General features: G+C 45.4%; 3 protein-coding genes across 4 annotated transcripts; 1 reads left to right on the top strand and 2 right to left on the bottom strand.

The window, feature by feature from the left end:
* The first annotated feature begins 5,946 nt into the window (after positions 1 to 5,946).
* Positions 5,947 to 18,033, top strand: asah2 (N-acylsphingosine amidohydrolase 2). Its single transcript, XM_063482258.1, has 20 exons — positions 5,947 to 6,076; positions 7,128 to 7,210; positions 8,150 to 8,293; positions 9,589 to 9,762; positions 10,125 to 10,252; positions 10,514 to 10,591; positions 10,675 to 10,795; positions 11,095 to 11,220; positions 11,315 to 11,401; positions 11,683 to 11,787; positions 12,139 to 12,220; positions 12,306 to 12,421; positions 12,776 to 12,870; positions 12,978 to 13,017; positions 13,188 to 13,286; positions 15,918 to 16,013; positions 16,677 to 16,826; positions 16,936 to 16,992; positions 17,119 to 17,207; positions 17,835 to 18,033. Exons 1-20 carry the CDS (start codon positions 5,947 to 5,949, stop codon positions 18,031 to 18,033), a joined length of 2,199 nt encoding a protein of 732 aa, XP_063338328.1.
* Positions 18,034 to 18,225: 192 nt separating this feature from the next.
* On the bottom strand, positions 18,226 to 26,708 carry LOC134633552 (protein FAM13C-like). The gene is made up of 11 exons (XM_063482396.1): positions 25,784 to 26,708; positions 23,726 to 24,038; positions 22,943 to 23,078; positions 22,723 to 22,804; positions 22,441 to 22,501; positions 22,141 to 22,261; positions 21,372 to 21,455; positions 21,164 to 21,259; positions 20,681 to 20,892; positions 20,037 to 20,138; positions 18,226 to 19,900 (listed from the first exon to the last, which is right to left on the bottom strand). The coding sequence occupies exons 1-11, from the start codon at positions 25,995 to 25,997 to the stop codon at positions 19,783 to 19,785; spliced, it is 1,539 nt and encodes a 512-aa protein (XP_063338466.1). The 5' UTR covers positions 25,998 to 26,708; the 3' UTR covers positions 18,226 to 19,782.
* Positions 26,709 to 29,691: 2,983 nt separating this feature from the next.
* LOC134633553 (cGMP-dependent protein kinase 1-like) lies at positions 29,692 to 102,304 on the bottom strand. 2 transcript variants are annotated; one of them, XM_063482397.1, is made up of 18 exons: positions 100,762 to 102,304; positions 88,705 to 88,871; positions 60,847 to 60,960; positions 54,838 to 54,943; positions 53,906 to 53,969; positions 53,745 to 53,822; positions 53,563 to 53,657; positions 51,411 to 51,476; positions 43,768 to 43,842; positions 39,071 to 39,167; positions 35,668 to 35,807; positions 35,113 to 35,202; positions 34,612 to 34,753; positions 34,281 to 34,444; positions 34,081 to 34,203; positions 33,942 to 34,004; positions 33,764 to 33,830; positions 29,692 to 32,760 (listed from the first exon to the last, which is right to left on the bottom strand). In XM_063482397.1, the coding sequence occupies exons 1-18, from the start codon at positions 101,079 to 101,081 to the stop codon at positions 32,662 to 32,664; spliced, it is 2,070 nt and encodes a 689-aa protein (XP_063338467.1). In that variant the 5' UTR covers positions 101,082 to 102,304; the 3' UTR covers positions 29,692 to 32,661. The 2 variants fall into 2 exon arrangements, with proteins under 2 accessions (XP_063338467.1, XP_063338468.1); XM_063482398.1 differs by lacking the exons at positions 43,768 to 43,842; positions 51,411 to 51,476; positions 53,563 to 53,657; ... (4 more) ...; positions 88,705 to 88,871; positions 100,762 to 102,304 and adding an exon at positions 39,290 to 39,390.
* Between the last annotated feature and the right edge of the window lie 10,892 nt (positions 102,305 to 113,196).

Genomic DNA, 113,196 nt, shown 5'->3' on the forward strand with positions numbered 1-113,196 from the left:
TACCACAGGACACTGTGGGACACAGAGACCACCAAAATAGTCAGTCTGTCTCTCTGGACATGCTGTACTCTGTACCACCCACTGTTATCATCTTCAGTGCCCTGTACCAACACAGAGCAGCTCACCTGTTAGCTGGTTTGGGGAAGTTGCTTCTTTCCTGATCTTTTCCTGTCTTCTGTTATCAGACCTGAGATGTGACTGCTCTCTGCTGTTGCTGATGACTCCAGTTAAGGCTACGTCCACACGTACCCGGGTATTTTTGAAAACGCAGATTTTTCTATGCGTTTGCACCTTTCGTCCATACGTAAACGGCGTTTTCAGTCACTGAAAACGGAGATTTCTAAAAATGCCTGCCAGGGTGGATATTTTTGAAAACTCAGTTTTTGTGTTTACGTGTGGACGAGAAAAACGGAGAAAACGCAGCGTCAAAGGTGTGCTTTTTTGACGTCACACTGTGCGCCACGTTATTGTTTCGGTGAAATGAATTTCTACAATACTGTTACTGTTAGTCTACAAGACACGCTGTGGAAGTAAACAAACAACGACAGTTTGGTCTGCATTTATTCAAAGATCACATCCCACAGACTTAGAGGGTCCACACTGTCTGCACTGTATATAGTGAAGTCTGCAAGTCTTAGATCACTGAAATTTGTTTTGTGCCCACATTATTCTGCAGATCCTCAGAGTGAAAGTTATTGTCTATGTTTGCATAGCCCTTTTTAAAAATGTGCTTTCATGACATTATTGTGAGTGAGGTGGTGGTCAGGGCGATCCACACTGACAAGTCGGACACTGAATGTCACCTCTCCGGTGGGGAGGGAGCCTGAGATCGTCTAAATCAGGGTCTGTTCTATAGTAAATGCTGAAAAATATGTTTAAGGAAGGAAATAAGTTGGTGATCTAAAGATCTGATTGTTTGCTTGCAGGACAGCAGGAGAGATGAGTCCTCCGTCACAGATGGTCAGTGAAGATGGTCAGGTTCAAGCTCACTGACTCTCCAACCCACATCCACTGCCACTGTGCTGAAGGGAAGTTAAAGACTTTCTTCTGCACTTACATTTGAATCACCTCAATCCATGACAGTCATTCAGGCAGTAATGCCTGGACTGGAAACAAACCATTCTTCAAATATTACAACATTCCAGCTCCTGTGTTGGAATAAAAAACAAATGTGTTGTTTAAACTAGAGACTGCACTTGTGACTGAACGATAAATATGTTTATATTGATGATATCAGTAACTATAAAACAATGTTGTGGTAAGCCTAAACTTAGTTTCAGAATAATTAAATCTGAGACTTTGTTTCATTGAATTGAATTAAATTGAAATAGAATAGTTAACAAATAAGTAGACGAGCCAACATCCTAGACACTGTTCAGAACATCAAACAGTTGTATTGCCATCACTGTTATAATCTCACAATTTTATTTATAAAGCGGCAAATCACAACTACAGTTCCCTCAAGGTGCTTTACATTGTAAGGTAGACCCTACAATAATAGATACAGAGAAAAACCCAACAATCATATGACCCCCTATGAGCAAGCACTTTGGCGACAGTGGGAAGGAAAAACTCCCTTTTAACAGGAAGAAACCTCCAGCAGAACCAGGCTCAGGGAGGGGCGGGGCCATCTGCTGTGATTGGTTGGGGTGAGAGAAGGAAAACAGGATAAACACATGCTGTGGAAGAGAGACAAAGATTAATAACAGATATGATTCAGTGCAGAGAGGTCTATTAACACATAGTGAGTGAAGAAGAAACACCCAGTGCATCATGGGAATCCCCCGGCAGCCTACGTCTATTGCAGCATAACTAAGGGAGGATTCAGGGTCACCTGGTCCAGCCCTAACTATATGCTTTAGCAAAAAGGAAAGTTTGAAGCCTAATCTTAAAAGTAGAGATAGTGTCTGTCTCCTGAATCCAAACTGGAAGCTGGTTCCACAGAAGAGGGGCCTGAAAACTGAAGGCTCTGCCTCCCATTCTACTTTTAAATACTCTAGGAACAACAAGTAAGCCTGCAGTGTGAGAGCGAAGTGCTCTAATAGGGTGATATGGTACTACAAGGTCATTAAGATAAGATGGGGCCTGATTATTTAAGACCTTGTATGTGAGGAGCAGGATTTTGAATTTTGGATTTAACAGGAAGCCAATGAAGGGAAGCCAATACAGGAGAAATCTGCTCTCTCTTTCTAGTCCCTGTCAGGACTCTTGCTGCAGCATTTTGGATTAACTGAAGGCTTTTCAGGGAGTTTTTAGGACTTCCTGATAATAATGAATTACAGTCGTCCAGCCTGGAAGTAATAAATGCATGAACTAGTTTTTCAGCGTCACTCTGAGACAGGATATTTCTAACTTTAGAGATGTTGCACAAATGGAAGAAAGCAGTCTTACATATTTGTTTAATATGTGCGTTGAAGGACATGTCCTGGTCAAAAATGACTCATATTTGCATTCAGTGTTATATTAATATAAGTGTTGTTCTAGAAATTTCAAGGATGGTAAAAAAAAGTTACCACAAATTGTTTTTAGTTTAGTAGAACTTAATGTTTGTCAGTTTGTAAACAGTCAGATACATCAAGTTATTCTTAGTAATGCGTACTTGTAATAAATAAACTGTCCTAACATAGTTCTCATAAGTAAGTTTAACTTAGTTTTTTAGTTTTTAACCATCATATTGTAACGTGACATAACCCGTGTAAACAAGTTTGAACATTCCATGATGTGCGTGTGGGAACGCCTCAGTGTTCCCTGGAATAACGACTGCTGTCCCACAGAAAGCACAGCAGAGGTAATGTTATGGTCCACCGACACTCCCACACTGCCCTGCAGCTCTGAGTTCACCGCTCCGTCTGTGTCTTACACCTGTGACATGTCTGCTTTATGGCTTCTGTCCTTCAGAGTAATTATGAAACAACTGTATAATAACAACAAAGAAGGATTTTATCAGCACGTCTGTCTGTTTGCTGACTGATTATGAAGCAGAGTGTTGATGAGGATTGTTTAGATTCCTCTGGTGTATGAACACATTTTTCATTCATGCTTTATCTTCTCCAAACTTTATGACGGCCCAGCTGCAGACAGCAGACAGCTGCGACACAAAGTGATCTTTTGACATAATTAACAAACGTGCAGAGCAGAAACCGTGAAACTCGTTAACAGCCTGCGCCGTGGCAGCGCATGCTCCGGCTGTTTTTACACTGCTGTATTTTCTGTTTATTGCATTTCCTTTGATTACAGACCTTATCTCTGGGTATAATATTACTGCTATAATGGCTGCAATCACAGCATTGTAAGATGGTGACAGATGTACCCTTTATACCATTTATACCATTTATATAGCGCTTTTCGAGACCCTCAAAGCGCTTTACAATTCCACTATTCATTCACTCTCACATTCACACACTGGTGCAGGCAAACCACAGTTGTAGCCAGGATGTGTACATCCTCATCATTGAAAGAGTGTCCACTGGCCTGTAGGTGTAAATAGACTGCAGAGTCCTGGCCTGACGAGGTAGCTCTTCTGTGTTGTGCCATCCACTTAGCCAGAGGTTGTTTGGTTTCCCCGATGTATAAATCCTGACAATCCTCCTGCACTTAACAGCGTACACTATGTTACTCTGTTTGTGTCGGGGGACCCGATCCTTTGGGTGGACCAGTTTTTGGCGCAGCGTGTTTTGGGGTTTAAAAGCCACAGAGACCTGGTGTTTAGAAAAAATGCGTCTCAACTGCTCCGATACTCCTGACACATATGGGATCACTACAGGTTTTCTCTTAGTCAGCGGTTGTCCTTCTCTCCTGGATCGGCTGGAGCTTTCTTTAGGAGCCTTTCCAGCTTTGACAAAAGTCCAGCTGGGATAACCACATTTACTCAGGGCCTTCTTGATGTTCTTCTGCCTCCCCGGCCGCTGTGTCAGTGGGGATGGTGTTCGCTGTGTGTTGTAGCGTCCTGATGACACCCAGTTTGTGCTCCAGTGGATGATGAGAGTCAAACCTTAGATACTGATCCGTATGTGTAGGTTTACGGTACACGTCAGCTTTTAGATGTCCCCCATTACTGATGGAAATCTCACAGTCTAAGAAGGCTAACCTGCCACTTTTCATATCCTCCCTGGTGAATTTGATGTATCGGTCCACCGAGTTAATGTGATCCGTGAAGTGTAGTACGTCCTGAGATTTGATTTTCACCCAGGTGTCATCCACATACCTGAACCAATGGCTTGGTGGTGTTCCAGGGTAGGATAGCAAAGCCCTCTTTTCCACTTCTTCCATGTACAAATTGGCCACGATGGGTGAAACTGGGGAGCCCATGGCACACCCATGTCTCTGCCTGTAGAACTGACCCTTGTATGTGAAGTAGGTGGAATGAAGACACAGGTCAAACACACTTGGTCGATGCTGAGAGTGGTCCTGTTGCTGAGGTTGGTGTCATCCTGTAATCTCTTACGGACTTCCTCCAACGCTTCCATGACTGGGATGCAAGTGAAGAGAGATGTAACGTCGTACGAGACCATGGTTTCATCTGCCTCCATAATGACATCTCTCACCTTCTCAACAAAATCCAGGGTGTTCTGGATGTGGTGTTCAGAGCTGCCCACCAGCGGGTTGAGGATCGAAGCCAGAAACTTGGAGATGTTATAGGTCACAGAGTTGATCATGCAGACAATCGGTCTTAAAGGTGCACCCTGTTTATGTATTTTCAGTAAACCACACAGACTTGGTGTAGACTCCCCTGGGTACAGCCTGTGGTATGAGGTCCGGTCAACAGCCTTGTCTTGTTATAACTGCTTCAGATGGTCTATCACCCTCTTCCTGTATATAATAGATATATGTTAACTCCCTTGCAGTGTAAGGCTCGAGTAGTACCCCAGCTGTTATTACACGAGGAGCAGAAACGTGCTTTATTGAAGAATATTTGAGGTTCCATCTGCTGGGCCGCATTAGACCTTTGGCAGGTCAGATGTGGGCTCCTGGCCCCATGTTGGACACCCTGTTATTTGAGGATCTCACTGTGATGTTGTCACATGTTTACCTTTACATGAGCTTCAGCTGCTTTGACGTCTGTACTACGAGCAGGTGAGCGATCCTCAAGCTGAGATAAGTTCAACGGCTGTTTTCGAGGTGCTGAGAGATCAAACTCAAAGTATCAGTCTGATAACAGGTGGAACAAATTTATTGTCTTATTACCATCGAGGTTGTTTTTATCTGGAATCGCCGATCAGCATCTGTGATTTACCTTTGTGCTAACCTTTGGAGCTTTTTACCCGCAGACTCGTGTTTATCAGAGAGATAAGAGCCGAGCTGTCAGACTGTCAGAACAGACACTTTCTCTGAAGCTCCAACTCCAGGTGAGTCGTGTCTTTATGCTCGTCTCTCGTCTCGCGCCTGAATGCGAGCGTTTGTCGGACGTGAGCTTGATGGAGACTCGGATTAACCTCGGCTAGTCTCAGAGACGGTCACCTGCTTTAAAAGATAATCATTTTCATCTGCAACAAATAAATCAAAGAAATCATATGAAGTTTCCTTCCACGTGTAGCTGGAAACGTTTGTGAACTCTTTTCTATATTTCCCCAAAAAGCAGAAAAAGAGAAACAAAGTAAACAAACAGAAGAAAAATTGATTGATTGATTTAATGTGCAAAATGATCTGAAGTGTCTGATCTGTGAAACCTCGCTGCTGGTTTCTACTCGTGGACGGACTCTGGCTGTCTAACCTTTAATGGAAGAACCTGATGAAGGTCTGAGGCAGATTTATGGAGTCTGGTCTTTAGCCTGATGAGCATCAACGGCTCTGAAGTCATCAGACAGACGGATTGTTGTTCCCATGATTCATTTCTTCAAACACGTTGAGAAGATCGGACTCTGAAATTCTTCTTCTTGTATTATTGTGTTTTTGATGATATGAAGCTCTGAAAGGTAAAATCATTTCAGTGTGTTTCCTACAGACAGAATGGGAAGCAGGAAGTCGCTGTGCTGTGGGTTTTCAGCTCTGGAAGTGACGCTCGGCGTCATGTTCGTCGTTATGACCGGCGTGTGCATCTCGCTCATCGTCCTGTACGTTACCAGGGAAAAGCACACAGGTGAGAAATTACTCGATAAAACCTCAGACGTTCATCCTGTCGTGTACTCGGAGCTTTGTCGACTTTGTTGCGACAGCGTGTTTGGAGGACGGACGTCCTTGGTTCTGCTCGTCCGTTTGTCTGTTAGCACTCTAGCATCCACAGTTTCCAAGATAAAATGATCAAATTTTGTGTGATGGTAGATACCAACAACAGCTCCAGCTGATTTCACTGTGGTGACATCGAGTCAAGGTCAAAGGTCACAGCAAATATGAAAATCAGTAAAAACTGTGTTACCCACAATCTTTTAAGAATTGTCTTCAATCTTCATAACCACGGTCCCGGGGACACGAGTGCCCACGCTGGTCAAACATTTGACCTTCATTGTTAGCGTCCAAGGTCAAAACTGACCTTGAAAAACTTTGAGAACCATATGGAGTCAATATCATATGAAATGGCATTGAGAGAGCTGACCAGCACTTTTTATTGTTTTAATATGACATCATAATCACACACTGCATGAATATATCTGCAAGTTTGTGCAGTTTATAGAAGCCAAAGATAAAATGCACCATTTTAGTCACAAGGTCACAGGTCAAAGGTTAGGGTCAGGTCAGGGCGGAGCTGTCCTCTGAGTGCTTGTTAATGCTAATAAACATAACAGTTAATAGGAAACTTTGTTTGTGCATAAATCCCCAACACGTGTCTGTTTTATGTTTCAGCAGCTATGATTCAAATTTCATCGACCATCCAATGGCTCGACACGCCCCGACCAACTGTTACTATGGGGACGATCCTAAACCCATTAAACATCCATGTTTACAGACCGGCACCTTAAAGAGCGCCACATGAATGCAGATGTACCGTTTACTTCCTGATTGAGCTTCTGCTTTTATGTGATTGGTCAGATTCAGTGATTTGTGGCACAAACTGCTGTCTGATTATTTTAGATGAATTATAAAACACTGAATCAGGTTCATTCTCAGTGTTGTCACAGCAAATCTAAAGTATGAAAATATTACCAACATCTGAGGTCGTAATGAATTCAAATCTGTCGTCCTGTCAGATCCAGAGACTCCGCCCCCTCAGCACACACCTTACCTGATCGGCGTGGGCCGAGCCGACTGCACCGGACCGCCGGCTGATGTCCCTATGGTCAGTACCACAAACTCACTCATGCTGCCTTCAGGGATTCGTGCTGCGTTTAACATGAAGTCACCCGTATGTGCACAGAACTGTGCAAAGATCTTGAGCCACAGCTCAGTTCTTTATGTTTTGCTTCTACAGAGGCAGACCTTGTGGTTATTTTTAAAGTGCTGTTGAGCAACAGTTCTCCGGGCTTCTGCAGGTGGGTCACAGCTGTTCTCTGGAGTTCTTCTTCAGAACTTCAGAGAACAGCTGGGGAAGTAACAGTTAGCCAAGTTACTGTTCATTTTTTCCACGGTATATAGTCAGTAGTCAGTAGTTGCTGCTGCCTCTGCAAGCCGCTTTGCAGCCCACCTCCACCCGATCTCTGCCAATCAAACTATTTCTGATTCCAGCAGCATCAGAGCTGCTCACTGGAAGCTGCATGGCACCCGAGACCTTCACAACTGAATGACATTCCTCAACTTCAACCAACCACAGGCGATGGGAATTGGACTTCCTGTGGAGCAGACCCAGAACTTTGACATGTAAATGAGTGCAGATGAAAACAGCAGCAGAGGACCTGCAGAGAACAAACTCCAAAGTCTGCCGCTCCGGTCCGACTGGGTGTGCTTGGACTGATAATCTTTATGGTCTAAGTGCCGAACGCTGAGCGGTCATAAAAACATTAGTGAATATGAACATATAGAATCTGTTGGAAGCAGCAGGATTATCTGTCTGTAGTCTGGGTTCTGGCATGAAACACGTCTTATACCCAGCATGACTTACATCGTCTTAGAAGAGAAAGACACACAGCTCACATGTGTGTGTGTTCAGGTACCACAGTCACATTTGTGTGAACGTCTGTGATCCTGCAGACGCGAGCTGCCCACTCACTGTGTTCACTGTGAAACTTCATTAATCTCACCTGCTGAGAAGGTTTAAATGTGTGTGTGTGTGTGGGTTTAGATGGGCTATGCAAACCCTCAGCAGACGGCTGCAGGCATACACACCCGTTTGTACAGCAGAGCCTTCATCGTCGATGACGGCAAGCGCAGGGTGGTGTTCGTCACAGCAGACATAGGAATGGTTTCACAGAGGCTCCGACTCGAGGTGACCACACACACACACACATACACACACACACACACACACACATGTCTGGTTTGCTATCCTCGTGGGGACATCCCATTGACATAATGCTTTCCCTAGCCCCTTACCCTAACCCTAACCATTAAAAATGAATGCCTAACCCTAACCCTTACCCTAAACCTAACCATAACCTAATTGTAACCCTGACAGTAAAACCGCATTTTGAGTGTGAAAATTGCTTTCAACCCCAAGGGGACCTGGATTTTGGTCCCCACGGTGCAGAAAGTCCCCACCAGGATAGTAAAAGTCAGATTTTGGTCCCCACCAGGATAGTACGAACCCGTACACACACACACACACACACACACACACACACACACACACACACACACACACACACACACACACACACACACACTCTATTCAAAGTTTTACTTTCTGGGGTGAAGCGGGTCTCCTCAGCAGGTCATCTGCCTCCACCTCCTGCTATCCCAGCATCCTCCTCTCTCTCAGCCACCGTCTGAATGTCCTCCTTCACTACATCCCTCTCCTCTGAGGTCTTCCTCTCCTCATCCTGCCTGCACCTCCATCCTCCACCCTCCCTCCTCTGCACGTGCTCAGACCATGTCAGCCTCTCTGACTCTGAGCGCTCCCTCTGATGGACTTCTTTATGACCTGCATGTTTATCAGAGATTTTACACTGAATCTCTTCCTGATACAATCTTTCCCATTTATCTGGGTCTGGGATCAGCGCTGGGAGCCCCCGCCCCCGCTGGGTGTTACCTCAGCTAACCTCATGCTGTAGTTTCACCGCTGTTCTTGTTGTTCTCAAGGATGATGCATCGACATCAACAGAGAGTCTTAACCTCCTAGGACCTGGCGTCCACATATGTGGACATCACATTTTGGGTTATTTAGACTAAAATACTCAATTTTGCTCTACAAGGGCCTGATATCCACTTACGAGGACATTATACTGCTACTGTTCTATCAAAATTTTAAACGAATATCCTCATATGTGGCTCTCATTTTTCTTAAAAACAAAAATAAGGTTAAAAAAAATCTGTTAATTCTTTGTTTTTACATTCATCGGGCCCCAATGTGCCCAAATATCAAAGAGAAATTAAAAATGCATGCCGTGGAAGAGTTCGGGTCTTAGGAGGTTAAAGGTCTCACAGATGTGTGGAGACATTATCCTCTGATCACTGCTGTGTGTGCGTGACTTGCGCATCTGTCTTTGTGGGGACCAGTGTGTCTCATGTTAGAAGTCTTTACAAAGCACATAAAGCAGTACGTGTGTGTGTGTGTGTGTGTAGGTTCTGCAGGCACTGCAGGTGAAGTACGGGGATCTATACCGGCAGGATAACGTTGTTCTGAGTGGGACTCACACTCACTGTGGACCCGGCGGATATTTCCAGTACACGCTGTTCATGATCACAGGCGGTTACATGAAGGCTGCCATCGAGCCGTTGGTCAATGGCATTGTTAAGGTGCGTGTGTGTGTGTGTGTGCGTGTGTGTGTGTGTTTTTTGATGAACCACAGTAAACTCCCACACATTCCTATGTGTTCCTAATCAGCTCTTATTCTTCTACCAAGAATTCCCTTTTTTTTATCCAACCTGGCTGAATGAGTGTTTGTTTTAATATAATCCACATTTGGCTCATATTAACACGTAGTAAGTGTTTTGTGACATCTGGTGGCAGCTGCAGGAACTGCACAGCAAAGACACACTGGGTAGTTCAGGGGGGATAGGAGAATGCACTACATGATTACTTTTATTAGAAACGTTTATCTGTCAGGGTAAGGTTGTACCGATGAACTGTGTACTCATAATTGAAACGCTGATTCCAGAGTATAGACATAGCCCACAATAACATGAGGCCCGGCAGGATCTACAGGAACAGAGGAGAGCTGGACGACAGCAGCCTGAACAGAAGTCCTCATTCGTACCTGAACAACCCCGAGGAGGAGAGGCGCAGGTAGATAATAATGAATGATTTATCGGTTTGTTTCTATCAGTACATCCCTGCAGCTCTGCTGTCACTTCTATAGATCAGCTCCACAGCATAAGGAGAGCCATTCTAGTCTTTACAGCCTGAAGGCACGTTCTCCTCTGTAAAGCTCAAAGCTTCCTAAACTCTCACAGAGACAGGCTGGTGGAAACATCTGCAGCTCCTCACCTGCACTGCTGCCACACGATTGGCTGATTTGATCAGGTGTTCGTGTTATTGATCTTTCAGGTATAAGTGGAACACCGACAAACAGGTGCTGGTGCTGAAGTTCACCGATCAGGATGGAGACGGCATCGGTATGATCAGGTACAAACGCACACAGCACTCCTTCAGTAATGCTGCCATCGTTTATTACTATCATTATTCTTACTGAGCTTTGCTGCTTGCAGCTGGTTTGCTGTCCATGCAGTGAGCATGAACTACACCAACCGCATGGTGAGCAGCGACAACATGGGCTACGCCTCCTACCTGTTGGAGCAGGACAAGAACCCTGGAGGGCTACCTGGACAGGTAACCTGAGGAGGTTGCATCAAAGCCCGACCACAGTCTCAGAGTCTCAGAGTTTGTGATTTTTAACACAAACTCAGTAAAAACCAGAAACCAGAAGATAAAACAAGCAAATTATTTTTTGCATTTTTGGTCATTTTGGTAACAAAGTGTTTGAAAGACGAGTTTCCAGCTGAACATTTACTCGTTATGGTTTATTTGGGTATATAATTAAAGTGTTTCTGTGTGTGTGTGTGTGTGTGTGTGTGTGTGTGTGTGTGTGTGTGTGTGTGTGTGTGTGTGTGTGTGTGTGTGTGTTTCAGGGAAGTTTCGTTGCTGGTTTCTCCTCCAGTAACCTCGGAGACGTCACTCCGAACACCAGAGGACCATACTGTGTGAACACTGGGCTGCCCTGTGACTACCTGAACAGCTCCTGTCCCATAGGAGGGGTAAATACACAACACACAGACACACACACACAGACAGACTCGTTAAGATAGTTAATAAATTGCAGAAGGAAACCGATAAACGTGTGTCTGCCAGACTACAATGTGTCTGGCGTCCGGACCTGGAGAAGACATGTTTGAGAGCACTCGGATCATCGGACACAACGTCTACCTGAAAGCCAAGGTATGTGTGCCTCGTTTCAGAAAACAACACAGTGTCATGTAATGATGAAAAAATCTGACAAGCTTTGTGCTTGTATTCACTGCCATATCGGGACGTGTGACTTAAGAGCTTTGTGGGGACTCGGTGCTTATGGGGACAAAAGTCAGACCCTCACAAAGATTCATTGTTTTTGTGTCTTGATTTTGTCTTTGCTTCATGAATGTTTGTTTTAAAGCTGAAAGATTAGCATCCCCACGAGTGACAAAGTCACAACTGTGTGCTTGTTGTGCTGCCCCCTGCAGGAGCTGTATGCAAATGCAGTCGAGGAGGTGACCGGCTTCATTCATCATGCTCATCAGTGGGTCAACATGACTGATGTCACTGTTCAGATCAATGAGACACACACGGTCAGCATGCGCACACACACACACACACACACACACACACACACACACACACACACACACACAGATCAAGAAATTTAAAAACAGTATTAATAATTATTCATAATAATTAAAATTTGATGTCATGTTTCCCAGGAACAAATTTTTAATGTTTTCTTCTTTCATTCATTTTTCACAGACATGTTTTCTCTTGTTCTGCGATGTGTGGGTTCAAACAGCAGCTCCTAACAGATAACTCAGCTTCTTTTAATGTGTTAGTTTCTGTTTAATGTGAACACAGGGTAAAAGCTGTGGCCGGCACGTTCCTGCTTCTATTTCACATAGAAGCTAAGCTACGCTGTGTTTGTGTTTCAGGCGAGCACATGTAAACCAGCTCTGGGTCACAGCTTTGCAGCAGGAACAACAGATGGAGGCGGAGGCCTGAACTTCACCCAAGGTGATTCTGTCCCTTAGCTCACAATAGGCTGCAAGCCTGCGGAGACGGGCTGTGATAACCTAACTCTGTATCTCTGTGCGTGAAGGCGCTGTGGAAGGAGACCCCTTCTGGGATGGGATCAGAGACGCTTTGCTTGGCCCACCGTCCAATCAGACGAAGGAATGTCATCATCCCAAACCAATCCTGTTCAGCACAGGGGAGGTGAGGCGAGGCTCACACATACAAAATATAGTCTGTGATGAACATGGATCCAACATTTAGGTTATCAGAGCACGTCAGAAAATGACCCATAGTCAGTGCATCACTACAGTCTGACACTAATGCAGGTTACGATGCTTCATCCAGCTCCCCACAGGCTTGACTGTAAGTCTCAGGAAATAACCTGGACTGTAAATCTGGGCTGTGAGGTCCAACTAGCTCAAACCTTACAAGAAAGTTGGGCTTAAATTAAAGAGAAGAGGGCACAAAATCTACTAGGAGCAGGTAAAACCTGAGAGGTGGAATGAATAAAATAAAATGGATAAAGAGGCTGTCGTGGTGTGTTTGTCTGTGCAGATGAACTGGCCTCTGCCCTGGCATCCTCAGATTGTCGACGTTCAGATGATCACCATCGGCTCTGTGGCTGTCGTAGCTGTTCCTGGAGAAATGACGTAATGACATTTTACCGACAGCTGTTAATGCAGCCAATGATAACACAGCTGCTTATAACACATTAATAACACTCTGCTGCATATATGTATGTGTTTTTCTTTAACAGCACCATGTCAGGGCGGAGGTTACGAGAAGCTATCAAAGAGGTGAGAAACGACACAACATCAACACTTCATATGAAAACAGTTATTATTACCGAATCTTTACAGGTCACATCACTATGGTGTTACTGTTGTTGTTACCGTGTTATAGATACCATGTTATTGCTACTGTGTTATAACTGTGTTTTTACTGTGTTGTTGTTACTGTGAGCCAGGAGCTGGAGTCAGAGGGAACACTAAAGGACATGGAGGTGGTGATTGCAGGCCTCAGTAACGTGTACACTCATTACATCACCACCTATGAAGAATACCAGGTACACATATGCTGAACTTCATGGGATTTGTAGTTTTTAGAGTCATTTGCTAAATTGTAAAATCCAAATCAGTGTGTGAATAAATCCAACTGGACATGAAACAGTCAGATTTGGAGAAAGTACTCAGTTTCTTTACTTAAATGAAATATCACAGAGTAAAATTAGGTGAGAAGTTCTCGTTTGCTGAGATAATGCATCCCACCTCACAGGTGTGGCATGTCAAGATGCTGATTAGAAAGCATGAATATTGCACAATAAAAATATTGTGGGCAGTCTGAAATATGCAGTTTGATCACACAGCACAATGCTACAGATGTTGCAGCTTTTGCGGGAGCGTGCAGTTGGCATGCTGACTGCAGGAATGTCTACCAGAGCTGTTGCCTGTGAAATGAATGTTCATTTCTCCTCCATAAGCCATCTTCAAAGGTGTTTCAGAGAATTTGGCAGTACATCCAACCGGCCTCACAATCGCAGACCACATGTAACCTCACCAGCCCAGGACCTTCACATCCAGCATGTTCACCTCCAGGATGGTCGACCAGGTGGAGACCAGACACCCGGACAGCTGGAGCAACGATCGGTTTGCATAACCAAAGAATTTCTGCAAACTGTCAGAAACTGTCTCAGGGAAGCTCATCTGCATGCTCATCGTCCTCATCGGGGTCTGGACCTGACTGCAGTTCGTCATCGTAACCGACTTGAGCGGGCAAACACTCACATTTGATGGCGTCTGGCACGTTGGAGAGGCGTTCTGTTGACAGATGTTTTTACTGTTCAGGGCAGATGGCAGACAGCTTGCGTTGCGTCAGGTGGAGGAGCAGTCTGCTGACGTCAACGTTGTGGATTGAGTGACCCATGGTGGCGGTGGGTTTATGGACAATGAACACGAGTGCATTTTATTATTGGGATTTTGAATGCACAGCGATGCCGTGTTGAGATCCTGAGGACCATTGTTGTGACATTTATCCACGACCATCACCTCATGTTACAGCATGATAATGCACGGCCCCATATTGCAAGGATCTGTACACAATTCCTTGGAAGCTGAAAACATCCCAGTTCTTGCATGGCCACATACTCACCCATTAAGCATGTTTGGGACGCTCAGCTCGGCGTGTACGACAGCGTGTTCCAGTTCCTGCAACTTTGCACAAGTATTGAAGAGGAGTGGACCAACAGCCCACAGTCAACAACCTGATCAACTCTATGCCCATTGCACACCATTTGCCTCACGCAGGCAACACATCTCCATTACATGTGTTGCACTGTGTGAAGCAAATGGTGGCCACACCAGATACTGACTGGTTTTTGTCTTGTAATTGGAAGGTTGCTGGTTCAACAGTCTCGGTCGTTGTGTCTTTGGGCAAGACACTTCACCCGTTGCCTACTGGTGGTGGTCAGAGGGCCCGGTGGCGCCAGTGTCCGGCAGCCTCGCCTCTGTCAGTGCGCCCCAGGGCAGCTGTGGCTACAGTGTAGCTGCCATCACCAGTGTGTGAATGTGTGTGTGAATGGGTGGATGACTGGATGTAGTGTAAAGCACTTTGGGGTCCTTAGGGACTAAGTAAAGTGCTATACAAACTGTCACGGCGGGGTGCGCCGGTGTGAGGAAAGAGGTAGACACGGTGGAGACAAAAACGTAGTTTCAAAAATAAAGCGAGCCTTTATTGGCTGATTGCAGACGAAAAACATGGAACTAGGGAAACTAAGGAGGCTATGAACACTGTGTTAACAAAAGGGCTGAGACACTCAGTGACAAACTATGAACACTGAGTAAACTAGAAAACACAGAGAAACAATGGAGTAAACTTATGAAAACTGTTGTGAGGTTAACAGACGATCTGACACTGACTGAGTGGAAACACACAGACTAAATACACATAAGGAATGATCAAAGGAAGTAGAATCACATGGGGAAAACGGCTGACAACAATTAACATAATGACAGGACACGTGAAACTAAATACAATAAACACACAACACAAAGCTCTTTCAAAATAAAACAGGAAACATAAGGAGACCCAGACATGACTTGAACTTGACAAACAAAGAAAACTTGGACATGAAACATGGCAGAACGTAACTAGATAAACTGAAATGAAACTAGACTAAAAAGAATAACAAAAACACCAAGAAACTCAGAATACTGGGTCACATGACCCAGGGCCATGACACAAACACAGGCCATTTACCATTTTGCGACATCTGTAGCATTGTGGTGTGTGATTAAACTGCATATTTCAGAGTGGCCTTTTATTGTGGGCAGTCTAAAGCACACCTGTGCAATATTCATGCTTTCTAATCAGCACCTTGACATGCCACACCTGTGAGGAGGGATGGATTATCTCGGCAAACGAGAACTTCTCACTAACACAGACTTAGACAGATTTGTGAACAATATTTGAGAGTAATGGGTCCTTTGTGTTTGTAGAAAATGTTTCAGATCTTTAAGTTCAGCTCATGAAAAATGGAAGCAAAAACATAAGTGCTGCGTTTATATTTTTGTTCAGCGTATATATGTGTGTGTGTGTCTACACACACACACACACACACATATATATATATATGTGTGTGTGTGTGTATATTAATGGACATTTAGCAGGGTGGAAACTTACTCTGATTGTCTCTCTTCAGGTGCAACGGTATGAAGGCGCTTCAACCATATACGGCCCGCACACGCTCAGTGCCTACCTGCAAAAGTATCGAGGCCTGGCCCGAGCCATCGCTCAGGTGTGAATGGATTACACCTTTCATCAGCATTAATGAGCACACTGGAAACACGGGGTCACGCTTCCCTCGATGCTCAGAACAGTTAGTGAAAGAAAACGAGTTCAGAAAGAGCCCACAGAGCTCAGTTTAAACAGCAGATTTATCACCAGTTTATCCTCTGAAACAGGCTGCAGTGTGAGACCTACTCTCTCTCTCTGCCAGAGAAACAATAAGAGCAGGAGAATATTTCAACACAGGAATTATTCTGTAATGTTGCTTACATGTTACTTAATCTATACAAAAGAAAATCACAGGAAAATATTTTCCAAATATAAAGATGATTGAGATAAAACATGAAACTGAAGCAAACTCAGATGCCTAAACATCCGTCAAACTTGTCATACGCGCAATCTGAACATGTTTTACTTCATGTGAGGTGGAAACATCAGATGAAACAGTGAAAAGGTTTGATCACAGTCAGGATACATTTCACTGTGTTGTACTCGTATAACTACGCATGTGACAAATAAAGACTCTTGAATGAATGAGGTTGTAGCAGAAATATTTCATAAAGCCAGGACCAACAATCGGATGCAAACAGTCAACAGAAGACCCTCACTGCAGTGTGAAGCCAATCCTATGTAACACTACCTGCTAATATTAATCATGTTTTTCTGCTTCCAGGACAGAGTCTCAGAGCTGCCAGCCGGCCCTCAGCCTCCCTTCTTCACAGAGAACCTCTTTAATTTTGTGCCCCTGGCGCTCTTTGACAGAAAACCTGAGAATATGAGCTTTGGAGACGTCCTGGAGCAGGTTTACCCCGTTTATAGACAGGTAGGAAACACCTTCACACTGTTACTGTGTTCCTCAGGGTCCACGCTGATGACACCGCTCTGTGTTTATGTGGACAAAATGAGTCTTAAATATTTAATGTGGTTTTCAGGGTGATGTTGTGACTGTCACATTTGTAGCAGGGAACCCGAGAAACTCTGGAGATATTGTAAGAACTCTTCTTCTTCATCCTCCTGTATCCTAGTGTTTCAGCCACTGTTAGCTTAGCATTGTTATCCAGCATTTCTAGTATACTTTAAACGTCTTTCTGACCTCTTCCTCTCGTTTGTTGCAGAGGGATAAAACTTTTGTCACTGTTGAGATTTTTGACAACAGAACAGAAACCTGGGAGGTTGTCCACAATGATGCATCATGGGAGACCAGGTAGATTAATGTGTAGCTGTGCAGCTCAAAAATTTGATCAGGATTTTAAAAACAACAAAAAAACCTTCTTTTGTAATTTTATTTAAAAAACATGGTCTATAGCTCATGAAAATCGGCAAAAAAAACCTTTGATTTTTAGAATATTTCCTTTGATTGATCAAAAAAGGATTTGCAGACAGAAATGTTTGTGTATTTATACACTCAGTACTTGGTTTGAGTCCCTCGTCAGCCTGTGGTGCTGCTGCTGGTCGAGTGTTTCTCGTCCACTCCAGACTTTCTGATTGTGTCTGCAGGGTTCAGGTCAGGTGAGTTTCCTGACCAATCAGAAACACTAACAATATTATCAAACTATTTGATAGTATTGGGCACTGTGAGAAGGTGGAATCGGCAACCAGTACCAATACCAGCAGATGACCCGGCACCTTTGTCTACAGGTAAGGTAGACAAGGGTGTGGTTAAGTGTCCTCTCTGAAAGAACACAAAGTCTAAATATTCTGGAACCTGGATTTCTGATTTTCATGAGCTGTAATCATAAAACATACAAACTGAAACTAAAGTCACGTTGCAGACGTTCCTCTTTTAACTCCAGGGTCCTTTGAGGAGTTAAAGTCACTTGTCTTGCTGCAGGTTTCACTGGCTGAAGGGGTCAAACTGGCAGAGTAACGCCACAGTGGAGTGGCAGATTCCCCCGACAGCCTCGGCGGGCTCCTACAGGATCAAACACTTTGGCCACTACAAAGAGCTGAAAGGCCTGCAGCCGGTCATAACGCCGTACGAAGGCTCGTCGGACGTCTTCACGGTCACTGCCAGCTTCTACTACGAGTGAAGCGGTTTGAGACGACACGGCCGACCACCGTCCAGCACCAAGTCCTCCAGGACTCATCAGATTTTAAGAGGCTGCATGTGTCGAGACAAACACTCTGACTATGTGTGAAATCCAAATAAAGCGTTTAAATGCTCTGTGTGAAGGTTTGCATCACTCTGTGAGAGACAAAGAGAAACCAACACAAACACTTGGTTGGTAGCAAAAATATTTATTCAGTATTTGTCTGTATAGATGCTTTTCAACCAGGATTGCACAACACGGGACAGAGTTCATGATCACAGCAGCCTGTGTGTGTCAAACACGGACGTGCACTCAGCGTTCAGAGCGCGAGGCTCAACCTTAAGATTCAAACGACAACATTAACACGATTCACCAGAGACGTCGGGGAAACACGGAACATCTCATGTTTCAGGAGGAGTGTTTGGAAAAGGCTGGATTCTGCTCTGAATACTGACCTTAAATCCCGGGAACGCCGCCGACATGCTGAGAGTGTAATGTGCAAAACAGGAAGCTTTTCGCTCGGTTGTTCTGACAGTTTCCTCGAACGCACACAGTGGGTTTTCTTCTGACATTAAAGAGCTCTGCAGTTTTCAGCTACTTGCCCTGCAGGCTCTCTTTTCTACAGGAGCTCCGCCTGCATCCGCCTGACTCCGCCTGCACCGCGACAGACTCCAGCAGCCACCCGTCGCTACAACAGCAACCTGAAAAAAATTAAATGTCCTTTTTCAGCATAAAGTGCTCTGACATAAATACATCTGCACCGGCACGAGTCTGACGCCTGAACGTCCCGCTTCAGATAAAGTGACGTAAACGCTTCATTTCCTCCATCTCCACGGCAACACACACCAGATCTCAGCAAAACTGACAGAACAAAATAAATCAATGAAATGAGAAGATTCAGTGTGCGCTCACCAAAAATGGCCCCATCTGTGGTTAACTCTGTGAACTTAACCCGAACACGTTTTGGTAGCTTCAGTGCTAAAAGTCATCAGAACAAACAGAAACACCTGAATGATTAAAGAAGTCGTGTTCAGCAGCGACTCCGGGTCTGCTGGTGGTGTCTGCCTGTGAAGCCTCCACCTCTGGACGAACATCCAGTTTGTAGTAGGGCTGGGTTCTGATGATCGATTTATCGATTAAAATCGATTCTAGAAATCAGTGAGGATACCCCGCCCTAGTTTGTAGCTCTAACATGTGATCAGGCGCGACGACACGCTGAAAGATTTACAGACTAGATTTAACCTCCAGAGAGACGTTTTCCATCATTTGATTTCAACACGTGTTGAATTCACTGAGCTCAGCACTAATATCAATAAAATCATTTATATATTAAATATTTCAGGTGGAATTTCTGCAAAACAACCATAAAGCAGAAGGACGCGGTCGCTTTAAACAAACAGCTGATGTTTTGTCTCGTGACACCGGCTAAACTCCGCCCTCCTGGTTTGTGTCCAATGAGCACGTTTCAGGAGGTTTCTGCCGTCTTTCAGCATCAAGCTCCTGTTTGTTGATCTTATTGCTTTTCTGAGTGTGTTTCACACGGTTAACAAACACAAACTTTGTGACTTTTAGCTTCATTTGAACTTTTGTCACGTCCTCCACTATCGTCACAGTAAAGCTTCCACCTGGACTCGAGCACATTCAGTTTATATGAAAAAGCTCAACGTGTGAGGAAAACTGAAGGAACGTTCACGAGTTTCCCTCCAGACTGGGAGAAGTGATGCTGGCTCTGTTTAACTCAGGTCTTCCTCACATGGCGACTTCCTGTTTGCTGAGGAGGACTTCCAGCAGGCGCAGTTTGGCTTTCAGCTGTTTGTACTCCTGGTACTCCTCCTTCATCGGAGTTCGGTCCTCTTTTTGGCAGATTCTGTCCAACATGCACAAATGACAGGAAACACAGGAGCGAGTTAACGAGGTTACGCACGCGTCGCTCCTATAATCATTGAATAAAACCAGCTACTGCTGCGTTAAAAGCTCCCGTTGTTAATAAAGTTTGTGCTCACCTCCCGGTCTGTCGGTAAAACTCGTCCTCGAACTCCTTCAGGACTTTCCGCCTCGCCTTCTTCTCGGCCCGGGTCTCCCGCAGACAGTCCAGCAGCTGAGACCTGGACCCAGGAAAGAAACTGAAAACCGGCCGCCGAGCGATTTACTGCACACGAAAGATGGACGCGGCTCCGTCGAGGTGTTTCATAGCCAATCACGCACCTCTGCTTCAGATCAGCTGAGCAGAGGAGTCGCCCCCTGCTGGTCATTAGACAGAGTGCAGGTTTAAGGCTTTTCAGGAGCTGCGTCCATCTTTGATTTACAGACTGTAGCAGCGCCCTGCTGCAGGCTGACTGTGAGGACTCGACCCTGAGCTCAGTCTGACAGGCGCAGTTACACCTGCAGCACGTCGACTTAATCAGACGTCTCACACCAAGCTGCAGGAGCTGCACAGATCAGCTGCAGGATTCAGACGTGTTTGTTTGTCACGTTTCATGAGCTGCTGAGTGGAAACTTCCTGTTAGCAGCTGTGGAACAGTTAAAGGTCAGATGTGTTGGGACGCAGTGAGACATCTGTTTCTTTCAGCTTTCACCGGACGCGTCTGTGACACCGGCTCGGGTCACAGACAGTTCAAAGCCTCGCCGCGCGTCACTTTTCACCCACCTGGAGGCTTCGTGCAGGTTCGCTGTGGTGAGAGCAGCTTGCTGGCGGACGGCTTTCACCTCGTCTAACGGCGACACGAAGGCCGGGTCGCTGTCCCGGTCGCTGTCCTCCTCGCCGGCTGCTGGTTGGGCCGATCTGCGAGGCGGCGGGACAGGAAGCTCATCGACGGCCATCGAACTCACGCAGTCTTCATCCGAACCATCCTCTTCCTCCTGAGACAGAAACAGATGCGTCCTTGTACTTAAACACCATCAAGCTTTAGTTTTTATGTAAAATCATCTCGACTACATAAACAACTCAAAGCTGCTGTTTTCACGTCTCGTTGAGACGACCGTGAGTTTGTCCTGAGGGTGGCGCTGCAGCAGGAGGACGGTAAACCGTACGTTTCCGTTTTTCTCTGATGAAACTTTGTTTAGTTCGCACGTATGAAAACGCTGCTGCTGATGTTCCTGCTCAAACACGACAGGTGTGCGCGTGTCTTACGATAGTGCTGATGGTGGGGCTGGCACACAGCAAGTGTTTGATCATCTGGTATCGGTCGTACAGAGGCTTCACCAGGTTCTTCTCCTGCTTCGTTCCCTGGGAGACAACAAAGTGTCAATAAGCTCCTCTCGTGGAGTTGGAGAATAAAAACATGGCGTTGGAAACGAGGGGCTTCGATCCTGCTGGGCGTGTGGGGGGGAGGACTCACCGGCCGGCCGTGCAGACTCTCGAAGTACAGCAGACATTTCTGCAGAGTGATTTTCTCCAACACCATCTGAGCCTGAGTCATCTCCTGCACACAGAGACGGCACCAAACCACTTTTTATGTCTGATATCATCAAATCGGATATCTGCTGATACCAATGTGAACCTGATAGAGTTATAATCAATACACTGTTTTTAATGTCTCGCTGCATTTTCATGCTCCAGTTTAAAAAACAAAACACTAAAGCTGTTCTGTTATCATTTAAAAAACATACACTGCACCCAAAATATTTCACAGTTCAGCCAAACTGATGTTTGTATTTAAACTTTAAGTACTTAAAGTAAAATTCAAAAAGTCATTTAAATGCAATTAAAGCAGATTTCAAAAACTCTTTGGTTCTGAAAAAGAGAGAAAATCAGCAAGAAATAATGTTTATACTCAACAACTTCAAAAAAGGAGCCTTTTATACTTACAGCTGAACATAAACAGACATCCAGAGTTTAAGGCAGTGCAAATAAATGCACAAACCCTGGGTTGTCACTACCAGGGTTACGCCATGTCACAAGTTTTGTGATATTTAAAGGATCAGGTTACATTTTTATTTCTCCCCGATATCCGATTAAGTCATTTAGGCCGATACTGATACTGTATATGGGATTGGTTCATCTCTAACAGAGTCAAGTCTGTGCGCGTGATAACGAACATTCAAAGCGAAACAAACTGATTCCTTTGATGAATCGGAGCGTTCGGTCACGCAGAGCCGAGCACCGACCTTCATGTTGTCAGGGAGACCCAGCGCCTGCCTCTTCTCTCTCAGCCGCCTGAACAGAGACTCCACCGTTTCCTCCAGAGCCGGTTTGTGCTCCGACGCCCCCTGCTGCCCCGCGCCGTACCTGCAGGATACAGGCAGCCGTCACTGAAGCACCAAAGTCTGCAGTTCCTCTAGCATCCAGCAGAGGCAGCGTGTTAAAACCTTCCAGCTCTGCTGCAGTGACTCTGTGCACAAACTAATCGAACCGTCTGTGTCTACTGCTGAAACTGAGTCAGCACAGGGTTAGTGAAGTCGGGTTACCTGCAGACGTCTGCGTTCTCCTGCTCCTTCGACTCGAACACCGACTGCCTGAGTCTCACCTCTGCAGAGGAAACACAATCACACGTTACCATGAACCAGTTCAGCAGGGAGTGAAACCAGAAACACAGAGGTCACAGTTTTACTGTCAGTTTGGCAGAAGTCTGATCGCAGCTCAGCTGATGAGCACGTTTACTGAGACTCAATCTGCTGCTGTCAAACACGTGTGGCTGCAGCGTGCGCCCACAACAGACACTGAACCTGAGCCGAGCCTGCGACCGTCACCTTTCAGCTGCTTGCGAGCCTTGGCCAGTTCGCCCATCACTCGGATCATCTCGGAGTTCGAGTACTTGTCGTTGTGGGACGGCTGAAACAGAAGACGACATCGGATAGTTTGAAGCTCAACGACAGAAATCAAATGATGCAGTAAGGAGCATCGAGCGATGACGTTTACGACTCTTTAACGCTGTGCCGTGAGTCTGACAGCGCCCCCTCCTGGATCTACCTTGTAGTTCATCTCCTGCTCAAACTGGTCCTCAAACCTGCGGACCTTCTTCTTCAGGGTCTGGATGTGTCTGGTGAGGAAGGGCACGGACGAGGGACGCTCGCCCTCCGAGTCCTGCGTCCTGTCGCCCCGACACCTGAACACAAACACAGAGCGCAGGAGCTCAGATTCAGCAGGCGGGCGTCATCAGGTACGAGCGCGCCACTACCCCACAGGGATATATCCAGATAAATTTATCAAAGAGATTCGACATTTTTAAGATTAGCAGGACACACACGGCTTTGAGCCTGAACGCGGGAACCGTCACGTTATTCAACGCCAACGTGTCACAGACACAGACAGGAAGTAGCTGTCGGTGAAACAACAAAGACGGGAAGCAGAGCGACAAAACTGGGTCACAGCTTCAGGCAGTGGCTCACAAACCGAAGACGATGATGATGAAGGACGGATTATATAAGCCGCACTATGCAGGTCAAACACAAACCACTCCACTGCACTCTCCCCACCAATCACATGACATCGAGCACAAAAAAGCTTCAAGCAGCCTGAAACTGGAAACCAGAGCAAAAGTCCAGTTTGTCCTGGAGCCAGGACCACCAGAGTCTAGATCCAGGACCACCGGGGTCCAGATCCAGGCTGTGCAGCACGCATGGAAGCAGACATAAACGGACACAGACATCATTTAAAGGAAAACAAAGCAGAACATCAGAGCAAACAGGACCCAGAACCAAGGAGAACCAGGTCCACACGGGCAGCGAGCGCCCCCATCAGAGCAGCACTCACAGGATGTACTGCTGGCTGCACGGTGGCGACGGGGCGGAGTCCGGGTCCGAGTTAAACCTCTGACATGGGCTGGAGCAGCGGGGGGAGGGCAGGGGGCTGGCGCCGCCCGCCAGCAGCTGGAGGAGAGCTCCGCCTCCATCTGAGCCGTGTCCTCCTTCACCTCCGGGGCTGCTCCTCTGAGGAGAGTAGGGGGAGTGGTGAGGGCTCGGCGGCGGCACTACGTCGGGGGTCGGGGGCTGCTGGCCGGGGTGGATGGCGGTTAACGGTGGGTGTCGCGGGGACTGCGGCGGTCTGGTCAGGAACGTCAGCAGCTCTGCAGACACACAAAACACAAACAGGTCAGCGCCTCCTCCTCGACGGCGGGAGGACGGCGCGCCTCCTCCTCCCAGCAGTGCTAACTGTCAGTTTACAGTAATTATAATTATCTCTAAACTGCTTTATATACCACGTGTATATAAATTTACATCACTGCATTCTGACCCTGAGCACCTGTGGGAACCGTTAGCTAATCGAACATTTATCAGTTTTACCTTCAGCCGTGTTTCAGTGAAGCTGAAGTCTAATTCTGTGACATCATACAGCTGATACCGTCCTGCTGACACAATCCTACCCGTTTATACGTTTACAGCTGTTTTAGGCCAACGACAGGAAGTGAACAGGTTAGTTTCCGTGTTTCGAGAATCAGGACAGGAAGTTCAGAACATCAAAACTCTGTCATGCAGATTCATCCAAAAACCAAAGAAGCCAAAACACGCTCCTGAACCGCAGGTTTCACACCGACGGCGCGTTTCTCCTCTGTGCTGTCAACGGAGGTCATCGTCACTCCAACAAGGGTCCGAATGCCAAAGCTCAGTCTGCTGCCTGTTTTTATTGTTCCCAGTGGATTCAACAAAAAGTGTTTGAAACTCGGAGAATGCCGGGAACCCTGCAGCTGCCGAACTGTCAAAATGACTAAAATAACTGCAAACACTCTCATCACTGCTATGACCTTACAGGACCTCTGGACCCAACTGAGAACCACATATAGCAGAGGTGTCAAACATAAGGCCCAGGGCCCTGAATCAGCCCGTTAAAGACTCTAAACCGGCCCACTGGATGGCTTTGGAAAATGTGAGGGAACGATGGATGTTTGTATTCCTGTAAGTTTTACAAGCTCCACTTTTCACTATTGACTGTAGAAATTAAGTTTTTGTACAAACGTTTCTGTAAATTCACAGAAGCTTGTTTGTAATAGTGGCACACACACACACACACACAAGCACGCACACACACAAGCACGCACACACAAGCACGCAAACACACACACACACACACACACACACACACACACACACACAAGCACGCACACACACACACACACACACACACACACACACACACACACAAACACACACACACACACACACACACACACACACACACACACACAAGCACGCACACACACACACACACACACACACACACACAAGCACGCACACACACACACACACACACACACACACACACACACAAACACACACACACACACACACACACACACACAAGCACGCACACACACACACACACACACACACACACAAGCACGCACACACACACACACACACACACACACACAAGCACGCACACACACACACACACACACACACACACAAGCACGCAAACACACACACACACACACAAGCACGCAAACACACACACACACACACAAGCACGCACACACACACACACACACACACACAAGCACAAGCACGCACACACACACACACACACACACACACACACACACAAGCACGCACACACACACACACACACACACACAAGCACGCACACACACACACACACACATACAAGCACGCACACACACACACACACACACACAAGCACGCACACACACACACACACACACACACAAGCACGCACACACACACACACACGCACACACACACACACACACACAAGCACGCACACACACACACACACACGCACACACACACACACACACACAAGCACGCACACACACACACACACACACACACACAGACTGACAGGTGTGTGTACCTGGCGGGCTGTTCTCGTCTGCAGGGACACCGTGACAGAGCGCCAGCGTCTTCGCCTCCTTCCCTCCGATCTCGGCCCGACCTCGGGGGCTCTTCTGCTCCTTGCTGCCCAGAGGAGGGGGGCTCTCCTCGGGGGATGACCCCAGTGATGTCCCCCCCTCCACCTCCAGAGCCTGGAGCTTCTGCAGGGAACTCTGCAGGCAGAAGCAGAACATGCCAGACACGCTGGTCCAGAGATTAACCAGGTTCCAGGCGCAGTGTGTCTGTGTGTTTGTGTGTGTGAGGTGAATGTAGGGCAGTGAGGCACTGTTACAATAAAAGACTCCAGATATTAGCCAGATCTCTGAAACGTCACATGTGGAAGCACAGAGCGGCGGCTTACTGTTCAGGAAATAGTCTTATCCCACAGTTTTAAAGCATACGTCAATGAGCCTCCCTTCCAGGAATTAGACCAGCAGCATCCAGAAAAACACGTCTCCCTCCAGCTCTTCCAGATATTAGTCACGTACAGACAAATGCAAATGCACACACTCTCCAGGAGTTAGCCAGTGCAGGTGAAATCCACCAGCATGCAGAAATATTCACTCAGCTGATTCTCTCCCACTCCAGGAATTAGCCATCCCCGGGTGGACGGCGCTCAGCAGTGAGAGACCTGCAGGAGGGGTTTGAATCTTCATCCTCTGCCTCTGCACGTTCACTGATGATGATGATGCTGGCATCCTCCCTCCCTCATTCCGTCTGCAGCTCTCGCTCTTCCTCCCTGCTTGGATTACTCATCCTCAGGCTCGTGAGGAGAGGAGGGAGCAAGGATGCAGGAGGAGGAGGAGGGGGAGAGGGATGTCTGCCCTCTCTCTCCCCCTGAGGAGGAGACGGGTGGGTGAGAGACATCTGAAGACAGGAGGAGGCCGCTCTCTCTCTGGTCATGAGGCTTCTCCCGCATCGGTGGGGGAGGGGCTTGCTGTTGACATCACCGTGTGTGAGTACGTGTTTAATTCTCATTCATAAAAACAGGAGAGGAGGAAGAGGAGGAGCAGTTACGTGCTTCTCCTCACACCCAGAGCTTAAACTCTGAACACGCAGTGGCACGTCCCCACAGCGTTTCTATGGAAACACTGCATGCTGTATGAGTTTCAGGCGCTCACACCGCGACGGTTTACAGACTGTACATAAAAGACGGAGGCTCGTCAGCCTCTTCCTGCATCATCCTGCATCCATGGAGACCTGCCAGTCACAGAGGCCACGCCCCCAACAATGCAAACTTTAAACAGGTGAGTTACACAAACATACAGGTGTGGTGTTTATGTGTCAGGCTGTAAATGCTGACTCGCTGCTGGCTGTTGGAGGAACTGCAGGCGTGGCGCTTCAGTGTGACCTGAGGCCTTCTTATCCAGGTAACATCAGAGCACGTGAAGGTGCTTCACTTCTTTCTGGGGTACATCGCCATGGTAACCCTAACCTGGGCCCAGCACCAGGAAGCAGGTTAAACGTGTCCCGCTTATCTCACATGAAAGGGGCGGGGCCAGAAGCATCTAACCCATCAGAATGATCACATTATGACGGTCGTCCACCCACCTCCACCCAGAGCTTCCTCACAGTCAAGCTCTTTAAACTCACCATGCGTGATGCGGCAAAGCTGAGACCTGCAGGGGACCAATCAGAGCCCCGCAGCAGCCCTGCAAACACGCACGTGCATTTTGAGGATGGCCACAACAAACAAACCACTGCCTCCAGCTTGACTCCTCCACAATAAAAGCACCTTATATGTAGACACAAATCTGCATTCTAAACCTGATATGGACAGCCATCTTTAGCAGCCATCATGGAGAATGTTTCCAACATAACTCAGCTCAGTTCGGCCGATTAATAAACCTGTCATTGAAACAACTTACTTGAGTTGGATTTTTGTCTGTGCACTGACATGTTTGATGCAGTTTTGTTAAATGTTAGCTGAACTTCACTGCGGTGTGTTTGCAGTGAAAATGTGCCCATTTTCATGTTGTCCTCGGGATTCCCACATACCGGAGTCCGTCTAAACAAATGTGTTTTTATCAAAACTCTCAAAAGCACCCCATACATTTATTAAACATTAAAGACCGAGCAGGTTGTTTGCTCGGTCCTCTTCTGGCGGATTCATTCTGTGAGTTTCTGTCAACACTGTGTGCGTCACGTCAGCCCGACTTCTCAGAATCAATGTAGAAAAACGACGCAAGTCACGCGGGTGATCATATATAGCTTACGTTAAAGTAAAACAAGCTTAAAACCCGAGTGTGAACATATCCACGAACCCACCTGAGCTGCTCTGAGCGATCAATCTGGACCTGAAACTCTTTTCAGTTGCGGATGATAAAGGATTCAGAAAGTTTATTCATGCAGGCCCATATGACAGAGAACATGCATCTTCTTTTTGTTTTCATATTTGAATTTATATTTAATTGTGTTGTGGTTTGCAGTGTTTTGTGTTGTTTCACTTTAAATTTGTTTAAAAGGAAAAAGCTGAAAATGTAAATAGTTAAAAGTTGAAATGTGAATAGTTGTTTCTGTATTATATGATTTATTTATTACATTTTATGTGGAGTGAATAAATAAATAAATAAAGTATATTTACGGTGGCCCCTAGAGACAAAACACGTACAAACTCCAAAACACAAAACACAACAGAAGTGCTCCAGGATGCTAGGGGGCAGTGTTGAGCTTTTGTTACCTAGTGGCTACACAAGCCAGCAAGTACCAACGACCGGATTTGGTGTGTGGTAGTAACAGGTAAATTAACTTTTTTTTAAATTATTTGAATATATGTGAGTGCTTGTGTATAAATACACAAACAATACACATATGCTTTCAACTGTGTAATTTAAGTGATCTAGGTAGCTCTGTTTTGGAAGTTCAGTTAAGAAATGTGTTTTGGAGTTTGTACGTGCTTTGCCTCTAGGGGCCACCGTATATATTTATATAAAACATATATAAATGAAACCATTTTTTTTACAACACTGTGTGGACCAGTTAAACACTGTAATGAAAGAAAACTGTGATTTTTCTACCAACATGTTTAATATTTAATACTGATTAGAAATCTGATGGCTAGAAGAAAACAAATCCGCAACATCATGCGACAACATCCGGAGGTTGTTTCAAAATAAAAGTTGCAAAAACAGCTCTTTGCTGTTCAGTTTCTGAGGTCTGTGGTTCGAGTCCGTCCTTCCAGCCCTGCCTTTCCTGACTTGTGATTTTAGGATGATATTTAATAATTAATAATGAATTCATTTGGGCTGAGATCGATAATTCAGCACTGTTTCACTAAAATCCATCTAGTTATTGTTCAACAAATGTTCAGTTTATTCACATTACAAATGTTACCTACATTTTTAAATGTGTATTTTTACTAATGAACTTTGCTGTTCATACATTTGATTTTGGCTTCCTCGTGCTTTGTAAATGTGATCTCTACCTTAATGTAATTCTCACTTTAAATAAAGATTTAATTTAACCCTGGATTCAGATTTATTATCATTAACTGTTCGTGCTGAGGACTTGGCTCATTTAATCCCACGATAACTGCCATGATGCCACGTCTCGCTTGGAAATCTCATCTTAAGGGGGTCATGAAGCGCTACACATGAAGGCTCATTTACCCCGGTGTGGAAGACTCACAAACACACAAGCACCACTGCGCCTCCTTCAGGTGTTTAAATGCACCAGTACCTGTGCACCGTCCTCACACGACTCCCATATTTCATGTTAATAATATATTTTATTGTGTTGTGGGCTGGAACAACATCAGAATTTTGAATGTCATTTTCTTCTTCTGCTTCATTTTATAAATAAAAAAAAGAAACTTTTTTTCACAGCTTTTATTTTTTGAAACAGATCGAGCAGCTTTGGCAAAGAGTTTTTCTTTTAACAGTCATCACCATAAAGCTTTTTCCACTGACGGAAAGAGTCAGAAGGCTTCTTCAGCTACTGCAACAGCCACTGTAGCAAAGATAATAATAATAATAATAATAATAATAATAATAATAATAATAATAACAAACAGCTGAAAACATCCTCAAAACACAATATCCCCAGTATATACAAATAAACCAATGACACTTGAGCTTCATCACACAAACACAAAGCATCATGACTTCGATACAAACATGAATATTTCTCCTTCTGGTCCAAATACGTGTCTTATTTATTTTGTGCATTTTATTGTCGTCTGACTCTGATTGTCCCCATCAGGAGTATTTTAGCTCTGTCCAGCAGATGGAGCCAGTCAGTCAGAGGAAACAGGTATTTCTCATTTTTGAGTAAAGTATGACCTGTGATTGAAAATTCTAGTTCGAGGTTTTTAGACTACGAAGTCCTCCTCCACTTCAAACTACTCAGATATAATAGGAATTACTGATAATTAGTGAGGCTCGTAGGTGGTGTTCTCCACATCCCAGAAACCATCAGTGAGGACTCCATCCCTCACTGGACTCCCACCTTCATGTTTTTCCACTGGAATATTTGCTGGAAAAGCACGGCACAGGCTACTTTGTGGAAGTCTGACTGTGTGCTGCCCTCTGGTGGTGAAAACTGAACATACTGTTGTTGTCATGCAGAGCTCACAGACGTCACATCACTGATCATTCTACAGAAAAACCACAGCGAAATCCGACTGCTGAAGATAAAGACTTCATAACAAACTGAGACTGTTAGCTGCTTTTACAAAAGGCCACAAAAATACATCATCAGTACAAATTTAAATTACTGCAAATTTGATCTTTTCATCTCATGTTTGGAAGCAAACAAACTGCAGACTCATCAACTCAACAATACTAGAGGTCCACTTTGTGACGGAGTTACTGTCAGCATGCAGACGCAATGGATTCTATTTTTCCTCCACCTTTCCACGGCCAAGTCTTGGACACATCATCCTAACGTGTTCTGAACAAAACGGTTTTGATGCATTGCAGAAAAATGGAAACACTCCTGAAACCTGCACAATTTAAACGTCTTCAGAGCAACAGCTCAGAAGAAATCAAAGCATGCTGTCTCATTCATGTCCAAAAAACATGGAGGAAGTCTTGGAAAATTGTTCAAAACATCAGTTCTCATGCAGCAATTCAAAGACTCACAATATAAAGAATGACAGAAAGGAAAGCTTAAAGAAGAAATGTTTGCATCACAGCCCCGTCATTCTTTGGGGATGAAGATCGCTACTACGCCCAGCATTGTTTTCTTTCTATCCGTCTTTGGATCTGAAGTTCCAGAAAATGAAACAGGAAGTGAAGGCATCGTGGTGACCTCAGGTTTGTGTGTTCGGTCTCAGTTTGTCTTTATTTCACTCGGTGCGGTTCATCGTGCCACAGAGGGTCTCCAGAAACTTCCAAATCTACCACCTAATCAAACAGCAAGCAGTAGGAGAATGAGCTCCCTCTGAGGGGGTCAAAGTTCAACTGTCAGTTATCAAGGCCACTTGAGAGAAGCACAAGTTTTCCACTTGCTGCACAAAGCAGGACTACGATGCCTTCAATGTCTTCAGGAAGTATGGGAAGGATGATTTGACGTTGTTCTTGGATTCTGTGATGCCGTCACAGGGGGAAGTATGCAGGAGGGCTTTTGGTTTAAGTCCTCACAGGTTTTAACTGGTCTTTGCTTTCAGATAACCTTGTGGTGAAGTTACTAAAAGTAATTATCATAAAGAACTCCTTCGGTCTGTGGAACCACGGAGGATCTGGGGCCTTGGAGAAGTTCCCCACTTTGGTAGGTTGGTAATCTAGCCTTGTTCATTACTCCCAGAAACACTTTGGGATGATTTTGTTGAACTGTCAAGATGTCAGGTATCTTTGATGAAAGCAGACATCAGATTTATGGTAAACATTACTTCCTGTGAAACGTGTCGGTTGAATGAGGATCCAAAAAGGCCTGTGGTGTGTCATTAACTCAAGACGGGTGAGGATACCCCAAGTTGTCGCAAAATATTATCATTTTTGTCTCTTAGGAACATCCGGTTATTTCTTCTGTATTGTGTGGATGAAGTTATTTTGCTGCACAGTCTTGACTGCTCTATAGGAGCAGCCGGTTAATGTAAAGAGGAATTGTCTATGTGTTAATCAAACATTTTAAAAACTCATTTCCTGATTTCAGAGGGCTGAAAAAGAATTGTTTTGCAGCAATATATGGGACAGAAAATCTTGCAGCAGTAAACAGCACATGAAGATAGAGCTACGCAGGTCATTGACTTCTGTTGGAGGGACATGCCCAAAGTCCGTCTGTAGCCAAACAAGGAATCAGGCTTCTTTGGGTTCATGAGATATTCAGAGGCATCACTGAAAGGACTTTTTCTATGCTGTAGATCCTTTTCTGTAGCTGTACCGTTAAACTCCCAGGGTCCTGACAGGTTTCTAAAATCTGACATCATTTCTGTTGTAAAAGTTAAAAACATGCTTTTAACTATTTGCTGAAAATCACCATCAAAGCAAAAGATGTTTGTGGGACTGACTTCTTGCCCTGAGTGCCTCGAGAAATCATCCTGCATTGTCTTAATATGAAAAAAGAACAAACGTGTGATGTTAAGAGGCAGTTTGTTTGATGCCTGAACTGCTTCAGCTTCCAGCTCTCAGGTGTAATGGTGGTCCCAAGTTCCTCCTGTTAGTAGAGACCAGCTTGACCAGTTTGACCAAGGAAGGGCCTGGAGTCCATTTCCCTTTATGAACTTCCGTGCACTAGGTCCTCAAATCCTCAGTGTTTGACTTCTAGAAGTTTACAGCCATGCTTAGAACAACACAATCACTTCAGGTAGGATATTTCACCAAGATGCCCACGCAGCCTTTGTTCGGCCCGCTGAGAAGTCATCGTCTTCTTCATAAAGTGTCAAGCTCTGGGTGTTGGTGTAGACTGATGGCTGCCACTTTAGAAGTCATAGTCCCACCCAGAGTTGTCATCTGGCGGTGGTTCATCTGTGTCTTCGGGGAAACTGTCAAAGTTGCTCGTATCAATCGGAGAGGAGACCTGGACAGAAGGTCAAACAATAAAACCCCTTTAAAACCTGCAGACTGATCAAAGCACATTTTGCTAAATCAAATCAACTTTAACAGTTTACACAGAAGTCACAACTTTACAGCGCCGGAGAGAGAAATCGATCGAGAAGCTCGAGGTGACAATGGGGAGGACCTGTTTGAAGCTAAAGGAACTCTTCACAGCAGATTTAACGTTGTGCCAGTTTGAATACGTATAAGTTACACCAGAAAAGTCGAGAGATACAGTCTCTGGAGCGTGTCCTGGTTCCATCCCGGGTCTTCCCGGCTGGACGTGCACCAAGTATAAATTTCCCTTTGATTACGTACCTTCATTCTCTTCAGTACTTTTTGTGAGAGACGAAGAAACAGGAAATGAGAGGAGTAAAATTCGAGTAATATGTGCACAAAATGTCAAGACCCAAACTAAAACTGACCTCATTGCTGAGGGTCCGTGTAAATATGGAGAGCTGTCAGTTTCACAGTGATGAGATAAACTCACAGGTCCGTTTATTAACTTTCATGGGTGTAATTCAATAATTTCACATATAAACTTGAAGGACTTGTTCTAGCAGGTATGGTAATCCCTGTTTTAGTTTGATTCTTTGACTTTATTAGAGAATATACCGAAATCATGTCCAACTAAACATAAGACTTGAATTGCCAGGGTGTCTTTGCTAAAGTGTTTTAATATCAGTGAGGATAAAAATGGTTGATTTTTAGCACTGCATACTGAGCCAGTCTACAGCACAAACAACAGCAAATCAGATTGTTAGCGCGGGACAGAAGTTGATGATCAGGATTCGTACCAACCTCTCATTAAGTGCCGCTGGGTCCGAGTGAAAACTACCATTAACTAAATAAAATATACATGAAGCAGACTCCCAGCATCAGGAGACAAGCAAAGTAATTTGTTGTTTTAAACTTTAAAAATCAGCAGGGAATCTTCAGGCTTTGACAATTCAAGAAGAAAAAAGTGCATTTTTATTTCTACTCACATCGGGCGTGATGGGCGGAGTCAGCGTTCCTTTTCTCAGACCCTCCCAGTTAAAACCTTCAAACCACCTGAGCGCACACACACGAACACAGATTTGTGTCATATTCAGACTGACAGGTGAGGGCTGATCCAGGTCAAAGGTCATCTTAATGAGAATGTTTTGTGGACAGCTCACTCACTTGTGTTTCTGGATGTCTTTGACTCCATTTTTGAGGTTTCCAAGTCTCTCTGAAGGACTATCCCTGCCAGCACAGCCATGGTTAGATACTTTTCCTGGAGATGAAAACAGTGAATTGTGGCTCAGACAGCGCCCCCTACCTGCAGAGCTTCTTGATGAGATTGGCAGCGTTTTTGGTGATTTTCTTTGGAAACTCGATCATGTCGATGCCTCTCAGGATGACATTGTAGGTTTTCATTGGATCTGGACCTGAAAATGGAGGGCTGGAGACACAAGCAGGCACTGAAGCACACGCACAAATAAGAAAGAAAAAAAGTCCAACACCGATTTGCATCTTCACCTGCCGGTCAGCAGCTCATACATCAGAATACCCAGAGACCAGTAGTCAGCAGAGACGTCATGACCCTTGTTGAGGATGATCTCTGGAGCGACGTACTCCGGCGTCCCGCAGAACGTCCACGTCTTCTTACAAAAACCGATTTTCTTAGCAAAGCCAAAGTCCACCTGAAAAAACAGACCTGTATCTGTCATATTCACTCAATGAACTCTTTAGCTCTACGTTTACAGTATGTGAATGTGATGATTTACAGCATCCACCTTTCTCACTCTATTCGTCGACTTACGTCTGATTGTTTGTCAAAAATGGCCCTAAGGGAGGTGTTAGTGCGTACCAGCTTGGCGTATCCTCGGCTGTCCAGAATGAGGTTTTCGGGTTTCAGGTCTCTGTAAATAATGCCTTTGGCGTGCAGGTAGGCGAACGCTTCGACCACGCAGCCCGTGTAGAACCTGGTGGTGGAATCTTCAAAGGAGCCTCTGAAACAGAGTTTAAAGAGCTGTGACGGCTCTCTCACACGTTCTGAGCCTCTGCTCAGGAACACAATAACTGCTCTGTGACGACTTACTGACAGGTTTTAAAGGCTGCAGTGTGCACATGTTTCTTATTTGGGTTTTAGCCAATAAAAGGTCAGACACAATCCTTCAGTCTGAGGTGACGTCATCAGAGGTTAAAGTTTTGTCTCATGTTTCACAAATGATGGTTTCATTGATTTTGTTCTAATTGAAGTTTTTTTTTTACCTTTTTGTTTTTTAAAGTTTCATGACTACAACTATTTTACTGCATTATATTAAAATATGTAAAGTTGTACATGATGAGAGTTTTGTGTGACGTGTACCGGTCTCTCAGTATGGTCCACAGCTCTCCGCCCAGACACGCTTCCAGCAGCATGTACAGATATTTACTGTCTTTAAAGGTGCGGTACAACCTGAGCACAAAGAAACACAGCAGCTCATCTTTCTGACGGTTACATGTGGCGTTGTGTTTATGTCAGTGAGACTAATGAAAAGAACACTTTTAGAAAAGCCCACAAACATAAATGTTTTTCCTGGCCAGACTCCAGCCTGTGATACTTTTTACGAAGCCAGAAACAAAAAGAAGAAATCTGATTCAAGGACTTTATTTTGCAAATCCAGACTTTACTTTATTTCTCATTGCAAATTTTCCAGAAAGTTTATATATCAAATAGCATGAATATAAATATTACACCTAAATGTTAAACTTTGGTCACATGACTTTGATCGGCAGGTTGATGAGGGTTTTTTTTTTGCCTGATTAAGCGTTTTTGAATATTTTACTTAAAAATTCATCTTTGAATTAAAGTATGTATTGCAAAGCATCTTTCGCTGTTTCCATCAAACACAAAGCCTCCAGTGACGGTTGTTGTGCCGACCTGACGATGAAGTCCGAGTGCGCCTCGGTCATGATGTGCTTCTCTGAGCGAATGTGCTCCTGCTGCCTCGTGTCCACGATGTGACGCTTCTTCAGGATCTTCATGGCGAACGTCTTTGCCTCGTCGCTCTTCAGCTGCACCTGAACAAACACAACGGGTCCTTCCTTTAAATGCACGCACAGCCTGATCTGGTAAAAACATCTAAAAACACAGGGCGTAAAGAGCTAGCGACACTGCTCTGCACACAGCTAGATACACCTGCATCAGTCAAACCCAGGAAGCTTTGTTTTCTAGAGGAGGTCCAACACTTCCAGAGATGGTGACGTACCCTCTGGGCTAAAGTTGAACAAAATGTGGCTAAAGTTAGAACAGCTGTGATGCAGTCACTGCGTACCGCGCCACTTTCATAATTTCTCCAAGCTAAAAAAGCATGCTTGTCTTGTTTTTGTTTTATTTTGAAAAACTAACTGGTCCACAGTCTTGTGGGCATTTGTGCTCTGGACACATCTCACATCTCATTTCATGTTTTAGATCATCACAAAATTCAACATCAGACAAAGACAGCAGAGCAAATACAACAAACAGTGTTTAAAAGATCTTTTCATTTATTCAGGGAAAAAGTTACCGAAGCACATGGATGTTCATACTGGTAATAACTGGTTGTGCCACGCTCAGCAGCAAGAACTGCAATCACGTGTTTGTGATGTGTGAGTCTTTCTCATCACTGTGGGGGATCTTTGGCCCCTCTTGTTGAATCCAGGAGGGGGGTTTCACGCCAAAACATCTCGGTCTGATTTAAGTCCGGACTTTGACTCGGCCGCTCTGAAACCTTCATTTTGGTTCCGGATCATTGTCCTGCTGCAGAACCAAGTGCTCTTGAACATCACAAAACAAAGTGATGGGCGGACATCCTCCTTCAGGGTTTTCTGGTCGGTTACAGCGAGCCGTCCTGGAGCAGAGCAGCCAGACCATCACACGACCACCACGGTGTCTGCCTGCTGCTGCGATGCTCTCTTTATGAAGCAATGATGTGACGGGACTCAGACCTTCCAGAACGTTCAGCTTCTGTCTCGGCAGTCCACAGAATATTTCCCAGAAGTCTCGGGAACCATCCAGATGTTTGGCGGCAGATGTGAAACAAGCCTGTGTGACGCTTTTGGTCAGCTGTGGGGTTTTTTTTTCTTATTGTTGAATCATGACCTCTGACCTTAACTGAGCCCAGTGACGCCTGCAGACTTCTATTTAAGTGATTTCTTGATTCAGCTTTCCAAAAAAGGTCACAGTTAGAGGGCACAGAGGGCAGATGTAACGAGGAGGGCAGTCATTTTTTCAGACTGGTCAGGTAGATGTGAATAAGCTTCATTTAAATCATCATTTAAATCCTGTACTCTGTGCTGAGTCGGGTTATCTAGTCTAATATTAAAACTTGTTCGATGGACAGAGTCAGTGTTCCAAATGTGCAAATACAAAGAAAAGCAGAGGTCAGATACTTTCCCTGCAGCTCTGTGTCGGGCGTCTGTCCCTCTGCTGGTAAATCAGCTCTTCATTGCATGTCAGTAAACAGCGGAGCAGCTGTGCGGTGTCTCTGTGGGGAATCTGTGCCGTAAGCCGACTGCCACGCTCTCGCTGTAAACACCTCGCTGTGTGCTGTTCATAGACGATGACACAATCCTCTATTCCTGGACCGATTCCTCAAATTACGGTCCTGACTTCTTACTCCGACATGTCTGAGAGGTCACCCCCTCCTCAGTAACCGACACCATCGGTGCTGACGGAGAAACAGCAGCAGCTGGAAGCTTTTTCACTCAGACAAACACGGGAAAACTTCCACTTCTGATAAAGGACTGTTTATCTGAGCTGCTTCTAGGCTCAGTCGGTCGTTCGTAACTTTAACAGCGTTCAGCCGCTCTGCACTGCTGATGGTTCCCGCTCGTTGCCTAGCTGCTGTATTTCATTAGGGGCTGATGGTCTGCTCGCTCGGTGCTGCAGTCACTCGTTGTGAGACTGTTGGAAACTCGGACATGTTGTCCAACCTGTAAACTAAAGTCTTCTAACAACCTCAGGAACAACTGATCTGATTAGTTCTGAAGGAACAAACAGTCAGAGTCACAGTGAAGACAACGGTAAACTGAACGTTAGTATCAGATAAGATTTTGAAGTACTGGGGTTCGTTTTCCTCTCTAATGCATCTGTGCAGTGCTTGGCTGGTTTCAGGCCGTCTGGAGAATGCAGACTGTGGGATGGAGGTCAGTAGGACACCGTGGATCCATGTTCCTGATCAGGTCCACGAGAATAAAGTGAAATCGAACGCAAAGAACTTTTTTCTGTTCTGAGAACTCGCACTCAGCCTAGAAACCACACAGGTTGCGATAAAATCTGAAGCTGTTTGGTGGGTACGCTGATGGCTCTGAGGCGTCACATGATTCGTAGTCTTTGCGGTGAGACAGTCGGGAGGTCGGAGGTCTGCTTTTTCCTTGGAGCAGAGTTACACTCCAAAAATATCCCCAGGGGAACGGTGGGAGACCCTGAGTGGGGATTCCTTCCTGCTTTTGGGCAAACCCTCCGCAGGGCTTCCCCTTCGACCTTTAGTACCCTCAGGCCCCGCCTCCTGTGGCAGAGAAACTCGACTCCCTGAGCTGCATTGCACCACCCGCTGCCTCCCGCCCTCCGCCCCCCCTTACATTTTTCCATCATCTCAAACCTTCTCACTATGACCATTAGACTAGACACTATGACTATTTAATCAGATGAAGCTGTGGATGAATTTATGATGTGAGGCGCCCTGAGGCCAGGGTCACATGTTTGATACCTGACAGATTTATTAGGACGGCAGGACGATGGCGACGCTGGACAGAAACTCCGAGGTTTCTGTGAACCTGCAGAGCCTGAATCACATGAGGACTGGTGTCCAGTTACCAGCAAAGATATTTTACTGGTAAGATACTGTGAATAGCAGAGCTCACACACACACACACGCGCACACACACACACACACACACACACACACACACACACACACACACACACACACACTGTACTAACAGACCAACAGAAGGCGGAGCTCCAGTTCAGGATTTTGGGGCTAATTAGCATTTATCCACATCACTGTGAAGCAGTGTATGAAGGCGATCAAAGCAAACGAGCAAGCATTATCTGACAGCTTAGAGCTCCGCTCTCTCGTCCACTTACTTATAGCTCCAAAGAAAAGGCTGACACTTTAAAACGATACTTCACAAACATGAAGGTGACATCACTGTTATCTGATCTGTGGTTTCCACAGAAACCATCTTTTTTTTGTGGCAGGCCTTCCACGGTGAGTCTGCATCCACACATTCAGATAAAACTACCTCCGACTCTCAGTGACGCACAGATGAATCTAATTTCCTGAAATGTCAGATCGTACCAGTTCGACGCGTCCGAAGCCTCCGACTCCCAGCGTGTCGATGATGTTGAAGTCAGTGAGCTTCAGACTGGAGAAGAAGGCATTCTCCGCCTCGTATCTGAAACAAAAACACACATCACTAAACACAGGACACCGATCCTGGGACAAAACACCGGGATTCAGCTTTATCTTCCCATGCTAAATCCTGTCTGGCATTCCCAACAAGGGACCTGGTTTTACCTGCAGCATCTGACCACGTGGAAGAACGGGAACTTCTTTGAGGTCTGGATGGAGTACGAGATGATGGGGAAGGAGAAAGAGGAGGAAGGAGGAGCAGGGAGGCTGGGGAGCCGCCCTCTCTGCTCCTTCGCTGGGACGGGAATCGGCTCTCTCATCGCCAAACTTTATTTAAACAGTAAATCCACTTGTTCAGGAATGTTGGTTTGGAATCATCCAGATGATGCTGACGGAGAGTTCGTAAGCTGCCCGACTTCTACCGAGTCTGGAATCTGATGTTTAAACTACAAACGTGTGAACAAACAACTGGTCTTCAGTCTTCACGAGAACGTTCGGCAAAGTGTCCGTAACAGAGCCGTCTCAAAGGAAGAGCTCCACCTCCAGATTACATGGTGAGGACAGGAGCGGGCGTTGGAGGTCCGGTGGTACCACAGGTGTGGAGACTTTGCTAGATCCTCCAGCTCCTCGTGCATCAAGGTTACAAACGAACCTGAACCGCGTAGCGCACCGCGTGAATCCGAGGATCACCTCAAAGGAAAGCTCGGCACCTCAGTGGATGACACACACAGATCCAGGATCTGGACTCCAACTTTGTGGCGTCTGATTTTAAAAAGCCCAACTGAGCACGCTCAAAGTGAAGTGTAAGGAGGAAAGCCTCTGAGAGGTCTGCATCTGCGTCTGCTCCGGCCGATCCCGCGGGGCGTAATGAGCTGAGAGGAGAACCTGCAGGAGGACGCTGCTGCTCAAGTATTTTTAGCGCATGGAAACATTGCTGAGAGGTTCGCCCGTAAACGCAGCTCAGTTATTAAAGGACAGACTGTCCCGACCTCTAAACCAGAGGACGCAAAAGTTTCAACTTCTCAGGTTGTTTAGCCGTTCACCTGTGGGGCGAGCCTCGCTTGTCTGCCAGGTTTTAATGAAATATGCTTCTGCAGCTGTGCTGTTGTGTAAACAGGGACCTGACTAGTTCCTGGAAGCTGTGGAATCAGATTACGGCAGAAACAGAAGCTGCTGCCGGTCGCTTGGGACGAAACAACACAAACACTCTAAAATTAGTGCGAGGTCTTAAGTAAGAGATTTACTGTTAGAGCTCGCAGCCAGGTTCAAATCCAGACTACCTTCACCCCGCTGACGTGCCCTTGAGCAGAACACTGAACTAACACACAGGATGAGAAAAGTGCTCAGTTTAAAGCAGAGCTAGTGTCACGCTGCAGAACAAGGTCTTTATAAATATAACTGCATTTGATCTCTATTAATAATTTCAGTATCAGTGAATTTATACGATACTTAGCTGTATTTAGTCTGGTAATGGAAAGAAGCACATTTATTCTCTGATAAGAAGTAAAATACAAATATATAATGTTTGGTGATTAAACGATGGTGTAAACAGAGTACGAGCTGAGCGGCTGCTCTGCATGAGATAAAGAAGGATTATTTTACTCTGTGGTTCATGCTAAGCTGCTCTCATAGACTAAGAGGAAGCTTAAAATCATCTTTAACTCAGGAAAGCATTCACACATGAAGGGAAACATTTCTGTGGTCTATGGTTTTCAGTTTTTTGTACAACTGAAAAAATAAATGAGGTTTTATTGACATTAGCAGTAAAAGGTTTGGATACACCTTCTCACTTAATGTTTTTTCTTTATTTTTACTACTTTCTACACAGTACATACAAACTGAAAACATCAGATATATGAAGCAAGATATGTGGAATTATGCAGCAAAGAAAAAATAATAAATAATTCTAAATATGTCTTATAGTTTAGATTCCTCAAAGTAGCCGCCCTATGCTTTGTTGACAGCGCTGCAAACCCTCAGCCTTCTCTCAGTGAGCTTCATGATGTAGTCACCTGACATGTTTCACCTCACAGGTGTGCACCATCAGGTGTGATGTGCAGAAGTCAGGTTGGTGCACAGCTGACAGCCCTGTTTGACAACTGTTAGAGTTCATATTATAGCAAGAACCAATCAGCTACGTAAAGAGAAACCACAGTCCATCATTACTGTAAGAACTGAAGGTCAGTCAGTCCAGAACATTATTAAAACTTTGAATGTGTCCCCAAGTGCAGTCGCAAAAACCATCAAGCGCTACGATGAAACTGGTTCACATGAGGACGCCCCAGGAAAGACCAGGAGTCCCTCTGCTGCTGAGGATACATTCATCACCAGCCTCAGAAATCACAAGTTAACAGCAGCTCAGATCAGAGCCCAGACAGATGCCACACAGAGCTCCAGCAGCAGACACATCTGTGTGAATCAGGCCTTTATGGTCAAACAGCTGCTAAGAAACCACGACTAAGGGAAAGCAACAAGCAGCAGAGATTTGTTTGGACCCAGAAACACAAAAAAAAACAGTTTTTAAATCACTCCTGAAACCCACCTCTTCACCCTGACCTGTTGGTTTTTATTTTAGTTGTTTTAGTTGATTCTATGCTGTTTTATCTTGTGTAAATATAGGTCCATTTTATGTATTATGTGTTTTATTTTTTACTGTTTTGTTTTATTCTATTGTTCTTAACTTATTTACTGTACAGCACTTTGGTCCTGTGCTAGCTATTTTAAAGTGCTTTATAAATAAAGATGGATTGGTCCAGTGGAAATCTGTGCTTTGGTCTGATGAGTCCAAGTTTGAGATCTTTGGTTCCACGTGCTGTGACTTTGTGCGACGCAGAAAAGGTGACCTCTACACGCACAGTTCAATCATGCATGTAGAGTGTGCAAAGCAGTAAGCGTGGCTGTTTTGATGACTCTAAAATATAAAACATGTTTTGAGTTGTTTCACACATTTTTTGTTCACTCATAATTCCACATGTGTTGATTCAAAGTTCTGATGCCTTCAGTGAGAATCTGCAACGTAAACAGTCATGAAAATAAAGACAGAACGTTAAATGAGACGATGTGTCCAAACCTCTGACTGCTGCACGACACCAAAGCACAACAACAGTTCATAAAATCCAGCAAATGTGAGCAAAATTTTACTTAAACAGGAAACTGAGAAATGCATGCAGTGTTTCTATGGTAACAGCAGTCATGGTAAACAGCCATGACTGACAGCAGCACACCTGTGTGTGCCGCATGGAAGCGATACCAGAGTCACATGACCAACCTGATACACAACAGCTACAGTTACTGTGTGTGTGCGTGTCTCTGTGTGTGTGCGCGCGTGTGTCTGTGTGTCTGTGTGTGCGTGTGTGTGTGTCTGTGTGTGTGTGTCTGTGTGTGTCTGTTTGTGTGTCTGTCTGTGTGTCTGTGTGTCTGTGTGTGTGTCTGTGTGTGTGTGTCTGTGTGTGTGTGTCTCTGTGTCTGTGTGTGTGTGTGCGTGTCTCTGTGTCTGTGTGTGTGTGTGTCTGTGTGTGTGTGTGTGTGTGTGTCTCTGTGTCTGTGTGTGTGTCTGTGTGTGTGTGTGTGTGTCTGTGTCTGTGTGTGTGTGTCTGTGTGTGTGTGTGCGTGTCTCTGTGTCTGTGTGTGTGTGTCTGTGTCTGTGTGTGTCTGTGTGTGTGTGTGTGTGTGTCTCTGTGTCTGTGTGTGTGTGTCTGTGTGTGTGTGTCTGTGTGTGTGTGTTTGTGTGTCTGTGTGTGTGTGTGTGTGTCTGTGTGTCTGTGTGTGTGTGTTTGTGTGTCTGTGTGTGTGTCTGTGTGTCTGTGTGTGTCTGTGTGTGTGTCTGTGTTTGTGTGTCTGTGTGTGTTTGTGTGTCTGTGTGTCTGTGTGTGTGTGTTTGTGTGTCTGTGTGTGTGTGTTTGTGTGTCTGTGTGTGTGTCTGTGTGTCTGTGTGTGTCTGTGTGTGTGTGTCTGTGTTTGTGTGTCTGTGTGTGTGTGTGTCTGTGTGTCTGTGTGTGTGTCTGTGTGTGTCTGTGTGTGTGTGTGTGTGTGTGTGTGTCTGTGTGTCTGTGTGTCTGTGTGTCTGAAGCAGATTTGTTCCTCGATGACGTCGTGGAGCCTTCAGTGCATCTTTTATTCGTCGTTTCAACCAAGAACTTAAAGATGTTCAAATTCTTTAACAAACCCACTTCAGGCAGACGGAGAGCCGTACTGAGCATGTGCAGAGTAAGTTACTGTAGCTTGTTTCTGACTGGAGGAACTGAGGGCGTGGGCAGTAAAGAGCGAGCAGACGTGAGCGTCGGATCAACCAAAGAGCTCAGAGTCAGTGTTCACACAAACGAGCGATTTATGCAGATGTAAGGAGAAAACAGAGGTGAGAGCGAGGAGTCGTGTGACCTGCTCGGCCTGTGCAGCTGCTATTATTATCTGCTCTTATATAAGCCCCGTGTCCGGTTTCTGCTGCAAACATACGTGAACGTGTTGGAGAAGCACAGACGGCAGGAAGGAGGGTGATGACACGTTCAGTACCAGCTGATTCAGAAAAGTCTGACATGTAGAAACAGAAGCTGAAACTGAACTGTGATATTTCCTCTGAATGACTTTGACACACAATGAAGTAAAACTTCAGTGTGTAGGATTCTGTGTGAGTGTGGCAGACCTACTTGGCTTTGAGTTCAGCGTCCTCGTAGCCTTTATTGGAGACGTCGTCCAGGCCACCAATCAGATGCTTGAATGAGCTAAGAGGGAGGTGGAGAGAGCAGCCAATCAGAACACACCATTCAAGATATTTTTCCATGTACATACACACATGCTTTTGCTCCTGTGAACATTTATCTGGCTGCTTCTGGTAAATGTGGGCAAACTGGTGGACTCGCTCACGTCGAGAAACATATAAAATATAGGAGGTTGTTTATATGCTACTAATGGGACATTTAAGCCTGTTGCTACGTGGTTACTAGGCAACTTAAGGACATGCTACCTGATATAGATGCGAACCTTCAGAGGCCTAAGATGTACCTGTGTACTAGATTTGGTTGCTGAAGGCCTGATGTTGTGGGAGGAGTTTACAGACAAAGAGATGACCTACGTGGGTCTGCTGCGCTGATTCTAGCGCCCCCTATGGGTGTGAACACACAAACAAGGACCCAGTTTGAGGAGCTGAGAGCTGGGTTTCCCAAACAAGGTTCAAGTGGGACAGAATAATCCAGAATGGGATTCTGAGACAATTTAGTTAATGAGCAGTTTAATGCAGAGTCAGTGCTGCAGTCAGACTGTCAGTAACAGGAAAGTGAGCCAACACTTCCCCATCCTCCTCATCTCTGTGGTGCGTTCATGGTGCACATGTCAATAAAGTTGGGGCTGTGACTCTACAGGGGGGGAGTGATGTCTGAGAGCTGTAAGGACTGCTCAGCACCAGTTTTAACCTGCAATGTTAATGCCACATTCTTTAAATTAGCTATTGGATCTGTACGCTGTAACTTCCTCTATGGAAGATCTCGAAAAACAAGCTGAAGTTTAATATTGTGTTGTTAAAAGGTTGGATGAAAGTATTAGACTACGTTCACACTGCAGGTCTTAATGCTCAATCCTGACTTTTTGATCAAATCTGATTTTTTTGTCTGCTTGTTCACACTACAAATAAAATGCGACAGCAAACGCGCTCTAGTGTGAACCCTCAAAGCGGCCCGCATGCGCAAAAGAAGACGTCACACACAACGCGCTCTGTTTAGACCCAGACCAAACAGTATTGTTTGACTGATGGCTTTAATATAAAGACTTCGGACTTTACGTTTCCCAATTTTGCTTTAAGTTATAAAGTTATTGTGTTATTTACATATGGCCTAATAATGATCCTTATTGCTGTTTTAGAGGAGCGGTGCTTCAAAGGATAGTTGCAGATTTCTGTCAGAATCTGCAGATTATACAGTACAAATAAAATGTTCACGTTTCTCCAACGTTGTCTTCCCAACAGTTTCACGGGATGGCCAGGAAGCGTTCACCATGTCTTCTCCGGCGCTGATAATTGGCGTCTGTCTTGTGTCAGTGACGTAAAAGACGGATTTAATGCAACCTGACCGTTCAAACAGCAGTCGCTTTCTAAAACATCAGATACGTATCGGATTCAGGACCACATACGAAAGTGACCCAGGTCGGATTTGAAAATATCGGATTTGTGCCGTTCACACTGTCATACCATGATCGGATATGGGTCGCATAGGGTCAGAAAAATCGGATTTGATGCGCTTTCTCCTGCAGTGTGAACGTAGCCTTAGTCAGTACTGTCGAGGTTCGAAGAACAGAAGGACTCCCAAAAAAGCAAGAATAAACTAAAACCACACTTTACTTAGTGGGAAACCAGAGCTCATGAATATCATCCAAAATATTCAAGCAGGCACATAAAACAAACACGAGGCTGATAAACAGACACTGTGACACGGACTCAAGTGAAACTAAGGATGTATAAAGAAGATGTGGGGAACAGACAACTCACTAAGAACGTGATGAAGGACCTAAAACTAGACAGTCGACTGAACAGGGACAAAAGACAAACAGCAGGCAGAGAACAGAGGGAACTAAATGAAAAAGACCATAAACTCGACGTGTAAAGGAAGCACAGAGACCAACGTAAAGCTCCAGTTCAATTCAGTGTAATGACTTTAATCCAGTGTTGTTTAAATGTCACCAAATCACAACAGAAGTTGCCCCAAAGAGCCTTTTACTGTAAGATACACAAGCACAGAACTCATAAAGACCTCAAACACGCAGAGCTGGTTAGTTCAGAGCAGTGTGGTGAGGTCTGCAGTGATGCTCATGCTCACGGTTAGAGAAGCATCCATTTAAACTCACTACCTTTCTACTGCAGCTTTACAGCGTGGAGGTGCTGGAAACCAGCCATCACAGCTCAGCTAACAGCAAATCCACAAAGGTCAGCTGATCACAGCTTCAGAGAAAGTCTACGACAGCTCGTAACACAAATTATGACTCATTTCTAAGAGGGGCTTTCCCCCACGCTTAAAGCCAACTGCGACACAGGAGAACCTGGCAGAGGACCGCCCCATCCTCTGTCCTCTGACCTGAGATCAGTCTCAGTGCTCCATGGTGAAGGACGTCTCCAGGACAGACTCACACCCTGTGTCCTCCAGAAGTGCTTTTACCTTCACATTAGGAAAGAGGCCGCAGCCTGAGGATCCACACAGGGAGGACTCTTTCCCTTCACTCTTTCTTTGTGCGGGAATAAAAGCTTTGATATCTATCACACTGGTCCATGCTGTGAGTTTAATTAAAAGAGGAAATAAATAGAGAACACGAGCTCTGTCACACCTGAGGTCATATATACAGCAAACATAACTGTTAATCATGCAGTTGTTCCAAACTTCAGATTTAATTTGCATCCTTTTAAATGAGGCTCTGAGGTGGGAACATCTCATTTAGTCCACCACCTGCTGCCTCCACTCCTCTCTTCTTCTGCCTCCTCCTCAGCTCCTTCATGTGCATCTCTTGTGGGTGGGGCCAAGACACGAGTAACGAACAGCGGGATGTTCACTTTGAGAAATGAGAACAGGAGGAGGAACACCGCTGAGTTACAGACAATCTCAACAGAGACAAAAAGGCAAAGACAGGAAGTAACAGCAGCTGAAACACAGCTGATGTGTCTAATGTCCAATTTTTTCTCTAATGTGTGCTTTTCTATTGTTTTTGTATACATTCATCTGGTTTGTATGCAATGTTCCCTCTAAGCTGCGCACGTGCGCAATTGCGCACTGCTGGCACGGTCTCTGCGCACAGAAAATCTGCGTTGCGCACAAAAAAAATCTAACCTGAATTGAAATTAAAATTAATACTTTAACAATTCTGTTTTGCAGTGTTAGTCAGTAAGTGACTGGCTGCTCCCGTATGGGATTAGAACGATGCCACCTTATCCCATAGTCCAGCCAATAATGCGATTCACATTCGTATATACGCAGCCAATCAACGTGGTTGACAGGCTATGACAGCGTCCTTATGTGCCGACACCGGTGTTTTAGCAAAGCGGCGTGGCTGATGTGGAGTGAAGCCACGTTAATGACAAAGTGTACAACCATTGGAGATGTGAGCAGGACAGACGGAACAACTGAAGGAAAAAGTGTGGACTTTATACCAGTTTTTAAATTGTGTTGATCGGCCACGTAAAACCAGAGTTATGATAAAAATATCTGCAATGTTTGGTTTTCTTCCTGAATACTGTCGTTGTTTATATTTACTGCGGGAAGAAACGGTAAAAACAGCGTTTTATAAGGAAAACGCTCGAAAGCACTCTCCACCTGTGAGCAAACACAAAACCAAACCCCCACCCTTTCCTATTGGTGGAAAAATGTACCATGTCGACCAATCAAAAAATGATATGGCAACATGGCATTTAGATGTTTAGGAAGGAGGAAGTTTTAGGAGTGACGGCGGGGTTTTGAGATGTGAGAGATTTGAGACGTTTAGCACAAATCTTGTGTAGTTAGTGTGTAGTTAGTGTGTAGTGTAGTCAATAGTTTTGTTGTGTGTGTCAGAACAATGAGGCGACTGCTGAATGTTACAGGTGTTACAGCAGTGATACATCTGCTGTTGTCAGGCCTGCAGGTATCAGGCTGTTGTTCTCCTTTATCTCATAGTGGACACAAATTATTTTTTGGAGTGGCCCAAATAATTTGTGTGGCATCAGATTTGATGCAGAACAGCTGATTGTTCTGTAAATAGTTTGAAATGTTTATTTAAAAACGCCTTGGCTGCATTTTTAGGTGCCCAACATTGGTCATTATATACTGTATTTTGCAGACAGAGAGTTACAGGACTCTCTCCCAGACCACAGACTCAGACTAATAATACAAGTCAGAACAAATAAATAAATAAATAAATAAAGTTGTGTTTTCAAAATTGGAGTTCAAGTTATTTTTATTTCCAATAGTGTTAACATACTACACAGGTCAATGACTAGATTTTTTTTAAAATTTTCATTGTAAGTGGGCTAAAGCAGTTAATTAAAAGTAGTCTAACATAAATGTAAATGCTGTAATTTGATTATTTTAATAAACCATGTAACTTGGATGGATTGGATGCTGGCGTGACCACAGTGCACACGTCTGCTGTTGCTCACAGTGGTCCAAGGGACCGCTCAGGGAGTTTGTGTGTTCGCTCAGACACATGAAAAATTAGAGGGAACATTGTTTGTATGTATTTCTGCTGTTTGTTCAACAGTTCTGTTGTACATGTACAATGACAATAAAGGGCTATTCTATTCTATTCTATTCTGATAAAACAGGAAATGGTTAAAGCAGAGAGATGGGATGGGAAAGGGAGGGGAAAACTACAAAACTGAAAAGAACCAAAAGTAACTGAACCTCAGAACCATAACAGCAGGTTATAGACGGCACCGGTGGGACTGTTGGCTTGTAATTATAGTTCTAGTTGTTCCAGCTGCTTTCCTTGTGTTCCTCCCAGGTATCTGGTAAGACTTCCTGGTTTTAGGTTTTTATTTTTCTCCCTCAGGAGAGGAGCACCTGTTGGTTCAGCCGTCAGAAACATCTTTGTAAAGAAACTTCTGGTAAATATTTCTGATTTATACTGATGGATGTCAGTGGTGTTCTGTCAAGGGAAGCCAGGCAAGCAATGCCTGTCTGTGAAATCTACCAGTCATGCCTGTTTGCATCCATCTTTCACATAATTGCCATCTTGTGGCCACAGCTGGTCATTGTCTCTGGAAGCAGAATTAACTCCACCTCTGGCTGGGCCTTGGGGGCTTGGGTCCTGGTTATTGTGTCACCGGGGTGGTGGGCGGGTGGGTGCATGGGGGCTCAGCCCTGGTGCGGGGTAACCTCTAGTGCATCGGCTCAACTGGAGGGCTCTCCAACCGGTGGGGAGGCTGTTACATCTTTGCAGGACGTCTCCTCTCTACAGGAGCACACTCTGCAGGTGGGGGAGAGATAGAGGAGAGGTGGAGAATGAACTCATCCTGGGTGTCTATTGTCTTCTGTAGTCTGGGAGATGAGTGGATGATGGGGTGGGTGCAGTTTTCTCTGCGGTGGGGTCGGGTGGGCTGCCCCGGACTCTGTGGGGCTGGGCTGTGGTGGGGCCTCTTGCCCCTCCCTTTTTCCCCTCCCCATCCTCAGCTGCCTCCCTCTTCCCGCTCCACCATACCCACCCACACACGCAGGGCTTGGGGTGCAGGTGTGTCACCTGCAGGGGAGGCATCCCCCCTCTGTTTGGGGAGTGTGATTATGTGTTCAGTGTCTACTTGTGTCTGTCTCCACGTCGGGTGAGTGCCGAGTATTTGTTTGTGTATATGGGGGTGGGAATGCACGTTTGTGTCTGCGTGCGCCTGTTCGTCTGTGTCTATATGTCAGCTTGGGTCTTAGACTCCACCTCTCTGGGAACATCTCAGGCTCTCCGAGGTATGGAGGCCCATCTCCCCTCACCACACTCCCAGTGGCTGATGCCCTCAGACGTTGGTGTGTTGGTGGTTCTTGGTGTCTGGGGCCGGGCGCTCATGTATGTACCGGCTCACTCCTGGTGGCCGCTTGGCGGAGCCTGGCGCCTGTGGCCCAGCTGGGCCCCTTCCAGGAGGTGGGGTGCTCTCAGGCCTCTGGCCTCTGGGCCTGGGGCTCGGTCCTCTCTGGCACAGCTGGCTGCCGGCAGAGCCCGCGGGCACGTCACTGCAACCCCCTCTGGCCTCTGCTCCGTGGCTGCTGGGTGACCTCTTGTTTGGGGCTCTCCTCAGCTCTTCCCAGGAGGGTGGCACGGTTGCCCCCCTGGTGGTCCTCCTTGGGTCCTCGTATTCTGGGGCCTCTGGATGTCTGGGGCCTGGATCTCCTCCATACCTGCTTCATGCCCTGGGGGACGGGGCTATGGCTCCCCACACTCCCTAGCAGATCGTTACATGGAGAAACCTTTTGAATACAAGCGTGCTGATCCACACAGGTGTACACACGGGTGTGCACACAGGTGTACACACGGGTGTTCACAGACACAAACTACACCTTTCTTTGCTGCTGCCTCAAAGCACATTGTGCGCTGTCAATCTTGTGTTCTGCACAATAACATGTAATTTTTAGTAATATGTTGTATTTATTATGTCGCTCTTTTTGTGTGTTTTCTCTTCTGTTTTTTCTTCTCTCAACAGGTGATCCAGGTGTTTTGTTTTTTCTTTTTTTTTCTTTTTGTTTGTTTGTTTGCTTTTCTTGTTTTCTCTCTCCCCTCTATTTTGTCTTTCTCTCCCTCTCTTTCTTTCATTCTTCCTCCCTGTCCTATCCCCCAGTCATGTCTGTCCCGTCTGTAACAACTGAAAATAAAATAAAATAAATACATAATTATAATAAAGGTCAATCAAATGGACCAATATGGCCATACCATGATGATCCACTTGGTAAAGTAAATCCGCTTGGCATCTTTCTTGGCCTTCAGACAACAATTCTGATGGCTAAAGATCCAAACGGGACAGGCAAAAAAAGAAAAAAAAGAATTAACTCCACCTGATTATGGAGCCGCTGAACTCTGTGTGGGGTTCATGTTGTTGTGGGTGTGTCTGTGTCCTGTTAATATGACAACACTAAGCTTGTCAAGCATAGTGTTTGCACATGTGCATTTTTGATGAACCTCTGGACTTTGATGGGAGACTGGTGGAAGATCAGCGTGTAGCCAATCTGTCGCTAAGCTCTGCTTTCACTGCTCTGACATCAGTACGATCTGCACTTTGGGTGGAAACACAGCCAACGTTAGCAGGTAAACAATCACTTTCATTTATCATGTGAACCACCTCAGCCAAATAATGTGCTAATTCATTTAGCACGTTAGTACTGAAAGCTTTAATTATGGGGGGTTTACTTTCATGTACTAATTTCATGACAGGAAGAAAGTGTGAAATCGTTTGTCCCACACGGGGCTCCGGCTTCTTTGTCTGTAAGTTCCTGCTAATCATCTCCACCAATGGGAATAAAAATTCTCCAAACTGCAGTCAGACTGTTTAACACCTGTGTGCTCATTTAAAAATCAGCACTTTGTGTTTGTTTTTTCTCTTTGAGCTCATTTTATGAAAGAAAAGAAAAGAAATGTAAAGAGCTTCATATGCTGCGCTGTGTGTGTAGTTAGCTGTGAGGCCCAGCAGGGGGCAGCAGGAGCTTCACTCTACAGCTCCACTGTTTGTGTTTAAACAGTCAGACACAAAGTGAGGACGCTGTGAACGAGGAAACACGGCCGACAGGTTCACCTGCTCAGGTGACACACGAGCGCCACTGCAGCACGCACAGGTGAGCTGAGTTTGAGTGAACAAGATGTAACGACTCACTCTCTGTCGATGACCAGGCAGGTGACCGGCTCCGTGGCAACTACGTTGGCTGTTCTGACATCCTCCCTGGAGACCACGCACACACACACACACACACACACACACACACACACACACACACACACACACACACACACACACACACACACACACACACACACACACACACACACAGGTTATGCTGAGGTAAAAGGCTGATTGCACAGCAGTGGCTCCAAGACTGCACTAGTGTAATGAAATATGAATGAAGTGCTGTTTTCCTGTACGAGCATTTCGACTCACAGATCCTTTAAAGGCATCTGCCATGGAGGAGACCTCGCTCTGCTCCCAGGTTTGTTGGATGGTGGGAATCATGAGAGCGTGACACCTCAAGGCTCGAGGCTAACGAGGGGGAAACGGATGGATCGGTCATGCAGAGCAGACCCTGACAGACCGAGTAAGAAGCTTTTATCGCGGCTCGGGCTGCTTCATACTGCTGCTGGACTCCTGACTGCAGCTCACACTTTAACAGCCTTCCCTCACGTTCAGCAGCTGCAGGGGCTTCCCCCTGAACATCCATCAGGCCAGACAGCTTCGTGTCCTGCTGTTTGCTGAGGCCAGTCGACCGGCAGGTGCTGGTGCTTCCTGATTGGTTCTGGGATGGCCGCCCGCTCCCTAACAGGGTTCAGGTCAAGAAGGAAAACACACCTGTTCTTGTTCATGTTTCACTTGAGCTTCAGGTTTGGTTCACGTGTTAATGTGGAAACAAACTCAGAAACCAAACCATTGTTTTCCTGCTCACTGAACATCTGAACACCTTCAGCTCACCTCCATCTTTAAACCTTCCCTTTCACTCATGTTGCTCTCCCTCTGACCTCTAACACTCGTCTCCACCCACTCCACCCTGCAGCACTCTCTTTGACCCCTGGTATTTAAACCCATCCAGCTCCACCACCTCTCATCTGTCTTTTTCTGAATTTTGATTTATGAACATATTTCCCTAATATACATATTTGAATCTTTTTGAGTTTGTGCCTCGTGGTAAATAACACGATCGGGGCAGAACGTCTCCACCCTCCTACAGATGGAGTCTTTCAGGGTTCAGCGTGCAGCTCAAAGACGCTTCAACGCAAAGGGAATCAAACCGACGACCTCGGGCCACAAACACCCAACAGATTTATTTCTTTTGATTTTAAAAAGGTGAAGCTTGATGTTGCGCTGTGTTGGGTTAATCCACATGACGGAGCGATGCAGGCGAGTCGTCCGAGGTTGAACGTGGACTTTGGCCTGCGGTGAAGGTGCAGCGTGGCCTTTGATTCAGCCTCCTGCTGTCTGAATAAATGAGTCAGTGTGAGCTCATCCTCCTTCCGGCTCTTTACAGAAAAGCTCTGAGACCGAGGCGCTCACACTGATACAGACACTCGCAGATGGGCCGGTGTGTAAACGGCGCTCCGCGGGGAAAGAGAGAAACACTTCAAACCAATTAGCAGCAGCTGCGATGATGGCAGGAGGTTAGCAAAGTGCACACATGTTCCGACTTCACATGTGCGGACTCCGACACGCCTCATCTCGCTCCACCTCGAAGCTCCTGGGCCACCAACGCCAGATTCTCCTCCAGGTGTTTTAGCTGAGATGAAATCTGTTTGGACAGGACGTCCACATGCTGCAGCCGGTCCTCACAAAGATGGGAAACAAGCGTCCCATGAAAGTGCTCCCGGTGACCTCATTTCCTGTCAGACTCACTCAGAGACGGCGTTATGAGGAGCTGAAGTATGTCCACCCTGAATAACCTTTCACCTGTATACCTACAGGGTGTGTGTGTGTGTGTGTGTGTGTGTGTGAAGGTGCAGCCCACAGAATCCTAAACATGTCAGTGACATCATCATCCTCCCTGCAGCGCCACCATCTGGACACTGATTCTGCTCCTTCCCACCTCCCATCTCACGTCACCCTCAGTCTAAAACCAAATGTTTTAGCCCATCCCCCCTTTTCTGACTGGCTGCCCCTGACAAACAGAAGGTTTGATGAACTGTCAAAGACATTTTCTTTTGTCCGTGTAAGCTGACATCTTTCAGGGCCGTCAGAGTGAACTGAGCAGCACCTTCTGATCTTCAGAGCGAATTTTAAACCAGCCTAACATAATACATAACATGTTTGGGTCACGTGACCTTACCCCTGTAGCGCTCTCTCTCCAAACCAGTCTCCCTTGACGAGCTCCCTGAGGTGTATAGGCTGCTGGCTGGCTGAATCCCCCTGGGTCACATTCACCTGTGAGGATGTATTGGATGAGGATGAGCGGGCAGATCAGTAACTAGGAAACGAGTGAGAGGAAGATGAAGAGGAGGATGGACTGACCTTCCCTTTGCTGATGATGAAGAAGGTGTCTCCTCGGGCTCCCTGTCTGATGATGTACTCTCCATCTGAATAATGAGTCTAAACCCAGAAGACAGCATCTGATTGGAGTATTTACAGGGCCACTCCCACAGAAGAAGACGAGGGGGCGGGTACAAACTCACCTCCTCCATGACATCCGCCAGTTTGCTGAGAGTTTCCTCGGGAAGACTCTGGAAGGTGGGAACGCTGCAGACACAGACAGGAATGATTCAAACTTAAAAGTTGGAGTTTGTTGTGAAAAGATAATAAATACGAGATCAATCGAGCCATGTTCCTCATCTGAGCTCCTCCTGCAGTCACGGAGTCTGTTTGTTTGACCAGAGGACCAATAATACAACTCTGAGTAACCACTGTGGAGGGACGGTGAGTATTTATGACATATACAAATGCAACGATATATTTGTACTTGTGACGGTTCGACTGAGCGTGGAACGGTAACTTCAGGTCGGCGTTCAGTGTTCACGGGCGTATTTGTGAAGCAGCACAAACTTTTAATCTTCCCGGGTCAGCTGAGCAGCTTCTGATCGATCAGCTGATTCAAATAAACCGCTACAAAAATGCTTAAAGTCTGTAAAACTGCCCAGAAGAGCCGACGACAGCGAAGACGAGAATACGATCACGCTATAAGACACTCTTTCTATTTCTCACTGATGTTACAGTATATATTTATATTATCATATTTATATTGTTCATAATGTGAATATTATTACAATCAGAATTGTTCTGGTAAATATATCAACATATTTATTCCATTTTAGTTTTGAAATGTTCTCTCATTTATAATGAATGAATGTATTTCTCACAGGAAACAGCTTCTGGACTCTTGGTTTGTGTCCTTCCTTAAGACACATCTGTGCACCTGGGCAGCTGTGTTGAAGTATTACCTACATGTGCTTTACTTTCACTGACTAACAGACTAATAAATAATAAATATAATTAATAAACAAAATAAGCTTTATAAGCCTGAAAAGGTTTCCGAGTTTACTTGTAAAGCTTTTCCTAAACTCTGTGGCATTGTTGACTCTGTCATCGACTTTTAATGGCAGTTTCTCACCTCTTCAGGAAGTCCATGTACTCGGCGTGTTTGATGAGTCCGGTTCTCATCATGATGGTCTGGAAGCACTGCCGGTCGATGGCCCACAGCTTCACATGGGTCAGAGCTACAAAACACACATTTAGCATCATAAGCACATCGACAGCTCCGCGTCACTTTGACTCAGTTAAAGGAAACATCCTGAAAGGATCGAGCTGCAGAGGGAAGGATCTGTGGCTGCTGTGGAAACACATGAAGACCTCCAGTGTGTACAGCCATGATGGTGTGTGTGGACTGAAAATAACACACACACATGTGATGAAGGTTTTGTGTCACACAGAAATCACTGAGGCAAAGTTGTTGCTTAGTAACATGAACCATTACAGCTGCCTAAAGTCCAGCTCGTTAACAGCGGCGTGCTCATTAACTGCAGCACGAGCATTAACAGCGGCGTGCTCGTTAACAGCGGCGTGCTCGTTAACTGCAGCACGAGCATTAACAGCGGCGTGCTCGTTAACTGCGGCGCGCTCGTTAACTGCAGCACGAGCATTAACAGCGGCGTGTTCGTTAACAGCGGCGGCTCTGTTAACTGCAGCATGAGCATTAACAGCAGCGTGCGCATTAACAGTGGCGTGCTCGTTAACTGCAGCACGAGCATTAACAGCGGCGTGTTCGTTAACAGCGGCGGCTCTGTTAACTGCAGCACGAGCATTAACAGCAGCGTGCTCGTTAACAGTGGGTGGCCCTAAACAGCAGTGTGTTCATTTACAGCGGTGTCCTTGTTAACTGCAACACACTCATTAATAGCGCCATGCGTGTTAACAGCAGCGTGCTCGTTAACAGCGGCGTGCACATTAATAGCAGATGGCTGTTAACAGCGGCGCGCTCATCTACAGTGAAGCGCGCATTAGTAGTGGTGTGCTCGTTAACAGCGGCGTGTGCATTACCAGCGCTGTGCACGCTCATTTACAGCGTCATGCTTGTTAATGGGAGCACGCTCATTTATAGCGGCGTGCTCGTTAGCAGCGGCGTGCTCATTAACAGCAGCGCGCTTCATTTGGTTAACAGATTTCAGCTATTTAAAAGTCACATCTCTTCAGAGTGCATCTCATGTCCTCGACTCCAATTAGTCGTGATTCGATCCATTAATACTGAATATCTAATAGATCTAATGCAGCCTGAAGGAAGTGTTTGTGCCAGAGATGCTCGGTGCTGATAGTAAAAGCGATTACACCTGGAGACGATGACAAACAGCTCATAAATGTGATGCAGTTTATTTTTCAGGGACTGCTGGATCAGATTGACTTATGCTTATTATAAAGGTTTACTCTGAGTTACAGAGAGCAGATGACAATACCAGAGAGAGCACAGTCATTTCAAACGGACCAATCACTGTGTAGGACATGGTCCTTTTTCTCTGGAGTCTCAGATCTGCGTGCTGACATCAAGATGACGCAGGTTTGATTCCCCAGACAGTCATAATGTTGAGCCAATGAGAGGAGGACAGAAACGAGGCAGTAAGCGATACTCTGATATCAGAATGAAATCAAACTTAAGAAAGAGAGGAACCTGCTGGCTGTGATCAGTGTCTGAGCGCGAACCAGGAACTGCCAGGTTTTCCTTCTGAGCAGCAGCCAGAGCAGCTGTGTTTGAAGCTGAACACATTGTTCAATCAGATCAGGTCAGATATGCAAAACTCTGACACAGGAAACTCTGCACACAGATCACACACCTGATTTGGTGTATTTGGTACATGGTGGTGGGTCGGTATGAGTGTTCAGGTTCAGGTTACTTTAGGGGGCGTGGGAGCTCACGCTGTCAGTGTGGATCAGGACGCTTTCAACATGTAATCTGTTAGCCATCCCATAAACTCCAGCACTGATGCTGAGACCGAGGCGGTTGCCATGGGTACAAGTCATCCACCTGAAGTTGCTGGCAGTTACCGTGGCGATGCAGAGACTTGCTCAAACTTCCATCAGTTTAATGAGCGGAGGTGTGAGGAAACACGAGCACACATGGATGGATTTTCTCAAACTGTATACAGAAAAGTCTCACTCCTACTCCCACACTACTCCGCTCTGCTTTCCACCTTTAAATACTATCTTTCTGACACTAACAAATAAATTATATATTAGTAGTAAATAGTAAACATACAATCTTTGTTTCTGTAAGTTTGTAATTAATAGTCTAATCGTTTAAATGGCCATAGAGCCACTGGTTTCTGGAATTAAGAAGCTTTAGCTTTGTGGCTCCTGGACGCCCTGTTGGTACAGTGACCTCACAGCAGCCATATTATTGGTCACATGATGTCATTAAAAATGCTCCAAAAGGCTCAAGCAGCACAAACACGGTCCAGAGATTCAGTGCAGCTCAGCAGACAGCTAGCTGCTACAGCCACCTGTGTCACCTGTCAATCAAAGAGGCCACGCCCCTTAAAAAGCAGACAGCTGAGTTAAAAAACAGGTGTTATAAAGGATTAAATGATCCATAGAGACCAAACATTTTGTGCATCAGGCTGTAAACATGTTTATTTTAACATGGGACTCCATGGGCACTGACTCACTGCTGCCCCTGCTGGATGTCGGAGGAACTGCAGGTGTGGTGCTTCAGTGCTGACTTCATGTTTCAGCTGCAGAACCTGTAACTCAGACTGATGATGACTCTGACCTGGTGCATTAACCACATTACCTTCTCTGTGGTGGTGTCTCAGTTGCTGTTTGGCCATTACTCTTTATTACTTTTTCCACTGCTTTATGACCTGCTGCCTGTTGCTATGGAGATACCAAGTGTTTCTGTAACCATGGAAACAACGGGAGACCCTCAGAGCAGCAGATACAACGGTCTGTGCAGAGTTTACAGTGCGAGTGTGATTCAGGGGGGCGGACGGACCGTTATTAACATCTATTTATAACTAACCAGAGTGAACATCAGAATCTCTACAGTGCATGTGCTGTAAAGGTCAAAGGTCAGAGTTATTCATATTCAGAAGCACCTTCAGTCAGGTCAGAACCACAAACAGCTCAGGCTGTTTGTTCTCAAAGGGCCGGAGTCTCTGTGTGATTCCAGGGCGGTGTGATTCCAGGGGCCCGTGTGATTCCAGGGTGGTGTGATTCCAGGGGGCGTGTGATTCCAGGGGCCCGTGTGATTCCAGGGGCCCGTGTGATTCCAGGGTGGTGTGATTCCAGGGGTCCGTGTGATTCCAGGGGGCATGTGATTCCAGGGTGGTGTGATTCGAGGGGGTGTGTGATTCCAGGGTGGTGTGATTCGAGGGGGTGTGTGATTCCAGGGGTCCGTGTGATTCCAGGGTGGTGTGATTCCAGGGGGCGTGTGATTCCAGGGGCCCGTGTGATTCCAGGGTGGTGTGATTCCAGGGGGCGTGTGATTCCAGGGGCCCGTGTGATTCCAGGGTGGTGTGATTCCAGGGGTCCGTGTGATTCCAGGGGGCATGTGATTCCAGGGTGGTGTGATTCCAGGGGGTGTGTGATTTCAGGGTGGTGTGATTCCAGGGGGCATTTGATTCCAGGGGGCGTGTGATTCCAGGGGCCCATGTGATTCCAGGGCGGTGTGATTCCAGGAACCTGCTTGCTTGACACCTGAATTATTGGCCTTACGTTTCTGACCCACCTGAGTCTGATAACAGGAAGCAGACTCAACTACAGCTTTGAGTTTGTTGACCCTGAGCTGAGGGAAGCTCAGGTTTGCTGTCCCAGGAGCAGCGTTAACTTCAACTCTGAATCAGTTACCATGGAAATGTACTCTGTGGACTTAACCTGCCTCCATTTATTTCCTCAGCAATGACGTTGCTGTCAGAGTGAATTCCTCTGCAGAGGCTGCTCCAAGCACGCTGAGTGTGTTTACAGTTCAGTTTCAGTGTAAGGACAGAAGCAGCCAGTCCACCACTGACTTATTATCACTGGTGTTGTAAGAGTGACTTTCTGTCTGCTCCTTTGATACTGAGAATCACCGTGAAATCAAACTGACGTGTCTAACACACTAATCACATGACCAAAGCACACCTGTCACAGGTGAGTATCTGAGAGGAGGTGAGACTTTAAAACTGAAGCAAATGTGATTAAAGTGAGTTTTTAAAAGCAGCTGCAGTCTGACTGTAATCTGATTTCATGTTCACATGTGTTCACACATTTGGATCAGAGTCTGAAAATCACCTAACCCCCTCTCATTTAGTCGACTCAGAACTGAAACTCCAGCAGGTCCAAAACAGATCAGGATCAGGGATTCAGACCGGATAAGGATCAGGCCTGGATGCTGCTTCGATCATCCTGGACCTGTGGATACTCTATCCTCACATGCTCTGCATTCCTTGTTTAAAATGGCTCACTCTTCCAAAACGATCCTGAAATACCCAAAATCAAAGACCGATTCCAACAAACTGTAGTCTCAGCAGTTTTAATGTTTACGCACTAAAATGTTTTTTTCACAGAGACACAGAGAAAGTAAAAATGGACTGATGACATTTTTAACAAACTATCGTCTCCTTTAGCCCCGCCCCCTGCATACACCCACTGAACCTGCTGTAGTCCACGTGTCCACCACAGCAAACATCTGGATCCGTCACACCGTCGGCTCCAGACCACAGCTGGAAGTTTGTCGTGCTGTAAAAACTCTGTGGAGCGTTCAGCGTGTGCTGTCTCCAGGGAGAGGAAGTCTGAACATCAACCGCAACGCTGACAGCAGTGTGTGTGTGTGTGTGTGTGTGGACCTCCAACTTTTTGTCGGGGCTTCCTGGTAGACCGCTTGCTGAGCAGCAGTTGCCAGGCAACACCATCCGGTCGAGCCAGTGAGCTAAGTTTTGGCATCCGTGTCTCTTGGCAACAGTGTTGGGTTCGAGGGGATTCGTTTCCGTTTGCAGAAGCTTTCTGCTCGTTATCTTCACGCTCACACGGAGCTGCAGCTGCAGTTTATCTGCTTTAATCCTCTGCTTTTACACCACACGGTCAGCATGCTCTGCAGCTGCGCTTCAATTATTCACAGGAGTTTATTACACAACACAAAACAGTCGGCTCTAATGAAGACGCTTCAGCGAGAAGGTAAACCAAACTGACATCAAATGTGCTGCTAAAAAGAAGTTCAGTGCTTCTTACATGAGGAAGAAATCCTCAAGGGTTCGCTTGGAAATCTTAAAAGAAAACGATTCCAGAAACTCTGAAGATCAAAAGTGCTCGGATAAAGTTTGGAAAGCCAACACGGACAGCCAGCGTCTCTGAGCATCAGCAGGTTTACAGCCATCTGCTTAACAGAGTTAGCTCCAGCTGTCAGGTCCAAACAGCTCCCGTGGTCTCCACAAGTCAGGTGATGGTCCGAGTTGTGTCTGACAGCGAAAAGTTCCCAGCAGCAGCGACCGTTTCAGAGTTTCTGCACGAACACCACAGGTTTTTACAAAAGTCGAAAACACAAACCAAACATCTTTGATCCATCAGCTGGGTGTGAGAGCGTGCCCTGTTTTCATTTGAAGCTGCTCCACAGCCACACAGACCGAGTACAGCTGAGAGACATTCAGAGCACTGTTAGCGAACACGGAGAGGTAAGAAACACAGATCCCTCAGAGAGCGAGGGAGTCTGACAGGTCCCTTGAAACCCGGAGGAATCTGTCAGCAGCTGACGGCCTCGCTCACATCAGCGCTCAGCTTCAAGGATACTGGAAGGTTGGTGGTTCGAGTCCTGGCTGCTCCAGTCCGCATGCCAAAGTATCCTTGGGCGTTCATGAGAGTGCACATGTTAGATGTGTGAATGAATGAGTGTGTGTGGTGTGTGATTGCAATCAAAGTGTTTTCCTGTGGATGATGTGAGGAGGCCACCAACATGAAACAGGTTCAGCTCTGGACTGATGATCAGATGGATCCAGCTCCCATCAGATATGACATCATTCTGACTAATGAAAACTAGACCATGGCTAATATTTGATTCATCTGGGTGTACAGGTCAGAGGTCAGAGTTCACCTGCTCTATGTCTTTGCACTGAACTGACCTGAGGTCAGGTATGAAGACCAACATCAGGTTGTTAGTACTCACTCTGCACCGTCGCCGTCCTGGTGCAGTTGTAGAGGATGGCGAGCTCTCCGAACACTTTGCCCGGTCCCATCGTGCACAGCTTCATCCCCTCCTTCGTCACCTCCACCTTCCCCTCTGGGCGAGAGACAGTCACACACAGCAGGACAGAGAGAGAGAGAGAGAGAGAGAGCAAAGACCGTCAGTCTCAGTTTGTGTTTCTTGTTTTCTGACTCAGAGTTTTGGCTGATACAGAAACAGCCTCGCGAAGGACAGGTGCACTGTGGGAAATGTAGGCTCTTTAATAGGCTGTGTTCTAACCTGCCTGACTCTGACACAGCCTCACACAGCTGCTGCTCAGCTGTTAGGGTCCTGTAGCATTATGATGTCATCAGACGACATCTGAGTGATCATGAAAGGACGGTGAAAGACTCAAACGCAAGGCTTTGATGGACACACCCCCTGAATTATAGAAGCTGTCTGCCGGTCAGCTCCACGCCATGCAGGGATTTAACCACCAACCAAAACCTCGTGTAAACAGTTCAGCGTGACTGAATATCTGGGTTCCTCCTAGATCGATTTTTAACCACCTCTCAGATTCACTCAGTCTCTGCGTCACAGTTTCTGTTTCATAAACGTCTTTAAGAGCACGATCGTCTAATCCTGTCACTTTTATTTGACTGTAGTCAGAATCACATTTACGATCACGTCCACGATGATCAAATGATGCTCTGAGTGCGATTCTCCTGCTTTGACTCCAATCACATGCCTCATGTTAAATTCCCACCACGAGTTTTATCCATCGGCTGATGAATCTTCTGCCTCGGCTCCTCGCCACAGAACAGAGCTCTGTAAGTGAGGGACTCCTCAGCATCAGAACGACTCGCGTTTCTGCTTCTAACAGATCTGAATCCAAACTCAAACGACTCCAGGGCATCTGAAGACACTGAGACGTGGTCTCGTCTCCTCCTCTGCTGCTCATCTATCACACACACTGACTGCCACCTGAAAACTTCAGCCAATCAGGATTCAGCTGAAGGAGAGAAACACACAATGGTCTGAGATCATCCACGGGTCAGTGTGTGTGTGTGTTTGTGTGTGTGTTTATGTGTGTATGTTTGTGTGTGTGTTTGTGTGTGTTTGTGTGTGTGTGTGTGTTTGTGTGTTTTCAGTTGTGTAAAATAGAAAAAAGTGCTTTGTTCAGCTGCAGTGACACACTGGAAACAGAATATGGGTGGACACACACACACACACACACACACACACACACACACACACACACACACACAAACACACACACACAAACACACACACACACACACACACACACACACACACACACACACACACACACACACACACACAGGCCACCTGTCAGGAGGATTTTACATATCAAAGTGCTGTCAGCGTTCATTAGTGAGGACACACAGTCACCTTTGCGAGGCTCATTTTTAAATCAGTTTTTACCAGATTTCATTGACAGACGCAGAGTTTTTATCTGTAATTATCTGATAAATAAAAGAAACTTCACAGGGCCTCAAGTCCTCCACCTAAAGATGAGTAAAGATGGAGCATGAATCAGTGCTCAGTAACATCCAAACAAAACCCTGAATTTCTTCTTCTTGGTCTGTTTGACCTCACAGCAGCCATGTTATTGGTCACATTATGTCATTAAAAAAGCTCCGACAGCACAAACACGGTCCAGAGGTCCAGTTAACAAACAGCTAGCAGCTGGAGAAGCTGCATTCAGCTTTTATGCTTCATATATCTGGAACAAACTCCCAGAAAGCCTCAGATCAGCTGAAACACTCAGTTTATTTAAATCCAGGTTGAAGACTCACCTGTTCTCAGCTGCATTTGAATAAAGCACCAAATCTGCACTGTTTTACTTTTAAGCTTAAATTTTAAAACTTACTCTTTTTTTTCCATTTTAAATCATGCTTTTTATTTGTTTCAGTTTTTTAATGTCTCTGTATGTCTTTGAATCACCTTGCTGTTGAATTGTGCTATATAAATAAACTTGCCTTGCCTTACAGCAGACCTTCCCAAAGTGTGGGGCCCGCCCCCTAGGGGGGGCGCAGAGCCATTGCAGGGGGGGCGCGACATGAAAAGGGGAAAAAAAAAACCAACAACGCTTGGACACTGCTAGCACGGGGCGCCTACACAAACGCAAAGCAGGAGATGAAGCATCGCTGAATATGTTTCCAAACCAACTTCATTCTAAGCCAAAGACTAGAAAATCTGGTGAAGCATATCTGCCCTTTGGCTTCACCTGCACAAGTGCCAAGGTAGCTCTCCCCTGCAGAATTGGTTTTCCCTGCGTCGGGAGCAGCGCTGGGCTGTTCAAATCGGACAAACAGTATCCCACATTCTTGATTTTTAGTTCACAAACACTTGTTGTAATGACTAACTACTCCTGACATTTTGGAGATGTTAGCTCTTTATAAAGTAAAGTTACAGCGGGATACAAATAACATCAGGCTGATCCTGCCACGATTTGTTCCCCCTGTTCAAATCGGACAAACAGTATCCAACAGCTGTTTATGTTTTTGAACCCATTTTGCAGAGGGATTGAAAAATGTATTGATAGCAATGTTGAATATTGTTATGTTGTGGCAGGGATTTGTCCACCAGGGGGCAACAGTTGTTGGAGAGTTTTCAGTCTGTGGGGCGCATGCCCCGTTCCTCTTAATAAAGAAGTAACTATGAGTTAAACATGGTCTCCGTGGTTCCTTAGTCCTAGGATATTACATATGGCGACGAGGGTAAAAGCCAGGTGTTGCTGTGAAGTTACGCCGTGATAAGTGACTTATGAAGTGAGGTTGGCAAGTGGTACAGCGCTAGCATCTGTTGGAAGCGGAGCGTAACCCTCGGTGTGGAATAATGGCTACCACAGTGGGCTCGGTGGCACCGTTCGACAGCGAGCTGCAATCCTGGGAGGAATATTGTGAGATTTTGGATTACTTCTTTGTGGCGAATGATATTAAGGAGGAGGAGAAGAAGCGAGCGGTACTGTTGAGTTGCGTGGGCGCACAGACCTATGCCCTGATTAGGAACCTACTCAGTCCGGTCAAGCCAGGGGATCGTTCTTATGCTGAGTTGGTGGGATTGTTGAACAATCATTTTCACCCTAAGCCGAGTGAAATTGTGCAGCGGTGGAAGTTTAACACACGGAATAGAAGGCCGGAGGAAAGTGTGGGCGATTATGTAGCGGAGCTGAGGAAGCTCGCACAGGACTGTAACTTTGGAGATTCCCTGACGGTGATGCTGCGGGATCGTTTAGTGTGCGGAATAAGCGACGACAGGATACAGCGCAGATTGTTAGCAGAGGATTCGCTAATATTTGAAAAGGCGCTGAAGTTTGCTCAAGCAATGGAGGCGGCTAACAGAGACATTGTGGACTTGAAGAGCATGACGGAACAGTCGCGATTCACTAAAGGATTAGGAGCGGTGAACAAGATGGAGGACGGCGGCTCGACGTCACAACAGGTTGTCAGGAAGTGCTACAGATGTGTAGGGCTAAATCATGTGGCCAAGGACTGCAGGTTTGTTTCAGAAAAATGCCACAACTGTGGAAAGGTGGGACACATAAAAAGGGTCTGCCGAATGAAAATGGAACAAAAAGGAGGGCGTGGCAGACAAGGTAAACAAGCCCATTTCTTGGAAGAGGAGAATGTGGAGAGTGAGGAAGAAGGAGCTGAAATGCACCACATAAAGGCAAGTAGTGTGACTATGTATAATGTGCATGAGGAGATTAGCATCCCAAGGGAGGAACCCATCAGACAGAAGCTAAAAGTAAATGGACAGAATGTGACATTTGAAGTAGACACAGGCTGTGGCTACACTATCATGTCGAAGGAGTCATTTCAAAAGCTTTTTGAAGGCAGTAATGCACCCAAAGTAAGCAAGTGTGGAATCAAACTGAGAACGTATGGAGGCCACAAGGTACCCGTGTGGGGAGCAGCCCAAGTGCAGGTGGAATTCAGAGACAGTAAAAAAAATCTGGATGTGGTGGTGGTTGAAGGGGCTGGAACTAGTTTGATGGGTCGGGGATGGATTAAGGCCCTCCAATTAGACTGGCAACCTGTACATAAGATAGAAGGCAGAGATGATGCCTTACAGCGGATACTGGCCAGACATGAAACAGTGTTTAAGGATGAGTTGGGAACGCTGAAGGGGTTTGCAGCAAAGATACATGTAGTCAGTGATGCCAAACCGTGCTTCTATAAGCCCCGATCAGTTCTGTTTGCTATGAAAAAGAAAGTGGAGCAGGAACTGGAGAGACTGTTGAAGGAGGAGATCATCCAACCAGTGAAATTCTCAGAGTGGGCCGCACCCATCGTACCCATACTAAAGCCAGACTCCAGCGCCAGAATTTGTGGTGACTACAAACTGACTGTTAACAAGGTGTCGCCTGTAGAACAATACCCCATTCCACGAATGGAGGACATGATAGCAGGGCTGGCAGGAGGAGAAAAATACACCAAGTTAGATATGAGTCACGCATATCAGGTTGTACTTGATGACAAATCTAGAAAGTATGTCACAGTGAACACACACAGGGGTTTGTTTACATACACCAGGTTGCCATTTGGTGTGAGTTCAAGTCCTGCCATTTTTCAGCGCACCATGGAGAGTGTGTTGCAAGGTCTGACCAATGTCGCAGTGTATCTGGATGACATCATCCTGACGGGAAAGAATGACAACGAACATCTTCAAACACTGGATGGAGTGCTGCAGCGCTTGGAGGAGGCGGGCCTGCGCTTAAAAAGGAGCAAATGTCAATTCATGGAGAAGGAAGTGACATTTTTAGGACATCGGGTGGATAAGACCGGTTTACATCCAGTGCCAGCAAAAGTGAAAGCAGTGCAGGAGGCGCCATCCCCAAAATCAGTGACAGAGCTCAAAGCTTATTTGGGGTTGTTGAACTTCTATAATAAGTTCTTGCCAAACTTGTCCACACTGTTGGCCCCACTGCACAAGCTTCTGAGAAAAGGGGAACCATGGTGTTGGGGACCAGCACAGGAGAAGGTTTTCTGCAAATCAAAGGAACTGTTGCAGTCAAGCAGTGTATTGGTACACTATGATGAGCAAAAAGATTTAATTCTTTCTTGCGATGCGTCCCCCTATGGAGTGGGAGCAGTACTGGCTCACCGCATGCCAGATGGTCAGGAAAAACCCATTGGGTTTGCATCACGTACCCTGAATGCAGCAGAAAAGAACTACTCACAGCTGGATAAAGAAGGATTGGCTGTAATATTTGGTGTACAGTATTTTCATAAGTACCTGTACGGCAGGAAGTTCATGATTATCACGGATCATAAGCCATTGATAAGTTTGTTCCATGAGATGAAGGCCGTCCCTCAGATGGCGTCACAGCGGATCATGCGATGGGCGGTGTTATTAAGAGCCTATGAGTATGTCATTAAATACAGAGAAGGCAAAAATAACAGTAATGCTGATGGTCTGAGTCGTCTCCCTCTTCCAGAGAAACTCCCTAAAGAGGTAGCAGCTGAGGACCAGGTGTTGATGGTAGATCAGGACCAGGAGGGCGTGATGACATCTGAGCAGCTGCAAAGATGGACAAACAAAGATCCCATACTCTCCAGAGTGCGTGAGTATGCTTTGAGAGGATGGCCCACTACGCAGCATCCTAAGTTTCAGCCCTACAGACAGAGACAACAGGAGCTGAGTGTGCAGGATGGGTGTGTGCTGTGGGGGGCGAGGGTGGTGACACCCCCTTTTGGAACAGCTACATCAGTCACACCCAGGAATGAGCCGCATGAAGGGCCTGGCCAGAAGCTACATGTGGTGGCCGCATATGGAAAATGACATTGAAGACAAGGTGAGGTCCTGCAGTACATGTCAGGAACATAGACACAGGCCGCAAGAGGCACCTCTACACCCCTGGGAGTGGCCAGAAAAGCCCTGGAGAAGGATACATATCGATTATGCTGGCCCGTTTTTGGGTAAATGTTCTTAGTAATAGTGGACGCCCACTCCAAATGGTTAGATGTTTATCCAGTTCCATCCGCTACAGCAGCTGCAACCATAGACTGCCTGAGAAACTGTTTCAGCACACACGGCCTTCCTGAGATGGTGGTCTCAGACAATGCCCAGTTCGTAAGTGCACAAACTAAAGTGTTCATGGCAAAGAACGGAATTACTCATGTCACCTCCGCTCCATATCACCCAGCATCCAATGGGTTAGCAGAAAGAGCAGTGCAAACGTTTAAAGAACTCATGAAAAAGAGTACTGGAGACACACTGGCAACCAAGTTAAACAGGGCTCTGTTTAGTTACCGAATCACACCACAGTCCACAACAGGGAAGTCTCCCGCTGAGTTGATGATGGGCCGGAAGTTGAGGTGTACTCTGGATCTCATACACCCTGACTTGAAACAGAAAGTGACAGCAAAACAAGATAGCCAAAGACTGTATCATGATAGGCATGCCAAGGAGCGCATGTTTGTTATTGGAGACACAGTGTATACCAGAAACTATGGCAGAGGACCCAAATGGATACCAGGACTTATACAGGAGATGACAGGGCCTGTTTCCTACTTGGTGATGCTGGGCAATGGGACAGTGGTGAGGCGTCACGTAGATCAGCTGTTTGCCCGCCTGGAGCCGTGCCTGGCAGCAGGAATGCCTGAAGGCCACCCGGGCGAGCCGCCAAAGGCAGCCCCAAACATCAGCGCTGAGACAGGAGACAAGGATGAGAGACACATGGAGGTGCAAGTTACACCAGTGGTGAAGCCACATATGGAGAGTAGTGATTCACAGGAATCACCAGCCACTGGGTTACGGCGATCGCAAAGAACCAAGAGACCTCCAGAGCACCTGAGAGACTTTGTGCTGTGATTGACGATAATAAGAAGGAGATTACGGTGAACTGTTATAGGTTAACCTAAGACTGCTGGACTAAAGGTTCATTATTATGGAGTGAAATTTCAATAAAGGCTGGGGACGGGGTTGTTGCATTTTTTTATAAAGGTGAAGTTTTTGTTTATGGGTATTTTCTGTAGTCATTAAAACTACAGAGTAGTTTCAGTTTAAGGGGGGAGGAATGTTATGTTGTGGCAGGGATTTGTCCACCAGGGGGCAACAGTTGTTGGAGAGTTTTCAGTCTGTGGGGCGCATGCCCCGTTCCTCTTAATAAAGAAGTAACTGTGAGTTAAACATGGTCTCCGTGGTTCCTTAGTCCTAGGATATTACATATTATTACACAGGAAAAAAAACAACTACATGTAAAATAATTACACCGTGACGCCTCTGCCTTTCTAAATGGAGGGACAGTAACTGCATGTGTATGTAAGCATGTAAAACCTGCAGACAGTCAGATTAACAGTATTTTGTCTCTATCTGCTATTCTGCAATTCATCTCATGTAAACAATAACGTGGCGCACAGCGTGACGTGAAAAAAGGCACATACCTTTGATGTTGCGTGACGAACTCTGTATTCCTCGTCCACACGTAAACGCAAAGAAGGAGTTTTAAAAAATCTCTGTTCTCGGTGATTCGAAACGCCGTTTACGTGTGGACGAAACAGCTGCGTTTTCAAAAATACCCGTGTAGGTGCGGACGTAGCATAAAATAGTTAGTAGTTTATTTTATTACTACCTGTAATTTGTTGCAGATTACTTGTATTTGTTTAATTGTTTACTAAATGTTTGAGGTGTGAAAGAAACCGCAATGGAGCAAAATATGGGTGTGTGTGGTTGGAGGATGTGTTCGTGCGTGCGTGCGCGCGCGTGGGGGGTGGCGCGAACATTTTTCTTGTAAAACAAGGGGGGCCCAGCAAAAAAAGTTTGGGAACCACTGCCTTACAGCCACCTGTCAGACAAAGAGGCCGCGCCCATAATGATGCATACAGGTGATGTATAAAAACATTCTCCCCTCGTACAGCTGTCATGAAGGTGAAATTATCTGCAGAGGCCGGAACAGTTTGTGAGGCTTCCACGTCTCCGTCAGTTTGTGTCCCTCCGTCTGCTACTGTAACAATAATAATAACTGAAGACAGAGAGAGACGCTTTGCAGTGTTTACATGCTCAGAATTCGTTCCTCAGTCTTTGTGGTAGCTTCTGTCATCCGCACAGCTTGTGACTCCATGGCGGGTTTAACACGTTACACGGGGTCATGTTAACTCAGGCCTCACTCATAATGACTGCCCTGTTTCCATCACAGCCGTTAAATCAAAGCCAGAGTTGAAAACAAAGTTTGCCCTGCAGTGCTGACATTTGAACATGAGACCAACCCCAGCGTGGGACACAGGAGACGTCTGTTCACGCCGCTGCATCTCACAGACACATGAGAGTCAGCTGCTGATACTCACTGATTCTGCATTTCAGTCAAATACTGTCGATTGTACTTCACAGTACATACATATTACTTATTAATGCAATTTACACTTCGCTCTTATCGAACGTCAGTGTTTTTAAATAACTTCATTTGTACTTCTCTTTGTTTTTTCTCTGACTTCAGAGCGGTTGCCATGGTGATTTTACTGTAGAAACCTGAACAGGTAGAAACAGGCCGCATCATCATCATCATCACAGGCTGTTGAGGCTCAGGCTCTGGCTGCTGGGCTGGAGTCTGCTTGGCTAGCTTAGCGTTAGCAAGCTGTCTGTGCAGATGTTAGCAGTATAATGCAGCTGTTTCTGTTCTGAGGCAGTTTGCACTTTACTATCTCGCTCTTCTCCTTCTGCACAATACAAACAATGCTAATGTCCACTCCTCTAAAGCTGCATCTCTGTAACACTCTTCACATGAACTGAAATCAGCTGATTGTAGCAGGAAGAAAAGAATTTCTGTGTCTATCGACCCAGCGTGCAGATAACCAAAGAACTTTTATAATGCAAGTAACTACATAATTGTAACTATATCACGTTACTGAAAAATGTAATGCGATTACAGTAATGCGTTGCACCCAGCACTGCTGGTAACATTACAGCCCCTCTGAGGGAAGCACAGTAACAGAGAGCTGGAAGTCCCAGTGAAGCTCAGAGAGCCGACGGTTCTCCGTCTGAGTGATTTCATCTGATGTCAGACACTGTTTGGCATTTAAACACTGACATTTTAAATCAATATAGATAAAGACAGATTAATGCGGTGGGAACTGTAAATGTCAGAGTGATCAGTGTCAACAACACAAACTCGTGTCATCATCATGTATGATGAAGAGTCTCCCGTCTCTTCAGGGATGCAACATGTGAGTATGAAGTGAGCTCAGAGACTCAGAGGGCTTTCATGAAGGGCTGGTTCATTTTGAGCGGATTATCTGGAGATTCAGCGACTCTGTTTCTGAGCAGCTCGGAACAAACCTTCGCCAACATATTTAATAAAAACACAAATATTATTTTACTGACTTAGGAGAACTGAACTTCAGTTTCCTCTTACTGATAAAAACAGCACCTCTGACACAGGAGTGAACCAGCTGAGCTTCACAGGTGACTGACAAGCTGATCATGGCCAAAACCAATACTGCGTGACATTAAACAAAGGTTAGCGTCATCAATTAGCTGCTGAAGTCATCTGTGAGTTATTAGTAATAATGCTAAACTAGCTGTAAGTTAGCTACATGCATGAATCTGAGGATGTGAGGATGTAACATTAGCTGATGAAGTCATTTTGCTGTGTGAGTTTTTTTGTCCTCATGACATGTGATGTGAGTCATGCGATGCTAATGACTAACAGCCCCACTATGTCTCCACCCGCTTTTAGAAGTGAAGGAACTTTCAGATGAGAAGTGAAACGTCTTCAGGAACCTAAAACAGGAAATCTGCCTTTCAGATGAGTTATGGTTTTGTTTGTTCAGATAGCACCATTAAAAAGAGTTTTCAGATTAAAGCTTCAGTGTTGATGCTAGAAATTACACTGCTGTCTGATTTTAGAGGGATTTTAGTCATCTTTGATCGCCCACCATTCTGATCGCAGGTGGATTTTAGAGGATTTTATTAAATCAGGAGGTTGAAGTCGCAGATCTTTGATGATTATCACTGAGCATCATTTCGCGACTGTAAAATCATCACTACACATCAGCTCAGAGGGCGACATGTCACTGAGAACCTTCAGCATGTTAAACAGCAGATTAACTGTTTACTTAACGTTGTGAGGACCGCCCTAATGTCCCTGCAACGTAGAGACGTCCCCATAACAGCTTGGAACAATATGTGTCCACACAGGGACAGGAAGACACACACACACACACACCAGATGGTGGTGATTATTATGTTGAATGGTGAGATAAACACACACACAGGAACTGAGGCTGTAATTGCACATTATAATGATCATTAGGCTAATCTCTCTCTCTCTCACACACACACACACACACACACACACACACACACACACACACACACACACACACACACACACACACTCTGCCGTCACGCCGTCTTTTATTCGTCCATCAGTTTGGATGTAACGTGAACCATGTCTCTGTCCGTGGTGCTGAAGACAGTTAATCATTTATCTATTTTAATTATGCCATCAAATATACTTTGTAGAGGAAAATAATTAACTAAGATTCATTATTCCATAGCTTATACTGAATAATTATTCAAGAAATTCATATAGTGTGGACAATGTTCATGAACAAAATCAACTGTTATGCAGTCTTAAATAATATGAGTCATTTGTGGCAGTAAAGAGCACATAAACATGCCGCTGCTGCTTTCAGGGGAGTCTCAGAGCTCCAGAGCATCAAACAGGAGAGACATGAGCCCACGGTGTGCTCATTAGAGGAGGAATCACAGGTCAGGGCAGAGAAAAATGTTTTTACCATGTTGATAACTGAGAAGGTGGACAGAGAGTGACAGAACAACAAAAAGAAGTGCGTGGGTGAGCGACTACTGCAGAGACAAAGAGAGAGAGAGCCTTTTAAAAGTGATGAAAAGGACTGGCAGGTTTGTGAGTCTCACACAGCACAGTTCAGAGAAGTCGCGGACTCACACGAGACCAGGAGACACTGAACAAAATACAGCAAACACCAGGAAAAACTGCACACACAGCAGGTTTAACGGCACTGTGTGAAGTAACACGAGCTTTCACAGGTGGGGTCAAAAAATTAGATACTTTATTAATATTCACATTATGTAGCTGATGCAAATGTGCACTTTTATGCAGATGACGCTGTCGTTTGAATGCAGAGATTTACTTATGAGCCACACTGAGCAGCATGAGTGAGGAGCTCTGCTTTAAACAACCAGATCAACAAACCAGCACAGCTCTTCGTCAGTTTGTACTTCATCATCATCTGCCTTTAAACGTCTTCTGAAACATTATGTACATTCTACAAATGTCCAAATTTATACCATCCTATGTGTGCCTCCTGTTTCCTGTTCACTTTGAACTTCTTTGATGAATAAAAGTTTGGGGTGTTCATAAAAAAATATTTTAACATTTTTCACACTTCTTTACTTTAAGCACTGTTTCTTTTTTACACTGATGGTTCAGAGTGTAGGCTTGGCTAATTACAAGGGAGACGGATACTGTATGATAATCTCTAAAGGTTTGTGGTATAATCCTTACAGTTTACTCATCAACAGCTCGAACAGTCAGCGCTGAAACACACCAACCTGTTTTTAATTCTTTTACTTCTTCTACACAGTTTCATTTATGAAGCACTTTTTGTGTGATGAAAATATCAGAATCTAAACACAAATCTAAATTTGTGTTGTTTTGTTTGAGTTGTTGTTATGCCATTGATTATAATTAGGAAGTTATTGCTTCATACAGTGGGTTTAAACCAATGTGCTTTACAGCTAAATAAATAAATGAATCCAAGATGTTTACTGAAAATTCACGCAGGATAAAATGACACTACAGGAACCCGTCCTCCATCCAAGACTTACACTTAAAGACACAGCACACTTTTAACATACGTTTCAGCAGCAGGGTGGTGAGCAGGAAGCAGACATTAGGGATCTGAAAAGAGTGTACAACAAATCTACAGGTGTAGACCATTTAAGGGTTTAAATTAACTGTATACTGAACTCTGCAGTGCACATAGAGCCACTGATGACTCTGCACCTTTCCAGATCTGGTTGTTTTAGAAAGGGCGAGAAAAGAACTGGTCTGGACCAAAACATTCATTTGTTTGGCAAATTTCAGGTTTGTGTCAAAGATTATCCCAAAGTTTGAACGTTTGTTAAACCTGAAAGAACCTGAAGGACATGCAGTTTTTTATAACCAGGCATCACAGTTGTCAGTCATCTAGAGATGCTCTATTGATGGATCATTTGGCCTGTAGGGTTCATGTACAAGGAAAGAAGAACAGACTCTGTGACAGACCTCTGTGGAACTCCAGTTTTGAGCTTAACATAAGATCTAGATCTTAAACGACTCCTGCTGGTGTTTCATTAGCACAGTGAGTCCAGTAGAACTAAGACAGAATCATCAGAATATCATTTGTTAGTTTCAAAAGCACTGACTCAGAACTGTTGAAGGGCCTAAAACCTGACTGAAAGCTCTCACAGATGCTGTTTTTGTCTAGAAACGATCATTTAAAAACTTTTAGCCAAAAATGGCAGTTTGATATTACGTTTTGATAGACAGAGAAAGAAAACAAACACGTTAACATACTCTAACATGAACAATCTCTCCTACCATGACAAGAAAGCATGTAAAGAATCTCCACCTCAGCCTCACAGAGGACAGCGCCTCCTCCTGGAGCTCACATGTTAATCAAAGTCAGAAGAATCATCCGGAGGAGACCGTGATTGTCTGGACCACCTTCCATCGTGATTCTTGCAACAACATCGGAGACTTTTCAGTCTGAAGGTAAAAACACATGAGGTGGAAATGTGAGACTCTCAGGAACAGAAAGCAATGATCAGAGCAGCGGGCAGTGGAGCTTTCAGAGCCAAAGCTCCAGAGAGGCAAACTGTTTCCAAACTGGTGCACTGGGAGCACTGGGTTAATTTGAATCTGTAAAATGGACAAACAACACAGAGTGCAGAGACCTCCTTTAGTTTCTCTGATTTGTGTCTTTGTTCCTGCAAACAGCAAATAATCTGCATCCACCCGACAGGCTGATGTTGAGTTGTGCTTTTAGAAACTCGTTAAAACAGCGGGAGAGTGGCGAGGAGGAGGAGGGGATCATGAAACGCTGCTAAACGAGCAGAAAACTCTGAGCAGACATGGATTCATTACAGAAGCTGCTTCTCATTAGTCAGAGTGAAAATTGAGCTTTTGTCAGAGGTACAAGCAGCCGGCTGCACACAGAAACAGGTCTTTGTTAAAGTCGAACAAAAAGGAAGCAAAGTCTGAGGAAGCTTCAGATTTACACAAAGAGGCTGTGAGAGCAGCCTGCTTTGGTTTTCCTCCATAGCGCAGCAGCTTCTTCTGATCTCACAGAGCTAGCTGTTCAGAAACGTGACGCTTGCACTGTGTAAATCTGAGATCCAGCGATTAGGGCCAAGCTGGGACTGCTTCAAGCCTCAAGACGTTTATTTATTAGCAATTTTCCAGTCTCTAACCATCCATTTATCTTAAAGTTACAGTGTGATGTCAGTATAGTCAGCTCTGTTTTCTTACCCTCCCAATTCAAGTCCTAGTCAAAACTGGCTGCTACAGAACAAATATGTTTTAATTATCCAAGAGATACAGTAGAGCTAGACTGTACCCTTTTACCCTACTTATGTTGAATAAAAAACACTCAATTTTAACATATTTGAATAATTTCACCACTTTGCAATAAATTAGGAAATAAAAAATGGATACGGTGAATTAAATAGTTGCAATACTTTACGTTTTTACCCCAGAGTACCCAGAGTGTGCTCAGATAGCAAAGTGATGGAGTTTTCCCTCATCTGTGGAAGGCTGTGAGTCCACTGTTTACCTCAGCTGTCCATGCTGGGTGAGAAGCATCCATCATTATTTACTCTGGAGGAGGCTCTAACACTGTGACAGGAGTCTGATACGAGTCGATGAGTCAGAGAAGATCACTGCTGACCGACGACAGCTGGCTTTTGTGTCGGTAAACACAGCTGTTAGCTGCTGTCAGACTGTGTTAGCTGCTGTTAGCTGCTGTCAGACTGTGTTAGCTGCTGTTAGCTGCTGTCAGACTGTGTTAGCTGCTCTTAGCTGCTGTTAGTGAAATTGTCTGTTGGATTTTGAGACGATTTCAGATTGTAATCAAGCTCTTTATGAGATGTAAAGTGTGATTTTTAGGAAACTCGAGGCTAACATTAGCTGACATAATCTTAGCTTATAACCATCTGCTTTTGCAGAGCTGGTTAAACAGCTGTGCAGACAGGAGGGTCCTGTGTCTAAACTACTAACAATACGGAAAAATATAGATTATAGATTCATCTATGTAAATGAATGAGTACACTGCACTTTTTTATTATTTGATATTATTTCATTTTTATATGACTTTTTTGGTCATTTTAAAAATTATTTCCCAGGAAATTTAGTTGCATTTTTCAGGGATTTTATTTCTCTAAAATTATACAATTTTTTCTTGAAATAAATTATTATCTTTTTATTTTAATTTTATTTTATTTCATCACAATTTTTCTAAATTTCTATTTAATTTTTGTGATAAAATGTTTCTTTATTAATGCTTTTCTTAGACTCTGCTATTTTCAGAGCTATGCAGGAATGTGCAGTAGAGCAGCACATTAATGAGCTTCAGGGTCTCTTCTCATTTCTGTCTGTCGCCTGTGTCGTCGCTCAATCCCCAAAACATTTTTCCACAGTCAGATCAACTCACCTCAGTGCTTCCTGTGGAACATGTCCACGGTAAAAAAAAAGAAAGAGTCATCAGAGACGGAAGTTGTTGTTTTATTTTATTATTATGATTCTTATGATTTTGATTAATAAAATGTGCAGCTTAAAACAATCTCACGTTTCATCATGAACAGAAACACCGATCAGTGTTTTACATAATGTATGAATAACGGTGCTCGCACATGTGTGGGCGGACACACACACACACACACACACACACACACACACACACACACACACACACACACACACACACACACACACACACATTTTGGAGGCAAACTGGGATTTGAGAAAATGAAACAAAGATACTGGGAGCGTCCAGTCTTACCGCTCAGCCTCACAGTAAACACATTTGTGGTAATGGTTTGAAAAAGATTTTCAGAAAACTTGACCTCTGACCTTGAGGCTGAGGTCACTGCAATTTGAACCTTGTCTGAAATTTTTATTAGATGCACCCATGGCATCAATTTGAAATCCCGCGTTGCCTCATTCTCGTGTTGTCGTGTTCACACCACCACAAAGCTAAAGGAACCACAGCACCATTCGCTCCACATCTGTCTCAACATCAGCTGCCAACAGTGCATCTTTCATGCTGCTGAATGTCCGCTCATTCAAAAATAAAACGATGTCATTACTGACAGAAAGGTTGACATCCTTTGCCTAACAGAGACACGGCACTTCACTCAAGCCCCTCCCCCAGGATTAGTGTTCTGTCACCCTGGCTGGGTCAACACAGCTCCAGGTCATTCTGAGGTGTCTGAGCTTCTCACCTCTGTTTGCTCCTCGTCTCCAGCTACTCCTACTTGGTCACTTCAATATTCATGTCCACTCCAGCAGGTCTTCATTCACCTGAGATTTCACTGCTTGACTGTCTCAATTTGACGCTGCATGTTAAAGGTCTGACCCACAGCAGAGGTCACGCCCTCGATCTGGTTTTCTCCACCAGCAGTACTCCTTCCAATCTGAAGTGGCTGGACCGTGCTGCTTCTTGTTGCTGTTCCAGTGCGTAGGCTGTGCACTAAACATACCATTACATACATGAACATTAAGGCTGTCAGTACACTGGCCCTGAACAATCTCATAGCAACCCACTTGGTCTCAGACCCACCCAACACCATGGTTGATATGCTTGCTGGCCATTAGCAGTATAAACTCTCTTGCCCCCCTCAAAACTCAACCAGTCTTTTTTACCTGCCCCGCCCCATGTTTCACTACACAGCTGCCGACTTGAGAGGCCGTAGAAAAGATCTGGTCTCAGTGTCCGCTTGAGCCTTATAAAGATCATGTGAGGTCCTACAAAGCAGCTCTCAGGCCAAAACACACCATTCACCAGCAGCAAAGTCATCCCAGACTGCTGTTCTCCATCATCAACCGACTACTTCACCTACTTGATCCACCTCATCCTCCAGGTGCCACTGACCTGCTACAAGTTCCTGGACTACTTCCAAGAAAAAGTTATCGCCATCCATCAGCAGCTTCTGGCACCTGTACATCAGTTTCAGGATGTCATTTCCTCTGTAGCACATCTACCTCATTGCTCCTTCTCCTCTTTCTCCTCTGTGAAGTCTTCTCAGGTCACCAAGTGGATGTTTCAGTCCAAAGCCTCCACATGCACCCTGGACCCTGTGCAGACAACATTGGTTAGAGCATGTCTGCCTGCTCTGTGCCCCCTTACAGTTTACATCATCAACTCTTCCCTGGAGTCAGGAGGGGGAGCCTCAAAGCCACCTCAGTGACTCCCATCCTCAAGAACCAGGTCTGGACCCTGACGACTTTAACAACTACTAACAATTTCCAACCTTCCTTCTCTCAGTAACATTTTGGAAAAAGCCCACCTTCGTCAACATATGTCAGACCATCAATCCTTCCAATCTGGCTTCAGAACACACCACAGCACTGAGACTGCTCTCATTAAAATAACCAATAGCCTTCTTATTGCAGCTGGCCACATCTGCATCCTCATCCTCCTGTACCTCTCTGCAGCCTTCAACACCATTTTTCACACCTTCCTTCCCTCATGTCTGACCCATGATCTCTGCTTCCATTCCTATGCTGATGATAAACAACTTTATCTCAGGCTACGTCCACATGTACACGGGTATTTTTGAAAACGCAGAAATCCCGTCCACATTTTGGCCAATCAGAAGTCTAGAATCCTGAGAGGAAAAGACTAAACAGGGTTTTGTGCCCTCACAAAACCTGAAGTACTTCTGAAAAGTTTGTGTTTTTCTGTAAAGGCAGCTAATTTTGTGTTACTTTTCAAGTGCCTTCATTATTTCAGATGTTAATACTAAAGACAGTATTTTAGTTGGTGTAGACTCACAACACAGGAATGAACAAAATACATAGAGCATGCATAAATTACCTTTAAAAAAAGTAAATTTTTGTAAGTGTGTAAAAACTGCAGATAGTCAGATTAACAGCAACAGTATTTTGTCTCTATCCACCATTGTAGAAATTCATCCCATACAAACAATAACGTGGTGCACAGCATGACGTCAAAAACGGCGCAGAAGAGCCTTATGAGGAAAACATCGCGGGAACAGTTTACCCTGCCCGGGACAGGGTTACTGGGGCCCCACCCTGGAGCCAGGCCCGGGGAGGGTGCCCAAGGGCGAGCGTCCGGTGGCTGGGCCTTAGCCCATGTGGCCCGGCCAGGCACAGCCCGAAAAGGGGACATGGACCCATCCTCCCGCAGGCCCACCACCCACACGAGGCGCCGTAGGGGTCGGGTGCATTGTGTGCCGGGCAGTCCCCGGCTACCAAGACTGGTAATTGTTACATGGAATGTCACCTCTCTGGTGGGGAAGGAGCCTGAGTTAGTGCGTGAGGTTGAGAGGTACTGGCTAGATATAGTCTGGCTCACCTCTATGCATGGCTTGGGCTCTGGAACCAGTCTCCTGGAGAGGGGCTGGACTCTGTCTCAGTCTGGAGTTGCCCCTGGTGAGAGGCGGCGGGCTGGGGTGGGTATTCTAATATCCCCTCGGCTTGCTGCCGGTACGTTGGGGTTCTTCCCGGTGGATGAGAGGGTTTGTTCCCTGCGCCTTAGGGTCGGGGAACGGGTCCTGACTGTCTTATGCGTCGAGTGGCAGTTCAGAGTACCCAGCCTTCTTAGAGTCCCTGGGTGGGGTGCTGGAAGGTGCTCCACCTGGAGACTCTGTTGTCCTACTGGGAGACTTCAATGCTCACGTGGGTAACGACAGCGAAACCAGGAGGGGCGTGATTGGGAGGAATGGCCTCCCTGATCTGAACCCGAGCCGTGTTTCGTTATTGGACTTCTGTGCAAATCACAGTTTGGCCATAACGAACACCTTGTTCGAACATAAGAGTGTCCATAAGTGCACGTGGCACCAGGATGCTCTAGGCGATGATCGATGATCGATTTTGTAATTGTATCACCAGACCTGCGACCTTATGTTCTGGACACTCGGGTAAAGAGAGGGGCTGAGCTGTCAGCTGATCACCACCTGGTGGTGAGTTGGATCAGGTGGCGGGGGAGGATGCTGGACAGACCTGGTGCACCTAAACGCGTAGTGAGGGTGTGCTGGGAACGTCTAGCAGGGAGATCTTCAACTCACACCTCCGGCAGAGCTTCAACAGCATTCCGAGGGAGACTGGGGACATTGAGTCCGAATGGACCATGTTCAGCATCTCCATTGCCAAAGCTGCTGCATTGAGCTGCGGCCGCAAGATGGTTGGTGCCTGTCGTGGTGGTAATCCCCGAACCAAATGGTGGTTAAGGGAGCCACCAGGCTGAAGAAGGAGTCCTATGGGACTTCCGAGGCAGCTGACAGGTATCGACAGTCCAAGCGGAATGAGGCTCGGGCAGTGGCTGAAGCAAAAACTCGGGTGTGGGAGGAGTTTGGAGAGGCCATGGAAAAAGACTTTCGGACTGCCTCGAAAAGATTCTGGCAAACCGTCAGGCGTCTCAGGAGGGGAAAGCGGTGCTCTACCTGCACTGTGTATAGTGCTGGCGGAGCGCTGCTGACGTCGACTGAGAAAATTGTCGGGCGGTGGAAGGTTAATCCCACTGACACGTCTTCCGAGGAGGAAGTAGAGCCTGGGGATGAGGGGGATGACCCGCCAATTTCCGGAGGCGAGGTCACTGAGGCAGTTAAACATCTCCTTGGTGGCAGAGCCCCTGGTGTGGATGAGGTCTGCCCCGAGTTCCTGAAGGCTCTGGACGTTGTAGGGCTGTCCTACAGGCCTCTACAATGTTGCGTGGAGATCAGGGGCAGTACCCCTGGACTTGCAGACCGGGGTGGTGGTCCCCATCTTAAAGAAGGGGGACCGGAGGGTGTGTTCCAACTACAGGGGGATCACACTCCTCAGCCTCCCTGGGAAAGTCTATGCCAGGGTGCTGGAAAGGAGAGTTCGTCCGCTAGTTGAACCTCAGATACAGGAGGAACAATGCGGTTTTCGTCCTGGTCGCGGAACACTGGACCAGCTCTTTATCCTCTCAAGGATACGTGAGGGTGCATGGGAGTTTGCCCAACCAGTCTACATGTGTTTTGTGGACTTGGAGAAGGCATTCGACTGTGTCCCTCAGGGTGTCCTGTGGGAGACACTACGGGAGTATGGGGTGTCTGGCCCAATGCTACGGGCCATTCAATCCCTATACAACCGTTGCAAGAGCTTGGTTCGCATTGCCGGCAATAAGTCAGACTCGTTCCCGCTGGGTGATGGGCTCCGCCAGGGCTGCCCTTTGTCACCAATTCTATTCATAATTTTTATGGACAGGATTTCTAGGCGCAGCCAAGTGGCGGAGGGCTTTCACTTCAGTGGCCTCAGAATCTCGTCTCTGCTTTTCACGGATGATGTGGTTCTGTTGGCTTCATCGGGTGATGGCCTCCAGCTCGCACTGGAACGGTTCGCAGCCTTAGTGTGAAGAAGCGGGAATGAGGATCAGCACTTCCAAATCTGAGGCCATGGTTCTCAGCCAGAAAAGGGTGGAGTGCCCACTCCGGGTCGGGGATGAGTTCCTGCCCCAAGTGGAGAAGTTCAAGTATCTCGGGGTCTTGTTCGCTAGTGATGGGAGAAGGGAGCCGGAGATCGACAGACGGATTGGTGCTGCGGCCGCAGTGATGTGGACTCTGCACCGGTCCGTAGTGGTGAAGAGAGAGCTGAGTGTAAAAGTGAAGCTCTCAATTTACTGGTCGATCTACGTCCCTACTGTCACCTATGGCCACGAGCTGTGGGTAGTGACCGAAAGAACGAGATCGCGGATACAAGCGGCAGAAATGAGCTTCCTCCGAAGGGTGGCTGGCCTCTCCCTTAGAGATAGGGTGAGAAGTTCAGCCATCCGGGAGGGGCTCAGAGTAGAGCCGCTGCTCCTCCACATTGAAAGGAGCCAGCTGAGGTGGTTCAGGCATCTCACAAGGATGCCTCCTGGGTGAGGTGTTCTGGGCATGTCCCACCGGGAGGAGCCCCCGGGGCAGACCCAGGACACGCTGGAGAGATTATATCTCTCGGCTGGCCTGGGAACGCCTTGGTGTTCCCCCGGATAAGCTAGAGGAGGTGGCTGGGGAGAGGGAGGTCTGGGCTTCTCTGCCTAGGCTGCTGCCCCCGCGACCCGGCCCCAGATAAAGCGGAAGAAGATGGATGGATGTTTTCTGTCGTGTGGTTTTCAACAATACCCGCGTACGTGTGGACATAGCCTCAGTAACAAACCCTAAACCCAGCTTCCCCACAGTCACCTGTCAACTGTGTGCATGAAATCAAAGTAATGATGTCAACTAACCTACTCAAGCTCAACAGGAGTAAAACAGAGCTCTTGGTTGCTGTGACCCCCGCTGTGGCCCCCGAGGCCCTACATCTCACCGTCCACTAAGGTTTGCAATCTGGGTGCCATTTTGGACTCTTTCAAACTCTAGCGTTATTTTTTTTGTTTTGCTATTCTTGTGTAAAGTGTTCTTGGGTTTCTGGAAAGACACTACAGAAATCCAAATTATTATTATGATTATTGTTCACAGTGTTGGGCGTCCACGCCCTGCGGGCTAATGACGATGTCTCATCAGCTTTCAGGGTAACAAGCACCAAAGTGTGTGCAGCAGCTGAATCCTGACATTCAGGTGTTTTCTCCTTATTTTATTTACTGATAATAAATTTGAACCTTTTTGCTTCAGAGTCATTATTAATCAGCAAAATCCAGGGTAATGCTCACACGTCACGCTGTCAGCAGGTAACGTGACAGCTCGACATGCAGACGGCGTTCTGACCATCGAGCATGCTGCGGTCGAGTACAACACGCCGACAGTGAACGTTTGGTCTGAAAAAACACTGAAAGGACTTTCAGTGACGAGCGTGAAACTTTCAGCTCAGGAAAAACGCCGTCCAGTTTAAATGAGCTCCTGCTGTCTTTGTGTGTGTGTGTCACAGGTCAAAGGTCACAGGTTCACATGCAGCAATAATAAAGAGGTGAGGAATAAAAAGCTGTGACATCCATCCTTCTTTGTCAGGCTGCTCCTTTCTTCCTCTGCCTCAGACCTTTATTCTTTCCTTCTCTTTTTTCCTTTTCCTTTCTCCTTCTCTTTATTTTCTCCAGCTTCACACTTTCTTCCTTTCACTCCTCCACCTATTCATCCTTATTTTCCTCTCTGCTATTCTTCTTCCATCCCACCTCCCTCGTCTCTCACGTGCTTCCTTCCATCACCTTCTGCTCCCTGCTCGCTCCCTTTTCTCCTCCTTCCTTTTCTCATCCTTTCATATGTTTTTTTCCATCTTCCCTTTTTTAGAAAGAAAAAACACAGATTCAAAATTTCCAAACTGTGAAAATATTTAAATGCCAAAAATTGTCATCCAATACGTTGCCATGACAACCACATCACCAGAGAAGTGTATGCGTGTGTGTGTAAAGTCTTTCAGTCTTTGTGTGGACACATTTTTGTATCAAACCATCACAGTGAGGACATTTCTGCAAAGGTCCAGAGGTCCAGACGCGGTCTCAGAGTCCAGTTTGGATGGATGAGGAGGGGACCATCTGTGCTGAGGGTCTTCACAGAGATAGAAACACAAGTCTGTGTGTGTGTGTGTGTGTGTGTGTGTGTGTGTGTGTGTGTGTGTCTTTTACATAATGAGACAAAACTGCTGCATCTGTTTCTTCTTCCAAACACAGAATTAATGAGCAGCATGTTTATGACACACACACACACACACACACACACACACACACACACACACACACACACACACACACACACACACACACAGGGTGGTGTTTCCATCTCAGTGACTCCAACCTCAAACCAAACTTCAAAAGAAATAAAACGTTGCTGTTTTGCTATTTGAGGACTTTTTTGTTCTGCAAATTGAAGCAAACTGTGACAGATTTATGTCCCTAACTGTCCCCAAAACATGAGCGACACACACACACACACACACACACACACACACACACACACTATCAGCCTTTGTCGTGGTCTGTTTTTAGGGATGACTTCCTCTTCCTGTGACAGTTATCGGTATATTTAGCCACCATCTGTGCCCCCCGCCCCCTCGTCCCGCCCCCTCAACACACTCTCACGCTTGTATATCTATGTTTGTGAGGACCCTCATTGATATAATGCATTCATGAGCTCAGCAGCGTAACCCTTACAGAAGAGCAACGTTAACTCTTACATGCGCCGCTCTTATGTAAGCTCAAACACAGCAGACGAATTCATGCTGCATTTTCACAGCGCAGGATTAACAAAACAAACACCTAAAAATGTGTTTATCATATTTATGAAACATTGCACTCGTTTATCAGGACACTGTTGGCTCTGATGAATCTCAGTCAGATCCGTCTGATATGATTATTCTTTTTACTGTCGATGTAGCAGCTGGTTGTTGCTGCGTCACACACTGCTCTGTCGAGCGTGGACGATGAAGAGTTTTTTAGATGATTCTGATGATAAATAAAGGTCTTTAGAACTTCTAAAAGTCACGGCTCTCCTTTCCTCTTCTTGTATTTGGGAGGCTGAAATTTTCCAGGAGAGCTTCTGAGATCTTCCACATTTATATACTTGAAATATACCTGAGTATGAGAGTTTATCAGCAGTTTGAGGTGTTAAAGTCAGAGATATTCAGTTGAGTTTTATTGATATAGTGCCAAATCATAACAACAGTGCCTAAAGATGCTCTGGGTTTTTTGGCTTTATTGGATGGGTACAGTGAAGACTGACAGGAAAGCAGAGGGAGGGCGAGGGGAAGACATGTGGCAAAGGGTGGATTCAAACCCGGGCCCACCGCTCTCAACCTTACGGGCGCCTGCTCATCCTACTAAGCTAAACCAGTGTCCTGAAGGTGCTTTACACTGAAAGGTAAAACAAAAGTATTGTATAACAAGAGGATCTATCGGCAGGTTTGTACGATAGATCAGACAGTCGTCTGCATATCAATCAGTGGTTTCCCAAATTCTTTTGCTAGGACCCTTTGTTTTTTTTTTACAATCCTCCAACCACACACACCCATATTTTGTTTTCAAACTTCATTGCAGTTTATTTCACACCTCAAACCTTTAGTAAACAATTAAACAAATAAAAGTAAACTGCAATAAATTACAGGTTGCAATAAAAAAAACACTAAACAAACCATCTTCATGGTGTAATTATTTTATTGTAGTTGTTTTCTTTGTTTGTTTTTTACTGTGTAATAATATTCAACATTGCTATCAATACATTTTAAAAAAATGCCTCTCTGTGCAAAATCAGTTTAAAAACATAAACGCCTGTGGGATGCTGTTTGTCTGTGATTTGGAGAGCCCAGCGCTGCTCCCGATGCAGGGAAAACTAATTCTGTCGGAAAGACCGGCCTTGGTACTTGTGCAGGTGAAGCCAAAGGCAAGATAAGATAAGATAAGATAACCTTTATTAGTCCCACACGTGGGAAATTTGTTGTTGAAGATATGCTTCATCATATGGTCTTGTCTTTGGCTTGGAACAGAGTTGGTTTCAGATGATCAGATTTACTTTTTCTTCAGAGGCAACAATACAAAGCATTTGTGAGTGAACGATCACCTCGGCCTTATCTTGAAAGTTCCTTTGTTAACCAGCCAGCTCTGGTCCTTCTCCACAGATGATGATGAACCTGCTCACAGGGTGCTGAAGATGTTTGTGCATTTAAAAAGTGTGTGTCTGCAAACAACGTGTCAAATGACAGTTTTCATATTGAATCAGCAGGAAAAATTAAGTGGATATCCTTATGGAGGGTCAAAAGTTAAAAAACGACGTGCTGAAAGGCAGAGCAGATTTTTCTTGTTTAATAAAAATAAAACAAAAACTTGAATTGAAAAAAACTTCAATGAACTGCATGGATAAGTCTTCAGACGGTGGCCGAGTTTAGAGGAATTTAAACTGATGTTCAGGAAATTCACTAAAACTTGATTTAAGCACACACACGCACACACATGCACGCACGCACACGCACACATGCGCACACACACACACACACACACACGCGCACACACACACATACGCGCGCACACACGCACACACATGCACGCACGCACACGCACACATGCGCACACACACACACACACGCGCACACACACACACATACGCGCACACACACGCACACACATGCACGCACGCACATGCGCACACACACACACACACACGCGCACACACACACACACACACATACGCGCACACACACACGCACACACGCGCACACACACACGCGCGCACACACACACACGCGCACACACACACGCGCACACACACACACACACATACGCGCACACACACGCGCACACACACACGCACACGCGCACACGCACGCACACGCACACACACACAGTCATCAGATGTGCACACAATCTGCCTGCCTGAACCTCGTCCGCCCACACCAGATTCCATTCAAAAATGGGCAGTTTTAATATTGAATTGCTTCATTTAAAATCTGACAAAAGGATCTTTTTCACATTGTGAGGATCGCTCTGAATTTCAGCATGGGTGTTATTCACCCGGCAGCTTTTACTTAGATATAAATGTCATCAGTTGTTTCACACCACTCGCTGCCTGCCACCCACCGACACGGAGGATTGGCCATCTGGAGAATTGTTGTCCCTGTGAGGCCAGCATGACTGGGACAAAGAGATTTAAATGTACTGATAACACAGAGTGACAGTCTGACCGATGGCAGGTTTGAAGGAAGAAATCCTACAGGAATGATTCCAGGAGAATATTAAGAAAAATATGCCATTGAAATTCGTGAAACTCAAAAAATCCACCTGTGCTGCTGTGCCCGAGCATCTCGAGATACCAGGACGTCATTAAAACTGTGAGAGCTGCTGAATGTGAATGGATGACTAACTGGATGCACACGAGCATGCAGGTTAGGCGTCCTGAGTGCAGCTTCAGCAACGCCCTGTGCTTTCAGTGGGAGGATCACGTTTCTACGCAGGCTTCTTATGTAACACAATAACCTCAAATGCAGCTAAAAATACAACAAAAGTACTCTGGATAGGAACGGCGGAGCAAGGCTGCAAGGTTACCGGTTCGATCCCCGGTTCCTTCTGTTCAAGTGTCCTTCGGTAAAAATAATGAGCACTGAAAGCTTCGGGTCAAAGAAAATGAAAAGCAAACAAAAGGATCCACAGTGTTCATGCTCTCTTAGCTTCTGAGCAGAAACAGTGAAGCTCGAACTGACTCGTTCCCTCTGAAAGGGGAACGCTAGCGTTTGTCATGTTCCAGCAGCACAACCTTTCATAAATCTGTCTTTGCTGTTTGCAGGCTGAAAGTGTTTCTTTGAGGATAATTATCAGTTATCTGCACCCAAGCTACAACATTTATGCTGCCGACAGCTTTTAGGTTTGTGTTGGCAGCACTTAAGCTGCGTACAGGTAAAATAAAAAGGCTGGCTTGGTGCGACAGAGGAGGATGCTGGGACGGAAGGAGATGATCAGCTGTGGTGACCCATGAAAGGAGCAGCTGACAGAACAAGACGACCTTCATCTCAGTGTTAAACTCCACCAGTGTAGTGTTTACCCAGCCTTCTCCTTCTCCTAACCAAGTGTTGTTGGTTAGTCAGTGAGAGTGAAACATCAGAGGAACAAAGCAGGGACGAGAACCTCAGTCCTGTCTGAGCATGTGGACAACAGGTGAGAACTCCCTGCATCAGGTGATAGTGGAAGGGTTTCAGCCTGATTCCAGCCCACTGCCTGTCCTCCACGGGCCCGTTGTGTGTCCGTTCTGTGTCTGTGATGACTTTTGTGAGCCGGTCCCTGGTCGAGACATTTGAATGTATCCTTTTGATTCTTTAAACCCGACTGAGTCTCAACATTTGATTTTATTTGCAGAACTTATGTTTTATTTAATTTATTTATTTTATGTTTTTATTTATAATAAAGCTCAATAATAAATTTGACTTGTTCAGATTCAGGCAGTCGCGTTAACCCTAACCTGTCAGCCAAAGTGAGACATGTTTGGTAGATTTCTTCTTTTTGTTCCTAATAAAACAAGAACATGGTTACATTGTTTCATTGAGTTTCTTTAATTTGTTCCTTTAAACAAACAAATGACTGAACGTGAATCAAAAGCACCCAAGAAAAGATCTGAAGTCCTCTGTAGGTGACAGCTCCATCTCGTCAACAGTGATGACCTCACGGCGGTCTAATGTTACATGCGACGCCGTGCTTCAGTGACGTTTCAGTTTCTTGTGGAAATCCATGATTTTTGGAAACAGCTGATGGTGATGAAGGCCAACAGGCGGAGCGTCCTGTTCAGTGAAAAACACGAGGGAGACTCTGAACATTGTCTGCAGTCACTTTATTTCCTGTTGTTTTCCAGCAGTTGATTCACATGTTAGCTAGTTAGCTAGTTATAGTTGGTCATGTGGCTGTAGTGATGTCACAGTTCTTGTAGAACCAATGACCTCGTGCCAACACATTCCCATCATTCTTCGTTCCTCTCTTTGTTTTCTGCTGTTTGCTCACTGATTGGCTGTTCAGACACATTGTCATTCATCTTTGTGACCGCACTAAGTTACTTTTTACCTACAGGACGATTTTTGTGATTTTTTTTCCACAAGCAGAAAAATGTAAATACGTCCTGTGAGGCATCAGCTTCCTCATCGTGTTTGAGTTCTCCTCTTCCTCACAGCAGCAGAAGTAGTGTGTGGCGTGAAGGCAGCAGGGAAACCAGCAGCAGAGTGGAGGTGAATACCTTCAGGCGCTCTGACACGTTACGCAACGCCGCGCCGCTCTGACATGTTCCCGGCGGCCGAGGAAAGTACATCCTGAAGGTCGAACGGCGCTCTGGGAAACTTCATGCGGAAATGTCACGGAACTCTGAGATACCGCTCGTTAAGGAGTTTCCATGTCGCTACACTTCATCAATTCACCGTCACACAGAAGACCTGTGAAATTATTCACTCCTCAGCTCATTGGAGGAAATGTAGTCATTAAAGAATAAATGAGTTCCATAATTATTTATTTCAAGAAGCTGAAAGCTGGAATCCTATTTCTCGTATAGTGATAAACGATTTTCTCATCGAGCCGCCGTAATGAACTTTTTCCTGTTTCTGTGATTCCAAAGGTTTGGCTCAGTGCTCTCGTCTTAAAACCTCTTTCCAAACTTTCATTCACTCACCGACGGTCTCAGAGGCACAATGGCAGTTCTAGTTTGGAGAAACACGATCGTTAATAAAGCTATCAACGATTTCAAACCTGAAGAGTCGGCTTCTTCTAGAGATGAGATTTGTATTATCTAATGTGAGCCAGTTCCTTTAAAAAAAGCTTCAGAGTAAGGAGAGGTGCTGTCTGTCACCAACCACACATTCAAAGATGCTCACAATGAGCATTGCACTACAACTACAGCTCAAACTGCACAGTTTTTATTCGTTCAAGGAAAAACATTAAGTTCTTTAAGAACCAGCGAAAAAAGAAACATCTGATAAACTCTTAGGAAAAAAAAAATGACACAGGAAAGTCTAACAACCAGAACAGACCTGAGTGGCAACAAGCTGCACAGCCTGGTTCAAAAGTCCCCTCACCTCAGATCAAAAGTACTTTTTTCACCCAGAATTTTCCCCAAATTCCCCAAACCTGAAAAGTTCTTGAAAAGAGAAATTTCTGACAGAAATACCTCACTTTAAAAATAACTGCTGACAGAGAAATAAATAAATAGATCCTGAAGAAAACCAAACCGTGGGTTCCTCACCTTCCATCACAAACACCAGCGAGCCCACGTCACCCTCTTTAATGATGCACGAGTCCTTCCCATAATCCACCGGGTACATGCAGTCCACGATCTCCTGAATCTGAGACAGCTCCAGGTTCTTCATGAAGTCATTGTCCAAGATGGCCTCCTTTATCAGCTCCTTCGATCTGAGAGGAGGAGGGAGGACAACAGGTCAGTAGGTAAGTCCTTATTCTACTTTCATGAGTATACCTTTATCCTACACGTCTCCTCATTATGTATCTGTGCCACTGTGTTTGGAGGATAAGAGCAAACACCTGTGCATCTCAAAGTTGGTATCACCTGCATGCACACCTCTCTGGACGGGATAGACGTCTCAATCTTTATGTGCAAAATAAACAGCCTGTGCGCTGATGTCCTACCAAGTTTTTCTCATTTTTCATGCAGAAATACAGAGAGTTAGAATAAAGAAGCACCACAGGGCTTAAATTAGTCTCCGAACCTCTGCGATTATCGAAGGCTTAAGTATGAATCATGCAAATATTATGGTTGAACCTCATGGTTATTTCACTTATGACTCATCTGATGATTATCTGATTCAAAAGTTGCTTTAAAAACCAGTGGCGCTGTCACTTGGTGTTCGCTCTCTCTGCGGTAGAGTATCACTTCCTCTTCCTGCTCAAACACAGTGGTGTTTCTGAGTAGCTTATCTGCTTAGCAATTTAATTAAAAACTGTTAGATACATTCTTTTTTCATAGAATGTATCTCTTCACGTGCTTCATCCGAAGCACACTTTCTGTGTACTCACTACCTAATTTATAGCCAAAGTATTCACTCACTGTGTCTTTACAGTTTCGCTAGCTTAGCTTAGCTCGTAGCCGACTCGTTAGCACCATGGCTACTTCACCTGTCCCTCCTGCACTTTCCTGCTCATTGTGTCAGATGTTTAGCTACTCCTCGGCCTCCTTTAGCAGTAATGATACTTGTAACAAATGTAGCATATTTGTTGCTCTGGAGGCCAGGCTTACTGAATTGGAGACTCAGCTTTGCACCCTTCATTCACCCGTAGCTAGCCAGGCCCCTGTAGCTGGTGCAGCCGAAGATAGCGTAGGCCCCGCTAGCTGTTCCCCGGCAGACCCCAAGCAGCTGGGGAAAGAGGGCGACTGGGTGACGGTGAGGAGGAAGCATAGTCTTAAACAGAAGCCCCAGGTACACCACCAACCTGTTCATGTGTCTAACAGTTTTTCCCCACTCGGCGACACACCCGCCGGGGGTCAAACTCTGGTAATTGGTGATTCTGTTCTCAGACATGTGAAGCTAGAGACACCAGCAACCATAGTCAATTGTCTTCCAGGGGCCAGAGCAGGCGACATTGAGGGAAATTTAAAACTGCTGGCTAAGGGTAAACGTAAATACAGTAAGATCATAATTCACGTCGGCAGTAATGACACCCGGTTACGCCAATCGGAGGTCACTAAAATCAATATTGAATCGGTGTGTAACTTTGCCAAAACAATGTCGGACTCTGTAGTTTTCTCTGGTCCCCTCCCCAATCAGACCAGGAGTGACATGTTTAGCCGCATGTTCTCCTTAAATTGCTGGCTGTCTGAGTGGTGTCCCAGAAACGATGTGGGCTTCATAGATAATTGGCAAACCTTCTGGAGGAAACCTGGTCTTGTTAGGAGAGACGGCATCCATCCCACTTTGGATGGAGCAGCTCTCATTTCTAGAAATATGAACAAATTTATTAAACCCCCAAAATATGACTATCCAGAGTTGGGACCAGGAAGCAGAGTTGCAGTCTTACACGCCTCTCTGCAGCTTCTCTCCTCCTGCTACCCCCCCAAAACCCATCTCCATTGAGGCTGTGTCAGCTCCCAAACAGACAAAAAACAAACTAAAAACCAGCAACAAACAACATAAAAAATCACAAAGAAAGAACAATACAGTATCCACATCTGAACCAAAGAGTAAAACAGTGAAATGTGGATTATTAAATATTAGGTCTCTCTCCTCCAAGTCTCTGTTAGTACATGACTTAATAATTGATCAACAAATCGATTTCCTCTGCCTTACAGAAACCTGGTTGCAGCAGGATGATTATGTTAGTTTAAATGAATCAACACCCCCAAGTCATTCTAACTACCAGAAACCTCGAAGCACAGGCCGAGGGGGCGGTGTGGCAGCAATTTTTCACACCAGCCTATTAATCAACCAAAGACCCAGACAGACTTTAATTCATTTGAAAGCCTGATGCTTAGCCTTGTCCACCCCAGCTGTAAAACTCAGAAACCAGTCTTACTTGTTATCATCTATCGTCCACCTGGGCCTTACACAGAGTTTCTCTCTGATTTCTCAGACTTTTTATCTGATTTAGTGCTCAGCTCAGATAAAATAATTATTGTGGGTGATTTTAACATCCATGTAGATGCTAAAAATGACAGCCTCAACATCGCATTTAATCTGCAGGAATGTCTTAAAGACATAAAGACCTGGATGGCCGCTAACTTTCTGCTTCTTAATTCAGATCAAACTAAGGTTATTGTACTCGGCCCTGAAAATCTTAGAAATATGGTATCTAACCAGATTCTTACTCTGGATGGCATTACCTTGGCCTCCAGTAACACTGTGAGGAACCTTGGAGTCATTTTCATTTCATTTTAAGTCATTCCTGTTAAAAAGGAGTTTTTCCTTCCCACTGTCGCCAAAGTGCTTGCTCATAGGGGGTCAAATGATTGTTGGGTTTTTCTCTGTATCTATTATTGTAGGGTCTACTGTGCAATATAAAGCACCTTGAGGCAACTGCTTTTGTGATTTGGCGCTATATAAATAAAACTGAATTGAATTGAGCAAAAACTCTTCATATGTATTTTTCTTTTGTCTAATCATGAGTGAAAAACTCAGTCGTTAAACCCAAGTTGAACAGAAGGTCATCACAGCGGAGCAGCTGAAACCAAACAAGCCTGACATTTGTTTCCTACAATGACCTCTTTACATAAAATATCATCTGCAAAGCAGTTACTACATTAGTGAAACATCTCCTGTGGTGGTTTGAGGGCAGCGGCTGCAGAATGAGCCGATTCCCATGTTTCTCTCAGAAGCTGCGAGGAGTTGTGATGAGGATTGTACCTGCAGTGATCAGAAACACATCAAACCAGCAATTCTGCCCTCAGGTGAACATCTGCTGAGCACTGAACAAACCCCACCTGCTCTCTGTGACAGATTCAGCGGAAGACCTCTAAAGTTTATATTTGCCTTCCTTTGAAAGCTTATTTTAGTGCTCTGCTTTGATTGTGAAAGTGTCTGAAATGCCACAGATCTGTCTGAGCTGCAGCTCCTCTGCCAGTCTGATCACAGCATACGGACGCTGACTGAAGCAGCTGATGAAAAGGTTTCACAGTCTTTGGCTTCACAAAGACTCTCGTGTTTAAAACCGAAGCCCATTCACAGCTGACGGGCTGTTTGCAAAAACCCAGACGACAAACTGCTGTTCAGCAGCCGTAACTTTAAATCAGTGTTTAAAGCCACACGTTACTGTCTGAACAAATAACATCTGCATTAAAGAGACTGCTATGAAAAAAGCAAAGGTAGAACAAAAAGTAAAGCCAGCTTTAAAAAGTACCAATAGCATGAAAATTCAATTTTAGTAAGATCAGCAATAAGAAGTTCATATTAAACTGTGAAACTGCAGCATGCATGCAAAAGAAGACAAATATTTAGCAGTCATCCTGACGACAGTGATGAACTGATGGAAGCTCAGACTCACCAAACCATGCAGGAAATAATGAAATGAATCCTCTCCCATGACTTTGGCCCTGCTGCAAACACTGGTCTGTAAAAGCTGATTAATCATTCTGATCCCGAACATGAGCTCACAGCTTTTATTCATAATGTTTCCAACAGCAGCAGGATCCATATGAGAGACCCCAAGTACCATATGGAAAAACTGCAATTCAGTCTAAAAAGTAATTGCACAAACTAACAGCTGCTACTGTGGATCTCTGCCTTCAGAACTGAAAAGACGTCTCTTGATTGCAGACCTTCAAAGTGATACACCTGCCCCCCTCCAGGTGCTCCTGACCTTTTTGGATGTTATAAAGTTTAGTTTGACTACAGTTGGTTTGACCACTCCTGAAGTTTTCTCTCTCTCCGATTGGTTTATGTTCATTTTTCATTCAAATGATGGCCTCACCTTCAGACTTCCTGTGCATGGTTCAACATCAAAAGCATGTGTGTGTGTTATCTGGCTTCATGGACAGATAGAGCTGCGTGTCATCAGCATAGCAGTGTAAATGTATGCTATGTCTTCTGATGATACTGCCTAAGGGAAGCATGTATAATGTAAACAGAATTGGTCCTAGCACTGAACCCTGTGGAACTCCATAATTAACCTCAGTGTGTGAAGAGGACTCTCCATTTACATGCACAAATTGGAGTCTATTAGATAGATATGATACAAACCACTGCAGTGCAGTACCTGTAATACCTACAGCGTGCTCTAATCGCTCTAATAGGATATTATGGTCGACAGTATCGAATGCTGCACTGAGGTCTAGCAGGACAAGCACAGAGATGAGTCCACTGTCAGAGGCCATAAGAAGATCATTTGTAACCTTCACTAAAGCTGTTTCTGTGCTGTGATGAGCTCTGAAACCTGACTGAAACTCTTCAAATAAGCCATTCCTCTGCAGATGAGAGAGAGATAGGTTGATCATATTCAGGAAACACTGTTAAATGTTCAGTTTCTATGCCATATGTTAAAACAAGATCTAGAGTGTGATTAAAGTGGTGGGTGGGTTCTTTTACATTTTGACAGAAGCCAATTGAGTCTAATAACAGATTAAATGCCATGTTGAGGCTGTCATTTTTAGCATCTACATGGATGTTAAAATCACCCACAATAATTATTTTATCAGAGCTGAGCACTAAATCAGATAAAAAGTCTGAGAAATCAGAGAGAAACTCTGTGTAAGGCCCAGGTGGACGATAGATGATAACAAGTAAGACTGGTTTTGATTGCTGCCACATCCCCTCCTCAGCTTGTGCTTTTCTGGTAGTTAGAATGACTCGGGGGTGTTGATTCATTTAAACTAACATAATCATCCTGCTGCAACCAGGTTTCTGTAATTCAATTTTTGATCAATTATTAGTTTATGTACTAAAAGGGACGTAGAAGAGACTTTGAGTGCATCTCAATACAATTCATGAAAAAAAGATAAAATAACTAAAAATAATTAACAGGCATATAAAAGCAGATTGCAGTGAGGAAACCATCAAAATTAAAAATAAAGCATGTACATTTTAAAGATAATTTATGAATCAGGATTTATAGATAACTACGCACTTCCTGTTTAGTTTGCTCTGGTCCCTGTTTACCAAACAGATCCATTTTCATTAAGACAAATAAATCACAGATTAAATGTGAATTAAGCTCCATGATTGTCTCTTCCAATGTAAGTGAAGCTAATTCTCAACTATCAAATCATAATTACAGGTTTTCCAAGCAGCTGGTGCCACACATGAACTCTGCTGTCAGATACGGTGTATTCGTTAGGAGAGGAGCTCCATCCTCCTTCACAGTGCCGTCACAAAGAAAACCCAACGCCGAGAGGAATGAATCAGCCCAAAGAGACAGAGGGAGGGAGAGCATATTAAAGCAAAGCCAAAGGTTTCCTTCCTGTCAAAACTCATTTAAAGTGAAACAAACTGAAAGAGACAGACAGTGGAAAAAGATGGAAAACAGGAGAAAAACCAACACTCCCAGCTGTCAGCCGGCTCACAGCTCAGGCTCCCACAAGCTCAGAAAAAGGCTGCTGATGTGTAAACTGCTGGGAGCTGAAAACACCTGCAGCTCACTCAGACTGATGTAACAGCATCCAAACCCTCATCAGATCTGTTGGGGAAGTAATTCAGTTTAATTTGTGAAGCTCATTTATAACAAAGGAAACTATTCTGGTGTCAAAATGTCAAAGAGGATAATGTCCAGTTGTCAGCAGTAAGAACAGTCGGCTGAATGAATGTTAAAGAGAGCAGCATTTTAATTCACAGTGCTTAATTCAAGGCAATGATTTACTGGGTGTTAGAGGGTTTGGAGGAAGATTTAACGTGGCACAAGCTGAGGATGATGATAACTTAAAAAGCAGAACTGTTTCAGAACAGTCTTCAATAGCTTCACTTCCTCTTACATGCTCTGAACTCAAATTGTGGCATCCCACAGGGCTCCGTGTGAGGACCTCTGACTTTGTTTTTCTCACAGTTGCTGGTTTGTGCATGAATTAAAGGTAAATGTCATTTTATATGCAGATGATTGATGCTCCTATCCTCGCTGATAGTTTTCACACAACAAAATCCTAAACCCTGCCCTGCTCACTGCTTCTATGTGACTCTAATGGACCAACATTTCCAATACGAACTTCATGTTTCATTCAGTCAGACCTCAAACCAGTGACTGAGACCAGGGAGAACTTCACTGAGCTCAGATCAGCTTTTTCCTCGTAGACTTCTATACAATGAGACGGGAGATGCACCCTGCTCAACATCAGAGAGAACACAGGCTAAAGGAACTTGGCATCACTTTCAGCCGTGGAAGATATGTCACTCTTTTATGAGCAAACCGTTTCGCTTGTATGGATAAAAACACACATTTTATAGATGATGCATGCATCAGAGAAATGACTGAAAATCAAATGAAGAAAGTCAAATCAAAAACAGGTTTCTCAGAACTGAAGCTGTCATAAAATCTAGTGGATGTTTGAGGAACTGCAGGTGTAAAATCTACAACTTCACCTCAGCTGTTTGAGATTTATGCAGCACCTCGGTCAAAATCAAATTCAGTGCAGGCAGCCAACATTTCTGAGACTGTAAAACATTCATGTATGCAAGATAACTGTATTACAGAGGAAAAAATACACCTGAAGGTCTACTTAAGGTTAGATTGAGAGTTTTATTTTGTCCAGGCAGTCAAACGAGCACCGAGAGGATCCATTAGCTGGGTTTTATTTTGGTGAATCTGCAAAGGAAGAAATACGACTGGACGGCTGCTGCATGCAAATTGGACTCAGGAGGAAAGCAATGAAGGAGCGCTGTGAGTGGATGGAGGGGGTGATGAAGCAGACATTATTACTGCATGAGTCGGCAGAGTGAGGAGGAAAATAAAAGGAAAAGCAGAACAAGTGACGAGATAGGAACCAAACTACTTTTTACATAAAAGGCAAAAAGAATTAAAGAACAAAAATTAATCAGCAGGATGTGAGGAAATGTATTTCAAAGAAAAAAAAAGAAAAACTTCATTGAACACAGAAGACAATAAACACAGAGCCGAGCAAACGAAAGAGGTGCCAGAGGGGGCGAAAGCATCACAGGAAGAGTCGGGAGGAAACACGGAGACTTTCATATCCTGATGGAGATCCGTCTGAGGACAGGGAAGCATGACGCTCCACGCGACACCCACTGATGCAGCACGGAGATACCAGGCCACAGCAGGTGCATGACTGCAGGCCTCAGCATCCCCGAGGAAAGAAAAACTCGTCTGTAACTGTGGAAACAACAAGGCTGAAGCATCTTTATGGCAACTAAAACCAAAAAAAGTTTAATATTCAAAACTTGATCAGTTTGGAGCGAAAAATCAGAGAGGCTGAGACGGTCTGAGCGTGTGCAGAGAAGGGAGAGTGGATGATGAAGATGGAGCTGCAGGCAGGAGGAGAGGAGGAAGACCTCAGAGGAGGTTCATGGATGTAAGAGGAGGACAAGGAGAACATGCAGAGTGCTAGGAGGATGCTGGGATAGGAAGAGGTGCAGCAGATGATCTGCTCTGGAGATCCCTAAAGGGGGTGACTGGAAGAAGAAGAAGAAGAAGAATAGAAAGGGCAGAATAAAAAAGTTTTATCAGAAAACATACCAAACACAAAGAGCCAGCGAGGGTGAGTAACGCCCAAGGACACGCAGACTCAAACACAGCTGGTTTTCTTTGTGTTAGCTGTGTTAGCTGGCTAGCACAGGCTTCCTGCTGCAGGCTCTGAGCATGCTCACATAAAAGGATGCGTCATGTGACCCTACACACAACATCAACTGAGCATGTGACAGTGAAATGCAGCACTGCGCTGCATGCAAGTCCTGCACAAGGAGATCATCTGGAAACACAAACAGCAGCAGTACTGAGTGCAAATCTGCACATTATGACGTGAAAGCACCGATTGGCTGACTGGGAACAGGTAACACACAGGTGACTCTAAAGAGGCGATCACTACGACGATTATGTGAGGAGGAAGCGAAACTGAGAGTGAGGAAATGACCTGAAATACAAGCCCAGAGAAGGATCAGGGCGCTGAGGAGCACAGGAAGTACAAAGAAAGAACACCACAAAGCACCCGTCTTTCAAAATAAAACCGGAAGTAAACTGAAAGAAGGACCAAACTCAGAGAGTGCTCACAGAGCCTGAGATGAGATGCAGACAGAGGAAAGAAAACTGAGAAGACCTGAGGACTGCAGCAATAATCTTATAATCATTATTCACAAACACAAAGGACGAGAAAACGAAACATCACATCAGGAAACGCAGGTGACACAAAAACATCCAACTGTCAGCAGAAACGTGTGGAGCAGGAAGAAAAGAGCCGCGAATGAAAACGACCTCATCAAACGCAGCAACCAGGAACAAACAGGACGAGCCTGCCTGACACACACAACTTTCAAAATAAAAGTCCAGTGTCAGCAGCAGATCTGTGACAGGCGAGTCTCAGCTCATCATTAACTCGTCTGCCTCTGGAGCCTCGCTGCAGACAGCAGGAGAGCTGGTGGGCGCTCGCAGCCCACACACACTCTCCACTGTAACACTGTTCTAAAACAACACACACACACACACACACAGACAAACACTCAGGCAGGCGCGCTGACAGCGAGAGGTGGTGGGATGTAAATGAAACCCTGTCAGATGTGTGTGTGTGTGTGTGTGTGTGTGTGTGTGGGAGGAACATGTGGATTACAAACCAACACACTGACGTGGACACAGAAAACCTGATCATAATACAGAGAACTCAGAGAACTGTGTGTGTGTGTGTGTGTGTGTTATCATAGCAAAATGCAGTGCTGCAAATACCAACTTTAGTGGGAACCACCCACAACCTGTAAATAAAGACGGCAGCAGCTTCCAGGTCTGAAAAGTGGAACTGATGCCGAAGTGCAGCTTCTCTCAAACAGCCAGCAGGGGGCGACACCATCTGATCCTTATATATGTATATGTACACAAAAGTAAGCCACATCTCGCAGAAGCAGTGCGAGAGCGAAGTGCTCTAATAGGGTGATATGGTACTACAAGGTCATTAAGATAAGATGGGGCCTGATTATTTAAGACCTTGTATGTGAGGAGCAGGATTTTGAATTCTGGATTTAACAGGAAGCCAATGAAGGGAAGCCAATACAGGACAAATCTGCTCTCTCTTTCTAGTCCCTGTCAGGACTCTTGCTGCAGCATTTTGGATTAACTGAAGGCTTTTCAGGGAGTTTTTAGGACTTCCTGAAAAGATAATGTGACGTTTCCATTTGTAGAGATGTTGCACAAAGGGAAGAAAGCAGTCCTGCATATTTGTTTATGACCTTTGTGACCAATCATAAAGGTCCAAAAGTAAAACTGGGAAGCAGCTCTGAGTAAAACCTTGTTTCAAGAAGAAGCTTCACTCAGAGTTAAAAGTAGAACAAATGTGACTCCCAGCACAAAGTGAGTGAGTGCAGGAAACTGTCAGGAGCAAACACTGAGTCATTACAGGTACAAATGTCTACACTCGCACAGGAAGTGCAGCATCAGGTGGATCTCTGGCGGAAAGCTGAGCCGACACACAGAAGTGTGAGCGGCAGAGGCGCGTCAGGGAGCCGAAGGTTACTGCAGTGTGACGTGTCCTGGAAACTGAAGAACTGAGGCTGAGCATCTGATTACTCACAGCGCCTTCAAACGCCGCTGCTGGTCGGACCATCTTTGATTCAGAAAATCCATCTGCTTCCACTTCCTGCACACCAGAACCCCAGCAGACTTTACAGCCAACCATTCAACTCAGTTATGTTTCCAATAAGATTTTATTAAGCTTATGAATATAATAGTTCTGTGTATGTTACATAAACACAGCATTTAAATCTATTTAGCTGAACCATGAGTGGCTGCAGTCAGAGACATCCTGGTCACACACGAGCAGATAAACTAAACTACGAGATCCCTGCGAGCAGGTTGGATTCCTGAACCGCGTCGAGTGTTTGGTGTTAGAGGCCTCTGAGGTGGAGCGGCCTGCCTGCACGAGGCTGACGAGGCCCACCGAGCGCTGCAGGCGCCAAAAAACTCTGAGTCCAAACTGGTCGTCTACGCGCTGCCCACCGTTAACAGGAGAAAACAGCCAATCATCACTCATCATACGTGTGTCCACGACAACATAAAGACTAACACGTGCAAACGAATCATGTGATGTGAGAGCCGTCGACGTGTTTCAGGGGCGACTTCATCCGTGGAAGGAAAAGCCGGTGAACACACTGCATCACTTATGAATGCTTCATGCTTCCTCACTGCTGAAGAGGCAAATGTGGAAAAAGACAAAGGAAAGATCAGAGAGGAGAATGAATCTGCACGCCGTCCTCTGCTTCCACCTGTGCAGGTGAAGCGACCCGTGCTGCCGGGACGCCGGCCCCCACTCGTCTGCTCGCTTTTAATCAGACCTTCACTGAAGCCGCAGAGATGAAGACGCAGCCGCACGTTCCCGCTGTGCATCCTGGTCCCAGACAACAATGACAACAACATGAGCTAACGTGTGGCGGCTTCATGCAGGAAGCATCATTCAAAATAACAACATGCACCTAGCTCATGTCAGACCGCAAAATTAAAAGTCCACAGAAGTATGGCCCAAAACAGCCGCCCACACTTCGTGCATGACCTGGTCCTGTTTGGAATCTTCCTTCACACTGACCTGCTCACATCTTTGTGTTTTTACTGATTCTTATTAAATTCTGCTTTTTTTAAAAAAACTACAGCAACGACTCGCTCTGTGCCAGTCTGTGACAGCTCAGGGCTGCAGGAGCTCCCCTTTTCCCAGATTAGTCCCAACTTATTTCCAAAATACAGAATGATGAAAATACAGAATGATGCCTGACTTCATAAAAAATTGTTTTATTTAAACACCTAAGTTGTAATCTAGCAGTAAAATCAAGAGCAAGCACCTGTGCAGTGTCTGGAGCTCAGTGGTAGAGCAGGTCATGTGCTAATCGGAGGGTTGGTGGTGCTGTGAAGCACCAGCAGCGCCATATTAAAAAACCCTCATGAACGCACGCAGAGACTTTGTACCTGGATTTATCTCTAAATATGAAACCCATGCAGAGCAGTGAAGTCCAGGTCTTACTAAAGCTGTGAGCCTAACACCAGGACACGCAGCAGGAGGAAAGAGCCTGAAGGGTCTGGTATCCTGGATCAGCCCCTGTACAGGCTTCAGGAGGCAGGAGCTGCTCTCACTTTTCTCCTCAAAGAAACCACGACATGGCGCTCTGACTGCGCAGCGTCACAGCTGCTGTGTGACCGATACGTCACCTTAGAAATGACGGACCTGAAGCTGTGGTGTTACCCACAAACTGTCTAAGCTTCCAGCTTTAATCACACCCAACGAAGCTGCAGCTTTCAGTCTGTAAAACAGCTAACTGTTGTTGCACCTTCAGCCCATCAGTCAGGAGAACAGAGTTAAATCTGATTGGTTCTCAGGACGTCTGCGAGGCTGATGAACAGCTGCTCGGATGTGAGCCAGGTGTTTGCAGCTGGAGCGTTTAGCAAAAACTCAATTAATCTATTATGGATTCATGTTTGCGTTCCTCGCTCAAGAATCGCAGCAAACATGAACCTCAGCTCCAAACAGCATAATCACATCAAACGACTGGAAATGACCCTTTATGTGTCTGAGGGTAAAGGTGCAGCTGCCTGTCTCATCACATCAGCTCTACTCACTGACTACAATAAAGAAAACTCTAACAGTCCTGCAGCGCTGCCCTCATTCAGAGCCACAGATCTCAAACCTGCAGGAGGACGAGCTAACCCTTTAAGGTGCAGGTAGCTTACGTACTCTGGGCTCTTGGGGTAGAAGGGCAGGGTCACATGGCACAGGTCGCTGATGTCACAGGCGGTGGGTTCGGCGGAGATGGCCTGCCGCTTGCTGCGGTGCTGGTCCGGCTGCAGGACGAGGCTCTGCTGCTGCGCCTGGACCTGCTGGGCGGTGGCGGGCCGGATCACCGAGCGGTACTTGTCCAGCTCGTTCTGCAGCCTCTGGATCAGCTCGTCCTTCTGGTCCAGCTCCAGCTCCAGCTCGTCTATCAGGGCGTCGCGTTGCCGAAGTTCCTCGATCTTCTCCTGCAGGGCATACTGGAGGTCCCGCAAGGTCCCCATCTGTCCTTCAGGGGATCCACAAGGAGTTCTTTTGAACTATCTGGGGTACGCCCCCAGGTTCCACTGGAATACCTTCTTCTCCTAAAGAACTCGACTCTTCGAATCCTCTGGGGTCTTTGAGGATTTTGAGCACCTAAAAGTTTTGACTTCCAAAAGTCATGTTTCTGCACAGCACCTCCTCCTCAGAGTTTCCTGTTTTTATGGATCTTCAGGATCCTTGAAGTGCTCATCCTGATTGGTCAAAGTGTTAGTCTATGAGCCAGTTACAGCAACTCTTAAATATTCTTACACCCAGGATCTTTGGTACACCTGCACTTACTTGTTTCTTCTGCCACATTCAGCATTTCTCGGGGGTCACGTACAAAATTTGAAAGACCTTCAGGAAGCTTCAGATTCAGAGCCTTTCAGCGTCTTCAGAGGCCTCCTGGGTTGTCATGTAGTTCCTCTGGTTAAATCAGAGTTTCAGCTCAGTGTCTGAGAAGCTCTCTTCACATCCCTCCCTCAAAACTTTTGAGTCTGGCAACTCACTGAGGTTTGTCTGAGGTCATGCTGCAGGTTCTTCCAGGAGGATAATTCAGGTGTGTCGTTAGTTTCACTCACTTTCTTCTCAGTATGTACTGAAGGACCTCCAGGGTCTCCCTGAATTCCTCAGATGGGGTTCTCAGAGTTTCACCAGAGAGCAAACACCTAGTTCTGGTTTTAGGATAGTTTCCTTCTTTGTGGCAGTTTCAGGTTTCTCCCATTGAAGTCTTTAAAGTTCTCTGAGTTCCTCGGTCCTCCAAGGAAAACAAAATTCCTGATGATGCAACTGGAGAAACGTTTGGTCCTCAGGGTGTGACCTCACATCCTCCCTGTTTCATCTGAGCAGATGTGGAGATGAGTGAGAGGAAACCTGAGCAGACACTCACCAGCTCTCAGCGTCCTGCCTGCAGAAGCAGCTGTACCTCCAGGAAACATCTGATCAATGAGAGACGACCAGAGAGACGACAGCGTGGAACAAAGTTTAAGTGAAGAATCCACAGGTCCTCGCGTGAAGTCCGGAGGAAGACTGGGTCAGCACAGCGGCGTCCGCAGAAGCGAATCCACGCAAACACACGGCGTGAAACACGAGCCCCGCTCTCCCCCTGCTCCTCCTCCTACTCCTCCTCCTGCTGCGGGCTGAGCGTCACTCAGGTGCACGGGAGCTGTTTTCAAACCGATAAGCGAAAAAACGCGAAACGCAAAGAGAAACGTGCGGGAGGAAGGAGACGCTCTCACTCCGCTCTCCTCTCTCTGCCGCGCACCGGAGGACGGAAACGTTGCCGCTTCATCCCGGCGGCACTTCAGCGAGTTACCGGAGCTGAGGCTGAACGACACGAGCCACGAAAAGTTGGTCTGCCTCAGCTCCTCCTCCTCCTCACTCAGAAACATTTGAAGCTTTCAGGGTTTAAAAGCTGAACATTTACGGCTGGTGTCAGAGCCGGAGTTCTGTTTAAGAAGCCCAGGGGCAACCCCCAAACACCCCCCAACGCTCACACACACACACACACACACACACACACACACACACACACACACACCTTTATTTCCCATCAGGGAGAACCACACAGAGACCAACTTCATCAGCAGGAAATTGGGGTGGATAACATCTTTAATTCAGTCTCTGTGACCTCGGAGGCAAAGAGGGCGGAGCCTAAACAACATCCAGGATCTCCTCAAACACGGCATCATAAAGGAACCTCCACCTTCACCTGTAAATGTCATGTTTGAACCACATGTAGCCTTCACGCTGCTCCGCTCTCTTTATATTTCTTTCTTTCACTTTTCACCCTCGCGCTCATTTATCCTCAGACCACAGACTCCAGCGGACGCTGAGACCCCTCAGGGTGGAGTTCAGGTGGGAACACGAGTCCAGTGTTCAGTCAGAGCAACATCTCTCCGCCTCACCTGAACCCGGGCTGAGTCGGAATCAGAAGCTGGTGGAGGCAGACGGGTGTGGTTCTGATGGATGTTGCTGAAGCGCTGTGAGCAGGCCTGCAGCTTCCTGAGTGAATGTGGTGATGTGGCCTGTGCACACGGCGTGCTGCAGGTCCACGGTTCGATTCCCTCTGTGGCACCTTTGCTGCCGTGCTGTGGTCTCTCTGCACGCTGCAGGGGTCGCTTCACGTCAGTCGGTCTGTTTTGTTGTTTGTGGAAATAAAGTTCTAGTAATTGGAGCAGAGCAGGCTCATAAAATCAGCCACTTCCTTCAAAACCACATTTTTATGGACGTGCTTTTATGTGATGTTGTCTTTTATAGTCTTCTTTTATGATCCTTTATCAGCTCATCATCTTTAATGGGCTTTGTAAAGTTATTCAATTTTTATTTTTAAGTATTTCTCTGCAATAATTGTCTCGTAGCTGAATTTTTTTTATTATTTTTTTTAGCAGTGAAGAAAAAACATTTCACAGAAAAACATAAACAGCGTTCGTGTCTTTTATAAATAAAGTTACTAAAGAGCAGAGAGAGCGGCTGAAGGCCAGCTCAGGACTCCTGCTGTCACATGGCGCCCTCTGCTGGACGATCACTGTCATTACAACAAACTGCAGACAAACCGTGGAACCAGCTTCCAGTTTGGATTCAGGAGACAGACACTATCTCTACTTTTAAGATTAGGCTTCAAACTTTCCTTTTTACTAAAGCATATAGTTAGGGCTGGACCAGGTGACCCTGAATCCTCCCTTAGTTATGCTGCAATAGACGTAAGCTGCTGGGGGATTCCCATGATGCATTGAGTTTTTCCTTTCCAGTCACCTTTCTCACTCACTATGTGTTAATAGACCTCTCTGCATTGAATCATGTCTGTTATTAATCTCTGTCTCTCTTTCACAGCATGTCTTTATCCTGTCTTCCTTCTCTCACCCTAACCAATCACAGCAGATGGCCCCGCCCCTCCCTGAGCCTGGTTCTGCTGGAGGTTTCTTCCTGTTAAAAGGGAGTTTTTCCTTCCCACTGTCGCCAAAGTGCTTGCTCATAGGGGATCATATGATTGTCAGTTTGGAGTTTTTGTTGTATTAATGTGGGGTCTTTATCTTACTATAAAAAGCACCTTGATGTTGTGAATTAATCAGAATCAGAATATTTTATTAATCCCAGAAGAATCGTTGTGGGTCACAGTCGCTCCAAGACAATAACAGTAACAGACTGAACTACTTAAATAATACAATATATCACAAAGTTCCAAAATATAAGAAATAGCTCTGATATATACAAAAAGCTCAGTTATAAATATCCAGAATATTACAGACGTGAAATATTTGAAATATTTATGATTGACATTTGACTCTAACCTGTGAAACTTTGTTTGTTACTCCTCTGCAGAGCGTGTGCAGATAGTGAGAGTGTAACTGCTGCAGTGTGTTCTCTGCATCAGATGGAGGAGTTGTACAGAGAGATGCACAGGCAGGAATGACTTCCTGTGTCGTTCAGTGGTGCATTATGGGTAATCTCAGTCTCTCACTGAGCGTGCTCCAGTGGGAGGTGTTGTCCAGCATTGTCCTTATCTTGGGTTGAACTTGTATGTAACTCTGACATTTGCAGGCTACCATTGTTTATTTACAGGATGTATGCTCCGCTCTGCAACCCCAGCACCTTTACTGTCCACACAGCACAGTAAAGGTGGTGCAGGTCTGTGACGGCTGCTGGGGTCTTTCTGGTTTCCACATATTGGTGGCTGTGGGCGGCCTCTAGTATGCAGTAACATGCTGAGCTGTGCGATGGTTAAACGTGAGCACTGAGAAATAAAAACATCTAAATATGGATATGTGACGTGTCAGTATCCAGATTACTCTTCACCTCATTGACAGCTGAGCTGCAGTTACACAGCTAACTGTGGAGCTCTCATTCACACACACCAATCAATAAATTATAAACACAGTGATAATTTAACGAAGCACGAAAAATTTAAATATATGGCTGGTTATGATTTCTTTTTCAGAATAAAAGCGCAGGTGTTGATGTGAATCAGCTGTTCTTCAAACTGCTCTGACAGGTTTGTTGTTGTGTATCCTCCTCCCCCCCCCCCCCACAAAATGCTCAAACTACAGTTGAAGCAGAGTGGAGGTCCCAGTAGAGCTGGGACTGTGCCTTTCAAAATAAAAGTTTTGACTGTTTAGACTGCAGATCCAGACAGGAAGCAGAAAAATCGTGGCGATCGTGGCTCAAGAGTTGGGTGTTCGTCTTGTAATCGGAAGGTTGCCGGTTCGAGCCCCGGCTCGGACAGTCTCGGCCGTTGTGCCCTTGGGCAAAACACTTCACCTACCGCCTACTGGTGTTGGCTAGAGGGGCCGATGGCGCGATATGGCAGCCTCGCTTCTGTCAGTCTGCCCCAGGGCAGCTTTGGCTACAACTGTAGCTTGCCTTCACCAGTGTGTGAATGTGAGAGTGAATTGTAAAGCGCTTTGAGGGGTCCCGAAAAGCACTATATAAATGCAATCCATTATTATTATAAAATGAATAGATGACAACTTATAATAAAGATCAAACATACGTTAAAGATTTCACCTCTAAATAAAACTTTAAAAAACTCGACATTTAGTTTTTTTAGATTTGGGAACCACGGGGAACATCTGGCCACATGTGTTTAAGAACAGAAGTTATTTTAAACATTTAAAAGCACCTAAAGATCAGAACCACAGCTATGTGGACCCCACAGTTCATCTGAACTCAAAGGTCAGGTCTGATGGTTTTATCTCTTTACCAAACCTAACGCCGACTGCTGGGAGCGTTGATCAGCTGAATCCTGAGACACGTTTGTTTTCAGTCAGAAGGTTTCCCCATGGACTCAACTTTTTCTCTGGATGAATTAACTGTGATTACACACATTTGTTATAAAGCTGAGGTCAGTTTCACAGCCAAACCTATAGACTGAAGCAGGCTGAAAGGTCTCAACAGCAGCACATCACGCCACCATCTAAAGAACCAGCTGAGGAACAACACCAGTGGCATCCATCAGTCTGAAAGGTTACAGAGACATTTCTGAGGTTTTGGGACTCCAGTGAACCTCAGTGAGAACCGTTATCCACACATGGAGAAAACCTGGAACGGTGCCGAACCTTCCCAGGAGCGACCGGCTGGCCAAAATTATCCAGGAGGTCACAGAAGACCCTAAAACAACATCCAAAGACCTGCAGGCCTCATGCGGCTCAGTTAAAGTCAGAGGTCACGATGAACAATAAAAAAGAGGCTGGGCAAAAATGGCCTCCATGGGAGACTCCAAGGAGAAAACCACTGCTGACCAACAAGATCACAAAACAAGTTAGAATGCTTTCCTTTATTGTCGTGGGCAATCAGCGTAAGATCTCGCAGGAATCCTTCATTATTCTGAGGATTACATTTCCACTTGCAGTGTGCTCATATAGTGGTAAAATTATACAAACAAAATAGAAGAACCTCAACACAATTAATCTGCATCTTAAATTTCCCAAATGAAAGGAATACAGAAATATATTTCAGAACTGTACATAAAACAATGTGTATTCTCTAAACAGTGTGGCACAGTCACATACCTGCATTCACAACAAAAAGGCAACAAGTTAGAATGCTTTCTTTTATTGTCGTGGACAATCAGAGTAAGATCTAAATGGAAAAGCAACAACAGAGTTAGCTAACTATGCTCCCATTTTTTTCCTCTCTTCCCAATAAAGGAATCTCACATAAATGTGCACTTAATTCAACATAAGGACATGAGAAATGACCCGCAACAAATGATGTTTAAACAACAAAAATAATCAGGTCAGCTTGTATTACTGTTACAACCAGCGATATGATTTTTCTTCCCCACGACATTTGCGCATTCCTTACCTCGCAGGAATCCTCCATTATTCTGAGGATTACCCAGAATCCCTTGCCCTTTGTGAATGTTGCAGGGTGACTTTTACAACAGTAGGTGGTGCCAGTGTCCCATTTAGCGGGATTTAACTTCGACTCTCTTTAACTATGTTACACAAGCACTTTGATGACAGTGGGAAGGAAAAACTCCCTTTTAACAGGAAGAAACCTCCAGCAGAACCAGGCTCAGGGAGGGGCGGGGCCATCTGCTGTGACCAGGCTAGTGGGAGCCATGCTAGTGTTAGCTGTGCTAGCGTGGCTAACACTAGCATGGCTCACCTTTAACAGGTGATTCAGATGCAAACTTGGAGAATGGGGCCTCCGTTTCACTGCAGAGTGCCTTCATGTTCGTCATATATCCATGCTGGACATTTTAAGACAGGGAACGTCGAGGTAAATGTGCAAATGTCCAAACAGTTCTCAAACTGTTGCTGTAAGGACATAACGACTTACCGAAAGCTAAATGAAGAAGCTAGCCCAGTAGCTGCTAGTTCAAGGAGTACAATGAGCATTTTAAATGTCAAAAGACAAAACAATTTATGTTCCATGTTAGATTTTTATGTCTATTTACTTATTTTTATTACATTAAATTTAAAAAACAAACAAACAAACAAACAGATTTTGAAAATGATTTTGGATTTTTTTTTTTAAATTTAGTTATTTAATAATCATTGTGTGACTCTCCTGCTCCTCCATAGTTTTTAACACAGGGATGTCCACTAGAGGCAGCGTTGGGCCTCTAGTGGACATCAGAAGAACTGCAGGCTTCAGGCCTGGAGCCGAGGTCTGAGTCAGAACCAGGACCAGGTTTTAGGCCCTGGGTTAAAAACCTGACCACATGTTTGTGTGCTGTGAAGAGACGTTTGCAGGACACTCCACAAGTATGTGTGTGTGTCTATATTTGCATGCATGTGTGTGTGTCTCCACAGATAGCAGCGGGTTAAACATTAACGCTAGGCAGCTTGTAAAGCTAACACGAAGACAGTGAACCTTTGGAGTTTGATATGATGTGATCACACACACACACGCGCACACACACACACACACACACACACACACACACACACACACACACACACACACACACACACACACAGAGGCCCCTGATGACACGTGAACACACACTCGGCGCTCAGAATGACACAGCTCTGATCGGAGGGAGGTGATCTCTGAAATTGCTCAGGTGAGTTTTTGTCTCTCTTTCATGCAAATAAAGTTTTTTAGGCTTGAATTTTATATTTTAAATACACACAGAGAGAGAGAGAGTGTGAACAGGTAAAGTGAGGGTCGTTCTTCCTCTCTTCTTCGCTGGTGTCTGGTGAACAGTAGCTGTCACAGAGGCTAAAAGCGGCTAGCTGAGCAAACAGGCCGGCCGGGGTTAATGGGTGTTTTAATGGAGAGAGCGAGAGTGCTAAGTAAATGTCTCCCTACCGCTGTGTGAAAAAAGAGAGAATGTGAGCGAGTGTCTCTCAACCCATAAAAACACCTGAAATTTAATTCCAAATGTGCGAGCCGCGCCGAAAGAGCAGCAGCTTTTGCCGCTGTGCAGCCGAGTTTACATTTATTTTGAAACATCAGAAATAAACACAAACAAGCACAGAGTCAAGTTTCTGTCTGCGTTGGGTTTCAAGGTTAAAAAGAAAAGACTCCTGCTCCGTGGAGTCCCACATTTATCCAGAAGAAGCTTAAAGTAACATATTTACTACTCAGTTTAATCCAAACAGAAGCTGAACTGTAACTTATTATTATCATAATCCAGTAATTAATCAGGAGCTAGTGCCACATTTAGTCAGAGTTTAATTTTTTTGTATTGTAATTGACTGTGTATAAAGATGGAAACTGCTGCAGCGCATTAAACCTGCATTGCTCCTAATGCCCAGCAGGGGGCGACTCCTCTAAACTCTGACTGTATAGAAGTCTATGAGAAAATGAGCGTCCTGCTCAGCTGATCTGGGTTCAGTCACTGCTTTCAGGTCAGACTGAAGAAAACAGGAAGTGTATTTTAGAGTATTTTTAGATTTTGGTCCCGTCAGAGTCCGAGAGGAACAAGAAGGAGGAGGAGGGCGGGGCTACCTGTGACCGGTAGATCCACCTGTCACTCATCAACTCGTCCAGTTTCAGAACAGGAAAATACTCCGTCTGTAAAGTCAGCCATCGGGAATCAGCAGCGAGTAGTTATTCATTTCACTTTGAAGGTCACCAGGACATTAAAAAGATCTGAGTGGAAACGAGCGAGGTGCTCATCAGGATCCAATCAGGACGCAGTGCTGGCGTCTAAACTTCTGTTTACTTAAATGTGATCTTTAAGACCAGAGTAGGAATAGTTTATGTGATTATTACCTTTGAAATCGATTTTTATTCACAGATTAAATTCAGTTATTGTTCACAAAGTCAGAACATTTGACCTCTGATGTCACACATCACTGAAATGTTTACGGGAAAATGACGCCTACATTCATAAACTCAGTGCAGTGCTTCACCCAGGTCACTGCTCGGACTTTTAATTTGAAGACAGACAGGAAACACAGTCTAAGAGCGAGCTGCGGTGTTTAACAGGACAGGAAGTAGTTTGTTTTCATTCAGTGCTGCGGTCAGCTGGAAAAACATCTTATGTTCCTGGTGTTTATCACAGCTGCAGCTGTGTGACCCACACTGGAGTTAGGGTCAAAGGTCAACTTTTCAGAACAGAGCATAAACACTCTGCAGCTTGTTTGCTGCCTCAAACACACACCGTGGTCTTCAATGGGTCACCTGTGCAGATGTGCCTGTGCAGATGTGCCTGTGCAGATGTGCAGATGTGCCTGTGCAGATGTGCCTGTGCAGATGTGCAGATGTGCCTGTGCAGATGTGCAGATGTGACTGTGCAGATGTGACTGTGCAGATGTGCCTGTGCAGATGTGCCTGTGCAGATGTGCAGATGTGACTGTGCAGATGTGCCTGTGCAGATTTGCAGATGTGACTGTGCAGATGTGCAGATGTGACTGTGCAGATGTGCAGATGTGACTGTGCAGATGTGCCTGTGCAGATGTGCAGATGTGCCTGTGCAGATGTGCCTGTGCAGATGTGACTGTGCAGATGTACAGACGCAGATGTGGAGATGTGCAGATGTGGCTGTAGTGGTTCAAACGTGGGGAAAGGTTAACCAGCGCAGCAGCAGAGATTACTCTGAGAGCGAGCTGCAGCTCACACAGGCTGATAAGGCAGATTTGCTGAAAGGCATGCTGGGATTTGTAGGAGAAGATGGAGGTCATGACTGTGGGGCTGTAAGTCTTTCATTTATTCTTTCATCATTTTGAACAACATTACATTTTAATTTAGGTTAATTTTTTTACTTTTTACTGATACTTTATTGGTATTTATATTAATATGTCATATTTTTACACAGTTGTTATAAATGTATACACATATTTAATTATAGGTTACATTATATTTTAAGACAATTTAGTTATATCATTTTTTTATTGAATCCATGTATTTTGACATTATTTTGATCTTCTACCCTGAAATTTGAACTTTTATTTTATTATGAACACTTCCACATGAATGTTGAATGATTTCAATATAAAATGTCAGAGTTTTGATATCATATCACAGAACGCATGCTCATGTTATTTTTGGTCTCATTCTGTCAGGATGTATTTATAAAGACGTAACACACCAGCTTACCTAATCATGACTGTGATGCATCGTGTAAATCATTCTGACTGACTGAAGTTTTAAGTAATGAAGGTTTTATGGAGCCTGTCGTTAAGTTCTGGGCGCTGATGGGCTTCCATACTCACAGCTGTGGCCTCTGCTCTCTCTGTCTGACTGGATAAAAATTAAAACATGTTTTTTGATTGAAAAACTGAAAATGTCAACAGATTCATGACCAGCTGAAGAAATGCAGATCTCTTTAGGCATCAGCTCTGTTTGCCAGCCAAACGCCCCTCTGTCAGCCGTGCTGATTGGTGGATCTCAGCAGATGACTGAGTCCAGCTGATGTTTTTCCACGCGCTCCACTCTCAGTTCACCCTAAACTTCCTTGTGTGTTCACAGAGCTCCCAGACACAATCAGACGAACACTGAGCGTGACTCACCAACAGCTGATGTCCAGTACGAGTTGTTCTGTGCTTAAAGAGCTTTGATTTTCAGGAGTTTGGGACCCAGAGCTGGGGAACGCTCTGAGGTCACAGCCCCCGTCAAAGATCAGAGCACACACAGGCAACGCCCAAACTGGAGGGCAGTTTGATAAAGGCCGGGGACAGAGCTACCGCCGACCCACCCCTCCTGCAGAGGAGTCGTGTCTGTCTCTCCTCTTTTTAATGAAACTCTTTTGTGCTCAGCTTTTTATCACCATTATTCTGATGCAGCGTGAGACCTTGAGCTGTCGTAGAAACAAGAGAACACAAATATTTTAGAAATTTGTCTTACACTGTTGGCCCCAGGGCAGCTGTGGCTACAGTGTAGCTTGCCATCACCAGTGTGTGAATGGGTGGATGACTGAATGTAGTGTAAAGCGCTTTGGGGTCCATAGGGACTAAGTAAAGCGCTATACAAATACAGGCCATTTACCATTTGTCAAAAACCTGTTAAAAACGTACATTTCTATTAACGGGCACACAGGACTTCGACCACTAAAACTGAAACTGCGATTCTGAATAAAAATAATAACAACAATGATCATATGTTACTATTGAAATTATCACAGTGATTAAAGCGCACACTCGAGGACTAACTGTAATAATTCATGAACCTGACACTGGTGTCATAAATGTATTGAGCGCTGTAGCTGCAGCAAAGACCTGAAGTCTTCAGAGTAGAAGCTGAGGATCAGGACTTTAACAGCGACCTGACCTCTGACCCCTGCTGTGGACCGATCACCCCAGACGTTCTCTTTTTGGTGGCTTCTTGCTGTCATGTGATGGCGATTGTCTCAATGTGAACTTTCATTGGGGACAGTTTAACCCTGGTCCTCCATCTTTCTGTGCTCATGTGTTTAAATCTCCACCTGTCAGCTAGCCTAGCTTCACTAACCCTCCAACCTCGGTGCTGTTTAGTTTTCACTCTGTGTTTCTGTCCCAGGTTCTTCAGTCAGAACGTGGAGTATCACCTTTACATGGAAACTAGCAAGCTAACTTCCTGCTAACTGAGCTAAATTGTTTTTGCTTGGACGTTAAACCTTATTGCACCACCTGCGAGAACATCCTCTCTGCACTTTTGACTCTCAGTGATGCCTCTGGGTTTATTTGATCGTGAACTTAAAGAGGATCAGAATCTGGAGGTGGTTAAGGAAGTCCGACTTATCATGTAGCTGGCTCACGTGGTCCACATGCTTGACAGTGCAGCTGTGCAATCAAGAGATGCCCGCGAGCATGAGCGTGTCAGAATGAACGGATGGCGGCGCATTCTAACGTGCTGGTTCAAACATCGTTTGAACCTAAACTCTAAACGCTCTCATTGTTCCCATATTTCCACAACAGCGACAGATGGTCTTGTGCTATCTAAATGACATGTAGTTATTACTGATGAGTGGCTGAATGTTCTAGGTCTCTTCATAGTAAAAGGGCATTCTTCCTCCCTGCTGTCGCCAAGTACTGCTAACAGATGATGGTTTGTTCGCTGTGTAATGCTTTATAAATAGAGATATTTATAATTCAATCATTTAAATAACTGACCCTTAAAATTGTGTCAGTACATTCATAATAAACCCAGCAGCATCAGCCAAAGTCCACAAGGTCGTTCTCTGTCTCTACATCATCGGCTGACTGTGTGCTGTCCTGTGGTTCCTGTAAATAAACTGCAAAGAGACAGATACACAGAACGACTGTTTGTTTTTGCCTTCATCTCATTCCCAAGCTGGGAGGACTGGGACCATTTTCTGGCCCAGGCTGTGGTTAGAGGGTTCATGTTTGAGGTTCGTTAGAGAGGAGTGTGTTATCCATTCATAAAACACAGGATTTATAAATGTGCTGGCTTCACATTTGAAGCCTTGCATGTTTTCTCTCAGTGTTACAGTGAGACGGGCTTCCAGCCTGCAGCTTTCCGCAGTCTCTGTCAATGATTACCGAGCAGACCTTGACCTCCCTGCAGCGCTCTTCAAAACACGACTCGTGTATGCCGTTCAGACCAGCAGGTCCTCCTCGACTGCTGTTCGACCACGTCAGTGACAAAAGCTGCTGAAACCACCCAGCGTTTCCCCCGTCAGTGTCCGCACGTAAATGCATCTAAAGCAGCTTTGTTTAGATGTGCAGAGGTCCAGCTCAGGGACTCAGTGAGTCCGGTCAC

Source organism: Pelmatolapia mariae, linkage group LG8, assembly GCF_036321145.2.
Source record: "Pelmatolapia mariae isolate MD_Pm_ZW linkage group LG8, Pm_UMD_F_2, whole genome shotgun sequence".
Classification (NCBI taxonomy): domain Eukaryota; kingdom Metazoa; phylum Chordata; class Actinopteri; order Cichliformes; family Cichlidae; genus Pelmatolapia; species Pelmatolapia mariae.

Coding starts and splice junctions, on each gene's coding strand:
- asah2 (XM_063482258.1), top strand. CDS start 5,947: ATGGGAAGCAGGAAGTCGCTGTGCTGTGGGTTTTCAGCTCTGGAAGTG. Junction 11,788..12,138: donor AGATCAATGAGACACACACG/GTCAGCATGCGC, acceptor TTTGTGTTTCAG/GCGAGCACATGTAAACCAGC. Junction 12,221..12,305: donor AGGCCTGAACTTCACCCAAG/GTGATTCTGTCC, acceptor CTGTGCGTGAAG/GCGCTGTGGAAGGAGACCCC.
- LOC134633552 (XM_063482396.1), bottom strand. CDS start 25,997: ATGTTCTGCTTCTGCCTGCAGAGTTCCCTGCAGAAGCTCCAGGCTCTG. Junction 22,502..22,722: donor GGCTCGCAAGCAGCTGAAAG/GTGACGGTCGCA, acceptor TTTCCTCTGCAG/AGGTGAGACTCAGGCAGTCG. Junction 21,456..22,140: donor GTCTCCCTGACAACATGAAG/GTCGGTGCTCGG, acceptor CTCTGTGTGCAG/GAGATGACTCAGGCTCAGAT.
- LOC134633553 (XM_063482397.1), bottom strand. CDS start 101,081: ATGGGGACCTTGCGGGACCTCCAGTATGCCCTGCAGGAGAAGATCGAG. Junction 51,477..53,562: donor GGAGAGAGAGCGCTACAGGG/GTAAGGTCACGT, acceptor CGTGGTCTCCAG/GGAGGATGTCAGAACAGCCA. Junction 33,831..33,941: donor AAAGACATCCAGAAACACAA/GTGAGTGAGCTG, acceptor GTGTGCGCTCAG/GTGGTTTGAAGGTTTTAACT.